The sequence below is a fragment of the Scyliorhinus canicula genome, chromosome 10 (genome assembly GCF_902713615.1).
Source record: "Scyliorhinus canicula chromosome 10, sScyCan1.1, whole genome shotgun sequence".
Taxonomy (NCBI): Eukaryota; Metazoa; Chordata; class Chondrichthyes; order Carcharhiniformes; family Scyliorhinidae; genus Scyliorhinus; species Scyliorhinus canicula.
Window position 1 is genome coordinate 160274140 of NC_052155.1, and position 144179 is coordinate 160418318.

The following is a 144179-nucleotide window of genomic DNA, read 5'->3' on the forward strand; positions in this document are numbered from 1 at the left end:
ATGGTCATGGCTGATCATCCAACACAATTGCCTGATTTCCCCCCCCACCCCCAACCATATCCTTTGACCCCCTTCACCCAAAGTGCAATATCGAACTGCGCCTTGAAAACATACAATGTTTTAGCTACAATTGCTTTGTGGTAGTGAATTCACAGGTCGACCACTCTCTGGGTGAAGAGATTTATCCTCATCTCAGTCCTAAATGGTCTTCCCTGTATCCTCAGACTGTGATCCCTGGTTCTGGATACCTCCACCATCGGGAACATCCTTCTTGCATCTACCCTGTCTCGTTCCGATAGAATTTTATAGCAACACAAGAAGCTTGGCATTATCCAGGGCAAAGCAGTCTGCTTCATTGGCATCCCATTAGCCACCTTCAACGTTCACTTTCTATACCCCTAATGCACAGTAGCAGCCGTGTACCATCTACAAGATGCACTGGAGCAAATCAATAAGGTGATACAATAGCGACATTTAAGAGGCACCTTGACAAATACATGAATAGGATGGGAATCGATATGGACCCTTGTAAGTGCAGAAGGTTTTAGTTTAGACAGGCATCATGATCGGTGCCGGCTTGTAAGGCCGAAGGGCTTGTTCCTGTGCTGTACTCTTCTTTGTATCTTTGTTCCTTAGGCAGCATCTCCCAAAGCCATGACCGCTACCACCTAGAAGGACAAGGGCTAAAGGTGCATGGGAACACCACCACCTGGAAGATCCCCAATCCATAGACATACACCATTCTGACTTGGAACTATATCGCTGTTCCTTCACTGTGGCTGGATCAAATTCCTGAAGTCTCACCCTAACAGCCCTGTGGGTGTACCTACCCCACATGGACTGCAGCAGCTTAAGAAGGCAGTTCACCACTACCACCTCGAAGACAATCAGAGATAGGTAGTAAATGCTGGCCTAGCCAACAATGCTCACATCCTGTGAAATAATAAATTAACAGGCTGGGATCTCTTCTCTAAGAAAAAAAGATAAATGAGGTGTTAACCGATTTAAGATAATGAAAGGGCTTGATTGGGACATAAAGATAATGTTTCCACTTATTGGTGAGGTCACAATTACAGGCCAGAAATACAAAGATATCCACGAAGGAATTCATGAGGAAATTATTTAACAAGAAAGTGGTTAGAATGTGAAATTTGCTACTACTAGGAACAGCTCAGTTGACTAGCATTAGAGGGAAAAACCAGATAAACACAATCCAGAAGTTTATAGAAGGAATTGTTGATGGGGTTAGACGAAGAATGGGAGGCTTGTATTAAAATGACCCAAGCCAGATGGTGAACAAGACAGATATTTCCCTTATTCGAAGTAAGCAGCACTAGAAATGCCTACCTCCTGGATACTAACCCAGTGTTCCAGCTATTCCTCTTGACTTGTGTTCAAGTGGCTGGAGTGGGACTTGAACCCACAGCCTTCTGACTCAGAAAGACATTGTGCTATTGGCTGGATACATCACTCTCAGTCCTTAATCAAAGAATTCCCATCGCCTGTGTATCAGCACAAAAATAAGCCTGTTGGGCTAGCTGCAAATACCATGTAAATATGGGAAAACTTTGGATAGAAATGGCAAACAAGTTTCTGGGGGAATCTAGAAAGCCACCAAATGCTGACCAACCTTCTTCTGTTCCATCCAGGACAAGCAAATCTTTTGTAGAAAAGGGGTATTGCCTTTCTACCTCTGGATAAAGGCCAGAGTTTTATGACATCTGCATATGTGATGCCATTACACATCAGAAAAAAGAATGTTAACAGCACAAAAAATAATGGAATCCATTAGTGAACCAGGATATTATCCTGATCTTTCCAAAAAAAAAATGAACTTAAAATACAAAAATAAGCAAAACCAAAATGCTCCTGGGATAACAGAGCTCATCATGAAAGTCATTATTGAATCTGCTTCCACCACCCTTCCAGGCAGTGCATTCTTGATCTACAATTTTCTTTCCTCATGCTGCCTCTGGTTCTTTTGTCAATTACCTTAAAACTTGTGTCCTCCGATTACCAACCCTTTTGTCATTGGAAACAGATGGTTTATTTACTTTTATCTCTTTTACACTATCAACCTTGAGAATTTTGAACATCTTTATTAAATATTTCCTTTACCCAGGAGCAGCAAGGTGGCACAGTGGTTAGCATTGCTGCCTTACGGCGCCAAGGTCCCAGGTTCAATCCTGGCTCTGGGTCACTGTCTGTGTGGAGTTTGCACAGTATCCCCATGTTTGCAAGGGTTTCGGCCCAACAACCCAAAGATGTGCAGGGTAGGCTGATTGGCCACGTTAAATTGTCCCTTAATTGGAAAAAATTGAATTAGGTAATCTAAATTTATTTTTTAAAAAGATCTTTCCTTTATGCTTTAAGGAGAATAATCAGTTTCAGTGTTTAATTGTAAATGAACTCCCTCATTCCAGGTACCATTCCAATAAATCCCCCCCCCCCCCCCAACAACACATCTGCTCGCGGGCCTTCCCGAAGTGTGGTGCCCACAATTGAACATAATACCCCAGCTGGCCTAACTCCTGTTTAATTCATGTTAAGCATAATTTCCTTGCTTTTCTACTCTGTCTCGATTTATAAATCTCAAGATCCAGTATGTCTTTGTAACAGTCTTCTAAACTTGTCATGTTCAATATTCAATGACTAATGGTTCTACACTCCTGGTCTCTGCTCCGGTCCTGTACAAATTACACTTAATTCTATTACATCAACTACAGTAATGGTTGTGTATGCAAGAATTATTGGAGCAGAGTACATGATGGCTGCAACAGTAGTTGTATATGGAGTGTTACACCTCACTCATCAATATTTCAAGGCACACTACAGATTTCTTAATTACATAACCATTACTCAATGTAAAATTACATTCTAAACTACCATTTGTTTGAACAAAAAAATATTCCACGCTCAAGAACACTTCTGCCACTGTCTACTTTACAAAGCACAAAAGTAAGGCAAAATATTGGTTAAACTTAACTTCTCCCCTCTCCCTTAAACGCCTACACAAAAGTATCTGAAAAATGGAGGATCACCACATGAGACTGTACAGTATCAAAAAACGTTGCCTGGAAGTGTAAAAAAATGGTTCCAAGCACATTATTTTATAGTAATGGTCCAATAATATCAAAACATTAACTTACTCAAGTTCAAACTATTTACGATGCATACCTGCAGTGCATTTAAACTCTTTTTTAAAAAAAAGTAACAAATTCACAAAATTAAAATTAAGTGTTATGAATGCCAAGTTCAGAAAGCATGTGCTGCAGTCAAAATACAAAGACACACGAGGCCACCAAACAAATCAAACACTGTCAAGCATTTGAGTCATTGTTCTCAGGGTCTTCAATTTTGCTGAAGTCCGGTAATGCATGCACAAGAAGAGATGCAGTACTCTTGCTACTACTGGGCCGTTGATAGTGGGGCACAAGGACACAGCTAGTTGGTAGTGTGTGTTCCTCAGCGTAGTCATCTCTTGGTGTTAGTCTGCATTTAAGAATAAATAGCAATTAAAAAGTGATCAATCTCCCATGGAATTACACAAACAAGATCAAATGTGGGTTTTAGATGAAGCCAAAATAAGAAGGCAAAGTATAATTGCAGGGCTATTATAAAATCATAGATAATGTAATTTTCAAATACTTAGCAAAATGTATCATTAGTTGTGAAGGAGAGAAGTAGAGTTGCTTGGGACCAATGTTTCCCACCAAACTGTGTGGATTTGCGGCAATCCAGAATATACTGCAAAATGCAACGACTGGTTATGCACAAAAAACAACTAGAGAGAATAAGAACAAAAAATGCTGGAAATATTCAGCCGGTCAGGCAGCACCTGTGGAGAGACGCAGGCAGTAATCTTTATCAACAAGTTATAAATGTCAGAGGTTTTGAGCAAGTGAAAGGGGGTTGGAAGAAGAACAAAGGTGAAGGTCTGTGGCAGTGTGGAAGTCAGGAGAGATTAAATGACCAAATAATTAGTGGTGAAGTGCCAAAGGAATTGCTGATGGGACAAGTAAAGCATCAAATGTTGAGTCCAGAGGAGGTGCAAATGGAAGACTGATGAAAGCTGAACAGCTGCTATTTGAAAGCAAAGCAAAAGTAAAACCATGATCTGCAAAGAAAAAGGAAACAAAATGGGGGCAGAGAATATCGCCTGAAATTGCTGAACTCAATATTGTGTCAAGAAAATTGTGGAGTGCCGAATTGGAAGATTACATGCTGTTCCCTTATCTCTGTTATGCCAGTGTAACTAGTGGCTCAGTGCTGTAATTACAGTTTCCTTAGACAGTTTCCATTACAAAAATAGACATAGGAATTGATTTGATTTATTGTCACATGTACCGAAGTACAGTGAAAAGTATTTTTCTGCGGCCGAGGGAACGTACACAGTACGTACATAGTAGACAAAAGAATAATCAACAGAGAACATTGTCAAATGGTGCATCGACAAAACAGGGATTGGTTACAGTACGGAACAAGGGGCCAAACAAAGCAAATACATGAGCAAGAGCAGCATAGGGCATCGTGAATAGTGTTCTTACAGGGAACAGATCAGGCCGAGGGGGAGTCGTTGAGGAGTCTTGTAACTGTGGGGAAGAAGCTGACCCTATGTCTAGATGTGCGGGACTTCTTCTGCCTGGATGGAAGGGTCTGGAAGAAGGCAGTGCCTGGGTGGGAGGGGTCTCTGATAATGCTGTCTCTGCCTTCCTGAGGCAGCGATTGGTGTATACAGAATCAATGTGGGAGTGGCAAGCTTGTGTGATGCGTTGGTGTGATGCGTTGGGCTGAGTTCACCACACTGCAGTTTCTTGCAATCTTGGACCGAGCAATTGCCATACCAGGCTGTGATGCAGCCGGATAGGATGCTCTCTATCGCACATCTGTAGAAGTCTGAGAGAGTCGATGCAGACATGCCAAATTTCTTTAGCTTCCGTAGGAAGTAGAGACGTTGTTGGGCTTTCTTGACTGTAGCATCAATGTGCGTGGACCAGAACAGACTGTTGGTGATGGTGACCCCCAGGAACTTAAAGCTATTGACCATCGCCACTTCAAAGCCATTGATGCAGACAGGAGTGTGTATCGTGCCATGCTTCCTGAAGTCGATGATCGGTTCCTTGGTCTTTCCAACATTTAGAGAGAGGTTGTTTTCGGTACACCATCCAACCAAGTGATTTATCTCCCTCCTGTAGTCTGATTCGTCGTTGTTTGAGATCCGGCCCACCACAGTCGTATCATCGCAAAAAATAGATTGAGTTAGAGTTAATGTTGTTGCACAGTCGTGTGTGTACAGGGAGTACAGTAAAGGACTGAGCACACATCCTTGCAGGACCCCAGTGTTGAGGACTATTGTGGAGGAGGTGCTGTTGCCTATCCTGACAGATTGCGGACTGTTGGTGAGGAAGTCGATGATCCAGCTGCATAGGGAGGGGTCAAGTCCAAGATTGCGGAGTTTGGTTATTAGTCTTGTCGGGATAATGGTGTTGAAGGCGGAGCTGTAGTCGATGAACAGCAGTCTTACATAGGTGTCCTTGTTGTTGAGGTGTTTGAGTGTTAATTGTACAGCCAGGGAGATGGCATCTGCTGTGGACCTGTTGCGGTGATAGGCAAACTGCAGTGGACCGAGACCGTCTGGGAGGCTGGCAGTGATCAGTCTTATGACTAGCTGCGAGAAACATTTCATAACAGACGTTTATAACAGTCTTACGGTTAACAAAAAAAGTCTGACAAAAACAAAAATATTGATAGCAGATAGGAAATGTGCACAGTGCAAGATTTTAATTATATTCTGGATGTAATATATACAGACTAGACAGTAGTAATAATCATTATACTGCCCAAAGGACATATACAACTCGCTGGGAAATTTGCTCCTTGCAAATGTTTCCATTGATAGTGTTCATGTAATCGCTACAGTGCAGAAGGCCATTCGGCCCATCGAGCCTGCACTGACCCCCCGAAAGAGGACCCTCTATCCCTACAATCCCACCTAACCTGCACATCTCTGGACACTAAGGGGCAATTTGATATGGCCAATCCACCTAACTTGCACACCTATAGACTGTGGGACGAAACCGGAGTACTTAGAGGAAATCCATGCAGACACAAGGAGAACATGCAAACGCCACAGAGATAGTCATCCAAGACAAAAATTGAACCCAGGTTCCTGACGCTGTAATGCAGCAGTGCTAACCACTGTGCCACCGTGCTGCTTTCTTGGCATGTTGCTGGATTTAGACTTTAAATTGATCCCTCTTCTTCATGCCCTCCAGCAAGAGAAAGCTAGGAAAGCTAGTCCAGTCATGAATGGTGGTGGGCGAAACTTCCAGTGGCGGTCATGGAGTGAGTGGACGCACATTTGGTGGGTCTCATTCTAGGTGGATTTTTTTTTCATTTTTCCCCGCCCGAAGGGTATAGTAAAAGGCGCAGGAATGTCACGGGGGCAGCACGGTGAAACCCGTCCAACCCCGGGGCCTTCCCCGCTTGCGTCGCCCCCATACCATCCACCACCTCCCTCAGCCCATACGGCTGCATCGCTTTTAATAATCGTAAAATCCTACGATGGGCGAGGCAGACCAAGAAGTGTACCTGGGAAGGGAGTGAGCTCTGGGTCTACCAAGACCTGGCTGCGGAGTTGGCGAAGAGGGGGGCCAGGTTCAACTTCCTCTTTGAGAAGGCGGTGAGGTTTGGAGTGACTTGTGGGTGACTTTTCAGAAACAGGAGCTTAATTTTGACACGCCATAGGAGGAAAAGGACTTTGAGGGACAATGGACTGGGAGGAGTGTGAGGACATTGAACTCTGGAAGTGTTTTGTGTGCTTTTGTGTCTGGGGGTGGGTATTCCGGGGCAGATCTTGGTGGGGCAGCAATGATAGGGAGTGTGCCTTTTGTTACTCTTTGTAGAGAGTTGCGTTCGAGGTGGGGAGCATTGTGGCTGATCCCGGGGGGGGGGGGGGGGGGGGGGGTGCGTATGTGATAGTTAGCGGAAAGCTGGAACGAATGAGATGGTTCTGGTAAATGTTATGCCCCGAATTGGGATGATATGGATTTTATGAAGCAGCTGTTGGGGAAGATTCCGGACTTTGGACTCGCAATGGTTGATTATGGGGGATGATTTTAACACGGACATAGATCCAAGCTTGGACCGGTCGAGTCCCATGTCGTCGAGGATGATCATGGGGTGCATGGGGAGGGGGGGGGGGGGGGCGGTTTGACACATGGAGGTTTGGGAGGCAGAGGGCAAAGAAGTTTTCATATTTCTCTCATGTCCACTGGGTGTACTTTTCTCCGCCCCCCCTCATTGAGGAAGCTCATACTCCCATAGGATTGTGGGATTGTCATTAGTCCCCAGCCAGTGGTAAGCAGGCAGGTGAAAAAACACAAGCCCAAACTCCATCTGGAGCCTCTGCCTCTCCTCCAACAGCCCTGCCTCTAGTGCCTGGAGTTACTTTTTTTGTGATAGACAAGGTGCTGCTGGCGAGGGTGGTCGGCTCAGAGTATTCGTCGATTGTAGTTTCTGACCATGCGCTGCACTGGGTGGATTTGCGGGTGGCTGTGTGTGTGGGGGGGGGGGGGGGGGGGGGGGGGGTTGGAAAGAGTTTCACTGGCCGCAGTGCAATCTAGGTGTGGGAGTCTGAGGGGGTGCCCGCTGCCATTTGAGACTACGTGAAGTTGAATGACACGAAAGAGGTCAGAGCTGTTATGTTGTGCGAGGCATTTATGACTGTAGTTAGAGGAGAATTTATTTAAATTCGGGTGCGTAGGGAGAAGTTGGGGCGGGAGGACTGGACAAGGCTTGTGGATGAGATTTTGAAGATGGACATGAGGTATTCAGAGGCACTAGAGGCAGGGCTGTTGGAGGAGAGGCAGAGGCTTCAGATGGAGTTTGGGCTAGTGTTATAACCTGCCTGCTTACCACTGGCTGGGGACTAATGACAATCCCACAATCCTATGGGAGTATGAGCTTCCTCAATGAGGGGGGGCGGAGAAATCATTAGCACACGCCCTGCATAAATAGAGCTGGCCAGTTTGGAACCAGCAAAGAGAGAGGAGTGAGCAGCAAGGGAAGTTGCTGCTGCTGTTGTATATGTATATGTTATTGTAAATAAATGTTATTTCTTTGTGTCCTTAAAACTTGTGCTGGATTCTTCATGGCACTCAAAACTGGCGACGAGGGTTAAAGTGAATAGCTATCTACACTGCTGAAGCCACCTCCCTGGATTTTTATTGGATACAGGTTGGAAGTTGTTTTCCATGCCTCTGTATGGACGTTTGGATGTTTTTGATGCTGCGCTGGAAAGCTGGAACCAGTACGCACAACGGATGCATTACTATTTCCGGGCAAACATCATCACCGAAAACGAGCGCCAGGTGGTCGTATTGCTCACTGCCTGCGGCCCTCATATGTTTGGGGTGATTAGGAGCCTTATGTACCCAGCTGCGCCAGACACCAAAACGTTTGATGAACTTGTGAACTTAGTGGGGCAACATTTTAACCCAACCCCATCCACGATAGTCCAATGTTACCGGTTTAATACCGCTGAGAGGACCCCAGGAGAATCTCTTGCCGACTTTCTATCCAGGCTACGCAGGATTACGGAGTACTGTGACTATGGTGAGACCTTGTCAGAAATGTTACGCGACCGTTTGGTTTGCGGCATTAACAATGCGGCCACCCACAGAAAGTTGTTAGCTGAGCCAACATTGACTTTTCAACCGGCCATTCAAATAGTATTGTCCCGAGAGAGCGCAGAACGAGGAGCGCAGGAGCTACAGGGAATGGAGGTGCATGCCTCGGGGCGCAACCCCTTCCGTCCGAAAGCGTCCCCCTGCACCCCTGTGGTACCTTGGGCGAGGCGATGTCCGGATCGACGCCAGTGGCCGTCGGACATTCCTCCCCGAAGGGAGCCTTCTCCAGAACCAATGGATGAGGAGCCATGTCCGTGTCAGACTTGTAGGCGCCGACCCCGTCGCGAGGCGCCGTAGTTCCGACCGAAACTGGGGCTAGCCCAGGGGCCGTACCTTCCATTTGGATGAACCTGCGGCGACTACCCCCGAGGACGTGGAGGCGGAGGACAACTGCCTGCAGCTGCATTGTGTGGCAGCTCCCCGTGTGGCCCCCATTAAGGTGACAGTACGGGTCAATGGTCACCCACTTGAGATAGAGTTGGACACTCGCACAGCGGTCTCCGTGATCGCCCAGAGGACATTCGACCGCATCAAGCAGGGTATACAGACCCTTACATTAACCGACACACAGGCCAGGTTGGCCACCTACACGGGGGAACCATTGGACATTGCAGGAACTACGATGACCCCTGTTCTTCATGGACACCAGGAGGGGCGTTTCTCACTTACCGTGGTGCGCAGCCATGGACCCAGCCTGTTGGGTCGGGACTGGTTGCACCATTCGCGGTTTCAGTGGCAGCACATCCTCCAAACAGTTTCTGGAGGGTTCAGAGGTGCTAGGATGATACCCAGATGTATTCCAGCCCGGTTTGGGGAAAATAAAAGGGGCCGTAGCCCGTATCCAAGTCGAACCAGGAGCCACACCATGCTATTTCCGGGAGCGCCTGGTGCCTTATGCCTTGCTCAAGAAGGTAGAAGGGGAGCTCACTCTTTTGGAGACTTCGGGTATTATTAGGCCCGTCCGTTTCGCTGACTGGGCAGCACCAATTGTATCTGTAATGAAGCCAGATGCCACAGTTCGCTTGTGCGGAGACTATAAACTTAGTGAATACGGCTTCCCGACTCGACCGATACCCAATGCCTCGCATAGAGGAACTCTACGCGAAGCTTGCAGGCGGACTCTCGGTCACAAAATTAGATACGAGTTACGCCTACCTACAGTTGGAGCTGGACCCTGCCTCCCGGCCATATGTAACGATTAATACACATCGGGGCTTGTATGAATATATGTTTGCCCTTTGGAGTATCCTCTGCCTGCGCTATTTTTCAACACATTATGGAGGGCATTTTGAGAGGTTTACCGCGTGTTGCTGTCTACTTAGATGACATTTTGATCACAGGGACGTCGGAGCAGGAACATTTGGAAAATTTGGAGGCTGTCCTTAGACGCTTTTCGGAGGCTGGAGTCTGTTTACGTCGCACAAACTATTACGGGAAGTTCCTCCCCAATCTGGCAACTACGCTGGCCCCACTTCACCTTCTGCTAAAGAAGAATCACACCTGGGTTTGGGGTCAGCCGCAAGGGACCGCTTTCTGGCGGGTAAAACAACAATTGTCGTTGTCCGGGTTACTAACCCACTATGATCCTGGAAAGCCTTTGCTCGTCACATGTGATGCATCCCCCTATGGTATTGGGGCCGTCTTGTCCCACAAGATGGAGAACGGGGCCGAGCGGCCGATAGCTTTCGCCTCCTGCACATCGACTGCAGCAGAAAAAAAGTACGCGCAGAGGGGGAATCCTCGGGCCCACTGGCAGAAATCCGGAGGCTGGAAAAGGTCAAGTTCACTCTGCAAGGGTCAGCAGAGCGGTTTACCGGAGAAAGAAGCGTTTATTAATTTCTTTCAGGATTGAGGGGTCAGCAAGGGAGGGGGGGGGGGGGGGGAGTTAAAATGGGAAAGCCGGGACGTGGTTGCATGGGCAGGCGGGTTATGGTTGTTTATCGAGTTGTTTTGTTTTTCTGATATTTGTGCATACAAGTGAAAATGTCTCGAATAAAAATATATATATTTTTTAAATGGTGATGGGTAATTAAACAACTAAGAGAAGGAGGTACCATAAGTAGCCTCATCCTCAACGATGGGGGCGCCCAGAAAATTAATGCAAAAGACAAAGCTGAAGCACAACACAGGACAACTTGTGTGCCAAACAACATATGCAGAAAATGATAGAACCAAGTGATCCCACAACCAATGGATCAAATCTAAGCTCTGCGGTCCTGTCACGACATAGAGTCGTGAATTGGGGTGGATAATTAAACAACTCATTGGAGGACAAGGCTCCACAAATATCCCCATATCCTCAATGACGGAGGAGCCCAGCACATCTGTGCAAAAGGCAAGGCTGAAGCATTGCAATAATCTTCAACCAGAAGTGTTGAGTGGATGATCAATCTCGGTTTCCTTCAGAGGTCCTCAGCATCACAGATGCCAGTCTTCAGCCAATTCGATTCACTCCGCATATCAAGAAATGGCGGACGGCACTGGATACTGCAAAGGCTAAGGGCCTTGACAATATTCTGGCAATAGTCCTGGAGGCTTGTGCTCCAGGACTTGCCACGTCCCTAGGCAAGCTGTTCCAGTACAGCTACAACACTGGCATCTACCTGGCAATGTGGAAAATTGCCCACGTATGTCCTGTACACAAAAAGCAAGACAAATCCAAACCGGCCAATTACTGCCCTATCAGTTTACCTTCAACCATCAGTAAAGTGATGGAAGGGGTCATCAACAGTTTGGGTTCCACCAGTATCACTCGGCTCCTGACCTCCTTAATAGCCTTGTTTCAAACATGGAAAAAGTGCTCCAGAGAGGAGGCAAGAATGAATCTAACCTAACACAAAGGAAGATGGTTATGGTTGTTGGAGATCTGCCATCTCAGTTCTGGGACTTCACTGCAGGAGTTCCTCAGGGTAGTGTCCTAGGCCAAAGCATCTTCAGCTGCTTCATCAATGACCTTCCTTCCAACACAAGGTCAGATGTGGGTATGCTTGCTGATGATTGCACAATGTTCAGCACCACTAGCAACTCCTCAGACACTGAAGCAGACCACATGCAAATGCAGCAAGACCTAGACAATATCCAAGCTTGAGCTGACAAGTGGCAAGTAACATCCACGCCACACCAAGTGCTAGGCAAAGACCAACTCCAATAAGAGAGAATCAAACAATCGTCCTTTGACATTCAAAGGCATTTCCATCACTGAAGCCCCCATTATCAACATCCTGGCAGCGGGTTATCACTGACCAGAAACTGAACTGGACCAGCCATATAAATACTGTAGCTACAAATGGTCAGAGGCTAGGAATCCTGCAGCAGGTAACTCAGCCCCTGACACCCAAAGTCTGTCCACCATCTACAAGGCACAAGTCAGAAGTGTGATGGCATAATCCCCACTTGCCTGGACAAGTGCAGCTCTAACAACACTCAAGAAGCTCGAGGAAAAGGAGCCCGCTTGATTGAATCCCCTCGCTTCGAGAAACATTCACTCCCTCTACCACCGATGCACAGCAGCAGTATATACCATCAAGATGCAGTGCAGGCACTCACCAATGCTCCTTAGGCAGCACCTTCCAAACCCACAATCACTATCATCTAGAAGGCCAAGGCCAGTAGATACATGGAATAACACCACCTGGAAGTTCCGCTCCAAGTACTCACCACCCCAACTTTGAAATGTATCGCCATTCCTTCACTGTCGCTGGGTGAAAATTCTGGAACTCCTTCCCTAATAGCACAGTGGGTGTACCCACATGCACTGCAGCAGTTCAAGAAGGCAGTCACTATCGCATTCATAAGGGCAATTAGGGATGGGCAATAAATGCTGGCCTAATCAACCAAGTCCAATCCTGTAAAAATGAATAAAAAACTAAAATTGCAGCCATCTTCAGCAACAAGTGCCCGGTGGATAATCGATCTTGATCTCGTCTGGAGGTCACCCAGCATCACAGATGACAATCTTCAGCCAATTCATTCGATATGATATTAAGAAACAGCTGAAGGCACTGGATGCTGCAAAGGCTATGGGCCTGACAGCATTTGGCAATAATACTGAAGATTTGTGCTTCAGAATAGGATGTGCCTCATGGTTAGCAATGCTGCCACACGGCACAGTGGACCCAGGTTCAATCCCGGCCCCGGGTCACTGTCTGTAGGGAGTTTGGACATTCTCCCCGTGTCTGCATGGGTCTCATCCCGAAACCCAAAGATGTGCAGGGTAGGTGGATCGGCCACACTAAATTGCCCCTTTTGGAAACATTTTAAAAAAGAACAGGATGCACCCCAAGCCAAACTGTTCCAGTACAGCTACAACACTGGCATCCACCCAATATTGTGGAAAATTGCCCAGGTATGTCCTGTATACAAAAAGCTGAACCATTCCAAACCAGCCAATTACCACCCTTTTTGTCAAATCTTAATCATTAACAAATCAGTGGGAAGGTGTCATTAACATGCTATCACATGACATTTACACAGCAACAACATGCTCACTGATGTTCAGTTTGGGTTCTACTCTTATTACAACCCGAGTCCAAACATGAACAAAAGAGCTGAATTCAAGAGGGAAGGTGAACGTGATTGTCCTTGACACAAAGGCAGCATTGGACCGAGGGTGGCACGAAGGAAGCCCAGCAAAACTGAAGTTAATGGGAATCAGATTTGTTTCAAAGTTGTTGGCTTTGTTGATAGATACAGATACTTCAGATAAATGTTACCTGCAAAAAAAGGTACAAACATAGGAGTGCATCACTGAGCACTTACCAAGGGGTAGCATTCATCACAGGATACTAGCTGGAGGCATTTTTTCGGCAGAGAAAGTTAGGCATGAGCAGTGGAGCAGTTGCTAGGACGTTAACACTGACATAGGACTTTGCCAGTAATTCTCATGGGTTAAGTGGTTGCCGTAAGAAACCACTCATGACTGAAATAATTGTACAGATTGGGAATTGCCATAAGAATCCAGTATTAAGGGTAAAGCTAATTGCCTGAAGAGAAAGGGAATAGTCTTTGTTAGGATGCTGCTTTCATCTGGGGAGAGAGAGAGAGAGAGAGAGAGAGAGAGAGAGAGAACAGAAACAGTCTACAGCAGCTGTAAATTGTGCAGCTGGAGAGAGAGGGGGGGGGGGGGTGGGGAGAGAAAGAGAGAGAGCAAGCAAGCAGCTGTGAAATGGATAGCTTCAGCAGTTAAGGGCAGGGGGTAAGGTTACAGCAGTTCAGATAGACTGGGAAACCAGAGTTTAAGTTTTAACGCTGCAAATGGGTTTGTATGTTAGATGGAATTAAGTTGACTTCAGTTAAGATCTCAAAGTAAAGTCGTGAGTCAAGAAACTAGGTTCAAGGAACCAAGAAGAGGAGACCCCAGAAGTCCACGGGAAAGACAGATTGACATGTGGAACTTGTGCATCATGCTATGTCTCGACTAACAGAATGTTAAGTATTATTCTTGGTTGTCCAATAAACTATGTTAATTTGCATTCTAATTTAGTCACTGACCTTTTTGCCAATAAGGTTGACAAGAATTTTTACCCTGGGGTTTGGTATGGTGTCCAAATCCCTAAACCTTGGTGCATTTCAAATCATCTAGATTCTCATTTATTGGCCAAAATATGTCAACATTGCTCCTTGAAAGTTAGCTTGATTCACCATCTGTGCCAAGATGAACTCGTTCACACTGACATAAAAAGGACACGGTCTTTAAGACAAATTCCATGTTGCCCATCAAAATAAATAGTACCCGTTTTGAAATTAGAGTTGAATTCAGCTACAATTTATTTTACATTAATCTCAATTTTTAAAACACTATATTACAATTTGCTCTGTGGCTTAATTCAAATTATTAGATAATTTAATTTCCAGAAATAAAAAAATGTTACTTCAAACTGTCAATATAGTAATTGATGTGGGCAACACATGCATCTGGCAAGTAAATACAAATTCCTGGGATCAGTCCAGGTCTCACTGGGAGGAGGGGGTAGTGTGGTGGGTCCCCTGCTAGTGTTTGTATGGAGTGCCCCATATGAGGCTGGGTTTGTTAAATAATTACTCTGGAGTTAGAAGGTTTTTTTCTCCCTTCTAAGTCTTTGAGAGTAACCATCAGGGTAAAACTGGCAGAACCATCCGAAGCCAGCAATTTAAATCGCTTCAGTCGGATGGTTCCCAGCGCAGTGGAATTGTCCAGGGGAAGTTAGCACTCCTGGGCAAGTGCTGGGTAAACACTTAAGTGGGAACTTCCTAGAGGGACTCCCAGAGCATCATTGGGGTACCCCCTAAATGCGACGCTGGGGAACCTGGAAGTTATGGTGAGAAGCCGAACCCAATCTTATAAATGTTATTTGCTGAGAAACAGAAGGCAGCATAAGAAGTGGAGGCAGATCAAATTTCTTTAATAGGTAGTCCCACAAACTGTAAGAATCCTTCCTGCAAAAAACAGTAAAGCAAACCATTTCAAAATCGTACCGCTGAATGCTCATTGATGATTGAAATTAAGCGTAAACACGAGCGTAAGTGAGACGTAATTTGGAATGCAAGATTTTATCCACAAGGTTGAATACCTAACATGGTGATAGTTAAAAGCAAGATCCATCGCACTTTCTATACTTTCATTGTAATTGCTAAACTATGCAGTAAACCCTTTGTTTCTTACCGTCCATCTGGGACACGCTGCAGGCCTTCAGACTGGTTGCTCAATCTGCCAGATATGCTTCCCCCTTTACTTCTTTTCTCTGGTAGGTCGGCAGACACCGCTTGTCCAGATAAACTGAGAGAAGCTTGTTCCCCGATGGAGGCATTCAACGCAGAAGGAATTGCAGGGAGAAAAGCATCATGTTCACTGATTTCAAGAAAAGGTTTAGCCTCTGAAAATGTCCCTTGACTGAAGGATTCGTGATTGGTTGCAGGCAAGGTTGAAGTCCCATGATTTGCCATGCCTGTAGTGGATGTCCCCATGGATTTAGAGATTACCCTGAGTTTATGGGAACTTGACTTGTGCTTCTTTTTGTGCTGAACTTTAGAATTATGCTTTAGGAAAAATTCACAGGATTCTTGCAGCACTCTCCGACTTTCGGTAATAGGGCTAAGAGGATGGGAAGAAAAGAATATTCAGGAAAAATACCTGTCAACCATCAAAATTGATGTTGCTTAAATTTATACTTTCAATATTAGAGATGGACATGTTATGCTGCTGAAAGCAAGACCCAAACGTCAACATATGTTGTAAAACTGAATTCAATAAATGTGGTTATTTACGGGCTAGAGACAAAAATAATGACCATTAAAAGAACTGGATTGTGGTACTTTACTTACAGTTGCCAAATTATCTCCAATTTCAACTGCTGTACTTATAAAAAAGATCACAAAAGGCCAACATGCCAAAGCTGCTTTGTGCTCAAACTTCCCAGTAAATTCTAGGAGAAACGCTTGGCCTCTCCCCAGTATATCTCATAGCTGAACTCAGCCCACGCCCAAATCAATCTTAAATATCCACCACCAGAATGTAACAGAACAGGGCAGCACGGTGGCGCAGTGGTTAGCATTGCTGCCTCACGGCACCGAGGTCCCAGGTTCGATCCCGGCTCTGGTCACTCAGTGTGGAGTTTGCACATTCTCCCCGTGTTTGCATGGATTCCGCCCCCACAACCAAAGATGTGCAGGGTAGGTGGATTGGCAATGCTAAATTGCCCCTTAATTAGTAAAAATGAATTGAGGACTCAAAATTTATTTTTAAAAAAGAATGTAACAGAACAGCTAAAATCCCATTTTGGTCTATCGAGCCCACCCACAAACCCTATTCCCTCCTTGCCCTATGTGAACATTCCGAGTGAAGAGATGAAAAAAAGTGAGTCTTACTCTCGCTTGCGGGCACTGTGAAAGAAATTGGCCCATTCAGAACATGTCTTTCTACTGCCGACCCAGAAAACCGCTGGAATCCCAACAACGAGTGTCATCAGGTATTTCATCATAAAGAGAGACAAGTCGGGCCTGGTCAGAGGTTTTACCTGAAAAAAGATCCAACTACTACATCAAAATATTCCAAAGGAAGACAAGGGAACATTGTCAAACTCATTACAACTAGAGTGCCACATCTACAGTTTACCAATTGCAAGATTAGAGCGTAATCTATAATTTATCAATAGGAAGAACCCCATGAGCAATACTGCTAATGACACAGTGAAGCTTCACAACATGCATTGCAAATATCAGAAACTGGAGTTTCTGAAAGAGTTCTTCCAACTGTCTGCCATAGGTTTGGAAGAAGCCTCAGAGAAATGGCATAATTAGCTGTTTATATCCTTTGTCCAGGATTTTGTTGGGTTAGTTTATTAGGTCAAAGGTGCTATGTAAATGAAGGTTGTTGTTCTTTCCAAAGTAATAGCAGGTGAATGGAGAACACATCTTCTATTCCTGGAAATTCCAGCCCTAGGTCTCTTTGGCAGTACTGAACAAAACTGTTGATAAATTATCACAGTTTTTAAACAGATTAAGTAAGGCCCGTTAAAAAAGCTAAAATCTGGCCCAGGTGCAGTAATTAAACTATAATTCCAATCCTAATAGATCCTTTCATTTCCCCCTCTCTCGCCGACACTTTGTTATGGCAAATGACATGCCAAATTTTTATATTTGGCACAATTTGCTGCCCAAACACCACTATTTCAAACAGCAAGAACTGGAGAAAGTTCCCAGTGCCCAAGTGCAGACACACGGGAGCTGCAGTATTCAGGCATCTAGAGCTAAGTGGTCATTTTTCATAGGTGACATAGTTGGACAGCAAGTTGCCAACATGCTAATTAGCTGTGGAGAGCATCACAGATGAGCCTCATGACAATGTCACCTGAGCACTTTTCATCATGAGATTGTTACTAGGTGCTGATTCATTTTTCCCCCTACCCACAGGGATGGTGAGACCAATTATAGGTTCCAGCCTAAGTTAGTTAACTCGGCTGACCATGGATCAAACCCAAGACCTTTTAGTCCCTGGATTAATGCAACATCGCATGATGAATCAGCCTACAAAAGCTGTCTGAATGTTTGTATCTTCTTATTTTCCGTAAATAAAGCTTAACTGAGACTATACACTTCAAAACAATTTCCAAGTATGTAAAATAATTAGAACAGCATTTGCACTATTAAAAGAGCTCTAACTGATGTCCAAGGTTGTGGGGGCGAGGATTGAGCCATGCCCCAAAGTGGCAGTCTTCAGAGCAGCCATTATTTTGGGGGGAGAGGGGAGAAAAGAGAGGGAGAGGGAGAGGGAGAGGGAGAGGGAGAGGGAGAGGAGAGAGAGAGAGCTGTCAGAACTGGCAAACTTTCTCAGCCTTGAGAAAATAACATTTTGCCAGCTGGGGGTTGGAAGAAGGCTTCCACGAGGCATGGAAGCTGTTCACCAACTTATTCCAAGCCAGCGACCAGTAGAGTAAGGGGGAGGGGATGGGTGTGGGGTGGGGGAGCTGCGAAGGGAAGAAGGGGAGGGAAGGGGGAACGAAGGGGAAAGTGAACAAAAACACGTGAAGCAGGCAAGAGAGACAAGGGGCAAAATCGGAGGGGATGGGCCGGAGGGCACACTGAGACGAAAGTAAGTGGTAAATATGCACCTGTAAATACACGCTGGGGCCACACTGGGGATTAATAACTGAGGCAGACCCGCTAAAGGGGGACCACAGCCACAGAGGGAGGGGAGACAATGGCCTGTAAATATGTGAGGATTTTGGTTTGTCTTTGTCTTCCCTTTTGTCTTCTTTTCCTTGTTTTTGTTTTATAACTAATTTTCCATCTTTTTTTGAGCGGGTATGCAACATGTAATTTAACTTATGAACTGTTGTGTGAAACATAACATGTGAAAACCTATAAAAACCATTTTTTTAAAAAGAGCACTAACGGCATTTTACTGCCTCAATAACCCCATAAATATGGGAAAAGAAAAAACAGAATTATGTGTCATTAAAAACATCAGAAATATGTTTTTAAACAAAATATTATGAACACTAAATAATGCATAAGTGAAATGAATGTTAAATGGATGCTCAATTTGCAAAGTAATTGCTGCAAGTATTACTTAAACGTAGCACAGCATTTACAAGAAAATATGGATGTACAAATTGACTTATTAAATAATGTATTGAATATAACCAACTGCTGCCGATTTACAAATTTGATCAAGTGCAAATCGTATATTTCTTAATTATGGTTTGGCATATATATCCCCAGAACATACAACTGTTGTGCCAAAATGTAAATTTGCACTGCCCCGCCAAAGTTTCTGAACAGTTGAATGAACATTAAAAAGGAAAATACTTCCATAACCAGAATGTTATGGACAGATACAGCAAGGTTCTGATTAGATTGCATTTTGAAGATCAGAATGTGATTTAAGATCACAAACAGCAATTGAAGCACAGCTATTTGGACTCCACATTAAGCCATGGTACAATGGAGTAAAAACAATTCACGAATGCTCTGAAATATTAACCAGCAGCAGACTATAAAGAGAGGGTGTGGCGACTAATCTTTTTTGACACCAGCTCTTTTGCACAAAAAAAAGCAACGTGAGCTAGTCAAAGAATATACGTTTTTGATCCATAAATTATCAAAGCAAGTGAAATGATCCAAAATCATCACAAACATCAGCTGCCAATAAGCCACAAGTGGAATCCTTCAACACTGGTGCAGAGATGGATCTAGCCTGACTTTCTTAATGTCTCCCTCTATGTTCATTTTTTAAAAAACTTTCATGACTACCAGATGCCCCAAAGTGCCTTACAGTCATTGACATACGTTTGATGTGTACACACTGTTATAATGTAGGAAACGTGACAGCCAATTTGTACATTGTAAACTTTTAAACATCAAAGTGATAATGAGCAGATCATTTGTTTTTGTGATGTTGATTAAGGGATAAATATCAGGCCGGATACCAGAGATCTCTCTCTGATCTTACAGTACACTAGGATCTTTTACATCCAACTGAAAGTGCACAAGCAGCTTGGTTTAATGTTTCATCTGCATTATGGCAATATTGTCAATGGAGCACTTCGCCAGCGCTGCACTGATGTGTCAGCTTAGATTGATTCACTTAAGTCCTGGAGTAGGCATTTACCGGCAGACTTGAGTCAGAGCGAGGGTGCTACCAACCTTGCTGACATATACCAAGTCCTGAAAAGAAATTGACCATGAACATGCTTTTGGCCAGAAGAAGGACCCGTGACTATGTCATTGGTTACTGGCCACCTAGTCAACATCGTAAAACACATCCACCTCAGAAGTGGAAATCTCAGTAGCTGCCTATCTGCTGTGAACATTGAAATATAATTGCTGAAAACATACACTGAATTACAATGGGCATTTAAAATATAGAAAACATTCCAAACCATGCACTTTATGTACATACCTGATTGGGGCATGGGATGGGATAATCCTGACAGTAATCATGAACCCAAGTAGTTTCCCATGTTGTCCGAAAGGCTTGTTCATAAATATAGCATCCCAGAAGCCCAACCAGAGGTACCAAGTATAAGCCGCTAAATACTCCAATTCGGATCATAAATTTCTTCAGCTTCTCCTGATTTCTTCCATCATGTTGGATCACCTGTCGCACGTGATTCAAGGAAATAATTCCTGCCAACAGAAGGGACAATCCCACCACCACACAGAGGCACAAGGGCGTCAAGATAAAATAACGCAAAGCATTCAAGTCATACAGCCCGACAAAGCACACACCACTGATATTGTCACCTTCAACTTTGTTCAAAGCAAGCAGCATTATTGTGAATATCCCAGGTATTCCCCAGGCAACAGAATGATACCACAACGCTTTTTGTTCAATAGCTTCACAACTCCACTTGAGTCCTGCTGCCAGGAACCAGGTTATGGTCAGGATGACCCACCAAACAGTCCCTGCCAAGGTAAAGAAATATAATAACATGAAAAGGATGGTACACCCCTTGTTCTGAGCTCCTATGACAACTGTTTCCATGGTTCCCAGTTTCTCATCTGCCTTGTGGCACACTATATTATTACCAGCGACAAAGCCCACAAAGTACATTAGAGATACTATGCTGTAGCACACCGCATAGAAAATGATTGGCCGTTCAGGATATCGAAATCTTCTAACATCGATGAGGAAAGTCAGGAATGCGAAGAGAGTTGCACACAAACAAAAGATGGAAACAACTCCAATGAAACATTTGGCAAAGTTTAGTTCATCTTCTTTGAAGAACATGTTGGGACAAGGCGGCAAACAGTCATCTACCCCGAGAAATGAACTGCCATGCCCAGTAGGAGTTTTCAAGGGCCGTGGACACCAAAATCCATAATCCTTCACTACTGCTTGTGAAGTCTTCTCTGTAATCGATTTTGAAGTTGGAGCTACCGAAGCATGCTGGCCGTGAACACAATCTTCTAGCCTTAAAATAAAAATTCACATCAAATTCATCTTAAAAATCAGGTGAAGACTGAAATAATGTTCATTTTATCATACATCAGAGAGAATTTCATGCTAAAAATAAATACAAAATGGAGGACCGTCTTCCTCAAATTCATTATTCCTGTGAACCCACCTGGATATCTGACAATTTTGGTGTTAATATACTCATCAAATGCCCCAAATTGAGGAATCTTAACTTCTGTTCTACAATTAATACTTCTTTACTTGAAGTTTCCCCTGGTCAGAAAAGCTGACAATGAAAAGTGAACAATGAAGCCAGGTCTTACTGTTCCTTGATACAGTAAACTGCAACTCCCAGCCACCACAAAGTCCAGCACATTAAACACAGCTGTTTCAAGTCTATAATGATTATATCAGCAAACTCTACTGTACTGAAATATAATCCAAATTAGGCATAAGTGGAACCTTTAATGTGGTGCAGCAAGTCAAGAACTCTCCCAAAAAAAGTAGACAAAACAGTAATTGATTTGAAACTAGAGGCGTGTTTGGAATATGGAAGAAATACCAGAGTGCAGGGCCATTTTAATTCTTTAATGGAGTGTGTGTGTTGTTGGCTAGGCCAGAATTTGTTGCCCATCCTCAATTGCCCTTGAGAAGCTGGCATGGAATCACTTTTGAACCACTGCAGGCCATCTGGTATAGAGTCACTTACAGTATTCGTAGGAAGGAAGTTCCAGGAATTTAACCTAGCAACAGTGAAGGAAATGTGATGTAGCTCCAAGTCAGGATGTTTTGTAACAAAACCAGAAAATGCTGGAAAATCACAGCAGGTTCAATTGCATTTGTGAAGGGAGAATGGAGCTAATGCTTCGAATCTGGATGACCTGATGCTGCCAGGTCAGCTGAGATTTTCCTGCATTTTCTATTTTTTAAAACTTGTTTCATCTTAGGATGTTTTGTAGCTTGGAGGGGAATTTGCAGATGATTGTATTCCCATGCATATACTGCTCTTGTTCTCATAGGTGGCAGAGACGCACTGGTTTGGAAGGTGTTGTCGAAGGAAACGTGACAAGTTGCTGCAAGGTACCTTGCATATGGTACACATTGCTGCTGTGTGCCAATGGTGGAGGGACAAATGTTGAAGTGGTGGATGGGGTGTCAATCAAGTGGACTTTTTGTCCTGGATTTTGCTGAGCTACTCGAGTGTTGTTGCAGCAGTACACATCCAGGCAAGTGGAGAGTATTCCATCACACTCTTACCTTTTAGTTGGCTGGTAGACTTTGGGGATTCACTCACCTGTGAGTTGCTCAGCATAAAATTCCAAGTCTTGTGACCTACTTTTGTCGCCACAACATTTAAATGCATGGTCCAGTTAAGACTCTGGTCAATAGTTAACTCCCAACATGTTGGTGGTGGGGTATTCAGTGATGGTAATGCCAATGAATGTCATGGGGAGATGGTTAGATTCTCTCTTGTTGGAAACGGTCATTGCCTCCAACTTAAGCAGTCACGAACAGCTGCGCATCATTCAAGGGCAGCACGGTAGCACAGTGGTTAGCACAGATGCTTCACCGCTCCAGGGTCCCAGGTTCAATTCCCAGCTTGGGTCACTGCCTGTGTGGAGTCTGCACATTCTCCCCGTGTCTGCGTAGGTTTCCTCCGGGTGTTCCGGTTTCCTCCCACGGTCCAAAGATGTGCAGGTTAGATGGATTGGCCATGCTAAATTGCCCCTTAGAGTCCAAAAGGTTACGTGGGGTTACTGGGTTACGGGGATAGGTTAGAAGAGTGGGCTTAAATGTGGTGCTCTTTCCAAGAGCCAGTGCATACTCGATGGGCCGAATGGCCTCCTTCTGCACTGTAAATTCTGATTCCAAGACTGAATTTTGTCCAGGTCTTGCTGCATTAGGGCACAGACAACTTTAGTATTGGAGTCATTACAAATGGTATTGAACATTGTGGAGTCATGAACAAATCGAAAAATCATAGAAGAATCATGGAATCCCTACAGTGCAGAAGGAGGCCATTCGGCTCATCGAGTCTGCACCGACTCTCTGAAACAGCATCTTACTTAGGCACACTCCATAGCCCCATCCCACCTATCCGTTGGACACAAAGAAGCAATTTAGGGAAGCCAATCGATCTAACCTGCACATCTTTGGACTGTGGGAGGAAACTGTAGCACCTGGAGGAAACCCACACAGAGAATGTACAAACTCGACACAGTCACCCAGGGTCAGAATTGAACCTGGGTCCCTGCTGCTGTGAGACAGTAATGGTAACCACTGTGCCACCGTGCCCGCTCTGATCGAGGGTGTGAGATTGATGAAGCAATTGAAGAGTATTGCGTTGAGGACACTACCCCAAGGAACTCATCCAGGCTTTCCTTGGCTCTGAGATGATTGACATTCAACAATTGCCACCATCTTCCTTTGTGCTAGGTATGACTCCAACAAGTAAAATTTTGCCCCCCCTCCCCCGCTCCAATTGACTTTAGTTTGCCAGGACTCCTTGATACCACATTCAGTCAAATTATGCCTTAATAAAGGCAGTCACTCTTGCTTCACCTCGAGTTTAGGTCTTTTGTCCATGTTTGCACCAAGGCTGCAATGAGGTCCTGAGCTGAGTAGCCCTGGAGGAACCCAGAGCAGTGAGCAGGTTATTGCTGAGTAAGTGTTGCTTGATAGCACTGTTGTTGACTCCTTCCATCACTTTGCTGATGATGGAGAGCAAACCCATCAGGTGAAAATTCCCCATCCTGTTTTTTTTATTAGCTGGTAAATAAGTAGTAAAAGAGGTTGACAGTAAAAAGTTGATATTAAAATACAACTGAGCATTATTTGCGGTTTGGCAGACAGAGCTTTGCAGAGGATAGAGTGCAGCAGACCAGCCTAAGGGTACTGAAAAGGATGCAACCGGAAGTGGCCACGTTCAGGAGATGGCTTTTGCTGCACTACGGTGGTGCTGCACATTCAGGCAGATGATATTTCAGACCTGGAAATAGGCAGATGATATTTCAGACCTGGAAATAGGCAGTTTGGTGATGAACTGAAGGTTTGAAACTCAGTTGATGATTAAAAGTAGATCAGTAAGTTTGTGCACTTTAATTAAAACAAGCAAACATGTAAATTTAAATACAAAAAGCAAAAAATGCATATAAAGTCAAACGGTATCTAAAAGCAGAAGATCAACATGTCTGTCGTAGTCTTCCATCAGTGTTTTATCATTTAGTTAGTTTTGTATTTCAAGCATTCACTTTTCATTTAAATCTCAAATTTAAATTTTTGTGTTTATACTTTACTGGAAACAGATTCCATTGTAAAGGTTTACTTTGATTCCTTTGGCAATGATGAGACACATCTACCATGTAATCTAGGTTAAGGCACTAGTGTCAATCCTCTTACCGGTTGCACTGCAACTCCTCTGGCCATGTGACCCCAAATGTCTTCATCACTTCTTCACAGTCCTGGAGAACTTCCTCACAAAGCTTTCTGCAAGGTGGGACAATCTGAATTTTGTCTGTACAGGCTGGCACAAATGCACTACATAGGAACATTTTCACTTTTGGTGAACAAATCAGGTTCATAAGTGGAAGAAAAGGCTGCAGGAGGAGAAAACAAAATTACTATGATTATGGTTTACACTGTGACACAATTTCATCTGGTTTCCTATTGGGAAGCATCATATCATACACAACACCAACATATAAATGGATATAGTAGAAGTTAGTTTCAGCTCTGTGGTTCTAGATTATTTAGATACAGATCAATTGCTAACTTTAGTTTCTCCCTTCAGATCTTTGCACACAATGCACCATTGGTCTGGATCACATTTTGGAAAGGAACAGGAGGAAACCATTGAGTGGAGTTTGTGGAAGTAGCAGAAGTCTCATTCCCTTTATAAAAGTGTATTTTAGTGCTGAATATATTTAAGGTCTTAATACAAAGTCATGAGACAACAGGCTTACTGATAGAAATTGATTATTTTAGTCAGATATGAGGCTTAAATGAAAACTCATTAAGAATAATTAACCATAATCCTATTAACCATGAGAGTAAGGAAAGCTGAATAGCTGGGAACATTTTGCAAGTTACTTGAGACTTGCTTAAGATTATAAGAACAGTGACGCCAACTAGCTAAAAGGCCCCATTGTTATACAGTAAAGAACTGGTAGTTCTGTCTCCAAAGTAACAGCCAGCCTAGGGCTGATAATTTCTGAGCGAAAATTGTGTTTCCCCAATAATGTCTAGATGCAGGTGTGGATAAGTTGGGAAATTGGCAGGCGATGGAATGAGAAATTGGCTCCAATATATTTAAATTCATACATCTCTTCAATTGATGGACACTTTGGCCTAATTGACTGAATTACAAATTAGTTAAAGCCAATCAGAGGTGTAAAGAAGGCAAGACCTTAAGATAATAATTTCCTTAAGAATAATTTACCTGGGATGGAAAAACTCATTCCGGAATCAATCTATCTTTTTTCTAAAACCTATTTCCTTGCTGCTTTTGCTAAATCGCCATCTTTCTTTTGTTTAAATCACTCAGTCATTTTATACTGTGTATTATGATTTGAAAAATAACCTAGATTTGTAATTGAATGAAAACTGAACTACTGTATTCGCTAAAGACGATCAATCTGACCTAATTTTGTATTGACAAATAGTTACCAGTGGGCACTACAGCTGACTAATAGAGTTCCAGTGGACTTTGCCAAAAAGCACAGATTTGACCTCTGTTATTTGGGAACTGAGAAGGGATAATGGATATCCAGGGTTTAGAATAGACACAGAGATCAAGCACTTAAAGAAAAAAATCTCTTCATAAGGATAATAGGAGACATTCCTACATCTAGCACCATTTCCTCTTTCGAAAGCAAGCGCAAAGCATAGAAAATCCAAGTCGAGGAAATTCTGAGCCAACAACTTATCCAAAACCCAACCATCTGTGGAATCTCTGGGTGCAGATCAGTCTTAGCAGTCACTGACACGCCCGCCAGAAACTTAACAAACATTCCAGATAGTGACCTTGGTGATCTTTGCCTCCCAAGGGTGAATAATACAGCCTTCCAGTTCCACAGAATAAATGAGGAAATTAACAGGTTATACCAAATAGAAGGTGATTCACAATTATATACAATTGCTGCTCTGTCGCTTGGTGGGAATGGAGCAAATTGGATTATACTGTTTGACAACATGCTACTGTTGTGGGGAGGACACAATCTTTTTTGCACTTCCTCATCCATTTTTGTTGAATTTGTATCCTGCTAATCCATGGCAATGCTTGCTAGTACTCCAAGTGTAACAAACATTTATTGCTCTGGGTACAAATTTGAAAACCTTAAAATCATATGAAATTGGCTATTCTCCCGTGAATGAATTTAGAGTGGCAATAGAATATACAAAGATAAAAGCAAATTTACTGCGGATGCTGAAATCTGAAACAAAAACAGAAAATATTGGACAATCTCAGCAGGTCTGACAGCATCTGTGGAGAGAGAAAGGAGCTAATGTTCAGTCTGGATGATTAAAGAGTTGCCAAGACTTTCCTCCCAACTATAGTTTTACGGCAGGGAATTAACCCTTAATGCTTTGTCCCCTTCAAACTGCTTGTTACAATTTACTTCTGATATTGGTGGCCCGTTACCCTACGCATTTCTTAAAGATGGAAGTTACCTATTATGGAATCCGATTATGTTGCCTTTTAACATTTTTACTCCAAACGTCTGAGCTCATCTCGACCTCTGCTGGTTTGATCACTTTATCAATAATATAACTCCACTGGCACTCACTGATGTAGTGAGTCAATCAAATATTTGGACCGTCACCACAGAGCGAGTTAAAATTGGCTCTATACAGCTCCTGGTGCATTTACTGAAAAAGCTGAGCGTTCGGAGCAGGCCAGAAAGACCAATTTCCAATGCCACTGCATAAAGGATAGAAATCAGTGCAGTCTTCAAGTGAGGTCGGATTAGAGAGTGGCATTATTAAATCAGGCTGCATTGGAACAAGCAAGTTCCAATTTAAAAGGCATAAACTTTGCCCTTATTTTTATTACTTATAATTTAATAGGAAATCAGGGGTGGCACGATGGTGCAGTGATTAGCACTGCTGCCTCATGGCACCATTGACCTGGATTCGATTCCGCCCCCGGGTCACTGTCCACGTGGAGTTTGCACATTCTCCCCATGTCTGTGTGGGTCTCACCCCCACAACCCAAAGATGTGCAGGGTAGATGGATTGACCATGCTAAATTGCCCCTTAATTTGAAAAATTTAAAAAAAAGAAAATTAATTAAAAAATGTTTTTGGGAAGTAATAACATAACGGGCCTGATTTTAACTCGTCCAAAACACATTCACCTAAGAGTTAAAAATCAGCCCTCTGTAAATGGCGAGGGCAAAGAAAAGTCTTTGCAGGCCACATATTTAGATTGCTGTTGAAGATAACAGCCAAAGTAGCCTTTAGATGAACACCACCAGGGAAGAGAAAGCCAGGCAGGCCAAAACAACTTGGCATAGAACTGCGATGGCCGAGCTGATTGAGATGGGGCTCACATGGGATGCAGTACAAAATGTAGCTAATGATAGAGAAAAGTGGCATAAGCTCATAACAGCCTTATGTCCCTCTAGGGACGAAGAGGGTAAGTAGGTAACTAATAAGCTGAAGGGTCAGAAGACAACCGGTGGCAGGATGGTGCAATTTCAGCATGTCAAGTTCATCCTTATATGCTCCGTTATAAAGCCAGGCATAGGAATATCTCATGCAAAAGAATTTCTATAAAATTGAGACAAAAACATTTTACTGTAGCAAAATGTCTCAGGGTTCTTAAGAAATGCACATGGGTGCAAGGTATATAGGTGAGCAGTTTCAAGGAACATTATTCTACAATTAGAGCCATTGGCTTGTGAAACCATGTCAAGGCAAATTCCGATATAAACAACATTATTTTTTTTACTTGTGTTCAAGAGTCTAGCAATTTGTGTGAAAACTAAAAACAGGTAGCGTTACGCATGAACTATATCCATTATACGCTGTAGATGAACCAGCTTTTCAATATCTGTATTACAATAATTGAAAAATCAACAGAAATCAATGTCATGCCCTGAACTGCATGATTTTTGCCAAAAAATAAATTCAGTTTAAAACGTATCCAAGAATCTCAGCAGTAAACATTAGATGGTCCCACTCACGGTTAGTAGAAATGCTACTTTAAAGAAAGAATGCCAATGGATATCAGCTACAGTTTACTTGTCATGCAGGACACAAAACTAAAAGTCCAAAAGTTTGAACTGCTGTTATTTACCCAAACGAATATTTGCACTGAAACACCACTATTCTGTTAAACAATGGGGCCAAATTCTTACTTGCATTCTTTGTGAAAGTGAAACATTGACTACTGCATTATGCGTGAGATTTGAGAACCATCAGTTTGCCACCAGGGGCAGAAGCTGGCATTGTATACATCCTTCCTGCAGTTAGCAGGAAAATTAGTATTGTTCACAACCAGCAGCCTGCCACACCCAGCCCAGCACATTCAATTCTGAACTTCAATGATTTTACTTATAACTTCAGTGAAAACTTTGCATGTCCTATTTAAATACTATATTTACTAAAGAAAATATTTCTTTATAAAATGTAATCCAACCAACACCTTATAACCTGTGATCTGGTGTCTTATTATAAATACATGCCCTTGCAAAATTCAGAATGCCTATGGCCTATGAATGTCTTTGAAATGATACGGAAAGAACATATGAATACACGGAGACAATCGTTTCAAAGCCCGCACATGTTTTTCCCAAAACAGGCAACATTTCAGGAAATTAAGTAGATTTATTTTTCTGCATGAAGAAAACCAATAAAAATGTAACATTTCAACATAATCGTATCCTATGATAACTTCCAGGACCCACAACGATAGCTTGAAAAGGGATAATAATTCAAAAGCCCATGATTAGACTTGATTTTCACATGTATTATTCAACAGACTAATTCTACACAATGTTAAGTTCAAAAGCTATTTCTTCCTAACTTCTTCCTCTCTATGCAAGTACAAACACTAAATCAAGTGCTGATTGAAAATAAATGAGCATTTGAAAAATAAGTGACATGCCTGAGCTTTTACAGCAAAATGTTTTTTAAAAATTGTGGTGTACTGTTAGGATAAAAAAAACTGCATTCAATCATAGAAATGTTACAGCACCGAAGGAGGCCATTCGGCCCCTCCTGTCCATGCCAGCCAGGTGCCTTTTCTAATTCCACCTTCCTGCACCCGGTTCATAGTCCTGTAGCTCAGAACATTTAAGGTGCAGATTCTGGGACGTTTTAAAGGAGTTTAGGGTCTCTGCCTCCACCACCAACTGCACTTTGGCAGAAAAACAAAGCAATGAACATTGCTGCAAAGCACAGCATGAGTACCTTTGAAGAAGTTTAGTTTAGAAAAAAACATTTGTCTATCTACATGTTATAACAAAGCTGCTTCTCCCAAGACCAGCAGTGTTTGCTACATCACCACATCCTTCATAAAGCAATACTTTTTCTTAATTTCACATTTGACATAAAAGGTTTGGCCTCAACATGCAAAAATAGTTTCATGCCTGAAGTAGTTTGATTTAGCCAGGTGCATTTGAAATGTATTCAAACCTGGAACTAGGCAGATGCTGTTGTAAAGTAAAAATGTTGGGGAAAAATGCTTTCTGGGCACTTATTCTAATGACTTTTAAAACAAAATACCTTGAGGAACCAATTCGGTATTTTAGACCTAGTATCACACAATGAGATAGGGTCAATTAGCAATGTTATAGTAAAGGAGCCACTGGGGAAGAGTGACCATAAAATGAATTTCTTATTAAATTTGAAGGCGATACAGTCAAGTCTGAAATTAGGATCATAAATGTAAACAGGGTCAATTATGATGGGATGAGGGGAAAGTTGTGTTTTTTTTTTTACTTGTGCATGGGGTGTAGATGTGATGGCAAGGCCAATATTTATTGCCTATCTATGACTGCCTCTAAATAATTGGTGGTGAACTGCCTTCTGGAGCCATTGGAGTCCATGAGGAGTGGGTACTCCCACTAGTGGAGAGGAAGTTCCAGAATTTTGATTTAGTGATAATGGAGGCAAAGTAATCTATTTCCAAGTTAGGATTTTTGCAAGAGATTGGGAATGTGATTAAAAGCTGACTGCAGATAAGCAAATGGTAAACATTTGAAGAAATAATTCTCAACCAATTTCCTTTTTACACTTGCCAAGTCCAGAATCAGAAGTCAACTGGAATTTTCCTTCTGAGGGCAGGTTGACTGATTGTAGAGTCCATCAGTCTTTCCAGAGGGAGACTTCCACGATGGGAGAAGGCACATAGGGTGAGCTACTCTGGAGGCACGAGTTCCAAGGTTCCAGCAGTTGACACGTTTGATGAGGGCCAGAGGTTTTTCTGCTGCTACTGACTCGATGGTAGACAGCACAGGCTGTTGCCTGGAGATTGGAGCGATGTTCTGGGCGTGTTCAAAGCCGAGGGGTTTCTGGCACGGGTTCTCCAATGTCATGTCCAAGATTCTGGGTGTGGCGCCGAGTCTGGAGGTGGCGATATCTGGTGTGTCACAAGACCTGGGAGTCCAGTAGGAAGAGTAGCCAACATATTGCCCTTTGCCTCCCTGATAGCCCAGAGATGGATCTTATTGCGCTGGCAGGACTCTGAGCCACGGAAGGTGGGGGTATGGGTGAGTGACCTGGCAGAATTCCTCTGTTTGGAAAGGTCAAGTTCGCTTTGTGGGGGTCGGAGGAGCGGTTCACCTGGAGGTGGAAACTGTTCATCGATTTTTTCAAGCTGAATTGTGGGGTCAGCGGGTTGGGCGAGGGGAGATAAGGGGGAACAAATTAGAAGGCAGGGCGCGTAGGGGCGTTTGTATCGGGGGAGGTTGGGAGCTTGTGGATTCTGTTCATGTTTTGGTCTTCTGATATTTTTATGTATATATGTAAAATGCCTTGAATTGTTTTGGTCTTCTGATATTTTTATGTTTTTCTGTAAAACGCCTTGAATAAAAATATTTTAAAAACCTATACACTGCTAAGTCCAGCAATCTTGGGAGTATCCTCTTCAATAACACCACGTTAGAAGAGGACATTGTCCATTGCCTGGTAAAACATTTGGCAGGCTTTGGAGAGACTCTCCAATTTGTCTCAAACCTGGCTGAAATAAGACTAAAGACCATTATAGAAGAATATTCCTTTAAAAGTAAAACTTACTTTAAAAATCAATGTAATAGAAGTAACTAACAGGTGGAGTTGATTGCAATTGTGTGTGTGAATTTTCTTTCTAAAAAAAAGTGCAGTGACTGTATTCTTTAGCTTGGCCGTCATTTGGGAGGAGAAACGGTTTGAACACCCACGCACCATTCACACTGCAATGCTTTTTGTGACAGATAGACACTTCAAAAATGAACTGCGTCATTGCATTGATCAGCTTTATCTCTTTTTAAAGAAGAGGCTGCCTTCTTTAAACATTAAATATAATTGACCAGATGACTCACTGGAAAAAGAGTATAATCACTGCCATCATGAATATTGAAAAGAGAAGCAGGGAGTACAACCTGCATCTTGTATAATTTCCAAAATCCCCTCTCTCTATCTTTCCTCCCCAGAAGTGTTTTTCCTCAGCCATGAGGATGGGGAGGTAACCTGCTCCTGCTAACTGCCATTAACTTTGTGTATGAGAGACATAAATAAACAGTCCGAGGCGACTTAATGGCTTCTATTCCCCTTCAGTGGGAAAGCAACGGCACTGGTTTAGCTCACTGGGCTAAATCGCTGGCTTTTAAAGCAGACCAAGCAGGCCAGCAGCATGGTTCAATTCCCGTACCAGCCTCCCTGGACAGGCGCCGGAATGTGGCGACTAGGGGCTTTTCACAGTAACTTCATTGAAGCCTACTCGTGACAATAAGCGATTTTCATTTTCATTTCACTCTGACACGCATACAGGCTTTCCAAAATACAGTTCAACTGGATTACATTCTCCCCTTTAAAATCATAAAGCAAATGCTGCTGAATAGTCACAAACAACTTGAGGCTTAACTGATTTAACTACCCATCTTATTTTAATCAGATTGATGGAGAGCAGATGATTGCATTGGTAGCAGATGCCAGTCCACATATCTAGAAAACATAATTTTCAGATGGACTTTTCAGCCAGTGAATGCATTGCTAATAAAGAAGTCACATACACTTAGTATTATGATTGCTTTCAGCTCGTTTTATGATTTAATCATCAGGATATGAATGGAAGGATGACCCCAGGTTTTCAGATGCATCCCTGGAGCTGTTGTGAGGAGCAGAAGGGAAACAGCGAGATGATGTCGGATAGGCTGACCAACAAAGCTTGGCTGGATGCGGCAGGGGAAAATTGTTGACCAATTAATACATCTATACCTGGAAGGTACTGGATTTGCTCTTCTTCCTTTGCTTCTGCCTCACCTTGGCACACCTGCTCAAAGGAGTCGTCTATTTAGCCCGTCTGCATCCTGTAATTTCAATCTGTTCTAAATGACAATGCTTGCTTTCAGCTCGTTTTATGATGTAATCATCAGGATATGAATGGAAGGACGACCCCAGGTTTTCAGATGCATCCCTGGAGCTGTTGTGAGGAGCAGAAGGGAAACAGCGAGATGATGTCGGATAGGCTGACCAACAAAGCTTGGCTGGATGCAGCAGGGGAAAATTGTTGACCAATTAATACATCTATACCTGGAAGGCACTGGATTTGCTCTTCCTCCTTTGCTTCTGCCTCACCTTTGCACACCTGCTCAGAGGAGTTGTCTATTTAGCCTGTCTGCCTCCTGTAATTTCAATCTGTTCTGAATGACAATGCTTTGCAGTATAAGAACCCTGGGAAATCGCTACATTGCTAATTAATGAAGACTAATTTAAATATTATGAGTGACAGTACACTTCTTAATTTCATCATTGTACACAGGATTAATAAATAATGGCAGGACCCATGGCTCTGGGCAGTCTGGTATGTAATTTATAAAGGTTTATGCTTTTGTCCTCTATGCCATTTTATATATTTATAAAATGAAGGTTTCCAATGCTTGCTGACAGTCTACTCAACTTGACATATCACTCTTCAAAGATTTGTATATTCAAATCCACAGGCCTTTTGTGCAACTCCATTAAAAATTGACTTTTTAAATTTATATCATCTCGCCTTATTTATTTTCTTTATTACCAAAATCTCAACAGGAAGGTTATAAGATGTCTAATCAAAAGTTATGTTTCATTGGAGTATTGTAGGAGGCAGAGGACCAAGAGGTCAGAGAGGGAGTATATCTATTTACCAAATTAGGCAGCATACAAAGATATGTAGAGGGATAGGTAGTTTTGAGGAAACAGAGGACTTGCACAGGCTAGTGGACAGACTAGGACCGAAGAAGGGGCAGATGAAATACAGCGTGGAAAAGTGTGAGAATGGTAGGAAAAAATAAGAGACACAGACTATTTTCTAAATGTGGAACGGCTTTGGTAATCTGAAGCACAAAGGGACATAAAAGAGTCCTAGTTCAGGATTCTCTCATGTTAACATGCAAGTTTAGTTGGCAGTAAGGAAGGCAAATGCAATGTTAGCATTAATTTCGAGGGGGCTAGAATACAAGAGCAGGGACGTACTGGTGAGGCTGATTAAGGCTCTGGTCAAACCCCATTTGGAATATTGAGCCGTTTTGGGCCCAGTATTGATGGAAGGATGAGCTTGCCTTGGAGGGGGTGAAGAGGAAGTTCACAAGAATGATCCCGGAAATTAAGGGCTTGTCCTAGGATGAACAATTGGGGACTCTGGGTCTGTATTCAATAGAGTTCAGAAGGATGAAGGGGGGGGGGGGGGGATCTCATTAAATACTGAGAGGCCTAGATAGGGTGGATGTGGAGAAGATGTTTCCACGAGCAGCAGAGACTAGAACCCAAGACACAGCCTCTGACTGAAGGGACGATCCTATAAAATTGAGATGAGGAGGAATTTTTTTAGCCAAGAGGGTGGTGAATTTGTGGAACTCTTTACCGCAGAAGGCTGTGTAGGCCAAGTCACTGAGTGTCTTTAAGACCGAGATAGATAGGTTCTTTAAAAAAAAATTTAGAGTACCCAATTAATTTTTTCCAATTAAGGGGCAATTTCACATGGCCAATTCACCTACCTGCACATCTTTGGGTTGTGGGGGCGAAACCCACCCAAACACGGTGAAAATGTGCAAACTCCAGTGACAGTGACCCAGGGCTGAGATCGAACCTGGGACCTCAGTGCCATGAGGCAGCAGTGCTAAAGACAGATAAAGGAGAATGGAGATGAGAAACATATCAGCCATGATCGAATGGCGGGGCAAACTCAATGAGCTGAATTGTCTAATTCTGCTCCTATATCTTATGGTCTAATTCATCCTGATGGTTCATAACTGTTTTATTGTGAAACTATCATTCAGTACAAATACAAATTTCCACTCTTCCCTTCTGGATCCTTGCCCTGTCCTGAAGCCAACCCTAACTGGGGAAAATACCCAGCTCTTAAGTACAAGCTTCAATGAACATCACCTGCTTTCAACTCTGAAGCATGACCTGGTTTACTTTGGGACCTGCATTCCTAACATTGTCAGGAGTAGCCATGATGTGGAAATGCCGGTGTTGGACTGGGATGAGCACGGTAAGAGGTCTTACAACACCAGGTTAAAGTCTAACAGGTTTGTTTTGAATCACTAGCTTTCGGAGCACAGCTTCTTCCTCAGGTGAATCACCCGAGGAAGGAGCTGTGCTCCGAAAGCTAGTGATTCAAAACAAACCTGTTAGACTTTAACCTGGTGTTGCAAGACTTCTTACTGTGTCATGAGTAGGACAAAGATTTGAAATGGCAAGCTCCCCTGTGATCAAACTCATGTTGTTTCGTAAAGGCTGTCTCGTAAAGGCTAAAAGTAGAATGAGACCAAGATAATCTTGATTCAAATTGGGAATCCAAGTTAAACAGGTTTACCAGATCCAAAAAGGTGTTAGTTTTCACTACCTCACAACTTCAAATAATAGTTCAAGGGAAATGAATGAAGTGCCAATATTTTCATTTTCAATTTAGATGTCAATTTGAAATCAGATATGTTTTCAGAATTTAAGGGAAAAGAATCTACAGCACTGAAATAGAAAAGATTGATGTGGAGATGCCGGCGTTGGACTGGAGTGAGCACAGTAAGAAGTCTTACAACACCAGGTTAACGTCCAACAGGTTTATTTCAAATCACTAGCTTTCGAAGCACTGCTCCTTCCTCAAGGTGAGAAAGGAGCAGTGCTCCGAAAGCTAGTGATTTGAAATAAACCTGTTGGACTTTAACCTGGCGTTGTAAGACTTCTTACTATGGAAAAGATTGTATTACATTTCTTGCCTTTAAAAAAAAAATTGAACAACGTGTTGTTAGGTGAATTGAACATTCTGAATTCTCCCTCAGTGCATCTGAACAGACACTGGAATGTGGCGACTAGGGGATTTTCACAGTAACTTAATTGCAGTGTTTTTTAATATAAATTTAAAGTACCCAATTTTTTTTTTCCAATTAAGGGGCAATTTAGCGTGGCTAATCCACCTAACCTGCACTTTGGGTTATGGGGGTGAAACCCACGCAGACATGGGGCAAATGTGCAAACTCCACATGGACAGTGATCCAGGGCCAGGATTCGAACTTGGGTCCACAGCACCATACTCACAGTGCTAACCACTGCACCACATGCCGCCCTAGTTGCAGTGTTAATGTAAGCCCACTTGTGACAATAATAAAAGGTCAATAAAAGATTAATTTTGCAAGATTCTCTTCCATAGAATCCCTACAGTGCAAGAGGCCGCCATTCAGCCAATCAAGTCTGCACTGATCCTCCAAAAGACCACTCTACCTAGGCCCATCCCCTGCCCTATCCCCATACATTGATCATAGCCTTACATATCTTTGGACTGTGGGAGGAAACCAGAGCACCTGGAAGAAACACACACAGAGGGAAAAAGTGCAAACTCCACACAGACAAGTTACCCAAGGCAATTGAACCTGGGTTTCTGACACTGTGATGCAGCAGTGCTACCGCTGTGCCAGGACATTTATTAAGCAGCAACTGAAATCACGAGTAATTTATGCTGCCAGGTCACTTTGTGGGAAGGCATCATCATTTTTCACATCCATCTAAAATAGCCAATATAATTAAAACTAGGCTGCAATTCACTGGTAATAATTCAGGAAATGTTGTTCACTGTGCAAGCAGAATTCTCCAACAAAATAGATTTCAACAGCGTGACCCTCCTGCACTGTGGGAATTCTATGATCCTAAATTCTATGACCTGTCGTATAGTCATCGCATCTACTTGTGGTTTTTTGTGACCGTACAAATGTGAGAGTTAATCTTCATAGAACATAGAACAGTACAGCACAGAACAGGCCCTTCGGCCCTCAATGTTGTGCCGAGCCATGATCACCCTACTCAAACCCACGTATCCACCCTATACCCGTAACCCAACAACCCCCCCCCCCTCCCCCAACCTTACTTTTATTAGGACACTACGGGCAATTTAGCATGGCCAATCCACCTAACCCGCACATCTTTGGACTGTGGGAGGAAACCGGAGCACCCGGAGGAAACCCACGCACACAGGGGGAGGACGTGCAGACTCCACACAGACAGTGACCCAGCCGGGAATCGAACCTGGGACCCTGGAGCTGTGAAGCATTTATGCTAACCACCATGCTACCCTGTTGCGCACTTCCTCATCCTTCATGAATGCCTCCACCCCAGAGTTATTCCATCAGTTATTTCAAAGTACTAATTCAGAGCTGGCTGGTACCTCAGGGCAGTTGTGGTGGTGGGGAGGAGGGGTTCTAAAGGAAAGATTTTAAAAAGTGGTAAAGCTGTCACTTGAGATTTGGCCTACATTTCATAGATTTACCATCAGATTAAACTGGTACACAGGTTCCCTGTCTATTCACAAGAGATCATGCTATGAAAAGCATACAAGAAGCACACCCATGAAACAGAGCATCAATATCTTACTCATGACCCCTTGAAAAAAGGAGACATATTTCATCTTGTTGCAAAGCTTTACATCTTTCTACACATGGGATTCACAATGAATAATTCCACAGTATCAAAATAAGTTTAAAGAGACAAAGTGGAGCTTCATTTTGCACATTAGTCTTTGTGGGAAACATACACCACAGATTGTAGAAGCCCTCCCCTCTGCTCCCCTACCCCAACACTGACTTCCATAAAATTAAGTGTGTCAGTAATTCAAATAGGGAAGGCTCCTGCAAAGAACTTGAGAAAACAAAGTTACTTCTTGAATTTTTAGTATTTTATTTTGAAAGTATGCCTAACAAAGTTCATGAAACATTAATATACTGATCTAAAAAAATATCCCACTTAGGTGTTCCAAAGGTAAAATCATGAAGTGTTGCAGATAATATGATAAATTCAGGTGTTTATAACATTAAACAAAGAGAAAGGAAATTACATTTCCTTTAACTCAAGCAGATGGTCTTTGCTACAGGGCAAAGCAATTATCAGTGGACACAAAGAGGGGGCAAAATAAAAATTGCATCAAATAATAATTCTGAACAAATTTGCTGCCCCACAGCCACCTGGATCTCAACTACATCATGTACCAAGGGTGCCAAGAGCACAAGAATAGCAGCCATCCAACTCCAATGGCCTATTACCCAACATTTGTCAGGCTTCGTAGTTTTACTTCCTCTTCTTCACCAGGACTATATCTAGTATAATCCAAATACCCACGACACCAGACCAGGAAACTGATGAAAAAAAAACACAGCTAAACCAAGTAGAGTAGGAACAGAGATCTAGTACCATCAGCTCACAACTTCACTGCACCAATTCTACACCCTCTACACCTATCTAATACAATCAGAATTCAGCGTCCCATGAGTGAACATGCCCTATTACAAAACAAAGAACATAAATCAACAAGCTGCAAGGTGCATTCAATGAGTGATGGGCATGGGAGCAGATTCCTAGACAAAGAGGGAGTTTCTGGCCAACAGATAGAATTAAAAAGGTTTTCAGAACACCAGGAATCCACCCAGCAAAAAATGAAAAGTTTTTTGGCATCTGGAAAACCAATCAGGAAATTCTTAGATGATGAAATACATGAAAGCACGATGCTGCAGTGACCAAAGGGTTTCACAAGTTTGCATACAGTAGCAAATTATTCAACTGATGGGGAATTTGCAGTGACCAGCCAAGACAAGACTGTAGTTATAACATTCTCTTACTTCTCAGTGTTCGTCTTCCCCATAGCTAAATGCTGGATATTAAAAATCAGTGCAAGTATGCACCATAGCAGGCAACAGTCTCAAGTCAACAAGCTTGCTGAAATCTGTCACAGTAGACAGTGTTTTGGCAACCATACTCTGGTTGCTATGGTGATGCCTGCATTTCATTTTCACAAACCAGTTTTCTATTCATTAAATGGAGAATCAGGATCCTCAATTTTGTGTGATTTGACAGTTGGATACAAATGAAAGGATTGTGATTAATGTTGAGAATAGTCCAAGTCCTATTTGTTTCAACATGTTTTGCTCACTTTTTATTCAATACTCAAAGAAGAAGCCATGATAAGAGTGTTCTACCCAGTGCAGATTCTACCATTCCAGATTAATGTGCGTCTGTGTGGGTATATGGCACAAATAACTATAAATCTGTCCTACTGAGTGCAATAGAAGGCAGTCAATGATCTACTACAATACTCAGATGCATGCTTTTTAAATATATGCACACAGGGGGACCATCCATTACATTGTTCAAAGGCTGTTGCCAAGACCAGGAGTCGGAGGATTTGGGGCCAAGCTGCAGGAACTAGCTGAGCATTTTTAATAACATGGGCTGTAACAACCCAGCTGGAAATCTGGCACTTGCTGGTTACGGAGGTCACACAAGTCCAAAGAGTTGAAACAAAGTTTATTTGCTACAGAGAAGAGAGGGCAGTTCCGATTCCCCTGACAAAAGCTTAGCCTTCTACAAGTGTGTTGCACTGTCTTTGGCTTCAGTGCACAAAGTAATTTCCCAAGGCAAGCTAATCAGCTGGACAAGTAAAATTATAGCTTTCTTCTGAACATTTTCATGGTTAGTGCATAAAATAAACATTTTCAATATTACAAACGATTTTCCCTTCAAATATTTTCTACGGAAGATTAATCTCAGCAGCGCCTTACTAGAACATTAAAGACTCAAAAAAGTGGCTTTTTAAAAATCGCAAGGATTAAGAAGTATCCAGCTGAAAAAATATGAAACAATTTTTCACGTCTTGACAATATTCCTGCAACACGGCAGTAATATTAATCTATTCAACTATTAATCTTTATTTTCTATTGTTTGAGTTATCTGCCAAATATGAAAGGAATGGAGTTGCTCTAACCATTTACAATATATTACAGATACGTTAATATATTTTTTAAAGTTAAATTTCACTCGTGCACAAAACACTGGAAGGTAGACAGACTGAACAAAGCAAACACCAGAAAGGAGCAAAGTTCAAATCCCAGGTTGAGAGAGAAGGCAGGCCTTGGAATAGCAAAACTGATTGGATTTAAGTTTTAAATGTGATGTTACAAATTATATTTTCATATCAATTCACACACAATTTACAGTGCAGAAGGAGGCCATTCGGCCCATCGAGTCTGCACCGGCTCTTGGAAAGAGCACCCTACCCAAGGTCAACACCTTCACCCTATCCCCATAACCCAGTAACCCCACCCAACACTAAGGGCAATTTTGGACACTAAGGGCAATTTATCATGGCCAATCCATCTAACCTGCACATCTCTGAACTGTGGGAGGAAACTGGAGCACCCGGAGGAAACCCACACACACACGGGGAGGATGTGCAGACTCCGCACAGACAGTGACCCAAGCCGGAATCGAACCTGGGACCCTGGAGCTGTGAAGCATTTGTGCTATCCACAATGTTACCGTGCTGCCCGTAAATTCCTGGGGTTACTGACACTTCTTCAGCGACCATTCACTAATGAGCAAGATTGTCCATCTAGGAAACTCTGTGATACTGGGCATGGGTTCTTGCATGGCTGATAAGCCGATCCTAGAGGCATCTTGGACCGCACACTTGGCAGGTGTTTTCGGGAGGTGGGATCAGTCATTAGACTCTAGATCGCTGCAACCACTTTCTTAGGCTCCTTTTGGTTACTGACTTCATGACAGATAAAAGCTTTCCTAAAAGTACCTGCAGTGAATTGGTTTGGCCTTCGTGTTTGTGCCAGTTTGTTGAATGAGCTATCCAAAGAAGATAATGTTAGAACTGCAGTCACAATCTGATTGGTCACTACAACTTCCCTTGAAAAATTTACCTCAATTATATGTGCAATCCACTTTTGAAAGTTATCAAATCTGCTTCCACCGCTCTTTCAGGTAGTGCATTTTAAATAATCGCTGCATAAAAAAATCTCCCCCCTCTGGTACCTTGACTAATTAAATCTGTGTTGTCTGATTAACAGCCTTCCTTTTAGTGGAAACAGTTTTTCCCCATTTACCCGGTCAAAATCCTTCATGATTTTGAACATCTCTATAAAGTGGCCATTTGACATTCTCTGCCTCATTGGAGAACATCACCTTAAGTCCCTCCACATGACTGAAGTCCAGCATTCCAGGTATCAATCCAATCCATCTCCTCTGCACCTCTCTTACACCTTGACATGCCTCCTGATATGTGGTGCCCAGAATTGAACACAATACTTCCAACTAGAGCTTAACCATCGACTGATTAAAATTTAGTTTTATTTACTTGCCATTGTACTCTTTGCCAAGGATTCGGTATGCTTTTTCTACCAGCGGTCTAAACTTGTTTGGCTTCTTTTCATGAACTATGTACATACACTGTCAGGTCTCGCTGCTCCTGCAGCACATTTGAAATGCACCATCTAGTCTAGACTGCCTCGCCACATTCTTCCTATCAAAATGCATTTCTGCATTAAGTTGCATCCACTGTGTTTCTGCCCTTTTCACCAGTCGATGCTATCCTGAAGTCTGCTACTATCTTCTTCATTGTTCATTACTTTTCCTGAGTTTCTGTCACATACAAACCTTTTAAATTATGCCTTGTATACTAGGTCCAGCACATTAATATATATCAAAAAAAGCAATGGTCTGAATATAGTCTGCGGGCGACACCAGTCTATACTTCCCTTCAAAGTATGAATTGTTCACAATTGGTTTAAGTTTCTTAGCAAATTTACTACCCATGCGGTCACTGCTCATTTAATCTCATTAATTTTTGTTAACAAGTCTATTATATGGTGCTTTATCAAAAATGTTCCTATTTCTCATGTTCTTAGTAGCAAATAGCATTATTTTACATTCTTACTCAACGGATAAGAGACAAAATGAATACAAGAGTCACCCAGAGAGCTCCTGCAGATATCCTGATGGAGAGCACCTGGAGCATGGAACCAACAGCAAGTTTGTGTTGCTCAGATGAAGATAGTTGAGCGGAGAAGATCAGTAAGCTACAGACCCCTTAAAAGAGGGGATCATCATATCCAGGGACTCACTGATCACTTACTGAGTAGTAAAACACCACAACACGCATTGCAGAACTTCTAATGAAAATTTTGGTTCCATATTTAATACCAAACCATAATACTTGCACTTGAACAGGCTTTCTGCAATGAAAGCTGGTACTCTGATCAGTAACTGATAAGACTACACAGCAATTATATACTTTGTAGCCTTAAATGGACACCAGTAGTTTAAACATCAGAATACCACGCATTTTACAAGAATAATTATCAAACACAAATACAGAGTATCGTCACAGTATTGCTATTATATAGAGATTTTACAAAAGAGAGAAAAAAACATTTGATCCAACTCGTCTGTGGTGTTTTATGCTCCAAGAAGGACCGCATAAACATTTAGGGTATCCTCAAAGTATATCTGAAGAGATTAGACACACAAACCCGGCCACAATGGAGAAGCTCATTCAGGAAGGCACAAAATAGTTTGAGAGACGTCCGTCAGGAACGTGTACAGGTGAAGTCAAGGGGTTGGAAGGAGCACACAAACCTCCAAGCAACCCATCTACCCAACTCTTCAAGCACCACCTACCCCGCCTGGCAGAGTCTGTGGATCGCACATTGAACTTATCAACCAGCTCAGAATCCATTAAACTGGAGGGGAAGCAAGTCAGTCTTGATCCAGAAGGACCACCCAAGAGAGGAGGCTCCATAAAAGTCTCTTTCCACCTCACTTTGTCTAAACCTGTCAGCATGTTCTGATATTAATTTCTTCTTCATGTATTTATCTTGTTTCCCCTTAAGTGTGCCCATGCTATTCACCACTATCACAGTAGCAGGTTTGACAATCTAATTACTCTGGGTAAAGAAATTTCATTTGCAGATTCTTACTGGATTTATTAGTGACTTTATTTGATAGGATTATATTTCTCTCTTCTTGCTCCTTTCTGGTGAAAAAGAGTGTTACACATGCACATATCACTTCGTATGGCACATTAAAAGGTCAATTTATTCCACTGCTCGCATTTAAAAGCAGAAGCAAAATTCTTCTGCCCTTTTAACAGCTATCACAGGTCCCAGGTTCGATTCCGGCTTGGGTCACTGTCTGTGCGGAGTCTGCACATCCTCCCCGTGTGTGCGTGGGTTTCCTCCGGGTGCTCCGGTTTCCTCCCACAGTCCAAAGATGTGCAGGTTAGGTGGATTTGCCATGATAAATTGCCCTTAGGGGTCCAAAATTGCCCTTAGTGTTGGGTGGGGTTACTGGGTTATGGGGATAGGGTGGAGGTGTTGACCTTGGGTAGGGTGCTCTTTCCAAGAGCCGGTGCAGACTCGATGGGCCGAATGGCCTCCTTCTGCACTGTAAATTCTATGAAACTTACAAATTACATAGCATCTTTAAAGTAATAAAACATCCCAATACGCTTCACAGGAGCATTATAAACAAAATATAACATTGAGCCACATAAGCAGATATTAGAGCAGATGACCAAAAGCTTGGTCAAAGAGGTAGGTTTTAAGGAGCACCCTAAAGGAGAAAAATGAGTAGGTTTTAAAGAGTGTCTTAAAGAGGAAAGTGGAATAGGAGCTGCAGAAATGTAGGCAAGGAATTCCAGAGCTCAGACACCTGAATGTATGGCCACCAAAAGATGGAACAATTAAAATCAGGAATGCTTAAGAGGCCAGAATTAGACAAGCAGTTATCTGAAGGATGTGGGGCTGGAGGAGGTGATTACGGAGGTTAGAAAGAGCAAGAGCGAGGATGAGAATTTTAAAATTAAGACGTTTCTTGAGATTTACAGTAAGAGATACAATGTATTGACTACAATTATGCACATGAATTGTAAGTAAAGGTGAAACAATAATCTGTGCTAGTACCAAATAAACACAAGACTTCGAATAATGAGCTTCATGCATTCATGTTTTCCCCCCCCCTACTGGTGCATATTTTGTTCTGATGTGTACACTTAAAAAAATATAAATAAACAACATAAATAAAACATACCTCCAGTGCAACAGCAGCAATGTCCTGGTCATAGTGCGCCAATTTATTGGGGAAATATGTCATGTTGTATGGCAAACCTTCACACCGGTGGATGGTAATAGGTTCACAGGTAAAAAGACTGTGACCCTGGGTCAAACGTACTACCAGCAAGACTAACGAATAAACAAAGATGTGTGTTGAATCTTTCATTGTGGGACTGTAATTGAAGAACTGAGATTACAGAACTATTGACAAATTGATCCAACTCCAAGTCTCAAGAACAGTAGCAGTCATTATTCATTCTTGATGGTGGATCACATTCTTTATTCTGCTGGTTGGTTGCATTCAGAGGACTTATTTTAAAGCAAGCTGTTTTGCATCACCGCACTGCTTTTGAAGTAACGAAATTCCAAAAGTTCACCGAACTTAAACTGAATCCTGGAAACAGAACATTTGAAGTTAGGGTACTTGAAGACATTTTCATTCTGCATATCAGTAGCACAGTTCATCATTTACTAATGAACACAGATGTCACTTCTAAATAAAGTGTTCACACATGAAAATGTTTCTGTGAAGGAAATGATTTAACAGAACTACAACTATGTGGAATGAATACAGAATTGGATTTGATTCCATGCCAGGAAAGTGACTTCAGAATGAATAAAGTTAATAAAAGGTACATTTTAAACAATGCAAATGATTTATTTACCCAAAGGAGAAATGCTTGGAATCAATTTCCAGACAGATAGTGGGGTAAAAAAGCATTTTGCTACTAAAAAGCTCGTGTGCGGGAGTTTAGGGCGAGCTTCAACGAACTAGAGAGCTTTGTTCCTCACGATTTTATTTGTTGGCGTGTATTCTTAAAACAGCAGTGACCTTTTCTTTCAAGGGACGCGTTTGATGTCGACTTTTTTTTAAAAGAAGGAACGCAGTATGCACCCTCAGCATTTCTTCACACTTCAAAGCTCACCCACAATTTCTTCAAACACAGGGAAATAAATGATTAGCAAAGTAGAGAGACGGTCGGTGGGTGGGGGGAAACAAAAGTTTTCATTTTCTTTTCCTCTGTCCTCCATTTAACCAACCAGGAGGAAGCAGCAAGGTATTTGCAAGCCCGAAACATTCCTAAACTTTGGGGGGGGGGGGGGGGGGGAGCTGTATGTCCTCCCCCCCCCTCCCTATATTGTTCAGAAAGTTGTGAGGGAAAGGGGGTAGGGGGGAAAAAAGTCTAACCACCATATTTCGTCTTGTGAACACCATGAGGCTCCACTTTCTAACCGAGCCCTTCAGCGGCTCCGCTGTGCACAGCCCAACGCGCCTTATTTACTCTTCTCGACTTCGACCGCCGCCGTCTTCCCGAGGCGAGGGCCGCTTACTGATCCATCCAAACAAACTCCCGTCCCAAACATTAACCTCACCTTGGGCTCAGCAACGCCATCGTCGACCACCTCTTCCCAACCCGCCAACCAACCAACAAATCCTCCGCGAAGGGAAGCGCAGCTCCGCCCACTCGCCCGGGCCTCGGCTCGGCAGCGCCAGGACAAAGTGAGGTGGGTGCGAGTGGCACCACTCACCTGGTCGCTCACCTGTTGTTGTTGCTGCTGCTGCTGCTGTTAAACGACCGACCCTCGAGCTCCTCTCGCGCGCGGCGGACCTGTTGCTGCCTGCGCGCGCCGTGGCTGGCGGCCGCCCGCTGCTTCTCTGAATGGGAATGGAACGCAACCCGGATCGGAGCTCCGCCCTCTCTTCCCCCCCCCCCCTTCCAGGAAGAGTCCAACACAAACCTGCCTGCAATGCTGAACTCCAGTGCTGGCACCATGTGAACGGTCCAGAGTGCTACCAGCAACCCGGCCTGCATTGTAGTGTGTGCAAAACGGGTGGGGTAATGTATCTTATCCCAAGCCCGTGAGCTGCTCTGTTCATTTACGGGAGAGGCCAATTTCAGCAAACACAAACTTTGTGAAAATTCTCCATATTGTAATCCTGGCAAGCTGCAACACACCACATAACAGACCACTTTGCAATCTTAGCATTGCCACCCCTCTCCCAATCTGGTCTCTCCTTAATAGGACACAACTGGACAAAAGCTCACATGGTATCAATAGTCTGCAGGGTGAAGTCAAGCGTACAGAGATGTTACTTGCAATCAGATCCTCCTCACAAAACATGTCACTTTTTTGTCTTACAACCTGTGCATTTTAAGAGAAGTTTGAACGGTTGCCTTGCAACTTTCGGCTCAAACCTGTGCTCTTGAGGCCCGCCCTGCAGAAATTGGTTAAGATTATAGAATTTACAGTGCAGAAGGAGGCCATTCAGCCCATCGAGTCTGCACCGGCTCTTGGAAAGAGCACCCTACCCAAGGTCAACACGTCCACCCTATCCCAATAACCCAGTAACCCCACCCAACACTAAGGGCAATTTTGGACACTAAGGGCAATTTATCATGGCCAATCCACCTAACCTGCACATCTTTGGACTGTGGGAGGAAACCGGAGCACCCGGAGGAAACTCACGCACACACGAGGAGGATGTGCAGACTCCGCACAGACAGTGACCCAAGCCGGAATCGAACCTGGGATCCTGGAGCTGTGAAGCTATTGTGCTATCCACAATGCTGCCGTGCTGCAATTGGTGCAGCAATTTGATACACAATTGGTGCAGCAATTTGATGGAGGGCAGTGCACATTCCACTCTAAAAACAAATTACCGCGGATTGTGGAATCTGAAACCTAAGAGAAAATGCTGGAAAATCTCAGCAGGTCTGGCAGCATCTGTAGAGAGAGAAAAGAGCTCCTGTTTCGAGTCCAGAGTGTAATCTGGACTTGAAACGTTAGCTATTTTCTCTCCCTACAGATGCTGCCAGACTTGCTGAGATTTTCCAGCATTTTCTCTTTGGTTTCACATTTCACTTTTGCAGCTTGTCAGAATATTTGCTTCCTTCCCTCAAACAAAACCCACCACAGTGCCAGTGGGTCAGGCTGGTCAGCATGCAGGAGTGTGCACGCACCCGCAAAGCCGAGCATCCAGATTATAATTGATATCTGCTGTGCAGTCTAATCAGATTATAAATAATATCGGTCGGTGAGCAATGACAAACATTTGAAGAAGTAATTCAAAATTCTAACGATCCATCTGTGGCTAACTACAGCAGATAAGATTAAAAGGGCATTAAAAAGTTACCAAGGTTTGGGAGAGTTTTAGAAACAAGCAAAGGATGACCAAAAATTAGGAGAGAGGTACAAAAAAGAATGATAGTGGGATATAAGTTTTTCATTGCCCATCTCCAATTTGCCATTGAGAGTGTGATGCTGATCTGTTGCAATGAACAGCTGTTGTAGATACCCCCACATTGTTGTTAGGGCTTTTGTTGGCCCAACAGCAGTAAGGTAAGGGCAATATGGCTCCAAGTCGCTATATGAAAATAAACTAGCCATTAATGCAGAATGTAAAAGATTCTACAAGTATATAATGGCAGCACGGTAGCATTGGCACAATCGCTTCACAGCTCCAGGGTCCCAGGTTCGATTCCGGCTTTGGTCGCTGTCTGTGCGGAGTCTGCACATCCTCCCCGTGTGTGCGTGGGTTTCCTCCGGGTGCTCCGGTTTCCTCCCACAGTCACAAAGATGTGCAGGTTAGGTGGATTGGCCATGATAAATTTCCCCTAGTGTCCAAAATTGCCCTTAGTGTTGGGTGGGGTTACTGGGTTATGGGGATAGGGTGGAGGTGTTGACCTTGGGTAGGGTGCTCTTTCCAAGAGCTGGTGCAGACTCGATGGGCCAAATGGCCTCATTCTGCACTGTAAATTCTATGATAATCTATGATAAGGAAGAGGGCAATGAGAGTGAACATGAGTCATTACAAAAATATTTTGTGTCTGCCCACACAGTAGGAGACACAAAAAACATACCAGAAACAGCGGCGAGCCAAGGGTCTAATGATATTGAGGAGCATAAAGTAATTATCAGTAAAGAAAAAGTATTGGTTAACTTAATGGGGTTAAAAGCCGGTTGTGATCTTCCAAAGTTCTCTAGATTCTGGAATGGTCCCAGTGGATTGCAAGATATAAATTGTAACGCAACTCAAGAAAGGAGGGAGTGAGAAAAGGAACCACAAGCAATTAACCTGACATCAATCATCGGGCTAAATGCTCAAACACATTATTAAGGAAGTGGTTTCTAGGGTACTTAGAAAATGTTGGCAGAGTCAACATCATTTAATGAAAGGGAAATCATGTTTGACAAATCTGTGAAGAGATTTTTGAGGTTCCATCTAGCAGGATACACAAATTTGAAATATTGGCAATGGTACATTTGAATTTTCAAAAAGCATTTGTTAAAATACCTTATGAAAGGCTATTACATTCTTGATCAACAAACGAGTGGCATTCGAGGCAGGGAGAATCGTGTCAGACAAGAGGGGGTAGGTACATAATGGTGAGTGGGAAGCTGGAGAGGGTGTGGGTGGTACTCGTCAACATATATGCTCCAAATTGGGATGATGTGGAATTTATTTATTTATTATAAATTTAGAGTACCCAATTCATTTTTTCCAATTAAGGGGCAATTTAGCGTGGCCAATCCAACTAGTCTGCACATCTTTGGGGTGTGGGGGCAAAACCCACGCAGACACGGGGAGAAAGTGCAAACTCCACACAGTGACCCAGAGCCAGGATCGAAACTGGGACCTTGGCGCCGTGAGGCAGCAGGGCTAATCCATTGCGCCTCTGTGCTGCCCCGTATCATTTGTTTCCAGGTAGTTCTGGATGGACTTGTTAACCCACCCACAGATCACTTTGTCCGCTAGCAACCCCACATCCATTCTCCACAGCGGGCGTTGCCCTCTCTCCACACTAACCCGTAGATCCACCCAATACGGGGCATGATCCGACATAAATGTGGAATTTATGAGGCAGGTTTTAGGTAAGATCCCAGACTGAGAGTCACATAACCTGATCATGGGAGGAGACTTTAACACAGTCATTGATCCGGAATTGGACCGGTCAAAATCCACGACAGTGACGATGCTGGCTCCGGCAAAGCAATTGAAGGAGTTTATGCAACGGATTGGGGGAGTAGACCCATGGAGGTTTGCACAGCCGAGGGCGAAGGAGTTTTCCTTTTTCTCACAGTTCCACAAGGTACACTCTCGTATCAACATTTTTGTTCTGAGCAGGGTGCTAATACCGGGGGTGGTGGATACTGAGTATTCTGCAATCGCAGTGTCGGATCATGCCCCGTATTGGGTGGATCTACGGGTTAGTGTGGAGAGAGGGCAACGCCCGCTGTGGAGACTGGATGTGGGGTTGCTAGCGGACAAAGTGATCTGTGGGTGGGTTAACAAGTCCATCCAGAACTACCTGGAAACAAATGATACGGGGGAGGTCTCTGCAGCGACGGTCTGGGAAGCTCTGAAGGCAGTGGTCAGAGAAGAATTAATCTCAATACGGGCCCACAGAGAAAAGGTAGAACGGGCTGGGTGGGATAGGTTAGTGGAGGAGATACTCCAGGTGGATAGGAGATACTCGGAGGCCATGGACGCGGGGTTACTGAGGGAGCGGCAGAGGTTACAGGCGGAGTTTCGGCTGTTAACCACGGGAAAACGGTTGAACAGTTGAGGAAGGCAAGGGGGCGATTTATGAGTACGGGGAAAAGGCAAGCAGAATGTTGGTGCACCAGCTCAGGGAAAGAGAGGCGGCCAGGGAGATAGGTAAAGTAAAGAGTAGAGGTGGGAATACTGTCCTGGACCCAGCGGGGCTGAACGAGGTGTTTAAGGACGTCTATAGTAAATTATATGAGTCGGAAACCCCGGCTGGGGTGGAGGGGATGAGGCGGTTTTTGGATCAGTTGAGGTTCCCGAGGATCTGGAGGAAGGACTGGGAGCCCCAATTGAGATTGAGGAAATAATCAAGGGGCTGGAGGGCATGCAGTTGGGCAAGGCCCCGGGGCCTGATGCTACCCGTGGAATTCTATGAGAAGTTTTCAGAGATATTGACCCCACTGCTGGTCAGGACATTTAATGAAGCATAGAGAGAAGGGAGTCCTCCCCCCAACAATGTCGCAGGCCTCGATTTCATTGATCCTGAAACGGAAGAAGGATCCAGAGCAATGTGGGTCATACAGGCCAATTTCTCTACTGAATGTGGATGCCAAACTGCTGGCTAAGATACTGGCCACAAGGATAGAGGACTGTGGTCCGGGTAACAGGGGAAGACCAGACGGGATTTGTAAAGGGCAGGCAACTCAAGGCCAATGTTCAAAGGCCTTTGAATGTTATTATTATGCCCTCAGAAGGAGGGGAGGCAGAGGTGATGGTAGCGATGGATGCGGAGAAGGCTTTTGAGCGGGTGAAGTGGAATTACCTGTGGGAGGCGCTGGGATGGTTTGGGTTTGTTGAGGCTTTATTGACTGGGTGTGGTTGCTCTATTAGGCACCAGTAGTGAGTGTGCGTACGAACCGGCTGAGGTCAGGGGACTTTAGACTACACCGAGGGACGAGGCAATGGTGCCCCCTCCCCCGGTTACTGTTTGCTCTGGCCATAGAGCCATTGGCCATGAAATGAAATGAAATGAGATGAAAATCGCTTATTGTCACAAGTAGGCTTGAAATGAAGTTACTGTGAAAAGCCCCTAGTCGCCACATTCCGGCGCCTGTTACGGGAATTGAACCGTGCTGCTGGCCTGCTTGGTCTGCTTTCAAAGCCAGCGATTTAGCCCTGTGCTAAACAGCCCCTGACGTTCAGAGCCTCCAGGTGCACCGGGTCTCACTTTACGCAAATGACCTGCTCTTGTATATTTCAGACCCGTTGCTGGAGATGGGGGAAGTAATGCGAATCCTGGGAGAATTTAGCTATTTTTCGGGGTATAAATTGAACATGGGGAAAAGCGAGATGTTTGCAATCCAGGCAAGAGGACAGGAGAAGTGACTGGGAGAGCTGCCGCCTAGAATGTTAGGAAAGAGCTTTCGGTATCTGGGAATCCAGGTGGCCCGGGAATGGGAGGCACTGCACAAGTTAAACCTATCCCGGTTGGTAGAATAAATGGAAGGCGACTTTTAGAGATGGGACATGCTCCCGCTATCACTGGCGGGGAGGGTGCAGACCGTGAAAATGATGGTCCTCCCCAGATTTCTGTTTGTGTTTCAGTGCCTCCCCATCTTCATCCCAAAGGCCTTTTTCAAGCGGGTGAATAAGGTTATTTCGGGCTTTGTGTGGGTGGGTAAAACCCCGCGAGTGAAGAAAGTGTTGCTGGAGCGCAGTCGGGAGGAGGGTGGGTTGGCGCTGCCGAACTTCTGCAATTACTACTGGCGGCTAATATAGCCATGATTAGGAAGTGGGTAGTGGGGGAGGGGTCGGCATGGGAGCGGATGGAGGCAGCGTCGTACAAAGACACCAGTATGGGAGCACTGATAAGGGCACCTCTTCCATTCTCGCCGGCCCGATACTGCACAAGTCCGGTGGTGGTGGCAGCTCGGAGAATCTGTGGGCAATGGAGGAGATATAAGAGAGTGGAGGGAGCATTGGTTTGGACCCTGATTTATAATAATCATCAGTTTGTACCGGGTAGGCTCGATGGTGTGTTCCGGAGATGGCAATGAGCAGGAATTAGAAGGATGGGGGATCTATTTATAGATGGGAGCTTTCCCAGCTTGAAAGCCTTGGAGGACAAATTTGAAAATGCCAGGAGGGAACGGGTTCAGGTATTTGCAGGTGCGAGACTTCCTGAGAAAACAGGTGCCGGCCTTTCCGCTGCTGCCGCTACGGGGGATACAGGATAGACTAGTTTCCAGTACCTGGGTGGGAGAGGGGAAGGTATTGGATATTTACCAGGAGCTTTCGGAGGTGGAGGAGACTCCGGTGGAGGAGCGTAAGGGCAAGTGGGAGGAGAGATAGAGGCGGGTCTATGGGCGGATGCCCTAAGCAGTGTTAACACCTCCTCATCATGTGCCAAGCTTAGCCTGATACAATGTAAGGTAGTCCACCAGGTACACATGACAGCTAGGATGAGCAAGCTTTTCGGGGTAGAGGATAGGTGTACGAGGTGCGCGGGAAGCCCAGCAAATCATGTCCACATGTTTTGGGCATGCCCGAAGTTTTGGCAGGGTTTTGCTAAGGCAATGTCCACGGTGCTAAAAACACGGGTGGTGCCGAGTCCAGAGGTAGCGACCTGTCAGAAGAGCCGGCAGTTTAGGGGGGAAAGATGCTGATATCTTGGCCTTTGCCTCCCTAGTAGCCCGGAGATGGATCTTGTTAATGTGGAGGGACTCAAAGCCCCCGAGTGTAGAGACCTGGGTTTGTGACATGGCTGGGTTTCTCAGTCTTGAGAAGATAAAGTTTGCCTTAAGTGGGTCAATGGTCGGGTTCACCCGGAGTTGGCAGTTGTTCATCGACTTTCTCAGGGAAAATTTAAATGTCAGCAGATGCAGTTTTCCAAGCCGGGGGGGGGGGATTGTTGTTTTATGGTTGGGGTGCGTGAAGAATGGGATGGGGGGGGGGGGCAAAATGTTGATTATACCATGTTGATGTCATTGTTAACGTTATTTTTATAAAATTTTTTAAATATCTCAATAAAAATATTTTTACAAAAAAGAAAGGCTATTGCGTAAGATGGGGCTGGTTGTGATATATTGGGGCGAATAGGGAATTGGTTGATTGACAGAAAACAGAGAGCATTTTTTCAGATGGTGAGAAACTATTGAACTTTGATGATCAGAGAGATTTGCGTGTCCTTGTGCTTGAAAGAAGTGTTTTGTCTGGGTAGATGTGGAGTGGTTGTTTCCCATGGCCGAGAGTCTAGAAAAGGTGATGTAGTTTCGGGATAAGGGGTCAGCCATTTAGGTCTGATGATAAATTCTTCACTGCAATGGTTGTAAATCATAGAATTTCTACAGTGCGGATTTCCATTCTACATTCTACATTTTTACATTTGGCCCATCAGGTCTGCACTGATCCTCTGAAAAAGCACCCTACCTAGACCCACTCCCCTGCCCTATCTCCATAACCCCACCTAACCTGCACAACTTTGGACACTAAGACAATTTAGCATGGCCAATCCACCTAACCTGCTGATCTTTGGACTGTGAAAGGAAACCGGAGCATCTGGAGGAAACCCACGCAGACACAGGGAGAAAGTGCAAACTCCACACAGCCAGTCACCCAAGGCCAGAATTGAACCCGGGTGTCGTGCGCTATGAAGCAGTGCTAACCACTGTGCCACCCATCTACCTCACAGGACTGTCATTGGTAGATAATTGATGGTTCTAGGATTTGGGCAGGAAAGTGGGAGCTCAGGCTAAAGATAAACCATGATGTTAATGAATGGCAGAGAAGGCTAAAGGGGCTAAATGGCATATTCCTATTTCTTATGTATTTATGTTCAGCAGCCATATAGTACGCAGAATAATCATCTTGGTGATCCGTGGCTTAGATTTTACATATTGTAAGGGTCCTTCCTATTTATTCCCCTTTTATTCCCTTATTTCCCCTTTCTATTATTTTGCTGTCATTATTTTGAACCATGGATGATTATTGGACATGTCACTTTAAGGCAAGCAGCCTGTATCTTTAATTCAAGCAGAAGAATCCAGAGGTCTGTGGAGGTTTAAACAGGAACTGCAGACCTTTTGGCACCTGTGCTAGAGATGAGTTGGGACTCAGTTGGATTGAATGGCTGGTGGTCAATGAATTGGCCCAAAGGTTTGTACCGTGCCCGATAACAGGTGGCGATTGGATCCTATCACAGTAGGATGCTTTGCAGGGTCCCAAGATTTCAGTTTTGACTCCTGGCAACAGAAAGACAAGAATCTCTCCATCCAGAATTGCTGTGTGGGCTGTTCTTCTGAATTGGCAGAGAGCCTGGATGAGTCTATTCATAGGAGAAGTATTCAAGGCTGTGCAAGCAAAGTCCAGTACCTGCTATATCTTTCCAGAAGGCTTGTGAATACTGGATTTCTAAACTACAGAGAACCTGAATAAATGAATCTATAGAGAAGATCATTACAGGCTGTAAACTAAAATTTTAATCTGCAAGCTCTCTGTGAAGAAAAGTGTACTAAAAACCATCATCTGAAACAAAAATTCTTTCTTTCTTTCAATTATGTTTTTTTTTACCCCTTGTGTTTGTCTGTCTTCTGTGTATATGTGTGTGTGTAGAGGGTGGGGCAGATTAAAGTGGGGATTAGGAATTATCTTGTAGTTAGCTAGTTGTATTGGCTGCATATTTCATTATAGTTCTTGTTATAAATAAACAGTAATTGTATTTACAGTTACAAACCTGGTGACCGTAATTTTTGGACTGCCGAGGTCCAAAGACTTTGGGGACTTTTATAGGAATTGTTGGTTAATTCACTTGTGTTGTGACTCCAGGGCATTTGGGGCTGGAAATGTTACCCAGATTAGTGTGATTGTGGAGGGTGCTTTGATCCACATGAAGAGGCTATCCTTCTTCCTCAGCAGTCAGATGCCTTGATCCTATAAGAGTCAAATATTGTAGGTGCTGTAGATTGTTGCAGAATAACTCCACAGTCACAGTTGCCTTGCACAAACGTGTACAGCCCTATTTCTATGATTGGACACTAGCAGACATTAATGGAATAGCAGCCTTTTCTATTGTTGAATGCTGGTAGTTTAATGCCCCGATGGCAAAATATGTCGTGGATGAGAGGTTAATCAGCCACAACTGTCAATCCTTTTTGTATTCTCTCATCTTGATTGTTGAGTTCAAAGAGAAGGTACTGTACTGATCAGCCCTAGTGAACAGGGTATCGTTGATGTACAGCAGACTAAGGTATGTGGGTGATGTTCAATAAAGTGCACTGCAAGGAGCCAGTAACAAAGATGTTATGACTTTGGTGACTTTCACAACCTACTGACAAATAACCACTTCCTGCTCCAGCCGACAGTAGGTGCAGTTGCAGGTGGCTGCCAATTGTCCTTCTTGGAGAAGCTCGGTCATCTGATGCACTGCTTTTCAGATACATTGAAAGGAGTTACTTCTGACCTTTGCATTCTGTGTACTGGCGTATAATCTTCCCACATGTCCTGTCTTCTAATAGGCACTGCAGCTACGATTGATAAGGTTGCTAATGTGGCTTCTCTTCTACCAATTTCCTCCATCCAAATGAATCGGCCAATAATAGCACCCAGGTATATAGAGCCTCCAAGGGCGGTTACGGCAAGAAAGATCAGAAAGAAATGATCTGGAACTTGAAACGCTCCTTGATGTGGAAACACCAAATTGGCTCTCAGGTCTTAGGGTCACACTTCCTGAAGCTCAGTACCCTATTAATAATAATCTTTATTATTGTCGCAAGTAAGCTTACATTAACACTGCAATGAAGTTACTGTGAAAAGCCCCTAGTCGCCACATTCCGGCACCTGTTCATGTACACGGAGGGAGAATTCAGAATGTCCAATTCACCTAACAAGCACGTCGACTGGGATTAGTGGGAGGAAACCGGAGCACCCGGAGGAAACCCACGCAGACACGGGGAGAACGTGCAGACTCCGCACAGGCAGTAACCCAAGCAGGAAATCGAACCTGGGATCCTAGCGCTGTGAAGCAACAGTGCTAACCACTGTGCTACCATGAACTGAGGGACCAATCCCACTAGGCTTTACTGGCATGTTGGGCACTGGACCTGATTTCTGCACAAAATGTGTTTTGGATCCTAATTTTGTCATAGGACCTGGGGTTTACATGTATTCACAGGCCCCTGACTATCCATAGCGGTGCCTCGAATGACTCAGACAACTAAATGGTTATAATAGGAATGAGTTGGAGAGTGAATGTAGTGATGTTAGATGCCCAATCACCCTGCCCCAATCAATAGACAGAGTTTAAATTAGTCCTTTAGTCTTGACTCACCCAGTGCAATGCTAAAAGTGATCAACTGATATATAAAAAATACCTTCCTTCTACACACACTTCCTATCTGTGAAATCTTATATCTTGTGTTATGTTCTTGATACATTGCGGTATCAAATTTTGTGTTATAAATTCCTACATTCACAGTTAAAATGGACACAAATAAACTTGACACCCTCTTGACAGTGGGTTTGAGAACCTCAGTTTTGCATCATCTTTGCCTTCATAGCTAAAGGGTGAGAATATAAAAGTAGGTCAATGTTTCTGCAACTGTACAAAGCATTGGTGAGGCCACACCTGGAATTCTGTGTACAGCTTTGGTCCACTTATTTGAGGAGATATGCAATTGCATTAGAAGCAGTTCAGAGGAGGTTCACTAGGTTGATTCAGGAGATGAGGGGTTTATCCTATGAAGAGAGAATACTCTCTCGAGTTTAGAAGGATGGGAGGTGATCTAATTGAGGTACATTAGATTATAAAAGGTATTGGAGGGGGCGGCACAGTGGTTAGCACTGCTGCCGCACAGTGACAAGGACCCAGGTTCGATCCCAACCCCGGGTCACTGTCCGTGTGGAGTTTGCACATTCACCCCTTGTCTATGTGGCGGGTCTCATCCCCACAAACACATGCTAAATTGGCCCTTAATTGGAAAACAATTTTTAAAAACAAAAGGGAAAATAAAAGGTATTGGCAAAGTAGACGTAGAGCGGATGCTTTTTCTTGTGAGGCAATCTAGAACAAGATGTCATATTTTTAGGATAAGGGGTAGCAGAGTTAACAAAGAAGAAATTACTTCTCTCAAAGGGCCATGAATTTGTGGAATTCACTATCCCAGAGTGCAATGGATACCAGGACATTGAGTAAATTTAAGGAGGATGTAGACAGATTTTAAATTAGTAATAGGTTGAAAGGTTCTGGAGCATGGGCAGGAAAGTGGAGCTGAGGCCAAGAGGAGCAGCCATGATCGCATTGAATGGCGGAGCGGGCTCAAGGGGCTGAATTGTCTACTCCTGCTCCTAGTTCTTATGTTTTATCTCCTATTGTTACACCCCTGCTGTAATAACCCTCGCGAGATTGTCAATTGATTTCCCCATGGGACTCATGGATTACGAGTTCCCTGGCTAGTTGCCGGAGGCCCGAACCGGGGCTGGCGTGATTGTTAGTCCCAGTTGGGACTTTTGAATTGTAAGGCGCGTTGTAGTATTTACTTTGTGTTCATTTATTAAATACTGTTCAGTTGGGCCTCCAGAGCTTTTATATTGGTGACGAGGAAAACAGCGGCTGTGATTCTGGACTTCCTGACCATAACCCAGCATAAGAGCAGGTGTTTGAAATTGCTGCTTTTTGGAAGGTTAGAAGCTTTTGACGCAGAAGACTGGGAGCAGTATATGGAATGGATGTGGTATTTCTTTGAGGAAAATGGTATTGTTGCCGATAACTGACAGAAGGTAATACTCCTGACCCCAGACATTCAGCATAATCAAGAGGACCTTTAGCAAATTCGCGGAACTTGTTGCGAATCATTACCTAAGCCTCAGTGATTATGCGGAGGTACCGGCCAGATGAACCCTTGGGGAATCCGTTAAGGAATTTCTGATGCACCTTCGCAAGTTAGCCGAATATTGCGACTTTGGTGCATCCTTCCCTGTGATATGAAGACATTGTTTGGTGTATGGCATTAACAGTATGGCGACTCAAAGGAAGCTGCTAGTGGAGTCGGCATTGGGTCTGAAAAGGGCAGTAGAGCTGTCACTCTCTCGCAAAAATGCAGAAAAGGGGGTCCAGGAGCTCCAGGGTTCCATGGATTACAACATACAGAGCAATAGCTGGCCCCCTACGGACAGGGCTCGTGTAACCCAATCACCAGCGAATCAGCATCACGGGTAAACCCAATGGCCAAGGGCCACCACAGCCCAGTGGGGCATGTCCCCTGAGGATGATGAGGAGAACCCACAACTGTGCTGCACTTGTGGTCGCGGGAACTGTGGCAGTCAAGTCTACTAGAATCGACAGTGAATGTGTTTCCCTGGCCAAGTGACACTAGCGCCCTGAGCCAGGGTTTTGCATATTGCCTCGCTCGAACAAGAAGTCCTAATGCAGTTAAATTGCATCACGGCCTCCAACGTGACCCGATTGGAATAAGGCTTCAGGTCAACAGTCAATCCTTGGACATGGAAATCGACAGGGGAGCTGCTGTCTCTATTATCGGACAACAACGTTTCCACAGGCTTCGAATGGGTATCCTGCACCTGAGCTTGAGGGATACCAAGGCCTGGCTGGCAACATATACCAGGGAACCATTGACCATCATAGAATCCCGTAGAATTAGAGTCCCTACAGTGCAGAAGGAGGCCATTTAGCCCGTCTATTCTGCACTGACTCTCCGAAAGAACACCCCACCTAGGCCCACTCCCCCGTCCTGTTCCCATAACCCTGTAATCCCACCTAAACTTTGGGACAATTTAGCATGGTCAGTCCACCTTACTTACACAACTTTGGACCGTGGGAAGAAACTGGAGCACTCCGAAGAAACCCACGCAGACATGGGGAGGACATGCAATCTCCACACTGACAGTCACCCAATGTCGGAATTAAACCCGGGTCCCTGGCACTGTGAGGAGGCAGTGATAACCACTGTGCTGACCATCATTGGCACCAGGGTGACCCTGGTTACCCATGGACAACAGTTCGTAGTGGAGCAAAGACCCAGGCCCAGCCTCCTAGGCTGTGATTGGTTACAAAGATTGTGTCTGGCCTGGCAACAGATTTTCTGGATGGGTACTGGTGGTCTGTATGAAGTCCTTTGAGAGTATTTGGAGGGTTTCCAGGAGGACCTGGGAAAAATAAAGGGAGCCAAAGCAAAACACTTGTTGACCCCGAGGCTCAGCCCAAATATTTCTGGACACGGCCCATCCCATACGAAAGTAGCTGAAGAATTTCGCCGACTAGAGGGCTTGGGCATCAGACGCCCAGCCCAGTTCACAGAGTGCTCAGCGCCGGTGGTTCCAGTGCTGAAACGGACAAGTGTGTTCGCCTGTGTGGCGATTATAAGATGACAGTAAACAGAGGCCTTGCGCTTGGACTGGTACCCAATGCCATGCGTAGAAGATTTGGGGTCACTCATTCACAAAGTGGGACATAAGCCATGTGTACCACCAGTTGGAGTTAGACAAACCGTCACGAAGATGTGTCAACATCCACAGGGTATTCTACGAGTACACCCGGCTTCCATTCACAGTGTCGTCAGCCTGTGTGATGTTTCAGCGGATAATGGAAAATATCCCGCAAGGGTTTCCCAGGGTGGCTGTCTACCTGGATGATGTACTCATTGCAGGAGCCACCGAGAAGGAAATTCTTGGCAACCTGGGAGAGGTCCTCCAACGGTTCTCCGACATGGGTGTCCACCTGAATAGAGGCAATTGCATCTTTCGGATGAACGAGGTCACATACCTTGGATACAGCGCCGATAATGACGGGTAGCACCCAGTGGAGGAAAAAGGTCTGGCTATTAAGAGATCCCCGACAGCTGAGAACGCAATAGAGCTGAGGTCGTTTTTAGGGCTCATCAATTATCACGGGAAGTTCATCCTGAACCGGCCTACCGTGTTGGCACCACTGTTTGTGCTAGTAAAGAAGAACCAGAAATGGGCATGGGAAGTGGCACAGGTGGAAGCGTTCACCATAGTGAAGCGGCTTGTTGTCATCCAAACTGTTAACGCACTACGATCCGTCAAAGCCACTTGTCATCACTTGTGACGCCACATTGGGGCAGTGTTATCCCACTGTTGGGACAAATGTGATGGAACAGCCGATAGCTTACATATCCAGAACCCTGGTCGATGCAGAGCTCCGTTATGTGCAAATTGAGCAGGAAGGACCTGCCGTGATTTCGCCGTAAAGAAATTCCACGAGTACGTCTAAGGGCATCATTTCATGGTGATCATGGGCCATAAGCCCTTATTTGGCCTTTTTAAAGTAGACAAGATAATACTTTGGCCAGAATCCAACTGCTGTTGGCGGCATATGAGTACACCTTTGAACATCATCCAAAAGTGCTGATTGCGCATGCATATGCCCTCAGTTGACTCCCGCTGCCTGTATTCCCACCCACCCCCACCCCCCCGCCGTCGCCCCCATCTCCATCCCCCGTCCTTGCCTGTAGTGGACAGTCATATTGACATTTGTAGCCATCTGAGATGGCCACCTGCAAAGGACCATAGGAATTATGGCCAACCCAGGACTCAGACAGACTCAGAGCTTGTGTGTGTATTTGCAACCCAGATAGCTAGACGCGATCAAAACCCCCCTCGTTTGCATTCTAATGGCCCATTTCCCCAGAATAAAAGAAATGTGCTCAGGTAACCGATACAGATACAGACTAAGCGGCGCCACACCCTTTGCTCAGGGAGCCCAAACAGCCAAGGTCAATGACCGCAAAGGACACGCCCAGCCATCAAGGCACCCGCCCCTTTATTGGTCAAAATTGAAGGCAGTGATCGAAGCCTGTCGAATTATTGGGTCCAATTTAAGGACCGCTCCAAAGAGCGCGAAATCCCAGAGGGCTAAAAAGAGACACAGCCATCTGCTCGGTCTCTCTTGGATCCGGCCTATGCCAACCCAAGTGCAACATAACAACCAGACAGACAAGTTCAAGACCAACGATCGCTACCAGACGGATGAGCCCAGCAGAGACAGAGCCACTTCTTCCACCCAGCCACGCAAGATCCGGACAAAGGCCTTGTCCATCTGCATAGAGCCGGTTGCCCAGAAGTTAAGTATAGGTTATTGTAGTTGTTAGGCGTAGTTTAACTTGTAGTGTTTTGTGTTTCAAGTCGAAGTAATCCTTGTGTGTAAATAAACCATCTTTGAACTTGAACTGACTAACTGGTTGTATGGTCCCTTGATCGATATCCGGCAAAGCCTTGTGGTGGTATCATTTGATACCTGGCGACTCTAAAGAGCTTCATTATTAAAAAGAGCAACACATTGGATTTTATGGTCATCCTACCTGTGATGTCTGAACAAATCCGCATATGGACCCAAAAGGACCCTGCATTGGCAAAATTGCCCCACGTCGTCCTGCATGGTGGGCTACAAGGGAAACCCCTGAGGAATTATTGGCCTAATTGGCGAAACAGCAAGAATTGAGTCTGGAGGACAGCATCCTCCTGTACGGAGCCTGCGTGGTCATCCCACGGCCAAGCCAGCGCACAATCCTGCAAGATTTGCATAGCCGGTACCCAGGTGTTTCCAAAATAAAGATGCTCGCAAGGCGTTACATGTGGTGGCCAGGGCTTGATGGCGACATTGATCAAATAGTGCAGCAATGTACGGCTTGCCAGAACACCAGACGCTACCTCCGCCAGTCTCGCTCCACCCTTCGGAGTGGCCGGGAACACCATTGGGTGAGTGTGCATGCTGGCTTTGCCAGGCACTTCATGGGTTCAATGTTTCTGCTCCTTATAGATGCCCACTCAAAGTGGATGGAAGTGCACCGAAAGTACTGCACCACCTCTTGAATCACCATTGAGGAGTTGTGCCAATCCTTCAACACCCATGGGATCTCAGAGGTGCCTGTAACGGACAATGGTACCCGCTTTACCAGTGAGGAATTCCAGGCGTTTCTGTGCACCAATGGACTGAAACGCATCCGAATTGCCCCATATCACCCATCCTCCAACAGTCTTGCTGAGCGGGCAGTTCAGATGTCTAAACAGGGCATAAAGGAACAGACAGCAGGGTCCATTGAAACAAAGCTGGCACGGTTTTGCTCCATTACCGAGCGACCCGCAGATCACAACCTGGGTCCTGCCAACGCATCCAGATCTGCCCGAGTTTAGCATTCCCGAGATTTGGCGGGAAAGTGGAAAAGAAACAGGACCTCCGGAAGAAGTATCATGATCACCAAATAAGCGACAGAGGTTTTAAACCGGGTGACACTGTTCACGTTTGGAACTTGGGGATGGCACCCAGTGAAACCGCATAATAAAAACCGTCCTAGATGGGGAGTGGCGTCATCAGTAGTCCTGTTTGGGACCTTTGAATTGTATACTGTGTTGCGGCCTTTACTTTGTGTCGGTTTATTAAACACCATTTAACTTACTTTCTCAGGCCTCCTGAGCTTTAATACCTGCATTTGTCTATCATCCAATCAAATATTGGGCAGCATAGGTACACTTTTGTGTGTAAAGTTGTTAAGACAACATATGGGAATGATGAGCAGCACTGTATCGAAGAAATACCTTTAAGTCCTACGTCCGCACACTCGAGTCCAAATGTTTGACTGAAAAATGCTTTTGATCTCGATTTAAAGCCACAGCAGGTTTGGAGTTAGTTTATGGGTCCCACAGAACCTCCCAACCACTGAGCTCCTCTGGATCCACAAAAGTAATCTAGGTCTTTGATGAATCAGGGAGCCCACACTCTGCTGTAATTCACTGGTGGCTGTGTAGACTCAAGGTTGGTAGACCTCAATCCAGCATCTAGATGGGGAGTGAGGTTTGTCATCCTGCAACTCACTGACGCAATGTTATCGAGACTTGTGCCTCAAAACCTGATCTGAAAAGAATGGACAATCGGCAGCTATATTCTGTCCGAAAGTCAAAATCGACCTCCTTATTTGCAACAAAACTGGTAGCTAAAAAATATTTAGCGTTTCCCTTAATATTTTTCAATATCCCATTTCTAATCTCATTTTAGGCCCTTTGCTTTCCTCATGCTAACTTGGCTCCTTTAAGCAAGGGGCCAGGAGAACAGATTGAGAGGGCTACCGTTTATGCTGGTTGAGGAAAATTGCTGGTATTTGGGAATCCAGGTGGCACGAGACTGGGGCAGGCTGCACAAGTTAAATTTGGCCAGGGTGGTGGAGCAAATGAAGGGAGAGTTTCGGAGATAGGATGCACTCCCGCTGTCGCTGGCAGGGAGGGTGCAGACTGTAAAGATGACAATCCTCCCTAGATTTCTGTTTGTTTTTTCAGTGCCTCCCGATCTTTGTCCCACAGTCCTTCTTCAAAAGAGTTAACAGGATGATCATGAGCTTTGTCTGGGCGGGAAAATCCCCGCAGGTGAAGAAGGCGATGCTGGAGAGGAACCGCAGCGAGGGAGGGCTGGCTTTGCCGAGTCTGATTAATTATTACTGGGCGGCCAACATCACTATGATAAGGAAGTGGATGGTGGGTACGGGGTCTATCTGGGAGCGGGTGGAGGCGGCTTCGTGCAGGGGCTCCAGCTTGGCAGCCCTGGTCACGGCTCCTCTACCGCTGCCGCCGGCCAGGTACTCCACCAGCCGGTAGTGGTGGCGACCCTGCAGTTATGGGGCCAGTGGAGGGGGCATGTAGGGGAGACGGGGGCATCCATTTGGGAGCAACAACCATCGGTTTGTCCCCGGCAGTATGGATGGGGGGTTCCGAGTATGGCGGCAGGCGGGGGCGGGAAGGGTGGGTGATATGTTCCTGGAAGGGAGCTTTGCGAGTTTGAGGAGCTTGGAGGAGAAATTTGGGCTGGAAAGGGGAAATGATTTTAGGTACCTACAGTTGCGGGACTTTGTTCATAGACAGGTCCCATCTTTCCCACGCCTCCCGCCAATGGGGATCCAAGACAGAATAGTCTCTAGGGGGGAAGAAGGGGAGGATAGAGTCTCTGATATTTATAAGGTGCTCATGAGGGAGGAAGGGTCCCAGACAGAGGAACTGAAACTTAAATGGGAGGAGGAGCTAGGCGGGAAAATGGAGGACGGGCTGTGGGCAGAGGCCCTAAGTAGGGTAAATTCGACAGCGACATGTGCCAGGCTCGGGCTGATTCAATTTAAGGTCGTTCACCGGGCCCACATGACGGTGGCTCGGATGAGCAAATTCTTTGGGATAGAGGACAAATGCGCTAGGTGCGCGGGAGGACCAGCGAACCACGTTCACATGCTTTGGGCATGCCCTAAGCTTAGGGGGTACTGGGAGGGATTTGCGGGCGTCACATCCCAGGTGTTAAAAACAAGGGTGGCGATGGGTCCAGGGGTGGCAATTTTTGGGGTTTCGGAAGACCGGGGAGTCCAGGGGGAGAAAGAGGCCAATGTTTTGGCCTTTGCTTCCCTGATAGCCCGGTGACGAATACTATTGGCGTGGAGGGACTCAAAGCCCCTTAAGACTGAGTTGTGGCTTGCGGACATGTCGAGTTTCCTGGGTATGGAAAAAATTAAGTTTGCCTTGAGGGGATCTGTACAGGGGTTCGCCCGGAGGTGGCAACCATTTATTGATTTATTTGCGGGAGAGTGAGCGTGTCAGCAGAGGGTGGGGGGGGGGGGGGGGGGGGTAGAGTAGAGTACAGTAGGAGGGATAAAAGAGCGGGTAGTACCGGTGGGAGAGGAGCGGGCTTGTGCAGTATGTTACGATTGAAGTATTGAATGTACATGGATTTTGCACATTGTTGCCTTTTTTGCTTTCTTTCGGTTGATGTCTGTAACTATTTACAAAGCCAAAAACTACCTCAATAAAATTGTTTATTAAAAAAAAACTTAGTTCCTTTAACTGCTTTTTATACTTCATCTATGTTCATGGCGACTTAGCTTTTTGTGCATTGCGTAATAACTTTTTAAAACTCTCTTATTCAATCTCTGCCTTCTCTTTCTTCCGTGGGTATATAGGGTTTGTTTTTCCTTCAACAATTGTTTTTCCTAGTCAAATGATCATTGCCCAATCCACCATCTCCAATCTTTCTTTATGCTCTAAATTTTGCTCCATAAGATCAGACACTAACATTTGTTTAAAGTCATATACCACAATGATCACCATTCAGATCTGCATGCACATCAAAATCATACCATTTGGGGCCACTACTGAATATTACATCCAATAAGCTATACTCTCCAATCGCATCCCTGATATGCTGATTCAGGAAAAAACAAATCCTATTCCCAAAACATTCTTCAAATAACCAGTTTTAGAAAGTGTGAGGAGTTGCGCTTTGAACCAATATCCTCTGTGAATGGTCAAGCTTTATGAGAGACATAAATCTTTCTGGAAATTTCTTTAGAAATCATTATTTGCTTGAAGTAAAAGGCCTGAGTTTTTTTGATTGAAAACATTCATAACAAAATGCTATAAGATTAATAAACAATACAAGCTTCTAATGTTTTGCCTTCAACAATTACTTGTCCAGCCCCATTTCAATTGCCAAATACTGGTATATAGGCAATTTTAATGTAATTGCAAATGTAGTTTATAGGACAAGTATGTCTATATGTTTTCCTCTGCCTCTATTTTTCTCGTTGCTTAGTGATTACAGGATGTGACTCTTTCTCTATTTCTGCCTCCCCTATCTCTCTAATACTCAAATCATTTTCTGAAATACACATTGAAAAGGCTAAGATCATGGAGGTTGAATTTTAGACTGAGACAAATAAATAAAGGATTGTTTTAATTCAACGTCTGCAGGGCTCTCAATGCCCAATTAACTTAGGACAGGTTAAGTTGATGTATGCAGCGTGCAAACTTTGCCTTGCCTGGTCATCAATATTATTGCAGTGTGCAGTCTCGTGTGAAACAAGTTGCTGATTGCTCCTTAGCAGGGGACTCAAGTGAGTGCGTAAATAAGATGATGTACCCATTAAAGGGGAGGTCTTTTGGTGCTGTGGTATTATCATAAATGTAAGAACTGCAAGGGTTAATGAAATGTTGAGAATAGCCACTAGAGGAAGCTACAGTAACAAGTACGTAAGGCATTGATACTAAGCTTTGGGGGAGAGAGTATTGCAGGAGTTAGCTAGAGACAGACTGAAGTTAAGATAGTGTAAGAGCAGATCATAGTTTATAATAGTATAGAGATTAGTTGTAGATGAGTGTAGTTTGTATGTTAACAATCAACTGTGGGGCAGCACGGTGGCCTAGTGGTTAGCACAACCGCCTCACGGCGCTGAGGTCCCAGGTTCGATCCCGGCTCTGGGTCACTGTCCGTGTTGAGTTTGCACGTTCTCCCCGTGTCTGCGTGGGTTTCGCCCCCACAACCCAAAAATGTGCAGAGTAGGTGGATTGGCCACGCTAAATTGCCCCTTAATTGGAAAAAATAATTGGCTAATCTAAATTTATAAAAAAAAAAAAAAAAAAAAAAAAAAAAAAAAAAAAAAACAATCAACTGTGTATTATTTAGGAGTACGTGTCAAATCCAAATTAGTAGCGTGTATAAATTTATAGCTTTGTTGAAGTTGAAGTTTTTTTGATGTCCTTGTGATCACTACGCCAACCATCCTGAATTTAGCAACAGAAAGAACACCGCAGGTGCAGGGGGCAGTGTCCCTACCTCGGTACCAGAAGCTCAGGTTTGAGTCCCACGCAGTACTTGATGGCCAAGGAAGGTGGGGTCAGAACCCAGCCAACAGGTTGAGTATCAACTTGCAAAATCCTTCCAACATGCTAAAGGCAGGCAGTAAGAGGGAGAAATACTCCTGGTCAGCCATGCTTGGTGTAGAGTGGCGTTCCTCAACCTATAAGCCTCTGGAGACAGACTAGTGGCTTGTTCCAGATGGAATTCTGCCTTATGCACTACAAGGGGTGGGAAGGGAAACAACAAAATAGCTTCTTAAAGGTAGCCTGCCCCTCTTAAAGGGGAGGTACACTCAGCACCTGATTGGACAGCCTTAAAAAGTGTTTGAGGGAAGGATTAGGGTTACAAATGGAACAATAGGCTAGAGAGAGGGTTCTCACATTTTCCAAAAAGGAGGAGGAAAGCCATGTTTCCACATCTGGTGTGGAAATCATAATAAAGACAAATTCCTCGAGGTTCGATTTAAGGAAATTTATTGACACAAATATGTTTGTGGAGAGAGAGCGTCCAGCTGCAAAAAAGCTAGTGCACTTCTCTCTGAGTTATGCAGTCGAAAACCATGATATTTATAGTGTGAACTAAACAACTTTGAAGCGATAAAGCTTGGGAACATACGCAAGAGGAAATCTGAATGTTTTGCCCTTGGTTTAAAAACATTTCGAGTACGCATTTTGTTGTCCTTCGGAAGAACAACTTATTAACATAATAAGGCCGAGTACAAATACTAAGCAGTATTTAGTTTACAGGACTTGGCCTGCTTATTTTTGCTCAAAAGCAGTGTTAAAATATAGTCAATATTCCCAGCATGCTTATAAATTGGTAACTCATTAACGTCCCTTCCACAGTGTGGAAGCAGGTGACCCAGGGTTGAATTCCTGGAGTGTGGTCCTGATCCTGGCTATAGTGCCCTAAAAAGTTTGGTGACCTCAGACAAGTGGTCAAGATTAGTAAATGCAACTTTAAATAGCATTTACTATCAGACTACCAACCTCTCATCCTCCTCAATGCACCAAATGAGAGAGGGGGTGGTGTAGTGGTATTTTCAATGGACTGGTAGCAATACAGAGACACAGAATATTGCAGATGGAGAAATTTGAAATCAACATAAATCTGTAATTAAAAGTCTAATGATGACATTGTCGAGTGTTGCAAAAACCCATCTGGTTCACTAATATCCTTCAAGGAAGGAAATCTGCTTTCCTTAAATGGTCTGGCATACATGTGACTCTAATGCCCCTGAAATGCCCCAGCAAGGGCAATTGGGGATGGGCATTAAATGCTGGTCCAGCCAGGGCTACCCACATCTCATTAATGCATAAAAATTATTTAATGTAAAGACACCCGGACGGCACCACTCCGGGACAACACTGACTTCTCAGTACAGCTATCTCCAGCACTTTCCACCATCCCAGAGACACTCACCTCAGTTGTAATGTTTAATAGGTTTCTGGGCATTATCCGGTGCACATCACACATGTGTCGCGGTAGAGCTGGAGGAGGTAGGAACCCCCAAGGAGATGGAGAGTCAGAGGGCGGCCCGACCCCAGGGACTAACTGCCATCCAGATGGGTTTCGGGCTTCTGGAAAGGGCGGTCCCATCGATAGCGGATGTGCAGTCACGAGCCAGGGACTGCATGATGGTGTGTCAGCAACCATCAAGGGCCTGCAGGTGCAGTTGGAGGAGTCCAATCACCTGCAGGAGCAGGAGGTGGTGCCAACCATGCGTGCCACCCTGGCCAACACCACACAGGTGGTATCTGCGGTGAAGGCCTTGGGGGCAAAGGTATTGGCCATAGGTCAAGATGTCCAAGGCCTGGGCACTCTATGTGGGCAGTGGCCAGGGCCCAGAACAGAGCTGCCCTGTCAGAGGGACGGGGGTGTGAACAGAACTAACCCCTGAGGCTCTCCCACCACCTAGCGCTGCCAGTTCTGGAGGCCCACCAAATGCACCTGTCCTCACCCCCAAAAAACCTGCTCATCCTCGTCCCGGACATATCAGCTCTGTGCAGTACCTTGAACTGGATGAGGCTAAGCCTCGCACATGAAGAGGAGGAGTTCACCCTCTCCATGGCGTTCGCCCATGTCCCCTCCTCAATCTGCTCCCCCAGCTCCGCTTCCCACTTAGCCTTCAGCTCCTCTACCGGCGCCTCCTCCACCTCCTGCATCATCTGGTAGATGTCAGACACCTTCCCATCCCTGACCCACACCCCCGAAAGCACCCTATCCCTTACCCCCCGCGGGGGCAGCAAAGGGAACCCCTCCACCTGCCGCCTAGCAAACGCCTTGACCTGAAGGTACCTGAACATATTCCCCGGGGGAGCTCAAACTTCTCCTCCAGCTCACCCAGGCTCACAAACCTCCCGTCAATGAACAGGTCTCCCAACTTCCTTATGCCCGCCCTGTGCCACCCCAGGAACCCGCCATCAATGTTCCCTGGGACAAACCGGTGGTTCCCCCTCAGCAGGGCCTCCACCGAGCTTCCCCCCTGTGTCGCCTCCACTGCCCCCAAATCTTGAGGGGAGCCGCCACCACCGGGCTTGTAGTGTACCTCGTTGGAGGGAGCGGCAACGGCGCCGTTACCAGTGCCTTCAGGCTCGTGCCGCCTCCACCGTTTCCATGCTGCCCCCTCCCCATCCATTACCCACTTGCGTACCATCGAGACATTAGCTGCCCAATAGTACCCAGAGAGGTTGGGCAGCGCCAGCCCCTCTCTATCCCTGCCCTGCTCCAAAAAGACCCTCCTCACCCTCGGAGTCCCGTGCGCCCAAACAAATCCCGTGATGCTGCTGTTCACCCTCCTAAAAAAAGGCCCTCGGAATAAAAATGGGGAGGCACTGGAACAAAAACCAAAACCTCGGGAGCACCGTCATTTTAACGGACTGAACTCTACCCGCCAACGACAGCGGCAGCATGTCCCACCTTTTAAACTCTTCCTCCATCTGCTCCACCAACCTAGTAAAATTAAGCTTATGCAAAGTCCCCCAACTCCTAGCCACCTGAACCCCCAGGTACCTAAAACTCCTCACTGCCCTTTTTAGCGGGAGCCTACCAATCCCCTCCTCCTGATCTCCCGGGTGTACAACAAACAGCTCGCTCTTGCCCAGGTTCAACTTGTAGCCCGAGAAACTCCCAAACTCAGCAAGAATCTCCATCACCTCCGGCATTCCCCCCATGGGGTCTGCTACATACAGCAACAAGTCATCTGCATAAAGTGACACTCGGTGCTCCTCCCCACCCCTCACCAGACCCCTCCACCTACCCTTAGCGCCATGGCCAGAGGCTCAATTGCCAACGCAAAAAGCAAGGGGGACAGGGGGCACCCCTGCCTCGTCCCACGGTGGAGCCTGAAGTACTCGGACCTCCTCCCATTTGTCGCTACACTCGCCATCGGGGCCTCGTACAGCAACCTCACCCATTTAATAAACCCCTCCCCAAACCAGAACCTCTCTAACACCTCCCACAAGTTCCCCCACTCAACCCTATCAAAGACCTTCTCCGCATCCAACGCCACCACAATCTCCGCCTCTCCTTCTGCCACCGGCATCATTATCACATTTAGCAGCCTTCGCACGTTAGTGTTCAGCTGCCTCCCCTTCACAAAACCTGTCTGATCTTCATGTATCACCCCCGGCACACAGTCCTCTATTCTAGTGGCCAAGATCTTCGCCAGCAACTTGGCGTCCACGTTCAACAGTGAAATTGGCCTATATGATCCACACTGCAAGGGGTCCTTATCTCGCTTCAGGATCAGGGAAATCAGCGCCCGTGACATCGTCGGGGGCAAAACACCCCCCTCCCATGCCTCGTTAAAGGTCCGAACCAGCAGGGGGCCCAACAGGTCCGCATATTTTTTATAAAATTCAACCGGGAACCCATCCGGTCCCGGCGCCTTCCCCGACTGCATGTGGCCAATCCCTCTAACCAGCTCCTCCAACTCGATCGGCGCCCCCAGTCCCTCCACCTGCTCCTGCTGCACCCTTGGAAATCGCAGCCTGTTCAAAAAGCTCTCCATTCCCCCCCACCACTACCGGCGGCTCCGACCGGTACAGTTCCCTGTAGAAGTCCCTGAAGACCCCATTGACCTCTACCCCCTTCCGCACCACATTCCCACCCCTATCCTTCACTCCACCAATCTCCCTAGCCGCGTCCCGCTTGCGGAGCTGACGCGCCAGCATCCTGCTCGCCTTCTCTCCATATTCGTAGGCCGCTCCCTGCGCCTTCCTCCACTGTGTCTCCGCCTTTCTGGTGGTCAGTAAATCAAGCTTAGCCTGCAGGCTACGCCGCTCCCCCAACAATCCCTCCTCCGGGGCCTCCACATACCTCCTATCTACACAGCAGGTCCCCCACCAGTCTCTCCCTCTCCCTCCTCTCCCCCCTCTCCCTATGGGCTCGGATGGAAATCAGCTCCCCCCTAATCACTGCCTTCAGAGCCTCCCACACCATCCCCACCCGGACCTCCCCAGTATCATTGGCCTCGAGGTACCTCTCAATACATCCCCGGACCCTCCTGCACACCTCCTCATCAGCCAACAACCCCACGTCCAGACGCCAAAGCGGGCGCTGGTCCCGCACCCAGCGTGAACATATTTAACTGAGCTTAATGGCACACTTTAATATGCAAATATGAATCCCGCATATTGAGGGCAGGATCTAGATTGCGGCGCCTCACAAGGTCTCGTTAGATCTTGCAAGGCGTAACAAGTGTTGTAAATCTCGCGATACTGGCCTCACTGCGTCCTGAGTTGGGCGTAACAAGGCTATTAGATCACGTCCTGTTATCTTTCTGAAATCTGCTCATCGGCCCGTTGAGTGAGAAAAATATGCAAATATGACTCTTGAGTGAATAGGTTGGACAAGCTTGTTCTAGCAGCTTCTATAGTGTCTGTTTGCTATATCCCATCCAGGGCTTACTCAATCAAGCACAGTGAACATAGATCAGTTAGCAGACTCACATCATCAAACACCAAACAACTGAACAGTACACCAAGTTCTCAGCATTGGAATATTGCTGCAGGAATCTATAAGGAAAAGCATCACAGACTTAACTATCTTCAACTAATTCATCAATGTCCTTCCCTCCATCATAAGGCCAGAAGTGGGGCTGTTCACTGATTATTGCTCAATGTTCAACACCATTCGCAATTCATCAGATATTAAAACAGTCCATATCTGCATGCAGGGATATCTGGACAACTGTAAGACTTTTGTTGATAGGTAGAAAGTTACATTTGAAGCACTCGAGTGCCAGGCAATGATCACCTCCAACAAGAAAGTGCCTGGCCACCTCCATAGACATTCACAAGCATTCTCATTGCTGAATCCTTCTCTATCAGCTTCCAAGCTTCACAATGGGACAGAATTTCAACTGGACCAACCACATAAATGCTGTGGTTACTACAGCAGATCACAGACTGGGTATTCTGCGGCACACCTGGCTCTGCAAAACCTTGCCAGAATATAGAAGGCCCAAGTCAGCCATGTGACCAAGAAGGCTCCACTTGCCTGGATTGCTGCAGATGCAACAATATTCAAGAACTTTGACAACATCCAGGAGAAAAACAGACTGTTTGATCAACACCCCATCTACCAACTTAAATATGCACTCCCACCGTCACTAGAGCACTATGGTTCCCACGTACACTGTCTGCAGAATGCATTAGAGCAAAATGGGGACACCATGACCACCAAATTTCCCTCCAAGTTACACAGCATCCAGACTTGTACATATATCACTGTTTCTTTACTGTAATATCCTCCATCTAACAGCCATGTATCTTTGTCAGAAGGACTGCAGCATTTCAAGAAGACCCACCACTACCTTAATTTCAGTAATAAATATCAACTTTGTCAGTGAAGTACATATCCTGATTGTGAATTTAAAAAAAGGCATTCTGTTCTCAATCTTTGGGATTATCCCCACCATCCAGGAAAGGCTAAACCTATTACTGTAAATATGCAAACTCTGTGACAATGTGCACTAAGTGTTGCATTTGACGTTAATGGACTCAATGGACTAATTCGTGAGCTGTGACCTCCTGATTAGAGCTGGATGCTGTATTCCAGTTCTGTGTAACCAAACTCCTGCATCCTTCTTCTTTCCTTTATCCATTCCCCTCCCCTTCCTTCTCTTTCCTTCTTATAGAACAATATTTTGGAATCCTGTTTCTCCTGGAACCACAGAAAAGACACACACACAAAAAAAATTGAAGGGCTTGCCTTCTGTTGATGACTGAAACTGAAACACAGAATTGTTATTATTATGCAGACGGAGGCCATTCAGCCCATCGTGTGTGCACCAGCTCTCTGAATGAGCATTTAACTTCATGCCAATTCTCCCACCTTCTCTCCGTAACCCTGCGCATTCTCCCCTTTAGAAAATGGTCTAATTCCCTTTTGAGTACTTCAATTGAACGTGCCTCCACCACACTCTCAGGCAGTGCCTTCCAGGCCTTAACCACTCAATGCCTGGAAAGGTTTTTGCTCCGGCCGCTATTGTTCCTTTTACCAATTGCTTAAAATCTGTGTCCTCCTGTTCCTGAGTGCTAAAGAACGGGGTCCTTTGACAGGCATTAGGCCATTCATTAACATATTTGAACGTTTTAATATTCGTTAAATGGTGCCCAGGAATTTAACAGAACATTCTTTTACTCAAATGGTTGTCAGAGAATTGAAGGCTTTGTAAGGCTTTAACCTGGTGTTGTAAGACTTTTTACTTTGTAATAAAAAGCAGCTAAGGTAGCGAGCATTGCATAATTTTAAGGAAAAATAGGGCACTTGATACTGAGGATGTTCAAGGGTTACTGGATAGGAGGGGGCAATAGGATTATTTCTGGATTGATCTCATAAAATACTGGCACGTGGCGGCATGGCAGTGGTTAGCGCTGTTGCCTCACGTCACTGATAACCCGGGTTCGGCCCCGGCCCCGGGTCACTGTCCGTGTGGAGTTTGCACATTCTCCCTGTGTCTGTGTGGGTCTCACCCCCACAACCCAAAGTTGTGCAGGGTAGTTGGATTGGCCATGCAAAATTGCCCCTTAATTGGAAAAATCTTTTTTTTAAATAAAAAAATAAAATGCTGGCACACAGGAGGGGGGCCAAAAAGGGCCAAAAAGAGTGTGCAGGTGTCAGTGGTCCCTTTCTTTGTCACCATGATAACATGCTGCTCACCACATTCGACCCGAGACGAAAAAGAAGAAATTAGGGAAAGAAACAAGAAGAAATAAGAGGAAGGAATCAGAACTGAAGAGAAATGGAACCAAGCATGGAGAGACAGAGAGAGAGAAACAACAGCAGACAGGTAAGAGGAAAGCCATACGTTCTCATTTCTTGTGTTCAATGCCATAGGAAATTGATCAATATATAATAAAATATATCTACCTGCACTTTATGTTCACTTCCCGTTGTAATTTTCTGTGTCCGCATTTACAATGGAAACTTTTCATGTGAACTCCATGTAATTACATGCTCCCTCAGTGGAGGGATTAACTGGGGAAAGAACAGAATTATATTTATAACATGTAACCATTGCTGAGCAAGGAAGGAACTATTGCAACAATTGTATGTCTCAGGCAATTATTTGGAAGAATTTGATTGGCTCAATCACAAAAAATAACCATTAGAAGTTGCACTACAGAGATAGTTCTGGTGGCTGATCAGGCTCTGTGAACTTTCTTATCAGTTAATGTAACAAAGTAGTTTCTGGGATTGGATTTGTCAAAGTTCTAGGCATGTGATCTAATTGCCGTAAAGAACAGTATAATGTTTAAACATTATAGGGTAAGATCAGTGAGTCTCGGGTGCAAGAATTATACAGTAATTACAATGGGGGACTTTAATTATCCTAATATGGACTGAGCTGTAATAATTGTGAGGAATGTAGGAATTTCAGATATATATTGCATTATGTATATCTGGTGCAGTAATGGTTAAACGCATGGGTTACTCTATGTATGTATCTACGCAGGAAGGATTTAAAAAATCTTGGTTTAAAAGAATGGCAGACACTGGGGCTACAGAAGGGATAATTAAAGTATCGTAAAAGTAAGAACATCATTCATTCCAACCATGCAAAGTGTTGACCTAAATAGGACTAGTGGAATTTTGTTTATGGAAAGAAGGTTCCCTGGGGTTTAGAACATTGAGGGGTCGTATTTAGCCTTAGTAAGATGGTAATAACACAGTTAGTGGGATAGAGATGATGTAGTTAATGGGAGGAACCATGGGCTGAAGCAGTCAGGTGTTGAGTTTCAGTTTAGATTTTGCTGTGAAAAGCACAGGAGCTTTTTGCTAAATGCTGTGAAGTTATCAGAACCTTTTCATAGAAGTTACAGTGCAGAAGGAGGCCATTCTGTCCATCGAGTCTACACCATCCCCTGAAAGAGCACTCTATCTAAGCCCACACCTCCACCTTATGTCCGTAACCCAACAACCCCACCTAACATTTGGACACTACGGGGCAAATTAGTGTGACCAATCCACCTAACCTGGTGTAGGGAGAACGTGCAGACTCCGCACAGATTGCGAGCCAAGCCGGCAATCAGTCCCTGGTACTGTGAAGCAACAGTGCCAAACACTGTGCTATCATGCCAATGAAATGAAAAATGAAAATCGCTTATTGTCGCGAGTAGGCTTCAATGAAGTTACTGTGAAAAGCCCCTAGTCGCCACATTCCGGCACCTGTCCGGGGAGGCTGGTACGGGAACAGTAGTTTGTCACAGGCAAGAATCTGCAGACTGTTCCCTGAAAGAACTCTCCCAAAGCAGTTTTCCCAAGCCATCTTTACACCACAAGTACTCCTGTGTTTGCTAACTGTATTTAAAAGTGGATGGGGTTTGCTTGTTTGGAGATAACGTTAGGAGTTGAAGTGTTTCATTTTATTGTTAAGCATCGTTTAACTGGTAATTGTAAGCTATTTCTTGTATGAGGTCAAAGTTAGTTTAGTACTGTATTGATGAGAAAGTTTACTTTCATATACCATATCCCTATTTGTGTATAGGATCCACCCTTGTGCAAAATATCCTTCCCTCACAGTCTACAAACTAAATAAAATATTGGGCTTTCTACTGGTATCCTAGCAAATGTTGGGGGCTGGTCCGGGATCATAATAAAATTTAAAGGGCAGAGAGGAACAAGAAATTGTAAAGTGTGTTCAGGAGCATTTTCTTCATCAGCAGAAAATATCCAGTCCAATGAGGAAGGAAGCATTCCTGAATCTGGTTCTGGGGAGTTACGTGGATCATCTGGATCAAGTCTCAGTAGGGTGATATTAAGGGAACAGTGATCATAATATCACAATGTTTAGGTTGGCAATGTAAAAAAAAAACTAGGAGTAATCCAGGGCAAAAAATGATTAATTGGAGGCCAACTACATTGGGGTGAGAATGGTTCTGGTTCAGGTAAATTGGAATCAAAGATTGGCGGGCAAAATTGTAATGGAAAAATGGGCAAACTTTAAAAATTAGATAATTCGGGGGGGAAAACAAATCCAGAATTTCCTTTATGGTGATCAAGAAGAAGCTGATTCCTTCAAAGCCTAGACCACAATAATTGCAGGATAGATCTCTGTGCAATGTCTCACAGAGAACTGCACAGAAAACTACATTCAGAAGTTTTAACTGCTGCTTTCACTCAAACACAATGCAGCCTTTTCATTCTAATTCTTTTTTTTCTTGATACACCAACCTGTTTCCCTCTACTCTGCTTTAGAAGGCCCTAACTGCATCAAGAAGTATGGACCATAGGACAGAAAAAAATATTCGTATAATCGGAAGGAACTTGCCTCACGACGCTGAGGACCCATGTTCGATCCCAGCCCCGGGTCACTGTCCATGTGGAGTTTGCACATTCTCCCCATCATTGTGCGGGTCTCACCCTCACAACCCAAAGATGTGCAGGGTAGGTGAATTGGCAATGCTAAATTGCCCCTTAATTGGAAAAAAAATTGGATACTTTAAATGAAAAACATAATAGAAAAGGACAATACTCCACTGAGTGTCAGCATTGCATCTTTTTAAACCTCTTCACAGAATATGGCTTGAGAAGGTGATGGCGGTGGGTCTTTTTCTTTAAAGATATCGAACCAGTGACTGTGAAGAAACAGTGGTATAGATCTGTAAGAGGATGATCTGCGAGTTGGAAGAGAGCTGGCAGTCGATGGTGTTCTCTTAACATGACATTTCAAGCAATCGTTTAATTTCCCCTACACAGCAAGAAACAAATGAAAACGTCAGACAGATCTTGATTAACGCCACTTGCCAACCCTGCAGCAAGAGAGATTCTGGAAGAGAATATCGGAGAAATAATTAGGGCGGCTGTGCTACACAGACTACAAAAACAAGAGGATGATTGAGAAAATATTGAAAAATGAGACTATTTAGAAGTGGTTGCTCGCAAATCTTTCTCTCTCTTGTATCGCTTTAGGAGAGGAAGTACAATAACTGTAAGGACCCTGATATTTTATCCCACTAGTGAAAATGCCGTGTTTTCAAGAATATCCACAGAAGCCTGATAAATAAGAAAAATATAAATTCAGCTTTTAGTGCACGATCGGTTCAATGGATCTGTAATCCCAAATGTTCAAGTACGTAAAGTAAAATTGAAGGCAGCTGTCATTAAAAAAATACTTTGAGTATCATCCTCTGGAATAGATTTAAAAATATTAAAGGATTGTTTGTTATTTTAGTTCCTTTTATACTGGGACGGTCCTTGCCAGTTTCGACTAGTGATGATACATCAGTATCATGCAGTTGTCTTGTTCTCGCTGGAGCTGACTCATAATTAGAAATGTTGAGATGTACAGCAAAGTCCCTATTCAAGAAGGTACTGGCCAAAGACATGTATCGTAGTTCCTACAGGGAGCGAGTCATGCAATCTCCTACAACACTTTAAGAATGGACGTGAGAGAACCCTGGCAGCATGTGATCTGGAAGCAGGTCACCTATCTCGCTCACCCATCATGCTCACTAATGCCCTTTAGGGAAAGAAAGCTGCCGTCTTTACCAAATCTGCTCCACATGTGACTACAGGACTCGCAGAAATGTGGATGACTCTTAACTGCCCTCTGAAATGGTTCAGCAAACCACTCAGCAATTAGGAATGGGCAACAAATGCTGGTCTTGCCAGGGTTTCCCAGATCCCATGAAAGAATTTTTAAAAACTTGTTTGAAGTGTATTGTAAACATGGCAACTTAAAAGATTTGGGGGATGGGGGTAAGGGGGCGGTGCTGGTTGGGGATAGGGCAAGATTTAGCAATTAAACAACAATAATCACTTAACAAATCCTGGTGAGAACAAATGACAAAAACCTACAAATTGTCATCCATCACCATAGTTTGCTGTCCACCATTGTATACAGTCCCCAATGAACAATTAACCATGTAGTCAGTCTTATTGGACTTCCCTTACAAAAATGGTTACACCTGGCAGACAGCTTAACCAACCAACAAAGCATTCTGGAATTCCATGCACATGCTGCTCATGAGTTCTTTACAATTAACTTAAATGATTTGGAAAGTTTGCACAGTGCACTCACATCTCTTACATGCGTTCTTCCCAGGTCATTGGTCCCACATTGGCCCATAACATTCACCGAGTGGCGGAAAGCCATAGGCCACGGGAAATAGAAGGATTTGTTGCATACTTACCTCCGTGGAAAAATCCCGTCGGAAGTTCCTGATAGGAGCAGCAGCCTCTGGCAGGACAATCTCCACAGGCCTCAGCGCGGCACAGGAGGAGTTAAGCCAGGGCCAGATTGGGAAAACCATTGAGGGAATGCTGTGAAAGAGTAGTTTTAAAGTGAAGACAGAGGCAGCCAAAGGATTTCCTGCTATTATTAAGGTATGCTGAAGCTTTCTAATCGTTTTATTTGTTTTTCCTTTTAAACAAGTAATACTATTGTTATTGGCTCATTTAAAGTGTCATTTTAAATTTTATTTTTTAAGAGTGAAGATGATTATTATTCAATATAAGTAAACAGAGGTTTTGTTATTTGTTTTAACTCTATGAGACTGCTAAATAAATCAGCAATATGTTATTATCTAACTTTGTGTGGTGTGCTTAAAAGTATTTGCATGTTTCAATTTAGAATATGGCAACACAAAATTTAGCCATGAGGAAGAGAAGTCAGAACTTCATTGACGATGAGTTGGATACAAGATGTGTATATGTCTGAACAGATAAAGTAATTGTTAAAACTTAAAATCCGAGGGCGGCATGGTGGCGCAGTGGTTAGCACTGCTGCCTCATGCCGCTGAGAACCCGGGTTCGAACCCGGGTTCGATCCCGGTCCCTGGTCACTGTCTGTGTGGAGTTTGCACATTCTCCCCATGTCTGCATGTGTCTCACCCCCACAACCCAAAGGCGTGCAGGGTAGGATTGACCACGCTAAATTGCCCCTTAATTGGGAAAATTTAAAAAAAACGTTATAATCCTAGTTTGTCACTGTAAAAGTTAGGAAAGGGAATAGTGGTTGTTCTGCCGACTCATTTTTTGATGTATCAAGTACAACCTGGATAACTCAGAATGATGTCTGTTTGATTTCTGTTTGCAATCTTTCTGAGTGTGTCAAAAATGCTGTTACTTTGGAGGTGGATCTGACCCGGTCATAAGCCTTATAATGGAAAAGCTCCCTAGGTCACAAGCTTTCAGCTGTCGCTGTGCTTCCGGACATGATAGCAAGAGTTTCAAAAGACATTTCCATTTTGTTCTGCAGGCAAAACAGGCCCATAAAGCCCAGGAGCGTTCATTGACAGGGCAGGGGATGACAACTTTTTTTAAGTCCCAGAAGCCTGACTTGTGGGCAGAAAAATACTAACGATAAACACAAATCAAAAAAAAATCAGATGCTACAAAACACATTGTACATCGTGCTGATGGCCAGCTACATAGAATGATTTAGAAAGGAGCTTACAAATTTGGAAAATTATATCTATGATGCTATCTGTCAGTAACCCAGGCAAGAAAAGGATCAACTTCATCCACTCCCTGGCCAGAATTTTACTCCGTAGGCACGACCGACTTGAACTCATGTGAGAAAATGGTGCACGACTGGACGTGCGTCCTGACATCATTTCATCGTTGCACTGTATTCCAGCAAATGGGGATTGTATACTCTGCTGGATGGACCTCCTTTGAAGCTGAGGAGATGGCAAATGGGAAAGGAGGCCTGGTGTTTGCAGATAGTGTCTCATAGAGCGATCTGGGGGAAGGGGGATGCAGCTAGAGGGGGCGCAGGGCCAGCAGGAAGAGCAAGGCATCTTGCCCACTCACCACCTTTAGGGCCTCCTTTGTCTGGTGGCCTCACCTTGCCACCATGCTGCATGAGGATGTCATGCCAGACTCACTGTCTACGAGAGTGCGCAGGCACTTGTCAGAGAGCCGTGTTTTCCCTCCTGCCTGGCATATCAAGTGGGAGTCAAGGCCATAACTCCTGTAAAGTAAAATAATCTTATACTCTCTAAGGGACAGCTCGCTGAAGCTCCTTGCCAACTCCTGGCAGCCTTCAAGGAGCTGCTGGACCTTTTAAAGCCTTCTCCAGATTACCATTGGATCCAGCGCCAGACACTCTCACACCCTCACTGGAAGTACTGAGCCAATGTCCAGGCACACTTCATGTTGGTCTTAATTGACCATCCAGCATGAAACTGTGCTTAGTTTGCGATCGCAGACGGGAGTGGACAATGCATCCGCTTCCGGGCCCAGCAATCGTGTGTGCATAATGTGCATAAAATTCAGGCCCCAAATTTTGTCTGCTCCTTTAACAACTTTTATGTGTTGGAATGGGATGCAAGCCAAAATTTGTAACCTATGTACAATTCCTCGTGCCACTCTGCTTCTAAACTTTATTCCAATCTTTATGGTGCACATCCATTTTAAACTTAATATAATTAGTTGTCTTCTGAACTTACCTTTTCAATTGCTGAAAAGAGAGACAGGGGGCGAAATTCTCCGACCCCACGCAGGGTCGGAGAATCGGCCGGCAGCGGCGTTAATCCCGCTCCCGCAGGGTTTTTAATTCTCTGACCGGCCAAAAACAGGCGCTGTGCAAATCCCGCCAGCAGCCTCTGAAAACAGCTGGCGCCGGCGGGATGTCATTATATTTTTGTTTCCAGGAATCTCCGGCCCGGATGGGCCGAAGTCCCGCCGACGTGGCCACGGGTCACGTCGGCGAAACTCACAGTACCTTTAAAACGGCGTCAACCATTGATGATGGTTGATGCCGTTCAGTGTCGGGGGGAGGGGTGGGTTGCGGCATCGGGGGGGGTTGCGGCATCGGGGGGGGGGTTGCGGCATCGGGGGGGGGGGTTGCGGCATCGGGGGGGTTGCGGCATCGGGGGGGGGTTGCGGCATCGGGGGGGGGTTGCGGCATCGGGGGGGGGGTTGCGGCATCGGGGGGGGTTGCGGCATGGGGGGGGGTTTGGGGGCAGCGGCGTGCAGAGAGGGGGGGCGACGGATGCCCGGGGCCAAAGCACCGTCGCCCCCCCCCTCTGTACGCCGCTGCCCCCCCCTCTGTACGCCACTGCCCCCTACCCCAACCACCCCCCCTCACCACCCCTACCTCCCTCCAATGCCCCTACCCCCCTCCCCACCACCCGTAGCCCCCTCCCCACCACCCCTACCCCCCTCTCCACCACCCCTACCCCCCTCCCCAACCCCCCTCCCCACTACCCCTACCCCCCTCCAACGCCGCCCCCCCATCTCTCGCAACGCCGCAACCCCCCACCCTCAACGCCGGGTCCCCCCCCTCAACGCCGGGTCTCCCCCCCCCCCCTCAACGCCGGTACCCACACCCCGTCCCCCTCCCTCTGAAGGCCGGTACCCACACCCCCCCTCCCTCTGAAGGCCGGTACCCACACCCCCCCTCTCTCCTCCTCCCCCCCTTCCTTCCTCCTCCCCCCTTCCTTCCTCCTCCCCCTTTCCTTCCTCCTCCCCCCCTTCCTTCCTCTTCCCCCCTTCCTTCCTCCCCCCCCCCTCCTTCCTCCTCCCCCTTCCTTCCTCCTCCCCCCCTTCCTTCCTCCGTTAGTGGGGGGGGGGGGTGCGGCGTTAGTGGGGGGTGGGGGGTGGGGGTGTGCGGCGTTGGAGGGGGGTAGGGGTGGTGAAGGGGGTAGGGGTGGTGAGGGGAGGTGGTTGGGGTAGGGGGCAGCTGCGTGCAGAGGGGGGGGGCGACGGTGCGTTGGCCCCGGGCATCCGTCGCCCCCCTCCTCTGCACGCCGCTGTCCCTACCCCAACCCCCCCCTCACCACCCCTACCCCCTTCACCACCCCTACCCCCCTCCAACGCTGCACCCCCCCACCCTCCACTAACGCCGCACCCCCCCCACTAACGGAGGAAGGAAGGGGGGGAGGAGGAAGGAAGGGGGGAGGAGGAAGGAGGGGGGGGAGGAAGGAAGGGGGGAGGAGGAAGGAAGGGGGGGAGGAGGAAGGAAGGGGGGGAGGAGGAAGGAAGGAGGGGAGGAGGAAGGAAGGGGGGAGGAGGAAGGAAGGGGGGGGAGGAGGAGAGAGGGGGGGTGTGGGTACCGGCCTTCAGAGGGAGGGGGGTGTGGGTACCGGCCTTCAGAGGGAGGGGGACGGGGTGTGGGTACCGGCGTTGGGGGGGGAACCCGGCGTTGAGAGGGGGGGGTTGCGGCGTTGCGAGAGATGGGGGGGCGGCGTTGGAGGGGGGTAGGGGTGGTGGGGAGGGGGGTAGGGATGGTGGGGAGGGGGGTAGGAGTGGTGGGGAGGGGGGTAGGGGCGTTGGAGGGAGGTAGGGGTGGTGAGGGGGGGTGGTTGGGGTAGGGGGCAGCGGCGTACAGAGGGGGGGGCGACGGTGCGTTGGCCCCGGGCATCCGTCGCCCCCCCTCTCTGCACGCCGCTGCCCCCAAACCCCCCATGCCGCAACCCCACCCCCCATGCCGCAACACCCCCCCCGATGCCGCAACACGCCCCTCCCGATGCCGCAACCCCCCCCGATGCCGCAACCCCCCCGATGCCGCAACCCCCCCCCGATGCCGCAACCCCCCCCCGATGCCGCAACCCCCCCCCGATGCCGCAACCCCCCCCCGATGCCGCAAACCCCCCCCCAATGCCACAACCCCCCCCCCCCCGATGCCGGAACCCCCCCCCACAAATGCCGGGTCTGTCTCTCTCCTCCTCCCCACCCCCCAAAATGCCGGTCTGTCTCCCTCCCCCTCCCCCCCCCCCCATGCTGGTCTGTCTGTCTCTCTCCCCCCCCCCCAAACGCCGGGTCAGTCTCTCTCCTCCTCCTCCCCCCCCCCCCACAAAAAACGCCGGGTCTCACCACTTCCGCAGCTGGTGAAACTGACGCGTATCGCGTCAGTCCGCTGCTGGCCCCTCCGGGAACGGAGAAAAGCTGCCTAAAAGAAGGCCCCCACACCAGAGTCATCTACACCAATTTTGCTCGCCGGAAATCGGCGTTACGACGGTCTGCAGAGAATTTCGCCCAGGTTGTCAATGTTTTGCTTGCACTCGTCAGGACAAGCACAAGAATGTCAAATTTTCAATGATCACAAAAATTTATGCTACATGAGAAACGGTTGCTGATTGGTTAGCAAGTCACTCTGATTGACCGAGGCATTGCCATGGAGAAAGCAAAAAGGGGACTATAGGCTCCATAAGCTTCCAGGTAATTCAAAAATGACACAAGGCTTGAACATATTCCATTTGTTTGCAGAGAAAGGATTCCTGTGTATGAATGCAGGTCACTTCTAGTAAGTATAAACGAGCCATATTACGAACTTGACTAATTATCAGAAATTGGTTGTTAGTGTAGTTATTGGAGCATTCAGGGTTGTTCAGCAGTAGCTGTTTTGTTTTCATTTTTCAGGAGAGGCCTGGTCAGGTGCAATCTGCATTCTTTTTGTTTCTTCTATTCAAATGCGCCCCCCCCTCCATCCATAACATTGAAATAAAGGTTCATCATATGGTCTCCACCTGCAGCTCACCTCAAAACCGTAAGTTCTGGATTTTTCTGACATAGTTGGTACAACGATTGAGTGAGATTATTTCTCCCAATGTGATTCCACTGGTATTTTTCTTGAAGTTCCACATTTGATATGCAGAGTAGGCAACTGCTGGGAGAGGTAACTCACATCACAGATTACCCAAGACAACATGACATAAAAATGTATCTGATGGATAGAGGAGAAAGATAGATGGAAGACCCCAATTCCCTTTCCCTTCAGTCCGTAATCAGTGAAGTTTAATTTTGATATGGCTGCTGCGTGTTCCCAAACACACATGTCCGTGGTCACTTTAAAAATCACCGGCAGCAGTCGTTGATGGATTTAAGCATGGAATATTATTTATTGACACACTCACCCAGGAAAGGCACATCACCATGTCAATCACACAAAATATGCCCAAGAAAGATTCAATTAAAGACTGTAGTGCGCTTCTACAAATATGAAAACCAAACAGAACAGTTGGCAGTTCATGTGTCTTTGAGAGTCCAGTGAAGGAGGGAACTTTTCCCACTCTGGTACTGAAGTTCAGATAAATTCAGATGGCTGGGGTCTAACGCAGATTAACTGCAGGATTTTTTTGTCGTAAAGACTGTTCCGTAGTCATGTCTTGAGAGCTGGTGTAACCGGAAGTCCAATTTCATACAGGCAAATTTGGAGCTGCTGGAAACGGGTTGGAGGTGGCTTTTAAAATACATTGAGCCTCATTGATCTTAGAAAGGCACCTGTGATGTTGTGGCTGGGGATCTGCAGAATGACTGGTCTCTCAATTTAAGGGGCAGTTTTGATCATATGCTGAATAGTCACAGATACACAAATGATTATATTTCGTATTGAAAAGGGAGTTTAAGTCACATAGACAAAAGAAGTTTATTTACATTAGAAGATGAGAGTGTGGTCTTAGCACTTCATTGTGGATATTCATTCTCAACAGACCTCCTTTGTTACATGGCAGATCCAGAGTAACAGTATCTGGGAGTTTATTGTTCCTCGATTTTGGAGCAAGCCTTGACAATGCAGGTGTGAAATTCCACAGAAGAGTGCTGCTTAGTTATATCCATTCAAGGGCGATCCCTGCCTATTATAATCCAATTTGGAGCTTTCCAGAAAGCTGGTGAAGTTGCAAAACTCAGCACCCATCTTGCCGTTCATAAGGGCCCATTTGAAAAGGAATGCAGTCTTCTTTTTAAAAATTATAAAACCTTCAAGCCCGCACTGGCTTGTCAAGTCAATGAATGAGATCTTTATTTTGCTCAAAAACACAGAAATCCTCTCCATGAGTCAACCTCCTGTCGAACCATTCCAATGTGCTATATCCCATTTCCTGTGATGTTTGTATGAGAAATGAAGAGACTGTTGCATGCAGCTGCACCTGATACAGCACGTTCAAAAGGGAATGTTTCCAGATACCTGATTGAAAAAACATTGTGAATTAGTCTGCAGCATATTTAAATCTTTATGGTGTTTGCAAGAGAGAAACATGCATCCAAAAACCCTTAAATTATCTCAGGTCACCATAGAAGCATAGAAAACAGGAGCAGGAGGAGGCCATTCAGTCCCATGAGCCTGCTGCGCTATTCATTATGATCATGGCTGATCATCCAACTCAATAGCCTAATCCCGCTTTCCTCCATAACTTTTGATTCCCTTTGCTTCAAGTGCTATAATCTAACTGCTTATTGTAAACATGCAATGTTTTGTCCTCAACGTCTTCCTGTGGTGATGAATTCCACAGGCTCACCACTCTCTGGGTGAAGAAATTTCTCCTCATCTCTGATCTAAATGGTCTACCCTGTATCCTCAGACTGTGACCCCTGGTTCTGGACACACCCACCATTGGGAACACCCTTCCTGCATCTACCCTCTCTAGACCTTTTAAAATTAGATAGGTTTCTATGAGATCACCCTCTTGCTCCTGAATTCCAGTGAATACAATCCTAACCGATTCAATCTCTCGTACGTCAATCCCACCATCCCAGGAATCAGTCTGGTAAACCTTTGCTGCGCTCCCTCAAGAGCAAGAAAATCCTTCCTCAGATAAGGAGACCAAAACTGCACACAGTATTCCAGGTATGGCCTCACCACAGCCCTGTATAATTGCAGCAAGACATCCCTGTTCCTGGACTCGAACCCTCTCGCAGTGAAGGCCAGCATACCATTCGACTTTTAATTTTTGATTTTTATTTAATTCAAATTTCACCGCCTGCCATTGTGGGATTCAAATCCAGAGTATTATGCTGGGTCTCTGGACTACTAATCCAGCAAAAATATTATTACACCACATCCTCTTCATTCCCACCACTCTTGGTTTTTGAGTCATGGACCATTATTTGCACACGTGTTAGGAAAATGGGGAGGTGAAATACAGAGTGAGCGAATATTTTACATTTTGAGTCCTTTCACTTCCTTGGTTACTGTTTCTCTGTTAAGATGGTGCAGAGCACTAATGAAATGCCATAAATTACATGGCGAGGGGAACTGTCATTGTGTTCAGCTTTCAGTGCTCCAGGTCAACAGAGGAAAACAATGTTTGCACCGAATAATGAAAAATATTTGATAATTAAGTATCCACGTGAAATACATTTAACTGTATTGTGTGTAAGGTGTTTCTACTAAAAGTAGTGCATATGGTTAAAATGGTGTCGCCGTATTTACAAGGTAACAAAACAGAACACAATAACTCTGTATAGCAACAGAACAAGGTTCATTGACACCAATTAAAATATTGCTTCTGAGTCACACTAGTTCCAATAACACATCATTTTATTATACTGTGAAATAATACTCACAATAATTCTGCTAGGTTTTCACAACCTATGAAGTTACATACATCCATTTGAATATTAGGAGCAGGCGTAGGCTACCCAGCCCCTCGAGCCTGCTCTGCCATTCAATAAGATCTTGGCGATCATGGCTGATCTGATTGTAACCTCAACTCCACATTCCCACCTACCCACTCTAACTTTCACCCCCTTGCCTATCAAGAATCTACCTACCTTTGTCTTAAAAGCATTCAAAGACACTGCTTCCTCCGCCTTTTGAGGAAGAAGAGGTCCATAGACAAAGATAGAAAGAAAGAAATGAGTGACCCCTTATTTTTAAACAGTGGCCCGTAGTACTTTGGGCGACACGATGCACACTGCTGCCTCACAGCTCCAGGGTTCCGGGTTCAATTCCGGCCTCGGGTAACTGTCTGTGTGGGGTTTGCACTTTCGCCCCATATCTGCATGGGTTTCCTCCCGGTGCTCTGGTTTCCTCGCACAGTCCAAAAATGTGCAGGCTAAGTGAATTGGCCATGGTAAATTGTCCCATAGTGCTCAAAGGTGGGTTATGGCTTTATGGGGTAATGGGCCTAGGTAGGGCCAGTTGCTGGTTTGCTTCCTCCGCCTGTTGCTGTAATTCTACAGCTTTTGGGCTCTCCCTAGATTTTTAGAAAAGTTTTACAGTTACAGGGAATGGCACCGCAGGTGCTGAAGTTTGTTCTTGACTAATCAGTTGCTTCCACAAAGTGTGTATTCTTTTGGCATTGAGCATAATTGAAAAATATGAAGAGCTGAGGTAGAGCAGGACAAGCTGCTAATAAGAGAGAGTGGAAGAACAAGTTAGTACTGTTAGCAGAAGACTATATTCACAGTGGGTGTTTCTAAACCTGAATTGCAGCAAAGACCAACGTTTGAGGTGTCTGCCTTTCATGGAGGAGGTCATCACTGAAACCTGTCAACTGCTGTAGCTACAACTCCGAATCCAGTGCAGAGTAAGTACCGCAAGCCAGTGGCTCGGAAGGTGATTATGGCCAAAAATCTTGGTGTGTCTCGCTCTTTCCAGGCTGCTGCTGGAAATATTAGCACGATCTTGTAGCTTGCAGTGCACTGCTGCATAAGAGAGAACTCTGAATTGCCCTGTGCAAAGAGAGACAGCTTTATCGCATTCCCTCTTACCAGATAGAAGCAAGCAGAATGAGTATGGTTTGAATGCTTCTGCATGGTACAGGGTGCCACTGACTGCACAAATGTTGCTTTGCATGTGATTTAACTTTATTATGAACCTGAACCAAGGTGATTCCTTTAGATTTACATTTAGATTTATTGTCATGTGTACCGGTGTACAGTGAAAAGTATTGTTCTGTGTACAGTCCAGGCAGATCATTCCATACATGAAAAACATAGAGCAAATGATAGGTACACAATGTAAATACATAGACGTCGGGTGAAACATACAAAGTGGAGTGCTACACAGCAGAAAAGGTGCGCAGATAAATCAGTTCAGTCCATAAGAGGGTCATTCAGCAGTTTGGTAACAGTGGGGAAGAAGCTGTTTTTGAATCTGTTAGTACTTTTTCTCAGACTTTTGTATCTTCTGCCAGATGGAAGAGGTTGAAAGAGAGCAAAACCTGGGTGGGAGGGATCTTTGATTATGCTGCCTCCTTTCCCAAGGCAGCAGGAGGTGTAGATAGAGGTGTAGATGGGAGGCAGGTTCGCGTGATGGACTGAGTTGTGTTCACGACTCTTAGTTTCTTACAGTCTTGGGCCAAGCAGTTGCCATACCAGGCTGTGATGCAGTCAGATAGGATGCTTTCTATGGTGCATCTGTAAAAATTGATGAGTCAACTTGGACATGCCGAATTTCCTTAGTTTCCTGAGGAAGTATAGGCGCTGTTGTGCTTTCTTGGTCCACTCCCTCAATGTGCAGCTTGTATGTGACCATAAGCCACACGTCATATAAGATCCTGGCAACAGTCATGATGCCTTCAATCTGCAGAAGTCAACTGTGCCAGTTGTATTTCAACCACTGGTAAACCTAAGAGTGGCTGCTGGGTGACAAGGTCTATCTGCTAATCCCATTGTAATGTTACTGAGTTCTTCACACAAACGTACCAATCACACACTAAAGAATGGTGACAAATACTTTGGATGTTTTGATTGAAGACTCACAATACTATATACAAGTTACAGGAGAGCTCGACATGCACATCTTACGAGGGAATCAACACCGTTTCTACTGCTGTGTCATACGCTGTGAGACATCACTTCCTTCAGTGATGATGCCCACTCAATATTTACATTTTCCATTAAAGCAATGCCACAACAGGCACAGCTCACAAGTCTGATCCGTGACTCAAGCACAAGTGTGCAGCAAGCAGACAATGACAGCTATGCTGTCACCAGAGTTCTGATTGCAATCAGTGAAGCCCTGACTTAACAATTGCATTGCTTGGACATCTCTGGAGAAACACTGCAGCACTCAACTAGACCTCATCCTCATCAGCCTGCCTGCTGCAGATGCATCTGTCCATGACAGTATTGGTAGGAGTGACCCCCGCAGAGTCCTTGTGGAGGCAAAGTCGCGTCTTCACATTGAGGATTCCGCCATTGTGTTGTGTTGCACTACGACCGTGCTGAATGGGATGAGGGAAGTGAGGAGGAGGATTAGGTATGAGCGTACCGTCATATTCATTGGTTTCAGTCCTGCTGCTGGCCCCAGCCTCAGTCATGACTTTTTTAATACTAATGAATATTGTCTCCTGTATTGGGATAAGGACACCCAGCCATGCACTACTCCTGCCGGTTCATTCAATTGCCTCTAGTTAGGTGTCGTCTTGTCCAGCAAGAGCGAGGGAAGTGCGCCAATGAGTGTGGTGCAATCTGGGTGAGAGTTGAATAGCTGCAGTATGTACAAGGTGTGAGATGTGGGTGTGAAATTTACAGCATTGCTATGTGTGTAAAAATGAGTTGAAGCTATGGATCTTCGGTGCGATCGATAGAAATTGTTGATAGGTGGATAATGTGGTCTTGGTGCATTGAGCAGAGTGTGAGGCTGGTGGTGAAGTTAATGGAATATGCCACTTCAAGATTCATTCAGTGGCCTTGACTCATGTGACGTAATTTGATTTGATTTGTTTAATTTGTTACTGTCACATTTATTAGCATACAGTGAAAAGTATTATATCTTGCATGCTATACAGATAACGCATACCGTACATAGGAAGGAAGGAGAGACTGCAGAATATAATGTTACAGTCTTAGCTAGGGTGTAGAGAAAAGGTCAGCATAATACGAGGTAGGTCCATTCGCAAGTCTGATGGCAGCAGGGAAGAAGCTGTTCTTGAGTCGGTTGGTACGCGACCTCAAACTTTTGGATCTTTTTCCTGACGGAAGAAGGCGGAAGAGAGTATGTCCGGGATGTGTGGGGTCCTTAATTACGCTGGTTGCCTTTCCGAGGCAGCGGGAATTATAGATAGACTTAATGGATGGGAGGCTGGTTTGCAGGACGGATTGGGCGACATTCACAACCTTTTGTAGTTTCCTGCGGTCTTGGGCCGAGCAGGCTCCATACCAAGCTGTGATACAACCAGAAAGAATGCTTTCTATGGTGCTTCTGTATAAGTTGGTGAGAGTCGTTGCTGACATGCCAAATTTCCTTAGTCTTCCGAGAAAGTAGAGTCGTTGGTGGGCTTTCTTAACTATAATGTCGGCATGGGGGGTTGTCTTGATACCTGATTTCTTGCAGCACTGCCTCCAAAGCCCTAAAGGCTAAATTGCTGGCATTGACCTCAACGGGCTATGTGTTCAGTTTGCTTTGAGGGCCTTCTGCCGCCTGCGAAAAGAAGCAAATGTGATGTGAAGAAAATCTTTTTCACACAATGTGTGGTTCGGGTCTGCAATATGCTGCCTGGAAGTGTAGTGGAAGCTGTTTCATTCAGGGCATTCAAGAGGTAATTAGACAATTATTTGAATAGAAACAATGTGCTGGGATATGGAGAAAAGGCAGGGGAATGGCACCAAGTCATAATGCTCATTTGGAGAGCCGGTGCAGACATGATGGACAAAATGGCCTGCTTCTGCGCCGTAACAATTCTGTGATTCTGTGGATTGGGGATCTCTCTCCCCCTGTCTGCCTCCTCCACCAAGGTGTCCAGAGCAGTGTCAGGGAAACTTGGAAGTCATTCCCTGTTCTGTTGCAGCACAAACAGTGTTCTTCATGCTCACACTCTCTACCTCAAACTGCTCCAGCCAGTATCCCCTTTAAGAAGTACAGCCTGGCTTTAAGTGGTGCTCGCGTTACACAAAGGGCTTTGACAAAGAATCATCTGGACTCGAAACGTTAGCTCTTTTCTCTTCCTAAACAGCTGCTGCCAGACCTGCTGAGATTCTCCAGCATTTTCTTTTTGGCTAGCGCTACACAAATTTGAGGGGTGCAGCCAAGTTAGCATGCAGAGCCTGCATCAGAAGCGAATAGGAAGGGATTGATTGCGCTTTGCAATACAGGCGCCCATTCACAAGCCCTGCAAACCTTGCCATTGAGCTTTCCTTCTGTGAACCACAGTTTGACCTCATGAACAGATTACAGAGGGAAGCAGCCTTTGGAAAGTGAATGAATCCTTCCATTGTTAAAAATCCATTAGAAATAATACAAGCCATCACTTCATACTGCACATCTCTCTGACTGAAGGAAAGAACCTTCAGCAAACCTTCAGCTCAGTTACAAATGGCTAAATGGTAAGGCAGAATGTCCCTGCTGGAGATTAAGTGTGGTGGTGGGCAGTTTTCTCAGGACCTTCCCCGCTGGTCGGCATTCTTAGAATTTGCACCCAATTTCATAGAAACCCTCAGTGCAGAAGAAGACTGACTATCTGACCTATCGTGTCTGCATTAACCCTCCGAAATAGCACTTTACCCAGATCCACACCCCCCCTATCTCCATAATCGATAACCCCACCTAAACTTTTTGACATAATTTATTATGTCCAATCCACCTAACCTGCACAAGGACTGTGGTAGGAAACTGGAGCATCCATGCTGACTCGGGGAGAACATATCAACTCTACACAGATGGTCGCCCAAGATTGGAATTGTACCAACTCTTTGGCACTGTGAGGCAGCAGTGCTAACCACTATGGCACCGTGCTGCCCGGAAAGTGCCATTCAGAAGCTCATTAATTATGCACTGGCGTGTAGCACGTTGAATCACATGGCAGGGAGGGCACTGATTCGCCCGCCATGCCGTTACCTAATGGGATTGAAGGTCCAGACCCATATTTAAATGCCAAACGAAGACACATTACTCTCATCAGGCCAGCTGGTTGTAAGGAAACATCCTTATTGGTTACATGAGGAATATAGCTGCACCCAAGTTCCTTGAGGCACCCATCCGTGGAGTACGCCAGTACCAGAATGTCCTCTATCTGAGGGATGGCTCCAGGATGACCACCAGCTTCACCTCACCAACCTGGGAGGTGGTTGAAGGGGAGGTCAGTGAACCGGATCCCTGCCTGAGATACACAATAGTGTGGAGGAAAAGGATGAATGATCACATCCACTCCATCAGGGTAAGTCAGCATTTTCCTCACTCCAATCACACACTCTCAGAATGGCATCATGCACTCAACACTGCTTAGGAATCTCGCACAATATTATAGGGGGCCAAATCAGCACTGATTCTGCACATATTCCATCCTCACCCCTTACTGGAGAGGACTCAGCACAATATTAATAGGGGCCACATCATCATAGAATCCCTACATTGCAGAGGAGGCTGTTTAGCCCATCGAGTCTGCACTGACCCTCGAAAAGAGCACCCTTTGCATCACATTTATCTTTATGCAGGCCAAGTTCATCCACACCCAGGGTCATATCCTAGGCAGCTGACAGCCAGAAGCTTACTCACTTTGAGGAGGATGCTGTCGAGTTGGAGGATCTCTGGGACAGAGATCACCACAGTGGGGAAGTGAGATCAGCCTCTCCCAGAAAGCGAGCACGGATGAGCTCTCCATGAGTTGATCACACCCTGACATTTTCAGTGAATGAAGTGCAATGTTGTGTTCAATCTATTCATGAACTAAATCTATCTGCTCTCCCTTAGAGGCACTAGGAGGTCCAGGCAGACCACCAGGACAAACATAAGCCCCCAGGCTGCCTCATAGGAAGATTGTGTGGAGCCATTTGAAGACTTTGGTCCCCTAGGCCCTGCTGGATTTGAACTTGGAGCTGCACTCCATTGATACAGTGGCTGGGTGAGAAAGAAGCAGGGCACCTTAACGTCCCTCCAGGGAGTCAGGCAGAGTGCCTCAGGTACCCTGAGGGAGGACCGCCAGCAGCTGGAAATCCTGGGGCCAATCGCCCAGTTGACTCCGAGTGTTCAGCCCAAGCCCTTCTGCCTGTGACACCATCACGTCCAGATATACAGGCTTAGGGGGGTGCTCCTGCCACACAGCAGTAGATCCAAAGAAGGCTGGGGCCCTCCAGGTCTCCACCATCTGGAGGATGCCAGCCGAAATCATCAAAGACAACAGTGCATACCAGTCAGCAGGTGGCCTCCATCTCTGGTGCAGATGTTTGGATTGCACCAAGATGTTGCGGTAGAGTTAGAAAAATTAAGACGCTTCGACATCACTTCTGAATGACAGGTCTTCAATCACTGTTAATGTCATTCATCTTTGTACATACTGTTCATGAGAATTGTCTTGTCATTTGAAAGTGCCATGCTTATGCTTCCAAGTGACCTTCTATTGCGAGGGTGATCCATGCACCCACTCAGCGATCACTTCCCTTTGTGAGAATCACATTCATGTGGTGAATTGCTGAGTCATAATACTTATGTCAGGGTGATGTGTCAAACTCTTTACTGGAAGTGCTTGCAGATTGCATCAGTAACCTTTATGCCTTCCAAGACTACATGAGGTTAGGCATGCTCAATAAACCTGGAGGGGCGCAGTAATCGTTTCTCAAAATGAGATGGCTGTTTTCATTGGGTTCGCTAAAGCACAAGACCTGCAGTCATGGTGGACTCTCCAACCATGTGTGTATCTCAGCGTCTGCTTAAAAATTTCCCATTAAGGTGGTGACAGCTGCAAGAAGTGTTGTTTGTGCTGTTGTACCGACTTTTACCTCCCAGAGTCCACGGATACAGCATTCACCCTCCCTGTCCAAAGATCCTAATAGTGAATCATGAGAGTTGAAGGTGCAAGTCCGAATATTGAACTTGCTCTCAATGTTACTGGTTGTAAAGACCTTTCAGTGCACTGGCATGACACTAAGTGACAGAATAAATGTGGCTGTATACCGTTGCCCGCACCGTATTCCTCCTGAAATCTTGTGGCTGTCAGTGTGGCATGGGCATGTCTCCCACATCGTGTTTCTTCGATGGCTTCCTCACGTACTGACCCTCATCTCCCTCTTCAGGGTCCTGCTCTCCCTGCTCTTCATCATCTGAGGAGCTTTCAGCCGCCTCCATGTCTCCCTCTGGCAAGAGACCTTCGTTTGAAGCGCCAGGGTGTGAAGGGTGCAACACACTACGATGGTGCGGGGTGCCCTCTGTGGAGAGTATTCCAGAACCCCACCTGAGCGTCAAAATATTGGAAGTGCACCTTCAGGATGCCAGTGGTCCGTTTGGTGGTGAATCATATTGACCTGTGTGCTGAGTTGTATCTCTCCTCTGAGGCACTCTGAGCATGGCGCTTGAGTGTCATGAGCCATCGGTTGATTGGATATCCTTTATTCCCAAGCAGCCAACCCTGTAACCACTGAGCCCATTTGAATATGAGCAGCAGGGTAGCACAAGTGGATAGCACTGTGGCTTCACAGCGCCAGGGTCCCAGGTTCGATTCCCTGCTGGGTCACTGTCTGTGAGGAGTCTGCACGTCCTCCCCGTGTCTGCGTGGGTTTCCTCCGGGTGCTCCGGTTTCCTCCCACAGTCCAAAGACGTGCAGGTTAGGTGGATTGGCCATGATAAATTGCCCATAGTGTCCAAAACGGTTAGGAAGGGTTATTCGGTTACGGGGATAGGGTGGAAGTGAGAGCTTAAGTGGGTCGGTGCAGACTCGATGGGCCAAATGGCCTCCTTCTGCACTGTATGTTCTATGAATATGTGAGGCACCTGGGAGTGACTCAGGATGTATGAATCATGGGAACACCCAGGGTACCTGACACAAAACGTGCATGATGATCACATACCAGTTGAACATTGAGGGGGTGGAACCCTTTCCTGTTAATGAACATCAGTGACTGCTACCATGGAGCTTACAATACCACATGTGTGCAATCGATTGCAGCCTGTGCCCCAGGGAAGCCTAAGATAGCTGCAAACCCTAGAAATCTAGCAGCGTGGTTAGCTTCATCTAATGTGAATTCACATAATGTACTTTCTGTAGAAGGCATCTGTCACCTCCTTGATATATTTATGGACTGTGAGATGCCGCTTGGTCCCCTGTGGATACCTGGAATGATCCACAGGCAAAACAATTGAACACAGCGGTGACATTCAGATTCACTGGCAGGAGAAATCATCGCAGTCCATGGGGCATTAGATTAAGTATAGCAGAGATGATCCACCGCATTTCTTGGAAAACACAGACGATTGGATTGGATTGGATTGGATTTGTTTATTGTCACGTGTACCGAGGTACTGTGATAATTATTTTTCTGCATGCAGGTCAAACAGATCATTTAGTACATGAAAAGAAAATACTTAATAGGGCAACACAAGGTAGACAATGTAAATACATAAGACACCAGCATCAGGTGAAGCATACAGGTCTGTACTATTAGTCAGATCAGTTCATACGAGGGTCGTTTAGGAGTCTTGTAAGAGCGGGGAAGAAGCTGTTTTTGAATCTGTTCGTGCGTGTTCTCAGGCTTTTTGTATCTCCTGCCTGATGGAAGAAGTTGGAAGAGTGAATAAGCCAGGTGGGTGGGGTCTTTGATTATGCTGCCTGCTTTCACAAGGCAGCGGGAGGTGTAGATAGAGTCAATGGATAGAAGGCGGGTTCGTGTGATGGACTGGGTGGTGTCACGAATCTCTGAAGTTTCTTGCGGTCTTGGGCTGAGCAGTTGCCATACCAGGCTGTGATGCAGCCGGATAGGGTACTTTCTGTGGTGCACCTGTAAAGGTTGGTAAGAGTCAATGTGGACATGCCGTGCCAACGCAGCGATGGTGCGTAAGTGGGTAATGGACGAGGAAGGGGCAGCATGGAAGAGGATGGAGGCGGCGTCATGTGTGGGAACGAGCCTGGAGGCGCTGGTAATGGCGCCGTTGCCACTCCCTCCAATGAGGTATACCACGAGCCCGGTGGTGGTGAATACCCTCAAAATTTGGGGGCAATGGAGACGGCATAGGGGAGAAGTGGGGGGCTCGATGGAGGCCCCTATAGGGGGGAATCATCAGTTTGTCCCAGGGAGCATTGATGGTAGATTTCTGGGCTGGCACAGGGCAGAGGTTAGGAGGTTGAGGGACCTGTTTGTGGAGGGAGGTTCGCGAGCTTGGGGGAGTTAGAGGGGACGTTTGGGCTCCCCCCGGGGAACATATTTAGGTACATGCAGGTGAGGGTGTTTGCCAGGCAGCAGGTGGAGGGGTTCCCCTTGCTGCCCCCACGAAGGGTGCGGGATCGGTTGCTCTCAGTGTGTGTGGGTTGGAGGAGGGAGGATTTCGGACATATACCGGGTGATGCAGGAGGTAGACGAGGCCTCGGTGGAGGAACTGAAGGGTAAATGGGAAGAGGAGCTGGGTGAGGAGATTGAGGAGGGGACGTGGGCGGATGCCATGGAGAGAGTGAATTCCTCCTCTTCCTGTGCGAGGCTTAGCCTCATACAGTTCAAGGTGCTGCATAGGGCCCACATGACTGCGACGAGGATGAGTAGGTTTTTCGGGGGCGAAGACAGGTGTGCTAGGTGCTCGGGGAGCCCAGCGAACCACGCCCATATGTTTTGGGCGTGCCCAGCGCTGGGGGAGTTTTGGAAGGGGGTAGCAAGGGGGAGGGGGGGTTTGGATCGGTGGGAGGGAGAACTGTGTACATGGGTTTGTGGGATGTGGCGGGTGTTATCTCTTTCCCTTTTGTTGTTGGGTGTTCTCTTGTTTTTTTCCTTTGTTTGTAGTTGGGTGGGTATTGTTCTTGGGGTGTTACCGCGGTTGTTTTGTTAATAGAGGTGAGATGTTTATATTTTGTAAAAATTTCAATAAAAATTATTTTAAAAAAAACAAAAAAAAATGTGGACATGCCGAATTTCCTTAATTTCTTGAGGAAGCGTTACTGTCTGTCGTTCATTTCCAGATAGGAAAGTCTTCTTCGGTTCACACTTGGTCATGTGAGTCATCTCTATAGGATGGATCTAATCTTCTCATCCTCTGGTTGTTGCTGGAGCTTCCCTGGACCATGTCCTCAGGCCGGGCCTCCTCTTGAAGTTGCGCTAGACGGCTCTGGCCATCTCCTCCTCCTTCTCAATTGGATCACTGCCATCAAGAAGGCAGCATTGAGCACAGGCGCCATTATTCAACCCTCCATCACCCTGGAGGCACAAACTCACAAATCAAGGTGACCAAGATGTAAACCCTGACACTTACATAGAAACATACATAGAAAATAGAAGCAGGAGGAGGCCATTTACCATTTGAGTCTGCTCCGCCATTCATTATGATCATGGCTGATCATCAAGGTCAATACCCAGATCCCTTGATCTCTTTACCCCAAGAGCTATATCTAATTCCTTCTTGAAATTACACCACATTTTGGCCTCAACTATTTTCTGTGGTCGTGAATTTCATAGATTCACCATTCTTTGTGTGAAGAAGCTTCTCTTCACCTCAGTGCTAAAAGGTTTACCCCTTATCCTCAAACTATGAGCCCCAGTTCGGGACTGCCCCACCATTGAGAACATTCTTTCTGAATCTACCCTGTCTAATCCAGTTAGAATTTACTAAGTTCCCATGAGGTCCCCTCTCACTCTTCTAAACTCCAATGAATACAATCCTTTTTTAAAAATAAATTTAGTGCACCAAATTCATTTTATCCAATTAAGGGACAATGTAGCATGTCCAATCACCTACCCTGCACATCTTTGGGTTGTGGGGGCGACACCCACGCAAACACTGGGAGAATGTGCAAACTCCACACGGACAGTGACCCAGAGCCAGGATCAAACCTGCGACCTCGGCGCTGTGAGGCAGCAATGCTAACCACTGCACCACCGTGCTGCCCTAATAAATACAATTATTTCCTCTCCTCACATGACAGTCCTGCCATCCCAGAAATCAGCCTAGAAAAACTTTGCTGCACATCCTTCCTCAGATAAGGACACCAAAACTGCACACAATACTCCAGGTACTGCTTGCTGCACCTGCGCGCTTACTTTCAGCAACTGATACACGAGGATGCCAAGGTCTCACTGATTATCCACTTCTCTCAATTTACATCCATTCAAATAATAATCTGCCTTCCTATTTTTGTTACCAAAGCGGTTAACCTCACACTTATTCACATTATACTGCATCTGCCATGCATATGCCTACTAACTCAGGGGCAGCACGGTAGCATAGTGGTTAGCATCAATGCTTCACAGCTCCAGGGTCCCAGGTTCGGTTCCCGGCTGGGTCACGGTCTGTGCGGAGTCTGCACGTCCTCCCAGTGTGTGCGTGGGTTTCCTCCAGGTGCTCCGGTTTCCTCCCACAGTCCAAAGATGTGCGGGTTAGGTGGATTGGCCATGCTAAATTGCCCGTAGTGTCCTAAAAAGTAAGGTTAAGGGGGAGTTGTTGGGTTACGGGTATAGGGTGGATACGTGAGTTTGAGTGGGGTGATCATTGCTCGGCACAACATCGAGGGCCGAAGGGCCTGTTCTGTGCTGTACTGTTCTAAATCTACTGTTCTAAATCTAAATTCTAACTCAGCCTGTCCAAATTGCTGAAGCATCTCTGCATCCTTCTCAAAGCTCACCCTCCCACTCAACTTTGTATCATCTGCAAATTTGGAGATAATACATTTAGTTCCCTCGTCCAAATCATTAATATATAATGTGAGCATTTGGGGTCCTAGCACAGATCCCTGCAGTACACCACTAGTCACTGCCTGCCAATAGGTAAAAATATCTATTTATTCTAACTTTTTGTTTCCTGTCTGCTAACCAGCTTTCTATCCATCTCAGGGCACAACTTGCAATCCCATGCGCTTTAACTTTACATAATCTGCTATGTGAGAACTTGTTGAAAGCCTTCTGAAAGTCTAAATAAACCACATCCACTGGTTCTCTCTGGTCAACTCTACTAGTTATATCTTCAAAGAATTCCAGTAAATTTGCCAAGCATGATTTCCCTTTCGTAGATCCATGTTGACTTTGTCTGATTATACCACTGCTTTACAAATGCTGTGCAATGAAATCCTTGATAATGGACTCCGGCAACTTCCCAACTACTGACGTTAGGCTCACTGGTCTATAGTTCCCTGTTTTCTCTCTACCCCCTTTTTGAATAGTAGGGTTATATTAGCTCCCCTCCAATCTGTAGGAACCATTCCAGAGTCAAAATAGTTTTACTTGCATCTCAATCCCACAGAGGTTGGAAGAGGTCTGGACACATTCATGAAATGTGCCCCTTTATCAAAGGCATTCCTGCAATCCCTGATCTGGTAAATTGACTGAGCTCAACTTGCACTTCTGCAATGACTGGAAGTCCATTGACCCATGATCCATACCAATTAGACAAAGCATATTGGAGGCTTTCATTGATGATCTGGATGATATGCAGCAGCTGTGTTTCCTTAACAGTTGCCTGCATTTTATATTCTCACATACCTCTCTGTTAAAGTTCAAATAGAGTGACTGTATTGTGAATCCTATCACTCAAGCAGCCTCTTGCTTAAAGGCAATGGCTCCACTTGCACCTTCCTCTTTTCTCACAGCTGACTATATTTCAAAGTTGTGACTCTCTGCAGTTTGCGGGTACCCAACCATGGGCTTCTCCCGCGTTGCCTCAAACCCCTCCCATTCAGGTTATTTTCCAGTTTTGATTTCAAATGGTGCAACAACTTCAGGGCGGTGGGGTGGTGATAACATTTTGAGGTGCAGGAGTTCAAAGAAATTGTGTTGGCCGTATCATTCCTAAATCAACTACGACACTGTTTTCCTATGTATTCGCATTTGAGCTCCCAAAAATCAGTAAATTGTACTTTTTAAGTGAAAAATATACTGACACTCGACACTTTATTTGAACCATGTGGTATTTTGAATCATTAGTCTTTAGCATAGCTAGAATTTTGCAACATTTTACAGGTTTGGTATCCTTTACCCGATAACCTTGGGATCAATCGCATTTCAGATTGCAGGTAATTCCGCTTATCAGATACCCCGTTTAGGTTCAGGCCTACTTACATTACAATGGTTGACATCTAGGCTAGCTGCAGTCTAAAGTCAATAAAATGGCTCGAAACGTAAAATATACCATTGAATATTAAATCCAGGGTTATTAGGATACCGGACCAGACTCCAACTTTTGTTCGGATACCAGATAAGAATTCCAAACAATTTTTCAATTTGTAGATCTGTGAGGAAAGGATACTTCACCCCAGGAATGATGGCTCTGACTAATGGGTATCTTTTATGTTAAAACAAACTTTGATTTAAACACAGAATTGATCACATCAACATTAACGAAATAGCTTTACAATTAGCCGTTAAACCGTTCTTAAATAAAAGGAAAAAAATTAACTCGCTATCTGCATCTGCCACTATATACATTTCAACAAAGCAACCCAGTACAGTTCAAAATCTATTCATAAATAGAATTAGCAAACAGCAGGTTACTTGCTGTTCTCAGTACAGACCTTTTGGAGAGGCCATTTTCAGGAACGCCCGGAAAATCCTTCTGTCATTTTGAACTCCAATCCTATGGCAAACTGATGTTGAACTTAAAATATCCTGATAGACTGCAAAGCTACAGACAGATCTGGCTCCTCCCATTAATCACATCATCTTTATCCCATTAAGATGTCCCATGACCTGCTCAGCTAGGACTAAACACAATCACTCAAATTATCGATACCCTGGGTAGCACGGTGGCGCAGTGGGTTAACCCTGCAGCCTCACGCTGCCGAAGTCCCAGGTTCGATCCCGGCTCTTGGTCACTGTCCATGTGGAGTTTGCACATTCTCCCATGTTTGTATGGGTCTTATCTCCACAACCCAAAAGATGTGCAGGCTAGGTGGATTGGCCATGCTAAATTGGCCCTTAATTGGAAAAAATTAATTGGGTACCCTAATTTTATTTTTAAAAATTATCCACACCCCAGGGAATCTTTTGTAATCAAAACAATGTTCCATTAGCTATCACTCTGTGAACAAGTAAATATTTTGAAATGATGACCTCACCTTTCCACTTAATTGCAGCTTTAGCAGACATACTGCCTGTATGTATTTGAACCCAGGAATTTTTAATAACATTACTTCAACAGAATACAAAATATATTATATAACAATTTCCTACATTCATCACAGCGCACCAGTAATAAGCCCCCGCATGTGACACCATCTGTGAATTTGCTTGTAAGGAGAGGGTTCAGAGTGTCAATGTGCTCTGCTGGGAGCTATTCTCAAATATTTCCTGCAGCTTCATCTGCCTCATCAACATTCCTTTTTGATTCATATGTTTGTCTTTCATTTTACAGACTGGCATTTCTTACTCATTTATACAAGGATGATGCTTGAGTGCATCTATCAACCCCTCACAAATTTTAATAATTATGGGCACTTTCTCCACCAGATTCACTCCATCCCCCTCATCATCATTGTTTTGACACTTGCATTTCATGGACCGAAAATTGCCTTGGTCTATCGGCTGAATTAATTACGTTGCATTAGAAGTGGCCGGAGCGGTAAAGAGTGAAAACATTGTCTTCACCAAGAGTATGGCAGGGGGATGTGCTTAACAATTGTCCAGGAGCATTATGATTTTACAGATTTCTTTAAGTCCAACTACCCGACAGTATACACGGACCTCTGTTGAAAGTGGTTTTGAGGGCAACACGATGGCGCAGTGGGTAGCACCGCTGCCTCATGGCACCAGGTCCCAGGTTCGAACCCGGCTCTGGATCACTGTCCATGTGGAGTTTGTACATTCTCCCCGTGTTTGCCCCCAATCCAAAGATGTGCAGGGTAGGTGGATTGGCCCACGCTAAACAAATTGCCCCTTAATTGGAAAAAATTAATTGGGTACCCCAAATTTAAAGAAAAATGAAAGTGGTTTTGAAACCAATCAGAAACCATCTCTGTGGTTACTCAAGCTCTCTCATTGGCATGATAGTGAACAGATAATGTGCAAATATCCTTGAAGCTCCTGGAGGATTTGCTCTTCCCAATTGCAGCCAATTTACATTTGTGTGCACCAACCTCATTGGCAAAACCAAGGACAGCCAACCTTTCCTTCATGTCCTTAACACCGGTTGATGCACTCACCTTACCTGTTGCTAGCCTTTTCCCTGGAGTGTAATGCCAAAACAGACCCATTTTGTCATCATTGACATGCAAGGTTTTTGTTTGAAATGATCATATTACAAACTCATCAATAAATTTTCAGTGGTGCCATAGTCTGTAGATACTTTCTCACCACAAACCTTCAAAGACTTGATCCCAAGACACTTCTTGAATTTCTGCAACCAAGGCTTGCTAATAATTTCCACATGGGTCCGGTTCCATATTTGTGCGACAAGGAGGCTGGTCTTGTCCTGAAGTTCTCTGTTGATCAGTGACATTGCAGCCAGATTGGATTTGATTGAACCCTCACTCACATTCTGAAGTGCTGCTCGGAATTACTTGAGTGCAATTTAGTAATGGTTGTAAATCCTGGGGGATGTGACATCCAGCCGCCTCACCTAATTGCTGAATGCATTGATTATGATACTGTAAGATCTCTTATTTTCTAATACAATAAGAAGTCTTACAACACCAGGTTAAAGTCCAACAGGTTTCTTTCAAACACTAGCTTTCGGAGCACTGCTCCTTCTTCTGAGGTGACCTGAAGAAGGAGCTGTGCTCCGAAAGCTCGTGTTTGAAACAAACCTGTTGGACTTTAACCTGGTGTTGTAAGACTTCATACTGTGCTCACCCCAGTCCAATGCCAGCATCTCCACATCATTTCTAATACAAGACAGGTTCGTTCCCGTATCAACTAGATAACATTAACAGCAGGATCTGTACCCCGTCCCAAGGGTGGAGATTATAAACTCCCTTTAAATGTTCTAACGTTCCCATGTTTTCATTCCCCCTTTCTTTTATGTGCCAATTCTTTAGACCATTTATCAATTTTTCCGGGTGTGCTGGGACATGATGAAAATACTGGGCATATTTGTTTTCTTGCTACCTTTATCAGTCGTTTCTTTTGACTTCAATTTCGGGACAGGTTTAGGATAAGGCAACATGTTGCTCTATATATTCTTTTAATTGCGTAGGATCTCATCTATGGAAACATTCAGTGGGGTTTGCCCACCTTTGACTGTGGTAGGCTGTTTGTCCTTTTCCTCAACCATAGTACCAATTATTTTTGTTAAGACTCATGCCGTGAGACTTTTCAGCCAGACCGGTATCTATCCTGTAAAACTCCAAAATCTAGATATCTGTTAGGGCATTGAATCGACATTGAACTGGGTATTGAATATCATAAGATGCTTAATACCGGAAGAGTTTGAGGTCATGTAAGAGGGTTACTGAGTCTAAAACATGGCTGAGGACGTTATTCAATTAAGAGGTATCCTTACCTCCAGGGCATGATATAGGTCCAATATCCAGATCTCTGGTTCCTTTTTCCTCTACAAGCCTGCTCGCAGCGCCAAATTGTAGGATCTCTTATTTTCTAATAAGAGACCGGGTTCAGTGGTAGTTTGAGATTGAGTTTATTGCAAAAGCTTGGTTAGCACACGGCCAAATACAAACAAAAGAAACAAAAGCCCAGCAGGGCAAAAGAAAGAGAACAATGGAAAGAGTACAAAGAAGAGAGAGAGAGCACTACGTGCACCAAGGGGTTTTTACCTGCACATTCTGGTACCGCCCCCTCTCTGCCCCCTATTGGCTTTCAAGTTTTGAATTGTGACTTCTGAATGGTGCTCCATGCCAGCACTCACACGCGTATCTAACTTACTGGCTGTGCATATATGCAGTCTGGATCCTGAAAGGCTGGTGTAACATTTCACTTTTATCACCACCAAACTAAAAATCTAGAATCTGACGTTGACTCAGAACAATACAAGCTTGTATTTCACCTACAACCCAACTGATTCTTTATTTGACTTTCCCACAGTTACAATACTTTCAAAACTTGGTTTTAATATTTCCCCACAGGTAGCAGATGACAATTTAAACACCTTGCAGAGAGATGACATTGCCGATCCTCCGTAACCTGGTGCCATTTCAGCTGGCCGGTAGTTCTTTGTCAAGAATGGGCTGATCAGAGAGGCATAACAGGATTGGGCCTCAGAAGTTGAATGAGAGCCTTTCAAAGGCGTGGTCATGAGCATTCGATTTTCTAAACTGTTAACAAAACTGTTGATAATTAAGGCTGATAATCTTACTGTTGTACCTGAACGAGACCATTTCAAACTTACCTTGTGTGGCTGCAACTTTGGCCTCAAGGGCTTTTATGCCAGTTCACTCTTTCAGTCCATGCTGTGAAGGATCAGTTTGCCTGCATGCACAATCATTGTCGTGTGTTTCTGAAAACACGCTAAGAGCATGTTGGATTTAGGTAATGTGTCCTACGTCGTAGCTTAGTCTAAGAGAAACTGTTTTGAGGAGGTTCTCTGTAACAGACCCTCCTAGGTTTTCCTTTCAGACGCAGACCGGGGGGGGGGGGGGCATTGGGGAGGGGGGGGGGGGGGGGAGCTTTCTACCCCTGTTTTCAGGGGATGGGAATGGCAGAGGGGGTGGAGAATCAAGTGGGAGACCCAAAACGGCTCTTACGCCGGTGGGATTTCCCCGCTCGCTTGACCCCTGACCCCCAGCAATGACAGAAAGAGGATCCCCACTTTAAAAGCTATTAATAGAAATTGAACAACACCAAAACCGAGGGGTTGGGAAATGCCTTTCTATACACTTATATTGGGGAAACAAATCCAAACACTTTTCTGTTTACAGATGGGTGGTGAGAGGAGAAATCAGGGCTGTTTAAATCACCCCCCCCCCCTCAAATCCACCTCCACTGCCCCTGACAGTAACAGCAATGAAATAAGAGAGCGTTTTCATTTTGTTTCAAAAATGAAAAAAATGTCATCTTATGTATCTGTGGCAGCAGCACTGGCAACTCCTACATCCACAGGGGAAATTACACAATTCAGCAAGATTCAACTTTGCATACAAATAAATTGATTTTCACTGCTTTTGCCTGGGATGGTAACAGCCTCAAAATTAAATTGGTAATTTTTCTGCCTTGTTAACACCGGCGATGAATCAGAATTCATTTTGAAAATGGTCTACTGCTGGAAGTCCAAAGTCCCAGAAAACTGGATACTAAAACATAAAGAGGAGCTTTATTGCCATTTTATGGTGGAGAGTCTCCACACGGCACACTGCGACCAGTTCCGCGAGCAATCCAAATGAAGAGGCCTGCCAAAGTTGAGCGTTGAATTATTTTGCGGGTTCTGGGGTCCCTTCACTGCTGGAAGGGGCAGCTGGCCTACTAGTCACCATAGGTCAAAGTGCATTTCAATACCGCCATCAAACCTCCAGAGGACAGAGTAAGCAACCCTCATAAATGGCTGAAAATATGAAGCTTCTGCAAAGACCAAACAGGCGCAGGAATGTGGCTACCGGGGGATTTTCACAGTAACTTCATTGCAGTGTTAATGTAAGCCTACTTGTGACACTAATAAAGATTATATGAATCTTTGCCCTCATCATCCATCCATGGTATTGCTTTTTGGGAACCGTGGAGCCTCTCTCTCAGGCCATCATATTTTTATTATGGATTGTTTAAATTGCTTTGAGACAAACACTTTTCCAGAAAGAATTAAGACTCTGTTCATGGCCTCAGGTTAGCAGATTCAATATAGTTCAAAAACCATGGGCGGGATTCTCCGTAGCCCGACGCCGAAATCGTGTTCAGCGATCGGGCAAAGAATGGATTTTCACGCCAAATTCGGGACTGGCGCCAGTTTGACGCTGGTCCGCCATGCTCCACCCCCTCCATTTCAAAGGCGTGCCGTGCCATTGGCTGGCACACGCACGATGCTCTGCCCCCGATGGGCCGAGTTCCCGACTGTGCGGGACACGTGGAGTCCCAGCGGTCAGGAACCTGGCGTGCCAGCTGTGGACTGTGTCCAGCACCGCCACACTTGGCCGGGATCCGTGCTGCTGGCTGGGGGGGGGCTTCTGCTCGGGCTGGGGGGACTGGGTGGGGTGGTTATGGGTGGGCTGTGGGGTTCCGGGTGGCGGGTTGGGTTCGTGCACAGCACCATGTTGCACGGTGCAACCGCAGCAGTTCGTCAGCCTTGCACACGCGTGGCCCCGGCCATTCTCCAGCCGTTTTCAGCGCGGGATGTGGGAGTTTCAGTCAGCGCCGGTGCTAGCCCCTCACCGGTCCTGGAATCAGGGAGGGGAATCAGGGAGGGTTTCATGCTGAATTTTTGGTCATGGAAGACCACATGCTCCGCTGCCGTCAGCATTTAGTCTCAGGAACGAAGAATCCAGCCCCATAGCTTTTTCTATGAGAGACAGGGCTGGATTCTCTGATCCCCGCGATGAAATCCTCAAATAAGGAGCGGCATCGCTTTCGCGATGCTCTGCCCCCTGAAAAGCGGAGTATTCTAGGAGTACGTCGCACACCTTATCCACCCGCCCTGCGATGCTCTGTTCCCGACCGGCCGAGTTCCCAACGGCGTGGGACTCTCATTGTCTCACCCATCGTGAACTCAGCGTGGTGGCTGCAGACTCAGTCCAGCGCCTCCACAGTCAGGGGAGGGTCGATCCACAGGCGGGAGGGGCATTATTCGGGGCTGGGGACACTGTGGGTGGGCGGTCCGGGGCGCAAGAGCGGCCGAAGGGGGGTTCTATTTTTGCGGTCTGCGCGTGCTTGGCCACAGACCAGGCAATGCTCTGGGCTATATCGGCAGTTAGAGATGGGAGCGCTGCCTTTCTGCTAGCACCCCCCCCCCCCCCCCCCCCCCCAACTCACCGGAGCAGGGAATCGATGGTCGTTTTGCGCCAGTTTTCCTGGCGTAAAACACCACTGTTGTCACGCCAGCCTGGGGACTTAGTCTCCCAAACGGAGAATCCAGCACTGCACTTTTAAAAAAAAACAAGCATCTGCTTGAAGGCTAACATGCTGAGTGAACTCGACTCATAATAATCTTATTAATGAATCAGCTAACACATCCTACACTCTGTTGCAAAAATACAACATTTTTCTCTCCTCCCTTTTCTGTGAGGACTGAATGTCTCCCAAAGTGTCATCAGTGATCAACACTCTTGTTTCATGTCCAATGATGAAATGGAGAGGACAAAAAAAAATCACATTTTAATCGGATAGCCTGTTTATTTTTCACACGCTATACTTACAGAATGTAAGCCATGATCTCATGTGATCCATTCACCACAATAGAAAATAGAAGGCCAGTTGCTTTGAAAGGAGCTGCATTTTGCAAAAGGTTATATATGGGTGTTTGATGATTCAGGGATCTAATTACTTCCCCCAATGTTTGTTAGCGTTTCAGGAATAAAAGGGTGGAAGTAAAATTAAAGCAAAATACTACGGATGCTGGAATCTGAAACAAAAACAGAAACCTCTGGAAAAACTCCACAGCACCTGTGGAGAGGGATAATGGAGTTAATGTTTTGAGTCTGAATGACTCTTCTTCCGAAGTGGAAGTAGAAATGAATCCTTTTTTTATTTTGCGACAATGAATCGGTGTGCTGTGCATTTATATGACAGCTTTTCCTCACTATGGATCTCGTGGATGTGCTCTTCATTCAAGTCAATTGCAACTGATTTGGGATTAAACCTCGGGAAGACCTCCGACGAGTCAGATCCTGAGTCTTCCAGTATTACCAAAGGGATTCTGTTGCTTAAATGTATCGTATAAATTTAAGTAATCCTACTCTGTTTGAAGATATGGAGCTTTCTTCTGACAGTTCTGAGGAGTGATAAGACACAAACCCAAGTTCAACATTCCAAGCACAGCCTCAAATTGATTTATCCGTGAGAGGCACAAAGTAAAGTTGAGGCAATTCACCTCCGAGTGAGCCAAAGTAATGTCTGTAACTCATGACAGACGCGTCTCTTTTTTTCAACACCACTGCCGTGGTGTGACTTGCACCCATCTGATAACTAACTAGTTATGGCATCCACTGCTGCAGAACGTATGAACAATGATGGAAATATTGAATCCTTCAATCTCTTTTGATTGAATTGTTACTTGAACGCACTGTGTAGCAAAACAACACATTTCCAACCACAGTGCATTTTGATTCAACTTGTCAACAAAGCCCGGGCTAGGCCTGCCTGCGTATCACTGTTGGGTTTGTGCTGGTTACTGAACATCGCGAGGCTGGTCCTTCTAACAGTATTTAGTATTTTTTTTTCAAAAAATATACTTTATTCATAAAATCTATAATAAACATTACAGAACATTTAAAATTGTGTTGACTGTACATTTCCATCAAAGTTACACATCCACTTGACTTTCTTCCATTCAATTGGGATGGCATTACACACATATCCCTCTTTACGTTACAATCTTTCTTAAATATTTACATAGTTATGTTTCTTTTATATATTGGAGTGTTAGTGACGCAGACCGAGGGGTTTTACACTAACAGTATTTAGTATGTTTCAGGTGCAGGGTAAAAGGCTTCAGGTCAGCAGTGTGGTTGGCTGCGGGGCAGGGTATCTGATAGGGTAGCACCTCTTAAAGGACTGCTGCGATTTTAAAATACGCTCACAGGTTCAGATTTAACTTTTCCAACAAAGAGCTTGCTTTAAAAATCAAATGTCAGCAATAGCAGGTCAGTGGATGACGCACACAACCATGTTATGCAGGCAAGGTTAACACCAGGGGTGTAGTTCATCAGACGAATGGTAAACGTGTTGTAGCATCTGATTTGCATTATCTCTGTGTTGAAATGGAGACGAGCCTCGCCAAGGAGTATATCCTTCTGCAGCTTATTTTCTTCACCTTGAAACGCAGTGAGTTGGCTGTGAATATTTAACCTCCCCACCCACGTTCAACTCCTATGAGGCCAGTAGGGCCTTGCAAAGTCAGGGCTCAAATAAGCATGTGTAGTGCTCACATTACGAACATTGCACCTTCCCTACCAGCGATAGCCTTCAGCTGTGGAACCAGCAGCTGCCACAGCCAGTGGACGTGAAAGTGACCGCCACCATATTATCTGTCCTGGTGGTGTTCGGTGGGATGGACAGGCAGAAGCTAAAGTTTCCCTTGGTATGGGTATACACGATGTGGTAGTATGGCTAGAGAGATCGTATTACCAGAGAACCAGGCTGCCATTGGTACAGCAGCCTTGCTACCCATTGGCCATGGCAAGTCATGTGCCTCTCTGCCAATTGGTTGTGGCTGGTCATGCGACTCCCCGCCGATTGGCTGAGAGGTTGGTAGCTCCGCCTACAAGGCGGGGTATAAGAGCTCGTGTTGGCTGGCAGTCGGCCTTTCTCTGTACGACCACTGCCTGGCTCACATCTAGCGTATTAAAGCCTGTTGTTTGGAACTTCACTACGACTCAAGTCCAATTGATGGTGCATCACACGATCCGGGAGGTGACATGTTGGACCCTCTGGTGCTGAGCCACTCGCCCCGCAGCCCAGGGGTGACCCCCCACCGATGGCAGCTGACTTCCCTAGCCGGACCCATCCTCCCCCCGCCCCACCGTAGACTCTCCCACCCGCCCCAAGCACTGGGGCAGCAGCCTCGGTGTCCCCGGGCTGACTGGCCAATTTCCAAGATTGCTACTCACCTCTTCCGATCCTCACAGCAGCCATTGCAGTAGCTTTACATTGTTAAATAGGTGTGCCAAAGGGCAAACACGTGACCACGTGCTGGGGAGCCGGTTAGATCATGGTAGTTCATTCAATAGACACCATAGTAGCATAGTGGTTAGCACTGTTGCTTCACAGCGCCAGGGACCCCGGGTCGATTCCCGGCTTAGGTCATTGTCTGTGCGGAGTCTGCACATTCTCCCTGTGTCTACACGCGTTTCCTCCAGGTGCTCCGGTTTCCTCCCACAGTCCAAAGATTTGCAGGTTGGGTGGATTGACCACACTAAATTGCCCCGTAGTGTCCAAAAGTTAGGTGGGGTTACTGGGTTACAGAGATAGGGTGGAGGTGTGGGCTTAGGTAGTGTGCTCTTTCAGGGGCCAGTGCAGACTCGATGGGCTGAATGGTCTCCTTCTGCACTGTAAATTCTATGTAATAAGCGGTCCTTCCTATTAATGGGATGGAGATTGGCCTTAATTGATGCTTATTGCTTTCTCACGAGGTTGCAGTTGGATTCTGATCTCGCCAATGGGAGTGGGCTGGCTAGATAGGAAATCGATTTTCGCCCAGCGATGTTCACAATTTCGGCCTCTTCTGCGGTCTAACCGCTCGTGTGGATGTGTGCCCGGTGCGATGTGGCCGTTAGATGGCGGCCCTTGTCTTTTCTTATGATGCCAGATTATGTGACCTTTGCAGCCATTCCCCTAACAATGGAAAACATGGCGGCCGGGCCCACTTAATCAGGGGCGAGGCCACCTGTCTTTTTGCTGACGGCTTGATAACCTCCTGCGATTAGGTCAGAAGAGGGGAGGGGCTGATGCGAGAAACCCTGTTGCTTGCGGCGGGATATCAATTAGACTCATTAATGGGTTACTTGACACCAATTATCCCTGAGTCCACCTGCAGTTAATGGTGGTTCAGGGGTTATATGGGAGTTGTACAGCTCTCCTGTTCCTCCCAAAGGTAGCCCAGATAACCCTGCTGGGTTTGCCAATGGCCTACTCGGAGCACAAGGACTCATTGACAGGCATTCATTGCCTGATTGGGGGATCAGCCATCACCTGAGAGGGGGGGGGGGGGCGCTGGTGGGGGGCACTGAGAACTACACATTTTATCTTTGGCCCCTGTTTCTCCCCCCCCCCCCCCCCCCCCCCCCCCCCCTCCACTCTGTCATTAACGTCTACTGGTGATTCCCAGTGAAATCCTTCTGATGGCATTGTCAACAGGGGAGAGCTGCCACCCTCTTGTTGGCCTCCAACTCTTGGCAGGCATGGGGGCCTAAGTCCCAGGGACGGATTTATTCTGGCCAGTGATAGCACTTAACCTGGTCGAACCTCCCTCAAGAACGCGACCCTGGAGTTCCCACCAGGTTTGCAACCAATCAGCAAGACTCCTGCCAGCCACATTAAAGCACTGCCATGGAGTTGTACTTCAAGCTGAATTGAGTAAAGGATGGGTCATTATGGATGGTGGAGATGTATGAGTTGGACACTTGACACTGAATCATCATTCTGCAGACTCATCGCAGGAAAATGTCTTGTAATATTAAATATAAATGAGATTGCCCTTTTGTATGATGCACCCTTGCAGCAAAATTACTTCCAGACATATAACAGAATGTGTCTTGTTTCGTTTTTTAAAATAAATTTAGATTAGCCAATTATTTTTTCCAATTAAGGGGCAATTTAGCGTGGCAAATCCACCTACTCTGCACATTCTTGGGTTGTGGGGGCGAAACCCACGCAGACACGGGGAGAACGTGCAAACTCCACACGGACAGTGACCCAGAGTCGGGATCGAACCTGGGACCTCAGCGCCGTGAGGCGGTTGTGCTAACCACTAGGCCACCGTGCTGCCCTCTTGTTTCTTAAAGAACAGTGAATTATGTTCGTCTTGACATGCTAATTAATAACGCTATGCTAGAGAATTGCAACTTTGTGAGATCCAGTGCAAAGATTTTGCCCTTTAAACTGTGAGAACACAGAAAAACAGGCAAGCATGTGTTTTGTGGAGAGTTTATGGTAAGGAAAGTCGAAGAAACAGCTGAACCTTAAAAGCAAGCCGTATTTCACTGCATTCAAAAGTTAATAAAGAAAAACCAGCTATAACAGATCTACCTGCCATCTGACAGCTAAGTAAAAGCTACTAATGACTTTAAACAAGCATTCAGCTCATCATAGTAACAGTCTGCCGTCAACGTCATTATTCAAGAGGAATGCAGCAGATTGAGTTCACAGAGTTAAAGGAATGTGGATGTCAGCAGATAATTGATTCTCGAATGGGGTGATGTTACAAACTCAGTTGTTCTTTGGAAATGAAAGCTGAGCTCTATATTGTACCTGGCACTCACACTGACGCATCTGAACCACTTTTCAAACTTTGTGCCTCAATTAACTGTTATTTGTACCAGAAAAAATAATAGTCAGGCAACTAAAACTCTCATAGATTCTCTGTTGCACATTTCTTGTTGATAAATACCATTTAATTGTGATACAGCGTAGCAAAAAAAAGCAATGGGATTTAATAGTAACCACGATAAGATGTGATAAGATGAATTGGGAACAAAAGGGATATTTTTAAAAATAATAATAATCTTTATTGTCACAAGTAAGCTTATATTAACACTGCAATGAAGTTACTGTGAAAAGTCCCTAGTCGCCACATTCCGGTGCCTGTTCGGGTACACAGGGAGAATTCAGAATGTCCAAATTACTTGTGGGAGGAAACCGGAGCATCCGGAGGAAACCCACGCAGACACAGGGAGAACGTGCAGATACCACATAGGCAGTGACCCAAACCGGGAATCAAACCTGTGACCCTGGAGCTGTGAAGTAACAGTGCTACCCACTGTGCTACCGCGCTGCCCCCAAGGTTAAGGGTGAGTTAATGAGAGGATATCAATTTAAAATTGTCACTAAGACACTGAGAAGTTTGGATACAGGTGCCAAATAGTTCCAGCCTGTCCTTGGCATCCTGTGCCCAATCTCCCTGACCCTGCATCTAAAGGCCAGGAGCATTGCACCTTTTCGATTTTACACTACAACTTCACTTGCCCATCCCTGCTCTGTGACATTTTGTCAATGGTAGTCCTTTGGTACTGAGATCTGGCCCTCACTTAGGGATGGTTGGAACTGGATTCAGACATTGGGGAATTGGACTTGGAGTTGGAGGGGATGGTTGGAAGATTTGTGCTCAAATGAGCAAGTGAAGGTAATAGGAGCCGTGTGGTTCAAGGGCAAAATTGACAGCAGAGGGGCTGAGAAGCCAGTCTCCACACTTGGAGTGCCCAAAGAGGAGCACCTACATGTGAAAATCAGCTGTTCTTCCTCCCAGTGTAAGGGACACTGGTATCCCTGATAACCCGAGATGAAGGAGGACCTGGTGGAGATTCCAATTGCCTTGCTAAAGCTCTACTGAGCACAGGGACAAGACAATGACAGGATATCAAAGGGCCTTGGTGAGTTGCTACAGTCCATCTTGTAGATGGTACACACTGCTGCCACTATGGGTCAGTGCTGGAGGGAGCGAATGTTTAAGAAGGTGGATGGAGTGCCAATCAAGTGGGTTGCTTTATTTTGGATGGTGTCAAGTGTTTTGAGTGTTGTTGGAGCAAGTGAAGAGTACACTCCTGACTTGTGCCTTGCAGATGTTCAACAAGCTTTGTGGAGTCATGTAACACATCCTGAACTTCCAGCATCTGCCGCCTTTACTGATGACTCCAAAGATGGATCCAGGAATGAGGGACTCTTACCTTTGGTAAAGAGAAGGTTCAGAGGAGAGTTGATAGAGGGCATTCAAAATCATGAGGGGTCTGGACCGAGTAGATAGGGAAACACTGCTCATACTCATGGAAGGATCAAGAATGAGAGGGACCAGATTTGATGTGCGATGCTAGGATCTAGAATGCACTGGTTGAGAGATTGCTTTAATCCAAGCATTCAAAAGAGAATTAGTCTGCTATTTGAAAAGGCAAAATGTGCAGGTTTATGAGGAAAAGACAGGGGAATGGCATCAAATCAATTGCTCATTCAGAGAGCCGGTGAAGACACGATGGACCGAATGGCCTCCTTCCGCACTCTAGCAATTCTATAATGCCGTGAAAGACACTCCATCAACATGGGCATATCCCCCAGTCTTCAATTAGCACCAAGCCAGGAGACCAAACCTGGTTTAATGAAGAGTGCAGGGAGGCAACAACCTGACATAGTCATGCTCACAGGATCATACCTTATAGCAGAGCAGCATCAGGCATACCAAAAACTGAGGTGTCAACCTGGTGGAGCTTCAACACCTGACTATTTGAATGCCGAACAGCATAAGCAGCAGGTATTGGAAGAGCTAAGTGATTCCATAACAAACACATCAGATCTAAGCTCTGCAGTCCTGCCACATCCAGTCATGAATGGTGGAGGCCAATTAAACAACTCGCTGGAGAGGGAGGCTCTACAGATATCCCCATCCTCAATGATGGAGGTGCCCAGCATATCTGTGCAAAAGACAAGGCTGAAGCATTTGCAGTAATCTTCATCCAGAGGTACCATGTGGATGATCCACCTTGGTCTCCTCCAGAGGTCCCCAGCATCACAGATGCCAGTCATCAGCCAATACGATTCACCCCACGTGATATCAAGAAATAACGCAAGACATTGGATACTGCAATTGGAGCCCAGACAATATTCCAGAAAAATGCTGAAGAATTGTGTTCCAGAACTTGCTGTGCCCCTAGCCAAGCTGTTCCAGTACAGCTACAACACTGGCATCTACCAGCAATGTGGAAAATTGCCCAAGTATGTCCTAAACACAAAAAACAGGACAAATCCAACCCAGCCAATTACTAGCCTTTCAGTCTACTCTCAAAGATCAGTAAAGCGATGGAAGGAATTATCAACAGTGTCATCAAGCTGCACTTAGCAATAGCGTGCTCACTGACACTCAGTTTGGGTTCCATCAGGGTCACTCAGCTCCTGACCTCATTACAGCCTTGGTTCAAACAGAGACAAAAGAGCTAAACTCCAGAGTTGAAAGTGACAGCAGCATTTGATCAAGTATGGCATAAAGGAGCCCTAGCAAAACTGGTGTCAATGAGAATCAGAGGGCAAACACTCCATTGGTTGGAGTCATACCTTACACAAAGAAAGATAGTTTCAGTTGTTTGAGGCCAATAGCAAGGACACCTCTGCAAGAGTTCCTCAGGGTCGTGCCCTAGTCCCAACCATCTTCAACTGCTTCGTCAATGGCATTCCGTCCATCATAAGGTTAGAAGTGGGGATGTTTGCCGAGAATTGAAGAGATCAGTACCATCTGCAAATCCTCAGAGCCTGGAGAAGTCTGTGCCATGGTGGAGCAGGACCTAACGTGGAAAACTTTCAGGATTAGGCTGATAAGTCGCAAGTAACATTTGCACCACGCAAGTGCAAGGGAATGTTCATTTTCGTAAGAGAAAATCTATCTCAGTTTGACGTTCAGCAATGGCTAAATCCTTGACCATCAACATCCTCAGGGCAAAACACTTAACAGAACCAGCCACATAGATACTGCGGCTACAAGAACAGGTTAGACATGTGATGAAGTAATACATATTTTTCAATATCACTGTGATATACTGTGGAACAGGCTTGTCTGTATGAGTATGCCAGTGATGCTCCTAATAATAATAATAATCGCTTATTGGCACGAGGAGGCTTCAGTGAAGTTACTGTGAAAAGCCTCTAGTCGCCACATTCCAATGCCTGTTCGGGGAGGCTGGTACGGGAATTAAACCCGCGCTGCTGGCATTGTTCTGCATTACAAGCCAGCTGTTCAGCCCACTGTGCTAAACCAGCCCCTATCCCGTGGCACAAAGAAAGAGATTGCTTTTTGCGCTCCCACAGAACATTCTCGCAACCATCTCAACAGGAAGAGCCTGACCTTCTTCAAAGTGTAGATTGTGTGTGACAACACAGAGAGGATCCTACATGCCAACCTCTGATATACCCGAAGTTATCATGCTGCTATCATATAAGGAATGATATCCCTCCCTCAGCTTTCCAATCACATTACAAGAAAGCGGCTGAGTGACAAAGCCCACCTGCCCCTTGTCCCAATGCGTAATGACCACATATAGGGTAACTAGAAGACTATGGAAGAACACTAAACAGAGACATTGGCCGGGATTCTCCGATCCCGCCCCGGCCCGGTTGCAGCACCCTGGCGATTCTCTGCGCTCGACGGGCCAGGCCCGCGATGGGGGGCAACTGATCGGTGGGTGGCTCATTCCGGGGGGGGGGGGGGGGGGTGGCCTATGTTCTGCCGCACCGGGCCCCTGTAGGGCTCCGCCATATTGCCTGGGGCTGGCGCGGAGACGATCATGGCGTGCATGTGCCAACCCGCGCCGTCCGTGGTGTGCGCATGTGCGGACCCGCGCCGGCCGTGGCGCACGCATGCGTGGACCTGCGCCAGCCGTGGTGGGCCGGCTTTCGGCACCGGAGCAGTGCACAGCACTCTGCCGCCGTTCTGGCCCCCGAGGAAGGGGTGAATGCCTGGGCCTGGAGGACCGTTGACGCCGGCGCCCCTCGCACCGGTTTTGACGCCGGCGTCAACACTTGGCCGGGATTTCCGGAAATCCCGCCCATTATTTCTGCTGGTTTGGCCATCAAGAGGACGACTGCGGTCTTAAATCTACATTATTGTACCCTAAACAAATATGGAGGGCTGTGCAATACTATCATGAATAATTATAACCAGCATCATCACATATACAACTTCACCATTCAAGGAGAACTAGACTTTGGCATTGCTGTCAAGGGTGCCTTTGGTTCCATTGCATCCAAGGACATCTCATCACTGAAGTTTTCTCTGCTGTATTACACATTCTATCTTCAATATCACCATTCCATCTCGTCTCTCAACTTCCCAATAAAGGGACATTCCTTCAATCCATTACAGTGCTGAAGGAGGCCATTTGGCCCATCGAGTCTGCCCTCTGATAGAATGCCCTACCTAGGCCCACATCCCTGCCCTATCCCCCTAACCCTACCTAACCTTTGGACACTGAGGGGGAGTTTTAGCAAGGCCAATCCACCTAACCTGCACATCTTTGGACTGTGAGGAAACCCACGCTGACACAGGGGAGTATGCAAACTCCACACAGACATTCACCCAGGGCTGGAATTGAACTGGGGTCTCTGGGTTTGTGAGGCACCGTGCTGCCCCATTCAGTAGTATGCCTATACATTTGCTCTCTTTGCCACAACATGAATATGCAAGACACATGACCTGAGTGAAAAATAGCAACAAATAAATGCAACTTCTCCTGTGTCTCTTTATTCTACGTGAATTCCATGAAAATCCTATCTTAACATCGCAAAGTCCAAACATACCCTTTCCGAACACTATGGGCAGGATTCTCCATTTCAGGGACTAAGGGATGACGCCGGACTGAACCATGAGTTTTCTCCGATAGCGGCGCCGGTGCCAGATCTGTTCAGGACATGCTAATGGGTCAGCACCGGCGCCACGTGGAACTCGTGTGATTCCAACGCTGGGGTTGGTATTGGTACCCGAGAGCCTGACAAGCTTCAACCACATATAAGCCCCCCATCCCCCACACACTCTCATTCCAGCCAAGAAGATGCCACCACGAAGAGCGGCCCTGAGATTCACAGATGCAGAACTGGAGACACTGCTGGATGCCATGGAGGAGAGGCGGGACACCCTGTTCCCTTGGGTGGGAGGGGGCTGCCTCCTGCTGTGGTCAACCTGGCCTGGGCGCAGGTGGCAGAGGCCGCGAGCGCCATGGGACCACTGCCAGGATTGGGCAGCAGTGCAGGAAGAAGCTGCACAACCTCCTCATGATGGCCAGGGTGAGTCACCATCTCCACTGTGCCCCTGGCATCATCCCCATTCCACTCTCCCCACACCCATCAACACACCCAATCCATGCGACGCCCACCAGGCAGACCGGTCGGCAGTGCTGGTGAGGGTGGGCAAACCCCCAGGCAAGCCAGGATGAGTCACCACCACCACTATGCCCCTGACCGTCTCACACGCCCATAGCACCAGCTCCTAGAGGGCGATCGAACCCCACCCGCCGCTGCCTGCCCACGCGCACCCCACCCTGCACCACATGTAAACACCCATACTGCTCGCTATAGCAGGGTTCCCTGCACACACACGCCACGACCTGCAGATCGCCTGTGCTGTCCGAGTCCAATTGTCTCACACTGTGCTCCCAGGAGAAGGAGGCCCACAACTGCAAGGAGAGAGAAAATACGGGAGGGAGCCCTCTCCAATGCCGCAGAGCAGAGGGCGATGGACCTGGTTGGTGGAGTTGGAGAGTAGGCAGTTGCCGACGTGGAGGCCGTCATCAGAGATGCATGAGAGCCCTCAATGCAGTGCGATGTCCCTATGGCACGTGTGTCACCTCCTCCCTTCAGGCACCCCCCTCCCCACCTGCCATCACCCCCACCCGCAAACTGACCATGTGTCTTGTCTTTTGTCTTGCAGGATCACCTGGTGACGTGGTGGGTCTATCTGGGGTTCCCCCGGTCACAAACCCAGCGGCTCACCTGGTGACGAGGCAGGGCTTTCTGGTGACCCGCGCCCCCCGCTTCAAAGCTGAGAAAACCTGAAGCAAATGTACGGGGACGACACCAACTTTTCATCATTGCTGTCACCATCACCCTCCACCATCCCAGAGACACGAACATTGGTCGGGCACATTCATGAAGAGGCTCCTGGAGCACTATCTGATGCGCACCACACACATGCTGCGGTATATCAGGTGGAGGTAGGAACCCCGATGGGGCGGATGATTGGTGGGTGGCCAACCCCAGGGACCAGCTGTCAGCCGGACGTGTTTTGGACTTTTGGAAAAGGCGGTCCCATCAGTGTTGGAGATGCAGGTGCAGAGCTGGAGACCACAGGAGGGGGTGTCAGCAAGCATCCAAAACCATCAGGTGCAGCTGGAGGAGTCCAACCTCCTGGGCATGAGAAGGTGCCGACCATGCATGATACCCAGGCCAACAACACATGGGTGGTGTCCGTAGTGGAGGCCTTGGGTGCAGCAGTACTGGCCATGGTCAAGATGCCCAATGCCTGTGCAAACTGTGCTGATGGTGGCTGAGGCACAGGACAGGGCAGCCATGTCACTGACAGCCATGTACTGAGCTTGACCCAGTCACAACGGGCCATGGCTGCAGGTGGCGAGGGCATTGGCCTTGCGCTGGCTGACCTGAGCCAGTTACAGAGGGATTTGGCCTAGTCCCCGAGTGATGTGGGACAGTCCCAGAGGGAGGTTTCTCAGTCCCTGTGCTCCATGGAAGTGAGCATGGAGACCTTAGTCAAGACAAGAGTGGGCCTCCAGGACTAATGGTGTCAGGTGATGGCGGAGTCCCTGGAGCTCGTTCTGGCTGCGCCCTTGCCCCCATCCCCATCGCGAGTAATAGCCCGGGGGTCATTGGGCACCCCGAGGGAGGAGGAGGCGACGGCGCCAGTGCCGGTGACTCCTGCAGGGGGAGTGCTGGAACACCATAGCATCTGAGTCCCACCCACCTGTCCCTGGTGCATCCGATGGGCAGCGAGCAGGACAGAGTGGCTCCATGCCACCCATGAAACCTGGAAGACTGCGTTCACTCCAGAGGGCGGACACCAAAGGGGACCCAGGCCTCAGGGCGAGATACAAAAAATTTCTGATGGATCGCCTGGGGGACCAACTAGAAATAGCATTAGGACACCTAAGGTTAGAAAGTTAGACACCAGTTAAGTTGGCACGGGTGAACCACATAGGTTGGCGACAGGGGTTAGGGCACAATACCTGTATATATTATAATAAAATCTGTTCACGGACTTTCCGAACTGCCTTGGTCCCCTTTCTGAAGGGTGTGAGGGATGGATGGGCTGGGCTGGGCTGGAAGCAGAGCGTACGCTGAGTGTGGGATGATGGGGGAGCTGGGAGACTGATGGTTTGGGATGGGTGTGTTGGAGGTGGGCACGGCCAGGGTCCCCAGGGCAGTTGGAGGCCACCTCCAGGGTCGCCATTGGAGGTGGGAGGGATCGGGGCCAGATAGGTGGGGGCACCAGGGTAGCATGGTGGTTAGCATAAATGCTTCACAGCTCCAGGGTCCCAGGTTCAATTCCCGGCTGGGTCACTGTCTGTGTGGAGTCTGCACGTCCTCCCCCTGTGTGCGTGGGTTTCCTCCGGGTGCTCCGGTTTCCTCCCACAGTCCAAAGATGTGCGGGTTAGGTGGATTGGCCATGCTAAATTGCCCGTAGTGTCCTAATAAAAGTAAGGTTAAGGCGGGGGTTGTTGGGTTACGGGTATAGGGTGGATACGTGGGTTTGAGTAGGGTGATCATGGCTCGGCACAACATTGAGGGCCGAAGGGCCTGTTCTGTGCTGTACTGTTCTATGTTCTATGTTCTATGATAGGGCCTACCTGGTAAATGACCCATCACTACATACCGCTCCAATGCTCAACCCCGCACCCATCCCCACTCCCCGGACCCCGTCCCCACCCCCGACACCCCAGGGATTAGATGGGACCGTGAGATGGAATGGCCAGCACACATGCAGCGATCATTTGGGCAGACGGTCGAAAGTGCTTCCGAGGGCAGGAATCAGACTTTGTCAAACGATGCGGAGCAACAGAACTCATTGTGGAGCTGGTCGCCATCATCCTCCATCCCATGGACCAGATTGTTGATACTGCCAACCCAGGGCCAGCACCGTGCAGTGAAGCTGGTGGGACGCACAGAAGAGGGCGCAGGGTGTTTGGGGGTGGGATAGCACGTTCGAGCTGCCGGTGGCCAGGCTCCCTAGTCGGTGAACCTGGAGGCCATCAGATTGTCCCGTGCGCGGTGGCCCTTGCACCCACATTGTGCGGTCTCCTGTGTCTGCCTGGACCCTATGTCCTGCCCATCCTTGCCCTTCTCCCCGTTGGACAAGGACTGACGTTTGTAGAAGATTTCTGGCATGCCCTGCTCGCCCCTCCAGTATGTTGCCTCTGCTGCAGGCCACCAGGATGTGGGAGATCCTCCTGGGGCTGTACTGGAGGGTCCCTCCAGAGCAGTCCACACAGCTCAACCGCATCTTCAGGACACCGATGGACCGCTTGATCACACTCCTGGTTGTAAGGGTGCTGGCGGCTGGTGCTACCCATGCCAGCGGTGTACTCTGTGGTCCCTCTGTCCTGTGCCCTCCTGTGGGGTCCATGGTAAGGCTCCTCCTTGTTGGGCCATGTGTTACCCCGCCAGCAGGGTGGCACCACGTTGTGTGTTGGGGGGGGTGCTGCGCGCCACCGACTGGTGCCAGCGGCACAACTGTTAGCGCATCGTTGAGCCTTGGGTAACTTGGCTTAACTCCTCTCTCTCCCTCATAGGTCATGGCACCTGTTTCTCAATTTTAAATGCCACAAGTGAACGGTGCCATCGTCACTTCCACCTGGAGGAGGTGGAACATCGCGGTAGGCCGGAGAATACCGGGGCGGTATCTGTTAATGAGATGCTAATTGCTATTACTGTACAATGTGCCTGCCAATGCCAGCGTGCGACGTGGACCGCATTCATGGTGCTATCTTGGTGCCGGAGCATGGAATTCCATTGGGCGTACGGTGCCGTCCTTGATTTTCAGCTGATGCGTGATTCCCCCCCATGATTGCGATTCGCGTTTCTGGTCTCGCTGGATGGAGAATCCCGCCCTACGTATTTCATCGGTACTTACACACACTTCACACCTCAATTTGAATGCTTCTCCTTTATGTTATCTAAAGGCCATTATTATGGCGAGGTAACTGCTCAAGCTTGAGAAAATGATCATGGAATATGTGGTGATATGCATCACTGTAGATACACAAGGGGTTAATGTAGATACACTAGGACAAAGTAAACACTAGAGGGAGCACCAGAGACATCATGACACACAGACATTCAACCAATAGGTTAGTAAGATAGAACACGACCAATGGGCAGTCAAGATACACCCAGAAGTGACACTGCCACAAGGGAGCTACCCATATAAAAGGACAAGGCACAGATGCTCTTTCTCTTTCCATAGGTGACACTCAGAGAGACAGGGGCAGATCAGGAAGCATCACACCCACTGCATGGATTAGAGCAGACTGGTTAGTTGGGTTGAGTTACTATAGTAAGATCAGCAGGAGAGTCGAACTCAAGTAGGAGAATTGTTAACTGTTCAATAAATGTGTTAAACCTATCTCCAAGTCTGAACCTTCCTTTGTCAGAGTATATATCAAAGAAGCAGCTTATGCAACATGAAGAAGTATAACAGAACATGGTACCAGTTAGTGCCTGTTAACTCTACATAGCTCAATTTAACAAATCTGTGACTACCAGCAACAGCACCCAGGCAAGATGTTTGACGTTCCGGTTCCACAGCAGCTCAGTTGCCACGGCAATCTCAGTGCAAACTGGCGTGCGTTCAGGCAGAGATTCGAGATATACCTGGTAGCGTCTGACCTAGATGGCGTGGCGGATGTAGAGAAAATAAAGTTCCTACTCACCATTGCGGGTGCAAGAGCAGCAGAAATCTTCAAGACCTTCAAGTACTCCAAAGTGCAAGACAAGAGAGACTTCCAGGCAGTCCTGGACAAGTTTCAAGAATACTGTGAGGAACACGCAAGAGAGAACGGTAAAAGAGGCGCCAATACTCACCACGAGGCGAAGGTAGGCCTGCAAATGCAGAAAACGTCAGTTTTGATTGACAGCCATCTTGGGAAAGGAGCCGCACATGCGCAGTTCCCCAAAAGAAGCGTACCGGCAAAACAGTGTTTTGCGCATGTGCGAGAAGCCGCGCAAAGTAAAGAAAAGCGATCTGTGCATGCCCGATCCATTTCTACGCTCTACGTCATCAGCGTCATGATGTCGAGGCCCCGGACCACGCCCACTTAAAGGGGAAATGTCCCAAAATAGTAAATAAACATTTTAAAGCCGGAAAACACAATTCTTTCACTTGGAACAACAGCATAATGCCTGATCTTCGACCAGTAGCTGAAAGTAACCTCTGCAGAACCCTGCAACAAACAGTTAGCACCACTCTAAGAGATGAATTAGTCCTTGAAGACTACGACTCGGAAGATGATTTCATCATTGGACGTGGCTACCTCAGTACCAAATCCGAACAGCAACGAGATGTGTTGTCCAGTGAAGAATCCGACACAGTCATGGATGAATTCTTCGTCTTTGAGGATTCTCAGCCCAGCACAGACGACATCCTAATCCAGAAGTACAGGATTCTACTGCGGCCTGACGCCAAGAGACAGAGAGAGGTACAAGCCCAGAGAGCGGCCTGGTGCCAAGAGACAGAGAGAGGTACAAGCCCAGAGAGCGGCCTGGTGCCAAGAGACAGAGAGAGGTACAAGCCCACAGAGAGAGGCCTGACACCACACCAGTGGTCCACACACCACGAACAGTACTCCATGCACCACAAAGTGTCCCCGACTTCTCACAGAGGGTGACCCACGCACCACGAAGAGTCCCCGACTCCACACACAAAGTGATGGCAGACTCCACAGTGAGACCACTGTACGACTCAGTTGAGAGCGCAAGATCGACTCCACAGCAAGACCACAGCATGGGTCCACACAGGGAACGATGCCAGACTCCACAGAGAGAGCGATACAAGCCTCCACAGCGAGCCCGTTGACAGACTGCATGATGGAAGGACTCCAGAGCACAGTCCTTGCATGAACAAGACCATGAAGATCTAGCAACCTTAACTGAGCAACCAGCAGCAGACGATGCAAGTCTGCCACGCTCAAGTGCACAGCAAGAAGACTATGACAGTCTACCACGCTCACGTGAACAGCAAGAAGACTATGACAGTCCACCACGCTCACGTGAACAGCAAAGACAACAACAAGAAGCGTACCAAAGGCACCAACGTCAACAACAAGCATAACAAAATCAACTACACTGGAACAACGACTGGTACGACATGGTACAACTCTGGAAATGCAGGACAATGTAACAGCACAGCTCCTAACACTGGCAAGAGTACAGCCATACCATGGCATGACAGCAAATCTCACCAATTCAAATTTGCTTCACTATGAACAAGCAAACCAGTTTTCAAGGCAGAATGTATACTGCATCTATATCGCAATCACAAGAAACAGTCCAGGTTGGAAGACACAGATTACATACTACATCACCACCACAAGCATCGAAACAAAAAGAGTCCAAATCAGACAACGAAGTGATTTGACCATTTGAACACCTCCTGATTACTTCTTGGTACCTTAAGCACAGGGACACTGACGGCGTTCACAAGGAAATGACAACATCAACATCGACACTTCAATAACAAAACAAGAAAGCCACTCGACCATATTAATTCGTGAACTTTGGACTCATACATTTTATTTCGTATTGTATAATCATCACTGTCATCATGATTTGTACATGTCATCACTTATCTACCTATTTTGTTCAATTTTCTTTAACACTGTACAGAAAATATGTAACACGGAAAAAGGGGGGATGTGGTGATATGCATCACTGTAGATACACAAGGGGTTAATGTAGATACACTAGGATGAAGTAAACACTAGAGGGAGCACCAGAGACATCATAACACACAGACATTCAACCAACAGGTCTGTAAGATAGGACACGGCCAATGGGCAGTCAAGACACACCCAGAAGTGACACTACCACAAGGGGGCTACCCATATAAAAGGACAGGGCACACATGCTCTTTCCCTTTCCATAGGTGACACTCAGAGAGACAGGGGCAGATCAGGAAGCATCACACCCACTGCATGGATTAGAGAAGACTGGTTAGTTAGACTGAGTTACTATAGTAAGATCAGCAGGAGAGTCGAACTCAAGTAGGAGAATTGTTAACTGTTCAATAAACGTGTTAAACCTATCTCCAAGTCTGAACCTTCCTTTGTCAGACTATATATCAAAGAAGCAGCTTATGCTACATGAAGAAGCATAACACAACCGGATACAGGTGACTCATGTCTCTTGGCAGTTTGGTCCGAGAGAGGACTATACGCTGGCTACCTCTGTGAAATTTGCTCCTTCGCAGCTTGGTGTCATCTCCCACACTCCATTGCTGTCAGTGGCCTGAAATGTGCTGCCGTTCCATGAGACAGCCGAGTATAAGGCAGGTTGTACCTCAGCCATCATCATTCCGCGGAGTCCTAGATCAGTTGCCCGAATGGTTAGAGAGATGTCTGGTCCAAAGGGAACATTTAAAATTAGCATTGTGACTGCTACGGTCTAGGAGCAATTATGCAGGCAGCAAAATTGCTACTAAATTGCATTCTGTGCTCCATTCAGCATCGAGAAGCTTAAATAAAACATTAGTGAGGTTCAATCTCCAACACTGGATGTCATACTTTAATGATCTTGGCAAACATACAACAGCTGTTCATGGGCAAACAAATCTGGGGATGTATGAATGTCTAGAATCAGGCCACATTGTTCAATATCGTTCATTAACTTTCTGGAAAATGTAACACACCTCCCACCTGTTACCATGCAACACAGTAGCTGAGCTGCACCCAATATTGACATTTAATTCACAGGAAATTAAACCTGGGAAAGCTGTAAGAGTTTCTACAAGTATGTAAAAAGAAGAGAGAAGTGAAAGTAGCAGTGGCACAGTGGTTAGCACTGCTGCCTCACAGCGCCAGGGACGTGGGTTCAATTCTGACCTTGGATAAAGCAGTTCGGGAAACTCTGTTCCCATTGGTAGTAGGGCCGAGGACAAGAGGGGGCAGAAAAGAAGCAAGGGGAAATGTTTTCACATAGCAAGTGGTTAAGAAATGGAATGTATTGTCTGAGAGTGTGGCGGAGGCTGGTTCAGTCCAAGCATCAATTTGATTATTATCTGAAAAGGAAGAGTGCGTGGGGCCACGGGGAGAAGACGGGGAATGGCACTGTCGGTTGCTCTCTCGGAGAGCCGGCACAGACTCAGTGGGCTGAATGGTCTCGCTCTGTGGTGCATTGCCCCTGTGATATGCTGCCCTTCCACACTCTTATTTTTCTATTCAGTAGGAAAACAACGATGAATGTTTTCTGTGATTCGTTTAATTTCAAATCTACTGAGCTTACAATGGCACAACATCAAGCCAGCTTGTTATTTGATGACAGAAGTAGTACGTTAACTGAAAGTTGATTAGATTCGACTGGCCCCAAAGTTTTGACTGCAGGTGTTTACAGCTCCAAAGTAATATGAATTAAGCAGATCTTTCTTCTTCACGGCACAATGAAATCCGAATAACAAAACCACCATAATAAAAAGGAACATTTCTTTCACTGTACAGGATGATGGGGTGGTATACTAACACTTTTGCAACAACCTACCACGCGGTACCTTGTCAAAGGCTTTGCTAAAGTCCATGTATACAATAGCAACTGCATTGCCCTCATCTACCTTCTTGGTTACCCCTTCAAAAGGTGAATTGGACAGGTGCCGTAGTGTGGCGAAGAGGGGATTTTCACAGTAACATCATTGCAGTGTTAATATGAGCCTAATTGTGGACTCTAGTAAAGATTATATTATTATTATAATGCCCGCTTCGCTTGGGTTTAAGGATTCCTACAATTGGAATGAACTGATGAACCTTTGTAAACAGTGACCAATAGGTATTTGTTATGATTCTGAAGGCCTTGATTTAAAAAAAAATTATTTTAATTCAAATTTTTAACATTTTAACCTTTAAAACATAACACCACAAAGTAAAACCCACACAAAACCCCAAACAACCACACCACCTTCTCCCTCCCCTCCCCACTAGCAGTGGATGATAATCAGATCCTTGAAATGCAAAATTTAATATAAACAAATCCCATCTCTTATGGAACCCCTCACTCGCCCCCCCCCTCTGAGAAAATGTCGCCTTTTCCAAGTACAAGAACTCCATTAAATGCCTCAACCACACCAAGGCACAGGGTGGAGAAACTGACCTCCACCCCAACAGGCCCCGCCTGCGAACACTCAGCGAGGTGAAGGCAAAAACATCTGCCCCCGCTCCCGGCTGCAGCTCCGGCAAGTCCGACACCCCGAATATGGCCCCCAGGGGACTGGGCTCCAAATCCAAATGCATGATCCCCGACATGGTGGTGAAGAACGACCTCAAAAATTTCTCCAACTTCGGGCAGGGCCACAATATGTATACGTGATTATTCTGGCCCCTCCCACACCCCTCACAAATATCCTCCACCCCCTCAAACAACTTTCTTCAACTTCGTCATGTGCGTTCTGTGTGCAACATTTATCTGCAACAACCCTAGCCTTGTGCATGAGGTTGAGGTATTCACCCTACGCAGCCCCTCACACCACAGCCCCTCCAGACTCAAGTCCTCCTCCCACTTTGCCTTAACCCCTCGTTAAAGGGGAAGCCCCGCCCAGTTACCAGGCAGTTCATATTCAGTAGAGCTCATGGGGAACCCCGTGACCTCCAGGGGTTGTAACACTGAGGAAAATATATGTGAAAATAACATTAAAACAACATGTTAGTGATTCCACCTGGCCTGATCAAACTCCTGGATGTTTGCAAAGAAGTGCTATCCCAGATGGACATCAGAAAGCATTATGATTATAGTCGAGCTAGATTCCAGAAAGCCTCTGATAAAATTCCACATGGGAGACAGAGCTATGGTAGTGAGGTGGATAAGAACTCAGTTATATGGGAAATGCAGTGAGTTCTGGCTAGAACAGTGATTTCAGGCTGGAGAGTGGAATGTTCAGGGCGACAGTACAGACCTTCTCCCTCATTTCTGGGTGTGGGACCCTTCTTTCAGTGTTCAGGGAAGTGAATTAAAGTGATTTCTACCTGTACATGTAATTGCATACCAAACGTATTTATATCCGTATGAGGATTAGGTAGGGACAAAATAAAAGTTCATGAAGTCTGAGGCTGCTATTCTGAGCTGGAAAGCCACCTTTATCAGAAATATAAACAGAAAATGCTGGCTAAACTCAGGGGGCTGGATTTTCCGTCCCGCGAGATGCTCTGTTTCGCCGGCTGGTCAATGGGGTTTCCCAATGTGGGGCAGACCCACGCCGTCGGGAAACCCCCGGGCTGATGGCAAAATGGAGCATCCCGATGGCGGAGAATCCAGCCCAGGAAATCTGGCAACATCTGTATAGAGAGAGAAACAGAGTTAATGTTTTGAGCCATGTGGTAGTCACCACTGATGTATATACCGTATATATATAGGTTTTACGGTAAGGCTCCTGTACTACAGGTACAGGGGTAGATCCCAGCCTGCTGGCTGCACCCAGTAGGCGGAGTATAAATATGTGTGCTCCCTGTACAGCAGCCATTTCGTCAGCTGCTGAGGGAGGCCACACATCTCTGTGTAATAAAGCCTCGATTACATTCTACTCTCGTCTCGTCGCAATTGACAGTGCTTTAATTTATTACACAGAAAAGTTTCAGAGATGGACCTCCGCATCAAGCCGGATCACCTGCAGCTGCGCCCTCAAGCAGACAACGCCAAAAAGGACTTCGAACATTGGCTAGCCTGTTTTGAAGCGTACATCTGGTCTGTGCCAGACGCAATCCCAGAAGCACAGAAGCTCCAGATTCTGTACATGCGGCTGAGCTCCAACGTTTTTCACCTCGTCCAGGATGCGCCAACCTACGCAGAGGCCATGGCGCGACTGAAGGAAAATTACGCTCAGCAGACTAACAAAATCTACGCCAGGCACCTCCTCTCCACACGGCGCCAACTTCCCGGTGAGTCTGTGGAAGATTTCTGGCGTGCCCTGCTCGCCCTAGTTAGAGACTGTGACTGCCAGGCCGTTTCGGCCACTGAATACTCAAACCTGCTGATGAGAGACACATTTGTTATGGGCATAGGGTCTGACTACATTCTCCAGCGCCTCTTAGAAGGGGCCACGCTTGACATCGCGGCGACCATAAATTAGCACTCTCACATACGGTTGCCTCACGCAACGTTCAGGCCTATGCCCCCGACCGCGCAGCTCACCCCCCCTCTGCATCGTTGACCCCACCGACGACCTCCCTTTCATGGACCCCATTGGCGACTGTCCCCAGCCAACCCCACGCCAGCGCCACGCGGCAGCCAACCAACCCCGGGGGACCCAAATGCTACTTCTGTGGACAGTCAAAACATCCCCAACAGCGAGGCCAGCAACATCCCCTGGAAAGCCCAAGTGGCAGTGGCAGTCAGACCATCAATCGGTACACGCAGTTCGACGCGTACCCCCTCGCACGCATATCTGATATGGTCAATCAGATTGCACAGTACCGGGTCTTCTCGACAGTCGACCTGAAATCTGCCTACCACCAGCTCCCCATCTGTACGGCGGACCACCCATACACTGCGTTCGAAGCAGATGGCTGCCTTTACCACTTTCTCAGGGTTCCCTTCGGCGTCACCAACGGGGTCTCGGTCTTCCAACGGGAGATGGACCGAATGGTTGACTGGTACGGACTGCGGGCCACTTTCCCGTACCTGGACAATGTCAACATCTGCGGCCAAGATCAGCAGGACCATGACGCCAACCTTTCCAAATTCCTCCACACTGCCACTCTCCTCAACCTCACGTATAACAAGGAGAAGTGCGTGTTCAGTATGAACCGATTAGCCATCCTCGGCTATATGGTCTAGAACGGAGTTCTGGGGCCCGACCCCGATCGCATGCGGCCCCTCAAGGAACTCCCCCTCCCCCACTGCGCCAAGGCCCTCAAACGATGCCTGGGGTTCTTTTCGTATTACGCACAGTGGGTCCCAAACTATGCGGACAAGGCCCACACACTCATTCAATCCACCGTTTTTTCCCCTGATGGCAGAGGCTCACCAGGCCTTCAACCATATCAAGGCCGACATCGTCAAGGGCACGATGCACTCGGTCGACAAGACGCTCCCCTTCCAGGTCGAGAGCGATGCATCGGACTTCGCTCTGGCCGCCACCCACAACCAGGAAGGCAGGCCTGTGGCACTCTTTTCCCACACCCTCCATGCCTCCGAAATGCGGCACTCCTCCGTCGAAAGGGAGGCCCAAGCCATCGTTGAAGCTGAGCGGCATTGGAGGCATTACCTGGCCGGCAGGAGATTCACTCTCCTCACTGACCAACGGTAGGTTGCCTTCATGTTTAATAACACACAGCGGGGTAAGATCAAAAACGATAAAATCTTGAGGTGGAGGATCGAACTCTCCACCTACAACTACCAGATTTTGTATCGCCCTTGTAAGCTCAACGAGCCCCCCGATGCCCTATCCCGAGGTACATGTGCCAGCGCACAAGTGGACCAACTCCGGGCCCTGCACGACAATCTCTGTCACCCAGGGGTCACCCGTTTTTACCACTTCATCAAGGCCCGCAACCTGCCCTACTCCATCGAGGAAGTCAGGGCGAGTACCAGAGACTGCCAGATCTCCGTGGAGTGTAAACTGCACTTCTACCGGCCCCTTTGAACGCCTCAGCGTGGACTCCAAAGGGCCCCTCCCCTCCACCGACCGAAACACATACTTCCTCAGTGTGGTCTATGAATATTCCCGATTCCCCTTTGCCGTCCCATGCCCCGATATGATGTCTGCCACTATCATCAAAGCCCTCAACACCACCTTCGCTCTGTTTGGTTGCCCCGCCTACATCCACAGCGACCAGGGATCCTCATTTATGAGCGATGAGCTGCGCCAGTAGCTGCTCAACAGGGGCATTGCCTCGAGCAGGACGACAGCTACAACCTCAGAGGAAACGGGCAGGTGGAGTGGGAGAATGGGACGGTCTGGAGGGCCATCCAGCTGGCCCTATGGCCCAGCAATCTCCCGGCCTCCCGCTGGCAGGAGGTCCTCCCCGACGCACTCCACTCCATTCGGTTGCTTCTGTGCACCGCGACTAACGAAACTCCCGATGAACGTCACTTTGCCTTCCCTAGGAAGTCCACCTCCGGGGTTTCGCTCCCAATGTGGCTGGCAGCTCCAGGACCCGTTCTCCTCCGTAGACACGTGCGACTCCACAAGGCGGACCCATTGATTGAGAGGGTACAGCTACTCCACGCCAATCAGTAGTACGCTTACGTAGCATACCCCGACGGCCGCCAAGACACAGTCTCCCTCAGGGACCTGGCACCAGCTGGTTCCGCACACACACTACCTCGGCGCCGCCACCCCTTCCTCCGGTGCACCCCACCGCAGCCCCCGCTCCAGGACAATCCGTCCTTCCCTTGCTCCCACCCAGGGATGAAGAGGATTTCGACACGCTCCCGGAGTCACCGAAGACCAAGCCGACGCCTGAGTCGCCATCAGCACTGCGGCGCTCTCGACGGCAGATCAAGGCACCGGACCTCCTGAATTTGTAATATTCTCTGTGATTTTAAACGCAACTTGTCTGTATGTAGTTCTCCACCACCCCCGCTGGACTCATTTTTAACAGGGGGTGAATGTGGTAGTCACCACTGATGTTATACTGTATATATATATATATATTGGTTTTATGGTAAGGCCCCTGTACTACAGGTACGGGGGTAGATCCCTGCCTGCTGGCTCCGCCCAGTAGGCAGAGTATAAATATGTGTGCTCCCTGTACAGCAGCCATTTCGTCAGCTGCTGTAGGAGGCCACACATCTCTGTTTAACAAAGCCTCGATTACATTCTACTCTCATCTCATCGTAATTGATAGTGCATCAAAGCCCCAATGCCCCTTCTACAGAGCACTTTGTCAGACCTGATATGGAATATGCTTTCAGTTTAGTCGTAAACGATGCACCAAAACCCTAGAAATGCACAGAAAATACCAGTGACATTTAATCCTACTTGTCAGAGGAACTGTTTGGAAAAGGTTGAACAATTTTGTATTCTTCAACCCTGAAAGAGAACAGATCTTGTAAAGGTGTACAAGGTGACATTAAATATTTAATAAGTTAATCCTGGGCACTATTGCAAATTAAACACTCCAGCTCTTCAGATGCTATGGGGATGGGCGGGAATGGTAAGATTCTATGGAATTCTGAGGCACACTGAATGGTTTCCCTCAGCTGGCCTTATCTTTGGGAAGTCCCGTGTGGAGTTTACACATTCTCCCCGTGTCTGTGTGGGTCTCACCCCCACAACCCAAAAGATGTGCAGAGTAGGTGGATTGGCCAAGCTAAATTGCCCCTTAATTGTAAAAATGAATTGAGTACTCTAAATTTATTTTTAAAAAACCTTAGTGAAGTCATCTCTTCCCAAACTTGCATGACAATTCATTGTTTTTTTTAAAACTTCATCCGTAACGGTTGTATAAATTGGTGCAGTACAGTTATTGTAAAATTCTTTGTTGGCAAAGCTATTGCAGTTCAGAGAGAGTATACTGCAATAGACAGATAAAAATTGGTTTCACAAATTGTGATAGATAGCACTCATTTTTAAAGTCCTTTTCTACGAAGTAGGAATTGTTACTGATTAAGAAAGATCTCCTTGGCTAAACTTCTATTATACTTGGAGGTACAATAACCTACAGACGTGGTGTCAAGATTTTATCATTTTTGATCGTGCCCCGCTGTTTGTTATTGAACATGAAGGCAACCGACCATTGGTCAGTGAGGAAAGTGAATCTCCTGCCGGCCAGGTAATGCCTCCAATGTCGCACAGCATAAACAATGGCTTGGGCCTCCTCTTCGACGGTGGAGTGGCGAATTTCGGAGGCATGGAGGGTGCGGGAAAAGAATGCCACGGGCCTGTCTGCTTGGTTGAGGGTGGCGGCCAGAGCGACGTCTGATGCATCGCTCTCGACTTGGAAGGGGAGCGTCTCGTCGACCCCATGCATCACGGCCTTGGCGATATCGGCCTTGATACGGTTGAATGACTGGTGAGCCTGGGCCGTCAGTGGGAAAATGGTGGATTGAATGAGTGGGCGGACCTTGTCAGGTATAGTTTGGGACCCACTGGGCGTAATACGAAAAGAACTCCAGGCATCCTTTGAGGGCCTTGGGGCAGTGGGGGAGGGGGAGTTCCATGAGAGGGCGTATGAGATCGGGGTCAGGCCCCAGAACTCCGCTCTGGACCACATAGCCGATTATGGCTAATCGGTTCGTGCTGAACACACACTTCTCCTTGTTGTAACTAAGGTTGAGGAGAGTGGCGGTGTGGAGAATTTTGGAAAGGTTAGCGTTGTGGTCCTGCTGGTCATGGCTGCAGATGGTGACATTGTCCAGGACGGGAAAGTGGCCTGCAGTCCGTGCCGGTCAACCATTTGGTCCATCTCCTGTTGGAAGACCGAGACCCCGTTGGTGACGCCGAAGGGAACCCTAAGGAAATGGTAAAGGCGGACGTCTGCTTCGAACGCAGTGTATGGGTGGTCTGCCTTACGGATGGGGAGATGGAGGTAGGCAGATTTCAGGTCCACTGTCGAGAACACCCAGTATTGTGCAATGTGATTGACCATATCAGATATGCGTGGGAGAGGGTACGCATCGAGCTGCTTGTACCGGTTGATGGTCTGACTGTAATCAACGACCATCCTGTTTTCTTCCTGGTTTTCACCACTACCACTTGGGCTCTCCAGGGGCTGTTGCTGGCCTTGATGTGACCTTCCCGCAGCAGCCGCTGGACCTCATACATGATGACAGTCCTGTCCTGGGCGCTGTACCGTCTGATCCTGGTGGCGACGGGTTTGCAATCCGGGGTTAGGTTTGCAAAAAGGGAAGGTGGGTCGATCTTAAGGGTCACGAGCCGCAAACAGTAAGGGGTGGTAAGGGCCCGCCCAATTTCAGGGTTAGGCTCTGGAGGTTGTACTGGGAGTCCAGGCCGAGTAGCAAGGCAGCGCAGAGGTTGGGGAGGACGTAGAGGTGGAAGCCGCTGAACTCTATGCCCTGGACGGTAAGGGTGGCGATGCAGTACCCTCGGAACCACGGAGTAGGATCCGGAGGCCAGGGAGATTCTCTGGTTAGCGGGGTGTACCGCGAGGAAGCAGAGCCTCACTGTATCGGGGTGGATGAAGCTCTCAGTGCTGCCGGAGTCCAGCAGGCAGGAGATCTCGTGCCCATCGACCTTCACCTTTGTCGAAGCGGTCGCGAGGTTGTGCGGTCAAGACTGGTCAATCGTGACTGAGGCGAGATGCGGCTGGTCGGCGGCGGTTGCAGGCGGTGAATGGCCTGATGAGGTGCCCGACGGGCTGGGGTCCTGAGGCGGGAAAGGTGGCGGCACCCGAGGGCCGCACGTGTCCTGGGGCAGGCAAGATTGTGGTGCCCTCGGGCCGCACGTGTCTTGGGACAGGCAAGATGGCGGCGCCCACGGGTCGCACGTGGTCCGAGGAGGGGAAGATGGCGGGGGTCCCGGGACAATAGCGGGCCTGGCACACTGCAGCAAAATGCCCCTTCTTGCCACAGGTCTTGCAGAGCGCGCTCTGTGCCGGGCAGTGCTGACGGGGGTGTTTTGATTGTCCGCAGAAGTAGAATTTGGGTCTCCCGGAGCTGGTTGGCTGCCGCGCGCGCAGGCGTGGGGTTGGCTGGGGGCGGTCGCTGATGGGGTCCATGATGGGGTGGCCGTCGGCGGAGTCCACGATGAACTGCGCGGGTGGGCAACACGGTCGGGGGCATAGGCCTGAACGTTTCGTGAGGCGACCGTAAGAATGAGCTCTAGTTTTTTGGTCACCGCGAGGTCAAGCGTGGCCCTTTCTTAGAGGCGCTGGCGAATGTTGTCAGACCCTATGCCCGTAATGAACACGTCTCTCATCAGCAGGTTTGAACGTTCAGTGGCTGAAATGGCCTGGAAGTCACAGTCTCTCACTGGGGCGAGCAGGGCACGCCAGAAATCTTCCACAGACTCACCGGGAAGTTGGCGCCGCGTGGATAGGAGATGCCTGGCATAGATGTTTGTCTGCTGAGCGTAGTTCTCCTTCAGTAGCGCCATGGCTTCTGCGTAGGTCGGCGCGTTCTGGATGAGGGGAAAATCGTTGGAGCTCAGCCGCGTGTTCAGAACCTGGAGCTTCTGTGCTTCTGGGATTGCGTAAGCTTCAAAACAGGCTAGCCAATGTTCAAAGTCTTTTTTGCCATTGTCTGCTTGAGGATGCAGCTGCAGACGATCCGGCTTGATGCGGAGGTCCATCTTTGAAAAATCTCTGTGTAATAAATTGATGCACTATCAATTACAACGAGACGAGAGTAGTATGTAATCGAGGCTTTATTACACAGAGATGTGTGGCCTCCTACAGAAGCTAACGAAATGGCTCCTGTACGGAGAGCACACATATTTATACTCCGCCTACTGGGCGGAGCCTGCACGCATGGATCTACCCCCGTACCTGTAGTATGGGGCTTCACTGTAAAAGCCATATATATAGAGTATAATACATCAGTGGTGACTACCGCAGATACTGTGCCCCATATAATATATAATGCTCAATGTTTTTATTCCCCTCATGTCTATCAAACATTTGGCTAGAATCTGAAGTTCTGCTTTACTCCAGTTGCTTCACTTCCCCAACAGTTTTGGGTTACTGGTCTTCCTGATCCTCTTCCTCCAAGCAAGATAATTGCAATGAAATTCAAAAGGAATTATCACTTCGTAAGGAAAAAGAATGCCCCCCCCTCACTGGCTGTTCTGACACTTCCACTGTGGCTAGATGCAGTCCAACTGCTTCTATTCACTGTCAAATTTGACAGCGTTTTAACAACTTGCTTCAAATCTACATTTCCAAAACCGGTCAGCTCACTCTCAGGTTTGCCACGCCACTGAGCCGTAGAAGGCTGTTTGGCCAATCTGGTTGTGCCTGCTCGCTGCAGGTGCAATTCACCTGCTCCAACTCCTCCACCTTTTCCCTGTAGCCCTATGGTTGACTTGGCCATTCTGAATGTCCTTTCTGTTTATTTCCTCATTTCCCCTTTCTTTTATTTTTGCCGTTACATTTTGATGATTTATGGACATGTGTCTTTAAGGCAGTCTGTTGGCAGCACGGTAGCACAAGTGGATAGCACTGTGGCTTCACAGCGCCAGGGTCCCAGGTTTGATCCCCCACTGGATCACTCTGCAGAGTCTGCACGTTCTCCCCGTGTCTGTGTGTGTTTGCTCCGGGTGCTCCGGTTTCCTCTCACAGTGCAAAGACGGGCAGGTTAGGTGGATTGGCCATGATAAATTGCCCTTACTGCCCAAAAAAAAAGGTTGGGGGGGGGGGGGGTTATTGGTTACGAGGACAGGGTGGAAGTGTGGTCTTAAGTGATTTGGTGCAGACTCGATGGGCCGAATGGCCTCCTTCTGCACTCTATGTTCTATGCATCTTTATGTACCAGCCTCCCCGGACAGGCGCCGGAACGTGGCGACTAGGGGCTTTTCACAGTAACTTCATTGAAGCCTACTCGTGACAATAAGCAATTTTCATTTTTCATTTCATGTCATTCAAGCAGGAGAAAGCAGTGGCCTGTGCCTTAAATTCAAGCAGAGGATTTCAGCAGCTGGGGAGACCTCTGTGTTAGTCTGTGCTGGTTCAAACCAGAGCTGGCGACTATCCGGCACCAATGACAGAGATTGGTTGGGACTTGATTGATTTGGCTGGGGGGGGGGGTCAATGAATTGGCCCAAAAGGCTGTGGTCTGTCCGGTAACAGGTGGTGGTTGCATCTGATCCTACTGGACTCTTTGATTATGGCAACCTGATGGAGGTCTCTAACTAACGCTCTCCAAAAAGATCCAACTAACTCTCTTCAGAGGGACACGGTGAGAGCTGGCTCTCTCTCTCTCCCCAGCAGGCCTGGGTGCCATACTCTTGAGACTGCAGAGGACTGAAGCCAAATCATGCGCTGGAAGCAAGGTTTGATGTGAAACAAAGTGTCTCTTCAGAAAAGTATGTGAACCTTGAGTTGAAGGCCCAGTTTGATAGGATCTCTCCGGAAAGCCTGCTCCCTGTGAGTACTGCATTCATTTTCTAAACTACTAGAACCCCGAATGAATGACTCTACAAGGAAAACCATTATCGCTACAAACCAGAGGGGCAGCATGGTGTAACAGTGGTTAACACTGCAGCCTCATGGCGCCAAGGTCCCGGGTTCGATCCTGGCCCTGGGTCACTATCCATGTGGAGTTTGCACATTCTCCCCGTGTTTGCGTGGATTTCACCCCACAACACAAAAGATGTGCAGGGTAGGTGGATTGGCCACGCTAAATTGCCCGTTAATTGGTGAAACAAAATGGCTCCAGAGACTTTAATTGGCAAGCCAACGAGCCATCATTTGAAGCAAAGACTCTTGGGTGGTATTCTCCATTGCCTGACACCAAAACCGGGAACCGCGATCGGGTGGAGAATGGCTCCCAATGCCGAAATCGTGGCAGGCGTTCGTTTGACGTCATATCGCCCGAGAACAAATTCCATATCTGCTTCCGTGCCCTCCGAACACCTAACAGACGTGGTGTCGAAGTTTGGGAAATAAATATTACAGCTGCACATCATTCTGAAAAGATAGGCAGAATGGGAAAGGAGGAGGTAAAAGATGCCATAAAAATATTAGCAAGAAAGAATCACAACTTGGAATATCAGGATGTAGAATCAGTAGAAGTGGATATTAAGATCAGTAGGAGTGGAGATTAGGAATGGCTAGAATCAGAAAGTGCTGGTGTAAGCAATCTAAAGGCTCCCGAACAGTGGTTATACCATTGGACAGAGCATTAAGTAATAAATTCTTTAACGTTTAGCAGAGGCAACGTAATAATTGTGGTCTACATTCATATTGATACAGACAGGGCAACTGGCAAACGTGATCTGGAAGTTGAGTTAGTAGAATGTTTTCATGGCAGTTTCCTGGATCAATATGTTGTGGAACCAACTAGACTATTAGGCTGTTTTAGCATTTAGTATGAGGCAGAGTTAGTTAATAATCTCTCAGTAAAACTGGGGAATACTGATCATAATACAAATGAATTCAATATTGATTTTGAGAGTGACTTTTTCAAATTCCAACAAGAAGCTTAAACAAAGTTAATTAGGTAGGTATGAGGTCTGGCGAAGATTGATTGGGTGATTGACAAAAAGATATGGCAGTGTATAAACAGTGAGAAACATTTAAAGAAAAAATGCAAAACATTCAACGAAAATACATTCCTTTGGAAAATAAAAACACAGCAAGAAAGATCCATCTGTGGCTCACTCAACAGGTTAAGGATTGCATTAGATTTAAAGGAGTTTTATAGTGCTTGGAAAGACATAATAGTAAGTTTGACGATATTGCAGCATTTTGGAAACCATCAATGGACAATCAAAAAGTTTTCAAAAAGGCGAAAAATAGATTATAATAACAAGTTAGCCAGAAATATGAAAACAGATTGTAAGGGCTTTTGTCTCTGTCTTCACAATAGGAGACACGAGTCATATACCGGAAATGAAGGGTATCCTAGCTGCCGAAGTGACAAACTCAAGATAGTTAATATCAGCAAAGAGAAAGTATTCGCGGAGCTTGAGGGACTGAAACCTGGAAAATCCCTGGGAGCTGATGGACAACATCCTCGGATTCAAAGAGAGATAACTGCAGAGATAGTGGATGCGCTGGTAATAATTTTTCAAATTTCTCTAAACTCGAGAGGAGATTGGAAGTTAGCAAATGTAACATTGCTATTCAAGAATGGAGGCAGAGAGGAATCATAGAGCAGCACGGTAGCATTGTGGATAGCACAATCGCTTCACATTTCCAGGGTCCCAGGTTCGATTCCGGCTTGGGTCACCGTCTGTGTGGAGTCTGCACATCCTCCCCATGTGTGCGTGGGTTTCCTCCGGGTGCTCTGGTTTCCTCCCACAGTCCAAAGATGTGTAGGTTAGGTGGATTGGCCATGATAAATTGCCCTTAGTGTCCAAAATTGCCCTTAGTGTTGGGTGGGGTTACTGGGTTATGGGGATAGGGTGGAGGTGTTGACCTTGGGTAGGGTGCTCTTTCCAAGAGCCGGTGCAGACTCGATGGGCCGAATGGCCTCCTTCTGTGCTGTAAATTCTATGATTCTATGATTCTATAGAGCTACAGGCCCTTTACATGGTGTAGGGGGTAACATATTAGCATGAATAGAAAGTTGGTTGGCTGGCTGGAAACAGAGAGTATGCATAAATGGGTTGTTTTCTGATGGGGGGATATGGCGAATGGGGTCCCTTGGGGGTTTGTGACAGGGTCTCAACATGTTATAATTTATATCAATAGCTTAGATGAGGGCAGCAAAGTCATAGTAGCTAAATTTGCAGATGACATGAAAATAGGCAGGAAAGTATGCTGTGAAGAGGACAAAAGGAGGCTGCAGACTAATATAGATGGGCTGAGTGAGTGGGTAAAAAATTGGCGGATGGAGCAGATGAGAGAATTTGAAGTTGTTCACTTTGGTAAGAAGAATAAAAAAGCCAAGTATTACTTAAATGTGTATCGGGATCTAGGTGTTCTCATGCATGAGTCATAACAAGTGTGTATGCAGGTACAGAACATAATCATGAAGGTTAATGAAATGTCATCCTTTATTATGATAGGAATTAAATAAACATAAATAATCTTCATTGTCAGAAGTAGGCTTACATTAACACTGCAATGAAGTTACTGTGAAAAACCCCTAGTCGCCACATTCCGGCGCATGTTCGGGTGCACAGAGGGAGAATTCAGAATTCTCAGCTGGTACGGGTATTGAACCCGTGCTGCTGGCCTTGTTCTGCATCATAAACCAGCTGTCTAGCCCACTGAGCTAAACCATTAATGTAAAAGTAAGGATGTTTTGCTTAAGTTATACAGGACATTGGTGAGATGATTACTGTATGCCGTTTTGTTTTCCTTATATAAAGAAGGATGTAAATGCTTGGGAGGCGATTCAGAGGAAGTTCACTTGGTTGATACCTGGAATGGGAGGGTTCTCTTCTGAGGAAAGGTTGGATAGACTGGGCCTGTTTTTTTTTTGGGGGGTTGACTTGATTGAGCAACATATGATCCTGAACGGTCTCAGTAAGGTGGACGTAGAAAGGATATTTCCTCTAGAACTGGGAGCACTGTTTTAATATTAGGAGCCATCTTTTTAAGACGGAGTTGAGGAGAACGTTTTTCTCTCAGAGAGTTGTGTGAATTTGGAACTCTCTGGGCGGAATTCTCCGCTCCCGGGAAAAATCGGGAGGGCCGTCGTGAACTCGGCCATGTTTCACGACGGCCTCAGAGGCCACTCCTCACCCCCTATTCTCCCCTCCCGGCGGGGCTAGGAGCTGCGCTCCGTAACTCTCGGCCGCCGGGCGGCGCGCCGAGAGTGACACGACGGCGGCGCCTATGTGACGTCAGCCACGCATGCGCAGGTTGGCCGGTTCCAACCATGCATGTGCGGCTGACGTCACGACGGCTGACAGCTCGAACCCGCGCATGCGTGGTGGCCGTCTTTCCCTTCAGCCGGCCCGCAAGACGTGGCGGCTTGATCTTGCGGGGCGGCGGAGGGGAAATAGTGCGTCCGATTGAGACGCAGGCCCGACGATCGGTGGGCACCGATCGCAGGCCTGTCCCCTCTCGAGCACAGTCGTGGTGCTCATTCCCCACCAGGCCCCCTACAAGCCCCAAAAAAGGCATCTCACGGAGTTTTCACGACGGCAGCGACCAGGTGTGGTTGCCGCCGTCGTGAAACGATCGCGAACGGCAGGCTGCTCGGCCCATCCAGGTCGGAGAATCGCCGGTCGCCGTGAAAAACGGCGAGCGGCGATTCTTCCGAGCGGGGGGGGTGGGAGAATCGCGGGATGCGCCAGGGCATCGTGAAATTAGTCGGGGGGCCCTCCCACGATTCTCCCACCCGGCGTGGGGAGCAGAGAATCGCGCCCTCTGTCTCAGACGTCAGTGGAGGTGGGGGTCATTGAATATTTTCTTGTAGATAGATTCCTGTTAGGAAAAGGAAATCAAATGTGGAATCCAAATGCAAACAGATGAGCCATGATTTTAGCGAATGATGGAATAGGCTCAAGAGGCCGCATGACCTATTTCAGCTCCCATTTCATTTGTATGCTTGTAGTTAACCTGACATCACTAATTGGAAATCTATGATGAAGGAAGTCTTAAAAATGCACCTCGGAAGCTATAGTCTGATCTGACAAAGTCAACATGTTTTTGTCAAAGGTAAATCATGTTCGCTAAATTCATAGCGTTAGAGTTCATGGCATGGTAGCACAGTGGTTAGCACTGTTGCTTCACAGCTCCAGGGTCCTAGGTTCAATTCCGGGCTTGGGTCACTGTCTGTGCAGAGTCTGCCTGTTCTCCCCGTGTCTGCGTGGGTTTCCCCCGGGTGCTCCCGTTTCCTCCCATAGTCCAAAGATGTGCAGGTTAGGTGGATTGGCCATGCTAGATTTTCCTTAGTGTCCAAAAGGTTAGGTGGGGTTACTGGGTTACAGGGATGGGGTGAAGGTGTGGGCTTAAGTGGGGTGCTCTTTCCAAGGGTCAGTGCAGACACGATGGGCTGAAGGGCCTCCTTCTGCCCTGTAAATTCTATGATTTCTAGAGTTTTTTAGGATGTAACATGTCGAGTAGATAAAGTGGAACGAGTGGCGCAGTGTAGCATGGTGGCACAGCAGCTAGCACTGCTGTTTCACAGCGCCAGGGTCCCAGGTTCAATTCCAGCCTTGGATGGCTGTCTGTGTGGAGTTTCCACTTGCTCGCCGTATCTGCCTGGATTTCATCCGGGTGCTCTGGTTTCCTCCCAGAGTCCAAAGATGTGTGAGATAGGTGGATCGATCATGCTAAATTACCCGCAGTGTTCACAGGTTAGGTGTGGTCATGGGGTTACAGGGATGGAGTGGGGGAATGGGCCTAGTTAGGGTGCTCTTTCAGGGGTCGGTGTAGACTCGATGGGCAGAATGGTCACCTTCGATACTTTAGGGATTCTATGAATACTTGGATTTCCAAAATTAATTTGATAAGGTGCCACACACGGGCTGAATTTTACGCTTGGCCTACACGTGAAGTTGGCAGGCCCGAAAGCGAATATAGATCCCACTCCTGGCTCAGATCGCATTCTCCATGTGATATCACGCTGGGTGGCCAATTGAGGCCCGCCCAGTGTGACATGTGTCTTCCAGCTAGGCTGACAGTGCGCGTGTGGGTGGGAAAGAGTTTTAAAAAAATAAATTTAGCGTATCCAATTCATTTTTTCCAATTAAGGGACAATTTAGTGTGGCCAATCCACCTAACCTGCACATCTTTGAGTTGTGGGGGCGAAACCCACGCAGACATGGGGAGAATGTGCAAACTCAACACGGACAGTGACCCAGGGCCTGGATTGAACCTGGGACCTCGGCGCCGTGAGGCAGTAGGGGAACCCACTGCGCCACCGTGCTGCCCTTGGTGGGAAAGAGTTGGGCACTAGGTCCAATGGGGATCTGGTGGGGGGGGGGGGGGGGGGCTTAAAAATTCCGCAGGCAGCACCTGAGGGCTTCCAGGAGTTACGAGGGAGTCAGAGGACGTTTTCTGAATCTGTGGAAGATAGAATTTGGTCATGTTCTCAGCACCTGGTGGGCATGGAAGGCAGATCCAGTGGGCACTTTGCCCCCTGTTTCTTGGACGAGATCAGTGCCAGGGAACATACGGTTGCCAAAGGACAGCATGAGAAGGCTGCCTCATTAAACTAAGAAGAACTGGCAGAGGTTGACACTTGTGTCAGTAAGCACGATCTATGTGCCGCATGTGGCATCAATGCCACAAAAGGGTCAATGATCTACTCCGGGGGTAAGTGCAGAGATGACATAGACCTGTGTGGAGAAGTGCAGTTGGGTGCCCATTCCTCATCATGATCAAGGATGTAAGCGTGTGTGTGTCAAATTCAAAAGTCTGAGAACATGCAAGTAACAGGTTCAAAAACAGCTTCATTCCCGCTGTTACCAGACTCCTGAATGACTCTCTTATGGACTGAACTGACCTCTTCACACATCTTCTCTACTGAGTAGTATTACACTCTGAATGCTTCACCTAATAATAATCTTTATTAGTGTCACAAGTAGGTTTACATTAATGTGATAACCTGCCTGCTTACCACTGGCTGGGGACTAATGGCAATCCCACAATCCTTTGGGAGTATGAGCTTCCCCAATGATGCTGCCGCTGCTGCATATATATGTTATTGTAAATCAATGTTATTTCTTTCTATCCTTCAACTTCGTGGCCATCACAAAAATTAACACTGCAATGAAGTTACTGTGAAAATCCCAGAGTCGCCACACTCCGGCACCTGTTCAGGTACACTGAGTGAGAATTCAGAATGTCCAAGTTACCTAACAAGCACGTCCTTCAGGTCTTGTGGGAGCAAACTGGATGCAACCCACGCACACACGGGGAGAATGTGCAGACTCCGCACAGACAGCAACCCGAGTCAGGAATCGAACCTGTGACCCTGGCGTTGTGAAGCAACAGTGCAAACCACTGTGCTACCGTGCAGCCTGATGCTTGTGTCTTTGTATTTACATTGTGTATTTATGTATGTCCTATGTTTTTTCATGTATGGAATGATCTGTCTGAATTGTATGCAGAACAATACTTTTCACTGTACCTCAGTACACGTGACAATAAATCAAATCAAATCAAATGGCACTGAAGCCTGTGCTGCCAAGGCCCGGATGTTAGCATGCTTGGCCTACCTCAGTGCATTGGAGGGTGGGGTGTGCCACTGTGATTAGTCCCACTAACTGGCTATGGGGATGGAGGTGGGGGTGGGGGGAAAGCCGGAAAGGACCCTTAAAGAGAGAAACGGAGCATTAATGATGAATTGTGTTTCACCCTTTCAGAAGAGACGCCAGAATGTGGTGGAGCATCGAACAACAGGCGGTGGGATGCCCAATTGAAATGTCCTCAGCTAATATGAGAGTGATGTACTGGAGTTGGAGTACCATCCCCCAGCTCGCTCCACCAGGCATGGTGATCCAGCGGTCTCGGATGAAGGTAACATTGCAATGCGCAGATGTAAGTGTGGCGGGGATTACAAACATTAAAGGGCCCTCTCTTCTGGAATGGAAACGTCACAACCAGAGTGCCCATTGAAGCTCCAATACAGATTGGCACCAAGCTGCAGATCTCCATCAGCCCATCGAGCATGCACAGTGACTGTGAAGATTGCATTTACTGATATGTGGTCTTTGTTCCGTAGATGCACCACCACACAAGTCTCCGGTGATCCTGAGGACCCCACCTTAAGCTCAGAGGAAGACACTTATACACGTGTCGTACCCTCTCTCAGAACCAGGCACCAGTGCAGTGTGGGCATTAGGTCTTCAGCTCCATGGGTGCTGCACAATGGTGAGGGCACATCACACTCACAGGAAGAGCTGGCAGAGGCGTCCCAGGGTACCAGAGTGGGAGGACCTATTGGAGACTGGTATCATGCTGCTATGCGCTTGTTCATCAGTGATGAGCAGGGAGGTGCAGATGCACATCGCGCTGGTGGACTCCCTGTGGACTCCTCTCAGGATGCTCTGGAAGAGGGCATCAACTCCTCTGCCCCTCTACCAGTGACCGTTTCACCTGATGATACTGCAACAACTGAGGCGTACCCACTTCCAGGCAGTGCCTGCTCAGGTCCCACTGGTCAGAGAAACACCGCCAAGGTCATTATGGCCACCAGGACAGCAGAGTCAGCAGGCTGCCTCCAGTGCAGCTGCCAATGAGGGGTGGGGGTGCCCTTAGACGCAGCACCCGCAGATGTAACTTGAAGGCACGATGAGCACAGCATGGGCTTGTCATAGGTGACATTATTTACATTCTTTATTTTGAATTTTCCTTTTGACGACATTGGATGTTCTTTATTGGTGCATTGATACATGAAGTTATTCTGATTTAATTGGGTGAGTTGCAATAGGTGCCAGATGCAGCACCGACTTGTAACTGTATTGCACTGTGCACTGCTGGATATTTGGGTTGGTCTTACATATCATGATTGTAAAGGAGATAGTGCCATTGGCATGAGGAAACATCGATGCCTTGGAAGCCAAGCTGAAGGATCACAGGATCAAAGCATCCCTAGTGTCCCTGCCTCCCTGAAGGGTCCTCCCGTCTGCCTCCCTATCCTCACCCTGCACCTCCCTGGGCTCTTCATCAGATCCATCACTGGAGTTATCCTTCATGGCCTGTGGAGCTGCCTCGCTTCCTCAGCCCCCTCTTGCCTAAGCCACAGTGTGCTGGGCACTGCATACTATGACTATGAGGGAGACACCCTCTGGAGGATACTACAATGCTCACACCCAGATCAGTCCAGGCATCTTCAGTAGCCCCATGGTCTTCTCCACCACCATCCCTGTAGAGGCATAGCTTCTGCAGGATCTTTCCTTTGCCTCTGTTCTTGCTTGCTGATGTTGGATCATGAGCTATCTTTTCAAGTGATAGCTCTTGTCACCCAGGAGCCATCCATCCAATCGTGCAGGAGCCATGAACCAGCTTAAGTGCTGCAAAATATAAGTGCAGTTGAAGGTGATTTTCGGCCCAATCAAAAGGCATATTGCTATCACTGTGTTCCTAAAGAGTCAGAGCCTCCTTTGGCTTTGGCATTGAACATTTGGAGGTAGTTGGAGTGCTGCCTGTCATCTCTAAATAAATAATAATAATGATATATTTTATGGACCCTACCACCTTGACCTTCCTGCTGGGCTTGCGCCAACTGAGCCTGGGTCTCTCTTCTCAAAGATCGCTCCTGGGGACGTTGCCTGTGCTCACCAACCTCCTCTTCCTCCTGCCCCTGTTTTCTTCTTCAGAGGATGTCCCACCAGCCAAGTGGTAGGTTCCTTCCTGTTTATTCCTTTATTTCCCCTTTCTTTGGTTTTGCTGTTATTATTTTGATCCATGGATGATTAATTGTCATGTGTCTTTAAGACAAGCAGCCTGAATCTTTAATTAAAA

General features: G+C 46.5%; 1 protein-coding gene across 6 annotated transcripts; it reads right to left on the reverse strand.

The window, feature by feature from the left end:
* Positions 1-660: 660 nt before the first annotated feature.
* LOC119972737 (frizzled-6-like) lies at positions 661-73196 on the reverse strand. 6 transcript variants are annotated; one of them, XM_038810044.1, is made up of 7 exons: positions 73129-73196; positions 43605-44021; positions 24466-24662; positions 20068-21082; positions 16533-16681; positions 15331-15759; positions 3321-3492 (listed from the first exon to the last, which is right to left on the reverse strand). In XM_038810044.1, the coding sequence occupies exons 2-7, from the start codon at positions 43791-43793 to the stop codon at positions 3321-3323; spliced, it is 2151 nt and encodes a 716-aa protein (XP_038665972.1). In that variant the 5' UTR covers positions 43794-44021; positions 73129-73196. The 6 variants fall into 6 exon arrangements, with proteins under 6 accessions (XP_038665973.1, XP_038665974.1, XP_038665975.1 ...); XM_038810042.1 differs by lacking the exon at positions 73129-73196 and adding an exon at positions 45170-45297; XM_038810043.1 differs by lacking the exon at positions 73129-73196 and adding an exon at positions 45002-45162.
* Positions 73197-144179: the final 70983 nt, after the last annotated feature.

Coding starts and splice junctions, on each gene's coding strand:
- LOC119972737 (XM_038810045.1), bottom strand. CDS start 43,793: ATGAAAGATTCAACACACATCTTTGTTTATTCGTTAGTCTTGCTGGTA. Junction 24,663..43,604: donor TTGCTGCTGTTGCACTGGAG/GTATGTTTTATT, acceptor CTCCTCCTGCAG/CCTTTTCTTCCACTTATGAA. Junction 21,083..24,465: donor GAGGAGTTGCAGTGCAACCG/GTAAGAGGATTG, acceptor TTTTATTTTAAG/GCTAGAAGATTGTGTTCACG.